A 141907-nucleotide genomic window follows, 5' to 3' on the forward strand; every position below is an offset into this window, starting at 1 on the left:
TCCATTTGTGTGACTTTCTTTTTGCATGTGTGTCTGTTGTTGTATATGTGCATCCATGACTCTGCATGTCTGTGTGTGTGTGTGTGTGTGTGTGTGTGTGTGTGAGTAATGCATGTAGACAAGCCAAGTGTAAGAGGCCTGGCAGACACAACGCCCACATTTCCCTGTAGCACAGAGCCAGGGTGTGCGTGCAGTTGACAAAGTTCAAACCAAGACCACGTCACACACAAACACACATACACAGAGACTCACTCACACGCGCACACAACCAGCCATGCAGGGTAATTTATGTCTGCTCCAAAAAGCAAACAAAATAGAATAGAACAGAGTAGAATGTGTTTCATTTGAGTTAGATTTTTCACAACATAGCTTTACAGTTGCTTTCTCTACACTTTGCCACACAAAGGCCAGAAGTGAAAAAAGAAATCATATCCGTTATCACATCCTAGGCTTTGTAAATCAAAATGAAAGAGGCATATCTGATGGCTCCAATGTTGTTTTGAGATGCAGCTGCTTGTTTAATTAAAATTCATGTAAGTTTGCTAATGAACCCATGTTACAAACCTTTGTGTAAGTTTTCATGAAGCCTAGAAAATGTGGCAGCTTGCCTCCTGACAGGACGTTAATCAACTCACTGTGTTTCTCACTCTGCACGGTTATTCAGTTATTTCTCTAGGCAGTAAATTGAAGGAGACAACTTGAAAAGTCTCTGGAAAGGTACCACGCTGTGCCTGTGTGGTACTGATCTCTGTGGGACGAAATATGTTATCCCTTAATTTTCCAGGATTCGTCCTAATTCCGGTTCAATTTTAAAATATTAACCACAAGCAGAGATTCAGGCATTCAAGCCAATATGGAAATGTAACATTTGAGGCAGTCGGTGGGCTGAAATCTGCAGGGAACAGCTCAAAGAGTCGTTTCTGGCACTCACCACCAAGTTTTATAATACACCCTAATATTGAAGATGGCTCAGAAAGCAGTTATCCACACTCATATACATTTATATTGGTGTTTTCATAATGGAGAATTGCTGCCAGAAGGGATGTACAGTATGAAGCCATGCTGCATCATTCAGCTCCCGACAGATGAATGGATGTGGAAATTCATGATTTAAAGTGAGTTTAAAACAAGGCTGGTTTTGCATTCCTAAGTAGATCTACCTGAAGTTCATTTGAAATGTGAAAGTCACAAAACTTTCATGTAGAAGCCAATTAAAATGATATTTTTAAGACATTTACCAGCGGCACCATTAATTTCTCATTAGCTGGAGCTATTATCACAAAACAGCAGTGGATACTTAGCATCTGGTGAAACTGATCTGTCTTGGCACCATCTGTCTATAAAACAGTTTTAAAAACTGTAATAATGTTAAGTTGTCTCTTTAGATGATGATGATGTTTGCTCTCAGGTGAGATTGCCTTTTCTCTAAAACACAAAGAATCTAATTTAACTGTGACAATAAAACAATTTGATTTGAAATAGCGAAGACTTGTATCAAGTCGATCGCTGCAAAATGACGCAGTTTTTCAAGCCTGTCAGGGGCATTGGATTATTCTCTGTGAAATGACGGACTGAAAATAGCATCAGAACACGTCTGTCAAACATTGCTGAGTCATATTTTACTGACAGGGTGCCACCAAGTGCATGTTGTATAGGTGACAGGAGAAAGAAAGACGGGGTCAAGACCAGAGCTTACAGACTGAGCCTATCTCTCGCTCACACACGTTCTGCACTCCTACCCCCTTTTTGTCTATCTGCTCTCTTTCCAAATCCTCTTTGTGAGTGTGACATCCATCAGGTCGCGGATTGTTGTTGTGAAGCCTCTAACTGCTAAACACCCAGCGTGTAGGAATTGTTATGCGCTAATCCCACCACTGAGGTTCATCACACACACACACAACAGCTTTCATGACATCCAACATTATCAACGCAATTATCCTCATCAGCAGCAGCCGTGTGAAGAAAACGTGCGATCCGTTTGCGTCATCACTGCTGCTCTTTACAGTGTGTGACAGCTTTTTACGTGATACTTGTCGTTTCTACAAGGGCCACTAACTGATCTCTGAGCCATTAGGCCCTTCATTGGTGTTTTGCTGAAATTCCCAGTGGGGTGAAAGTATATTTACACTACATAGGATAATGGGAAGAGGAGTTAATTAAAGAGATGCCTCAGCAATGACATGAATAAAAGCATGGTTTAAATAAAGAATTTGCCACATTTGACTTTTTATTATTTCACATTATGAGATAACATTGTAATTTGTCTCGGCTCTCTGTGCACTGCACATATTGGAGACAATTTCCAGCTGTGCACACATACAATGGAAAGCACCCGTTTTATCTCCCGTTCTTCTTCTCGTTCTCTCTAGTCTCTTTCTTTGTATCCGAGGATAAAAGCTTTAGTACAGTTGATGATATTCGGACCATCTGTCGGCAGTTTCATTTGATAAAGTGGAGGCATCAGTCACGTGAAAGGTTAATCTCTAAACATATTCCACATGCACATTCCTACATGCATGCACACGCGTACACACACACACACACACACACTAGCCATCTACAGTATCTATCTATATTGCATCAATGATTTTACTCATCCAACCTAATATGATGTTTTTCAAAATACCAGTTTGGCAGATCTGTCAAAATCCTTTACCTGTATTTATCATGTCAGATCCACAGTGTATGTTGAAGTTTTCATCTCTTCTCAGCTCTGCAGAAGCAGGTTTCACACATACTGTTGTAGATATTAAAATGGTAAAGTAACAACAACAAAGACATTGCATTTATTTTATTCTAATGTAATTTTTTTTGTTTTGTAAATTTGCCTCCAAAATCCGACAGTGTCTGTATTTTAGTTCAACTTGGTATTGTTACAGATTTCCTTCATTCAGTTTTTCTCAGAGATATCCTTAGGTTTAGTCAATAGTAGATTCAAATGTTCAGAGAACTATGAAAAGCTTCTGATATCTCAATCTTGCGTCGGTTCCCTGACAGGACACCGGGACCTGTTTTGGCTTTTATGAATTTTAAACAGTAAATTGGGATTGAGTAAGTTGTGTTTCCTATATTTTCAAAGTTTCTTTTCTCATTCCTCTTGTTGTTTTTCTCACACACATTCATTATTACAGTAGAGAGCTTCCCACCAGATCCTTTAGAAAGTATTGCATACTTTTATCAAGAAGGCTTTGCAGCTCAGCTTAAGTGCACACAGCTTTAATTCCAAGCCTCTGCAGCTTACATCCAGCTGTAGAATGAACACAAAACATTTAACCTCACTTAACTCCAAGCTAAAGACATTCTAGTTTCGGTGTGTGTGTGTGTGTGTGTGTGTCTGTGTGTGTGTGATTTGTTACTGCAGGGCTAATGAAAGCGACAAGCATACAGTGGCGTGAAACAAAACATTACACATAAAATGTTGATGGATGGAGTATCTTTTCACCATGTTGTGCTGAAACCTTTCCTTCTTGACAAGGTTAACATGTCACTCTCTAATAAGAATCTTGAAATTTGGCCTCAGGCTGCACAATAATCTAAAACATATGACATCTGCACTGTTCAGTTAGGTGGTAGCTGGGAAGAAGAAGCCCCAAGGTGTAATCAGCAATGCAGGAAAGAAATGACAGCATCAGTCTGAATTGAAAATGGCACAGAATGAGAATACTGCCAATTAACTGCCAAATAGATAACAAAATGGAAATAACTTGTGCTGTTAAGAAATAAAGGAGAGACAAAGAATAATTGTTCCACTTTAGAGTCTGTGCTTGTAGCTGGATCAGAAAGTGTGATCAGTCCTCTTTGTCCTTTTGAAACTCACGTCAAACACAGTAACAATAGATACAGATTGAGAAACACTTCAGAGAGCTGACACCAACACACACAGACAATAAAGACACATACAGTAATCACTTCAAATTCATTTTCTACTAATTAACTTCCTACTTTAGTCTTGAACCATCTCAACAGGTTTAATTGTATTAGCAGCTGTTAAACCTGACAGTATTTAAACAAGCTTGTCATTCCTTCACTATGCACATATCTATCACAATTCCAATGATATAATTGTTGTTTTTAACTCAAGAGATAAACTGGAGTTAAAAGTTCTGAACCTGGCTGCCTTAGTACAGGTGTTTTTTATCCACTCCTCTGAAAGGAGGATTTGAATCAACACACTTGTCACAATCTGTTCCAGGAATAGCATCTTTAATGAAGTTTCAGAGGAACGGTCAACAACTGCACCTTCACATTTTGGGGGCTGTTACAGACGCTCGCCTCACAGCTATAGAGAAAAAGTTTCCTATGGGCAGTGACATTGGTTTACTCTCCAGGATCCTTCCCAGCCGAGATTAACAATCATCTCCTGTGCTATAAAGTCTTCCACCACAACCAGCTGGCTCCCTCTTTGCCTCTACACTCATCATTGGTTTACTTTACAATAAACCATCTTAATCGCACCTGTAGTGCCTGTGCTTATCTGGGTGATCCCACTTGGCAAATTTACCTTGGCTGTTTTCATGCACCAGCTCATTCTCCATCAAGTTCCATCAAAGTGGGAAATCACGCTGTTGTAAAATAGAGCGAACACACAATATGGCCAGAGATTCCAACAATGGGCCCTGGAGCATCTGCTCAATATATCCATATTTCTGTGCTCACAGGCTTTTATGTCTGCAAGAGTGGAAATTCGAAACACTATTAGCTGTAACTGTTCAATTTCATGTTGTAATAGAAAAACTGTTCAAATGTTATGTCCAAAAATACATTGGTAGTAAAATACAGGAAGTGATTCTGTGATCTGAGGTCACGTGTGATCATTTGATACTTGAATGATTTTACAGACAACAGTAAAGTTCAACAGCAAAGTCGCATGTTCAGAATGCACTAACAACAAAAACACTCACTCTTACATGTCTCACGATCAACTTTTGTCCTACAACATTGACCAGTGATTCACAGGACTGTTTGTACAGAGTTATTCAGACCTACAAACAAATGCATGTAAATTCATTATTACATTTTCAAATTGAAGTTCCCCCCACATCTTATGCCCTCCCTTGCAAAACTACAATAATTCACAGTAGCTTAGTACAAATCAAGGCACACTTCACAAATTTTGATTCATACTTAAATCACCAAAAGCTGGTTACAGTAACAGATGGCCTTACTTGTCAAGTGTCAAGTCTTTGTAGCCCCAATTTAACAATGCATTGAGATGAATGGAGATCATTAGCTGTCTGAAAGGTACGATTATTCAAAAGTATATGGTTTACTAAATGGTTAGCACCAACATTAAAAATAAATTTATATTCATATTTGTACAGTATATTTGAAAAAACTATACAATAGCACATAATGTAAAAATATATTCCAGAACAGACTCTGATTCCTCTCCATTCGTCTTCTCTCTCTTCCATCTTTTCCTTCGCTGTGGTGGTCTGGTTCCTCATTGTTGAGCCATCAATGTTATGCATCTCCTGACACCACCACGCTTGTATAAGGTTAATTTATCTCCAATTGCCAGATCCAGCACATTTCCCGCCCCCTCTCACTGGCTTTGTGTGATTGTGCCCGCTTCGTCCCCTCTACAGCATCTGTGTCTGCAGTGGTCTCTCTCTGCATTCACACTGTGAGAGATCATCTTATTAATTTCTGGCCAATTTCAAAATCTAACTATATAACTATGTATATAAATACTCTTTAGCAACTTTGACATCTGAGAGTGCACAGATGAAAAAGTAGACTGAATTTGAACCTCCCTCTCAAGGTTTCTTTTGTTATTCCTAACACAACTATGTCTGTATGTGCCAATTATTGCATATCGCCCTTCTCCACCATAGCAGCCTTTTCACCCTATCTTTAATTGAGGCCATTTGGAACAGGGATGTGCCGTGACTGCAGTTTGAACAAGGTAGCATACGACACACTCACTCACTAAACAATTCAAATGAGCAGAAAAAGGGGGATCTTTATGAAGATTTGAATATGGTATCAAATTATTATCATTACATTGGCCAGCAATAAGAAAAGGTGTATTCATAAAAGGGGCGATCTACATATATCCTGATTTTAATACTGTTCTCTGTCATGTTCTTGGCTGCCTTTCTGACCTAAACTGAGTCGATAAATGTGTAGCCATGTGTGAAGACAAAGACAAGGTCCTTATCGAAGAATGCACCAAAAGCGCCTCAATAGTAAATTTGAGGTGTTACTGCTGGTTACTTTGCTGTGAAAAATATGGTTTTGCCACGAAATGTTGAATTTTACTCCATCACAGACCCAGAGAGCATCCAATGCACCTTCAAATCAGTCCAGATCATTTCATTTTTCTTAAAGAAGTAGTAAGAAGCTTTTTCTGGCTGCAGTTATTTAAAGTCACTAAGCTGTGACTTTGTAACCTCCCCCTTATAAATGCCAACTAAACCAATTCCAGTAGCCATTGGGACAAAGAGTGTGACCATGGACATGTGGGATTAGGTTTTCACACTCAAACACATGCACAAAGCAACACACACATAAACTCCAACACAAGATACAAGGTCATGCCATTTTGATGTCAGGACAGGATGAAAATAGAAAGAGGGCCATGAGCTGAACAGACTGAGGCACAATGAGTCAGTCGGCTGATAACACAGACAGACTGAGTCAGTGTGTGTGCGTTCGTTCAAGTGGGGGAGAAGAGAGAGGAACTCAGAGAGATGTTCTCAGGTTTTTAGAGGGTTAGCTGCAGGTGGTAAACACCAGTACTGCAGGTCCCTGTGGACAGATGTAAACTGTTCTTCAACCCTAAACACAGGCTCAAAAATAACTCCTGTCTCTCTATTTCAATTACAAGTAGATACAAACTACTATACAAATCATGAAAATGTGTGTTTAACATATTATGTTGTCTGCTAATTCAAATAAAATACAACATAATCTCATCTCCATCTAACTGGCTTCTAATAACAGCCACACTGCTAGTGTCAGAGCAAAACAAATAGGTTTGACTTGACTGATTTTTTCATAGGGAAACACTGTCCCCTTGTGGTTAATACTTAGTAAATTGTCCACTTCAATGATCAGACATGTTTTGCAAGAAAGATCCATCTGAAAAATGGTGATCATGGCACTTGCTGTTTAAATCACTGTTACAGTAAATAAACAAGGACTCCAAACTGTTTCACCACAATAAGGCAGAGAATATTCATTTTACATAGAGACAACACCAGATTTCTCATAACTAAGTTACCTAATGACTGTATGTGTAACCAAATGTCAGTCAGAAGACAATTATATGTTAGACATGTATCAGATATAAACGTAGAAAAGTAGGGCTGCAAATAAAGATTATTTTAGATGAATATATCCTTATTTAGAGTAGGGCCTACTGAAAAATGTTTGAAAACTAATACATCGAGTTTATTTATCCTACAACAGTTAATCCTTAGAAATGAAATGATTTTTTACTCTCTAAATCACTTAAACGATGAATCAATTATCAACAATTAAAAAGCAGGTTAAAAGAAAAGCACATGTTATAATTGGGTCAGATGCGACTCACCTGTCGGAGTTCTACAACAACCACAGAAGAAGACGCAGCTTCGTCATAGAAGTAGAATATAAAGAAGGCGTGTCTGTAGATATGTAGTTGTAATTAATATTTTTGGTGCATTTAAAAGTGCTGCCATGATATTATCAATTAAGTCACTGTGTAAATGAAGCTGACTTGGGTGGATAGCATAAGAAACACAAAAACATTTAATATTATTTATCAACTTCTTATTCTATGTCGGCGTGCCCACTACCGGAAGTCCGGATACGTCACTTCCGTCCCAATCACCACAGCGCGAAAACTATATGGTGAAAACTGAACTTTAAGTTTTTACATCTGAGCTGCGACAACAGCAATTTGAGGTGAGTTTAATTCAATTAGATCAGCTTCTTTTAACGAAAATCACCGGTGTGTTATTTTAGGTTGTTGCAGTTTGTGTGTCACCAGCTTTTAAACACCGAAGCGTAACGTAGCAGTTGAGTTGGAAGCTAGTTAGCCTGCTACAGAGTTGACAGTGTGTAGCATTAGCTTCACAGACAAAGTCCACACAAGAGGCTCACGACTTTACCAAGTTAGCTTAAAACATAGCTTTATGTCAGTCTTATTTACAAGACATGACCCTTAAACGAGCATTTAAATATATAGACAGGCGTTTTTGGAGTACAGCAGCTTTGTGGGAACTCATGACATGACAGTTTGTTGTTGAATTTATACATGACACATATTCATACAAACACTCCTTACAAAGTGTGTGAATAGCTTTAGAAGTTGTCGTGCATTTTGCATCTAAATCGGTTCTGCTGCCGATCTCATAGTCGCCGTGCCCTGTTCACTGCTGTTTTTTAAGTAATATATTCACTTCGCTCTCTGTCTCTGTCTTTCTGTTTCAAAAAGCAAAAATGTCAAAGATAGACAAGATGAGCATCCTGGGGGTGAGGAGCTTTGGGATTGAGGATAAAGACAAACAAGTCATCTCTTTCTTCAATCCTCTGACTGTGCTTGTTGGACCCAATGGAGCAGGGAAAACGGTATGAGAACACATCTGACAATAGCAAAGGTTTTCTGTGAAGGATGACCAGTAGGGAATGAACTAGAACATTGACTGTATGCATTTGTGATGACATGTGCATCTTTTTTATATTTTGCATGTAAGCGCAAAAAAGCAGAATAAAATAACTAAGATATTTCAAAATACTAAATGCAACTCTCAGATTTAATTTCTTGTACAATATCACCCCTTTGTCTTTTGTTTTTAGACTATTATTGAGTGCCTTAAGTATGCAACATCAGGAGAACTGCCCCCTGGATCTAAAGGTGGTGCTTTTGTTCATGATCCGAAGGTGAGCTCACTCCCCTGTACTATTTGCAGTAACTGGCATTTTGAAGCAATTTTCTTTTTATTATATTAGATTATCTTACTGTACTGCAAATTGTGCACTGATATTATTTATACCAGCACATAGTACATAAATCATGTCCTTCTTCTTGTTTAAAGTCTGTCTTTACTTTAAAATAAATGTGCCAGCCTCTACTCCAGGCCCCTGTAGGTTTTCATGGCTATCTTTGATAAAGCAGATTTGTGCTGTTTGATTTCCAGGATGCTCATGAAACAGATGTGAGAGCACAGATTCGACTCTTATTCACAGATGTCAATGGAGGGAAAGTCACCATCCATCGCTCAATGTCCTGTACTCAGAAGGCGAAAAACTATTCCTTCAAAAGCTTAGAGCAGGTCATCACCAGGATAAAGTAGGCCACAGTTTATTTATTTATTTATTTATTTAGTAGGAAAAAAAATAATGATTTCTGTAATTATAAATAAGACATTATTACCCCTTTCTTCCAGAGATGGTGAAAAGGTGAGTTTGTCGTCTAAGTGTGGTGACCTGGACCGGGAGATGATTTCTGCACTAGGTGTATCAAAACCTGTGCTGAATCATGTCATCTTTTGTCATCAAGAAGAGTCTAACTGGCCACTTAGTGAGGGAAAAGCACTCAAAGACAAGTTTGACTCCATCTTCGCTGCAACCAAGTAAATTCCTACATGTTTGTCTGTTTTAGTGCATTTCTTTTGTGTCCATTGAATGAAAAAGCATGATATGACCTACAATTAAAATAAGAAAAACATGTACCTACGTCAGAATAATAACCTGTGTACACCATTCACATCATACCACTCTAGAGAACTGTATTACTATGTGTTTGTGTTCCTCCCAGGTATATCAAAGCTTTGGAAACAATGCGACAGCTGCGTCTTACACAGACCCAAACGGTCAAAGAGTGTCAGGTAGAGCTACGTTACCTGAAGCAGAACAAGGAGAAGGCCCAGCAGATTAGAGAAACCGTTGCCACCAAAGAAGCTCAATTGATGGCTTCTAAGGACAGTGTGCAGCAAATAGAGGGCCAAATTGAGCCACTAGAGGTGGGTTGATGATGCCTATTTTTATATGTTTATACTGACCACACTGCTATGTACAATCCTAGACGCTAAAAGTAAAGTGAGCATGCTTTCCATTTAAAACAGCATAAATTACAATAGGTACTCTTACACATAATTTTTTAAATGTCTTCAGGGGGCAGGTTTAGATGAGACATTTTATTCACACATTTGTAATATAGACAGTTTCTATAAATATGATAATTTTTTAGTAAGATGGCACACTATCTGGAAATTTTGTCACTGATAAATCCAGATAAACTACTTATATTTTTATATATATTATGTACTTATTTCATTGGCTGCACGTTTGGAAAGTTGGATTATTTATTGAATTCAGATTGTCAATTGTAGCAGCACCAGCAATTTATACACTAGAGATGAAAAAAAAAAAACAGATCTCCATGACATTAATGAATTGACACAGATGAACTGTAATGCTCTCATTTATATGTGAAATTAGCCAATATATAATGCATAAGCATTTTTAGGTATTTGACTACAGAAATTGCTGTTGGATTCACTTTTTAACAGGCATCAGATGAATAAAAGCCCTGCAAACCTTATAGTTCCTTCATAGTCATAGTTGTAAACATATGATGTGTACCAGTAATATTTCTTATGTCATTTTCAGAATCGACTGATGGATATTGACACAAAACTTGGAAAAGTGATGAAGCTAGACAATGACATTAAAGCTTTAGAGAGCAGGAAGAAACAGATGGAAGAAGACAACAGGGAGCTGGAGGAAACAATGGAACAGGTAACAGAATAACATGTAAAATATACAAACGGTATGTAAACGGACAGTTTTCACTTTTATGATCAAAAAGTAAAAAACTAATTAGGTGGAAAGCTTGAATAGGAAATTAAATCGCAAGTGTGTAATTAAAGATGGGTGGAAACACTTCATTAATTTCAGGACCAGAATCACTGCTCTCCCCTCAAAGACATTAGTGATAATGGGTGCAACAAGTGGCTAAAATGTTAAAATTAAAATAAAATAATGTTAAAAATAAAATCTGACAAGAGACAACTAAGTAACTAAGGGTAGAAAAAAGGAATGAGATAAAACATTAAATGATGAGGTTAAGAAGTAAAGAGCACAGCAAGCATCTCTGAATGTTTGTTAAACTAAACAGCTGCTTAATAGTACTCAAGACTCCACTCTCTATGACATATCATTACCCTAAATGGGAACCTAGTGAAAAGACTGCAGATGGTAAACAAGGTTGTTGTAATTCTGTAAAGTCAGTTTTCCATGGGCCTGCATGGATAAGAATTAATGATGGCTTGAAGCTTCTCTAAGCTTCCATGCCTCACAGGAGCCATAAATAACATAACTTGTCTAAGTCTAAAATTCATACATGCATAGGCAAATTTTCTGGTAGTGCATATATTTTAATAATGGAAAACCCCGGTTAATATTATACCTCTGATCTTGACATTTGTTTTATTTTTTGACATAAAGTTGTGCCGATTGGCTTCAGGGCCACTAAGCCGGTGTGTATGCTGTAGGTGTTCGAGGGTTCAGATGAGCAGCTGCAGGAAATTTACCAGAACCACCAGAGGACGGTGAGGGAGAAGGAGAGGAGGTTGACAGATTGCCAGAAGGAGCTGGAGAGAGCTGGCTGGGAGTGTCAGAGGCTGAACAGAGTCAAGGCTGATCTCCTGGTAGAACAAGGTACACACAGCTGCACAAGTTTACCAGTCTCTTTGTTTTATTTCATTTTTAACTTTTTGGTTTAAAATGAACTATTATTTTAATATTGTTGATCATTGCTCTTCAACTAATCTCTAAAAACTGATCAGGGGAAAGATTCTCTAAGATGGACTGACTACTCTTTAGATCTAATAAATTAGATGAAATACTAATATTTTGCACACAACTGTTTACTTCTTGACTATCTTAAGTAGGACTTACTTACAGTGTGGCATCTTTATGTAGCAAAGGACTAAGAATCAGACTGAGTAAAGTTAAAAATCACTGTTGCTGGTGTATATTTACAACAGGTCATTGAGTCTTTGTCAAACTCTCATTATTTCCTCCCCAACATAGCTAGCAAAGTAGTCAGTTTAATGTTTATTTGTAAAATTGTCTTAGTTGCATGAGGCTAAGTAAGAATGAAATTAATACAGATGAATGTGCAAAAGTCTAAATTGTCTGATGTTGTTCTATCAAGAAAAAAGTGTTCTGTTTGTAACTGTTCCATTTGTAACTGTTCTGAAAACTATGGCACAAATGTCATGTTGGGTTTCTATAAGACAAAACTGGAACACAAACTGAAATGTGGTGAACTGCTGCCTTCTCTTTTTCCAGGTCGTCTTCAGCTGGAGGCTGACCGCCACACTCAGAACATCAAGCACCGCGATACTCAGGTGAAAACAAAAAGGAAAAAAAAATCTATACACTTGTACCACAGCACTCAAAACACTACTGTTTTGAATGGATGTTCTTAACTGTTTTCTAACATCTCATTCTTGTTCCCATTGAATTTAGTTGTTGTAAGTTACTGTGTTTTAGTAAATTTGTAATGTGATGACAGACTGGACTCATGTAGAGTATCTATGCTAACTGTTAAGTATTGTTCCATATAAAGAGAATAAATACTTACTAAAATCACATAAATGCCATCCTTTGAGTTCAGTGCATGGACGTATAACTTGCTTTATATGGCTACTCTATCTCTCTCTCAGGTTCGCTCTTTGTCATCTTTTCTGGAAATGGAGGGTTATGATCGAACACCCTTTACCCCTCATCAGCTTGAGAGTTTTCATCGTCTTGTTGCTCAGAGACTTGATCAGGAAAAAGAGACGGTCGCCCATGTTTTGGTAAGAAATAGTCTGTTTTATCTTACAAAAGTCACAGTTGTGTCTTTGTGTGTAATTTTTTATTCAACTGACACGATATACCTCTAGTGCTTTTAACAGAAGCAACCCTCATTCAGTCTGTTCACATGTTTGCAATACTAACAGCTTTGTTATTTAACATTTTTATAATTTGTCCTCTTTCTTCTGTTTAATCAGGCGGACTTGCATGAAAAAGACCAACAGAAGCAGCAATCTATTGATGAAATGAGGGACAAAAAGACTGGCCTGGAGAGAACAGTGGAGCTGAAGAGAGACCTGCAAGGAAAGAAGCAGCAAGAACTAAGGAATGTCAGAGCAGAGCTGCAGCGACTGGAGGGTTCGTCGAGTCGACTGCAGGAACTGGAGAATGACCTGGCTGACAAGGTGAGTGTACCGACAGTAGATATGACAACGTTTCTTAGATGTGGGAAATTTAACAAGTGATCACTAAAATAAAAAGGGCATGTTTTTTATTATAGCAGGATAGCTGTTTGTTTTTGTTTTTTTTTGTTTTTTTATTTCATCCTTTCTTTCCTCTTCAGGAGCGAGAGCTTCAGAGCGCAGTAGAGCACTCCAACGTGGATGAGCTGAAGGCTGAGGTTTTGGAGCTTCAAAAAGATAAGACTGAACTTGACCGTGCACAGAGGCAGCTTGACCAAGAGATGGAGATGCTGAACACACACACCACTGCACGCACACAAATGGAAATGCTGAAAAAAGACAAGGTGAATATTCACCCCCTACCTGTGGAGTGGAGTGACACTTATTCCTTTCTCAAGTAATCTGAGTGACCCTTGGTGGTAATTTAACCTTGATTGTTAATCCCGTCTCTGCTTTTCTTTCCCCTTTTCACCTTTCTCCCATTTCTTTACTGGTTCTTGTCATCTTTCCTTTCTCTCTTCTTTCTTTTGTGCCTCTTGCCTTTCTTCTCTCATTTCCCCAGACAGAGAAGGAAGAGCAAGTACGGAAGATAAAGTCTCGTCACAGTGAGGATCTTGTGTCACTGCTGGGCCATTTTCCCAACAAGAGAGAGCTGGAGGACTGGATCTATGCCAAGTCTAAAGAAATCAACAACACCAGGGACAGACTTGCCAAACTGAAGTTAGTCAGATTTATCACAGATAAATGAAATGAATGATTTAAAAACTCTGTGGCACTTGGTAGTATTATGTCATTTTAAATTTAATAATTATAATAATTTTCACAGTAAGAATCTGGCATCAAGTGAACAGAATAAAAGCCACATTGGTGCCGAGCTGCGTAAGAAGGAGCAGCAATTGGCGGGTGACGAAGAGAGGTTCTTCAATGTGTGTGGCAGTCAGGATCTGGAGCAGGATTTGGGCAAACTGCAGGACGATCTGGAGAAGATCTCCAAGCAAAGAGGTAAATAGAAGTATGCACTGAGGGCTGCACTGGAAGCCAGTGATCAGTACCACAAACACATGGTGAGGGACAAGAAATTGATGTTTGTATTATAAGAATGTGACACCGTAAATGATGTTACGGGCAGTACCACAATACAGTTTTAACCTTCTAATGTCTGTTGTATATAGTTATTGTATTGTATTTTTCTCTGTGTTTTTGTATAGCCATGCTAGCTGGAGCCACAGCAGTGTACACCCAGTTTATCAGCCAGCTAACAGAGGAGCGAGAACCTTGCTGCCCTGTGTGCCAGCGGACGTTCCCTTCTGAGTCTGATCTGCAGGAAGTTATCAGCGACATGCAGTCCAAATTACGGCTGGTGCCGGACAAACTGAAAAACACTGAGCAGGACCTCAAGAAGAAGGAAAGGAAGAGAGATGAGATGATGGCTCTCAGACCTGTCAGGTATAGTGTTGTTTTGTTTACACTTGGTTAACACCATGGTTAAGAAAATTTACAACAGTAGACTAAAGTTGGCAAAAATATCCTTAATTAATTCACTCAGTCACCTTTTTTTAACGCCAAACAGACTTGTTTGTCATGTGTTTTACTGTGTTGATTCAATAGTAAATTAGTAGTGTTCAATAATAAAATAGTGAGTCCTTACCAGCCAACTGCATATGTTTACCACATGATTCATATACTGAAATAAAATAATTTAAATTTAAAAACTTGTTCTGCTATTTGTACAATTCATTATGTATTTTCATAGCTTTATATTCCTTGGTTCTTGGCTTCTAGCAGGTTTTCTGGCACATACTCCACCAGAGGGAGCTAGATTCTTCATGTTAGACATATCCCTGATTAGTAACCTAGTTTTTATGACCTTAGTATAACCTCACAGTTCAGCCTACATGTGGAAACACTTACATAATTATAGACCCCATCACTCTCTGCTGATAATATTTTATTTCTCCTTTCCCCTCTCTCTCTCTCTCTCTCTCTTTCTCTCTCTCTCTCTCTCTCTCAGGCAGTCAATTGTACAGGTTCAAGAAAAGGATTTGCCTGAGCTGAAAAACCGTCTACAGTCTGTGAATAGAGAAATTGAGAGGCTGAAGGAAGAGGTGGACGAACAGGAAACACTGCTTGGTACCCTGATGTCAGAGGAGGAAACGGCCAAAGCCTGCCTGCAGGACATATCTCTTATGGACCGATACCTGGTAGCTTGCCCATCTCAACGTCTCACTTCAGTTAAATTCGTACAGTTGTGGTGATTGAGTGGCATCACTCTTAAGACACTGCAGCGTCCTGAAACTGTATGTACAATTCAATCTTACCCATGTTTCTATCCTGTCTTTATTTATCTTGTGGAATTTTTTTTTCACTCCAGATGGACCTTAAAGAGGTGGAGAGGAAAATAGCTCAGCAGGCTACGAAACTCCAGGGAGTAGACCTGACCAGGACTATTCAGCAAGTCAGTCAGGAGAAACAAGAAACTCAACATAAGCTCGATACCAGTAAGATGGGAATTTATAGACATCCACATGCTTCTGCAGTGTCAGCATAAGTTTTAAATCTTATGCGATGCACTAAATGATCTTCTAAATTGGTCTTCTTTCAAAGCATCTCTGCAGATTGTTGACCTGTTGATCAGCATTTTTTTTTTTTCTTTTTCCTTGCAGCCTCCAGCAAGATAGAGCTGAAACGTAAGCTGATCCAGGACCAACAGGATCAGATTCAGGCACTGAAAAGTGCTGTGAATGAGACGAGAGCAGAGAAGCTTCAGCTGAGCAGTGACATGCAGAAACAGCAGCAGCTGGCGGAGCAGTGTGTTGAGTTCACCACTGAAATACAGGCTTTAACCAGGGACATCAGGGTAATTGTATTGTTTTTTTGTAGTTATTGCATTTAGAATACATTATTGTTAATTGTCAATAAGAAAGAGCTGTTAATTTTAGAGAAGCAAGCCATTATTAGGCTGCAAAATCTAAATACGTCCATTGGGGATAACAAAACAAAGAAGCTTGTGATGATCCCTGGAACAATAAAAGGCTCTAAAGACCATGGAAATGTGTGGTGTATGACAGAAGACCTCCCTCAGTAGTGGAGAAAAACCTCTTTATAACAGCTGACCAGAAAAAGAACATCCACCAGGAAGTAATTGAATCTTTGTCAGAATTGGCAATCAAGAGGGTTTACCACAAGGTGTACACCACTGGTAAGCCTCAAGAACACATAACATAATGCTGAATCAACATATGAGATTAGAATAGTCTGGAGAAGGGAAGGAGCAGCTTATGATCCAAAGCTTACTACCTCATCTTTGACCTAGGTGGCGTTAATGTTATGGTGTCAACGTGTACGGCTGTTAATGGAACTGCCAAAAGAAACTTGTACCCAATGCTTGAAAACTGAAGGATAGATGGACTGATGCTGGTGGAAAATGACCCTAAACCCGTCATGAAAGCGGATCTTGTTTTGTTTTTTTTATTTTCAATCCATTCTGTTGATATGCAGAACTAAAACCAAAATACCTTAACAATGCTGTATATTTTTTCCCAATACTATAATCTTTTATATGTGTGAGAACTTTTTATATAACTCCTTTTTTAAATGTACAGAACGTGAAGAATGCCTGTTCCCTAAACAAATAATATGTTTTACCTCGCTTTGTACAACCAGGAAGCAAAGGAACAGCTTTCCCCTTTGTCTGCTACTCTGGAGAAGCTGCAGCAGGAGAAGCAGGAGTTGGTTGAGCGCAGGAGGCAGAAGCAGGAAGAAGGGCAGGAGAAGGTGGACACATATTCACTCTACCCTATCTCTAAACTTGAACTGCACATATTTATCAAATAAACACAAAGTAATACTAGGATACAGATGCACTACAAGCAGTTTTAAACTTTCTCTACAACATATATGATTTTTTTTATCTTTACTTAATCTACTTTCAAACAATTTGCCCCTGACAGATAAATGCCATTAAAGAGAGAGTGAAGACGATCGACACGTTGGAAAGAGACATCACCAAATACATTAATGAGGGCAAAGACAAATACAAAGAGGTAATGTTTGGTGCTGTCGTACTTCATACATCTGCTTTTCTGATTCCTGTAGGTGCTATTTTTGTGGTTGCCTTATATGCTAATGGTTTGTGTGTATGCTGCTCCCATTTACCTCTAAAGAACAGCTTAACTTTACTTTTACTCAAGCGATAGCATTTTATTTCATATCACCTCTATAAACTCAGCTTTAATTGTGTTAAGATTTTTTAAATTTTTTTATTAGTGAACAATTTTGACATGATGTTTCTATTGCAGCAAAAAGAGGCTGAGCTTCAAGAAACCAATACTCAGCTACATGAGGCTGAGAAGCATAAAGAGAAGATAAACAAAGAGATGGGAAGCATTCGCCAGGACATAGACACACAAAAGGCATGACCTCCTAAGTTGTTATCTTATTATTATTATTATTATTATTATTATTATTATTATTATTATTATTATTATTATTATTTGCCTTTTACTTTTAAAGAGTTCAAAGTACTCTAATAACTCATCAATAATACCTTTATTAAAATTGAATACACCAAAATGGTTTGAGGCAGTGATTAGTCCAGTCTCACATTTTTATATTTTCTAGGTCCAGGAACGCTGGTTGCAGGACAACCTGACCTTGAGGAAGCGCATTGAGGAATTGAAGGAGGTGGTGGCTAAACGCGAGGCACTACTGAAAGAAATGGGCAACATGCAAGTTTTGCAGCTACGCCAGTAAGAATACTACATCGTTATCAAGCAAAGAAAGGGCTCAAGTGGCACAGTAACCTAGATTTCAAGACAGTGCCAAATACAGAGGCACAAAGTTTCATTTACATTTTCACTAGAGAAATCATGGTCACACTACTTTGTGATATTTAATGTGACTCTCAATATTTTAAACTTATCATCTGCTGGCATTATTCAGGGAACGGCGTGAAGCAGAGCGCAAGTTAGAAGACTTGAAGAAGAACCGCAGTATTGCGCTGGGTCGTCAGAAAGGCTTTGAGGAGGAGATACTTCATTATAGGTGAAACATGAAGATATGTTGCCACGTTTACACTTTTTCTCCAGCAGTCAAGCATTATAATCACAAAACATCACTAATTCCTTTGTCTAATCTGTTATTTATCATCATTTCTTTAAGTGTATCAGTTAAACTTGCTCTTTGAATTATTCATTTGCAGAAAAGAGCTGCGAGAAGATCAGTATGACAAAGCTGAAGAACGCTACAAGGACAAGATGATCATAATGAGGACTACAGAGCTTGTCATTAAGGACCTGGATCTCTACTACAAGGCCCTTGATCAGTAAGTGCTCACAAATACCTTTGTATTAGGTAGGTAGGAATGATGTGTTATTTTATCTAAACATAAAACAGTTCCTGAGGTTAAGTTTGTGTAAATGGGTGGGACATCTACTTGGTCTGGGACAGTGCATACTGAGACAGATCTGACTCAGTGATTTGATGGTCAAACTGCTTGATTACTGATTAGTATTTTTGCAAAGTTGTGATTTAATTTCATAAAAGTACAGAAAATACATATGTGTAACAATTAAAACTATTGGTGATGGAACTATCGCATAATACAAAAAACAATCATACTGTTTGAGTTTGAGTGGCTTATTGTATTAATGTGGTATTTCAGTAATACGATGGTCGTAAGGTGTGTGGTTTTTTTAATAAACTGAGAGAGTTGTCCAGTATCTTTTTTGAAAGTTTGTAGTCAATGATGACAATTTAAAAAATAAGAAATTATACAACTATTTTACACACAATTATTATCCACAGTTAAATTTACAGTTTCCACAAAGTAGTAAAGAAACATCAACAAGTAATAAATAAATAAAGATAAACAAATAAATGAAATAAATACATTTGGAATAAGCATCAGTAGTTATACAGAAATACTTAATGCATTTAGTCGTTTTTCTAAGGTTTAGTTTTCTCTTGAACACATCCTTTGAATAACCATCTTTAGTAGTTTCTCTGTTGGTATCAGACTTACAGTTGAAGCCAAACCACTGCAACCTTTGTACGTTGTTCGGTAGAGAGGCAGTGGCCTTGTGGTGGGGGAAACTCAGTCACACAGTGATGTCAGTTCTGTTCCCGACAATGACATTAAATGTTTTTCTACTGAAAGGTTCTACACAACAACAGGGGTCTTGGTTTGACCCCCTGGCTGACTCTGTGTACAGCATTGAAGTTGTTATCATATAGCGCATCATCGTTTTTAACTTGTCACCTCAAAACTCCTAGTATAATGTAGGCTTTCTGTATTTGGGGCTGTGAAGCCTGTCATTCTGAGAACAGTGAATTGGTTTTGAGTTTCAAGCTAGCACTACCTTTAGTTGCGTGTTATAGCTTTAATTATTTAAAAAGATACTGATCACATAATAAACAAAATGCACACAAATATAAATTAGGTTGTCGCATCCACGAGTACCTGAATGAATGGTATTTCAGGGATATTTGAGATGATGGTATTTATAAAAATAATACCTAAACAATGTTATATGGGTGATTGCAGACTTTATTTTTCATGTTTTGATTCTGTTTGTTTTTTGCATTTTGTGTGTAGCTGCAGAGGGGTAGCACAGGAGTGGAGGGGAAAAGAAAGTAGAGGGAGATACCTCCTATACCCTCAGCTGTCTGAATAAATAAAAGCATTGGTGCAAAGTTACTTATTTAGAAGTGTTTGTTTTCAGTGTCTTCAGAAATTAAAAATTATTTGTTTAAATTCGAAAGATAAAATGAGTTCCTCTCCGCTTCCTAAGCAAAAGCAGCTTTGGCAACCTGTGGTTCTTTTTCATTTTACCGTCTCTCTTTCATCAAATCCATTATTCCATTATTTGGTTTTGTCGTCACAGATTTAATTGAGAGTCATAATGTCTGTCTGTTGTGATAGACAATTACTTGGACATCAAAGGCCTAAATCTGCCTCAGCAAGAAAGTGTGAACTCACTGTCACAGATACCATCTGAGAAGACAGCACAAGCATCATTTACCCATATGTGTGGGTTGTTGCTGTCATGATTAAAATCAGACTTAAGCAGCCTTCCAGCAGACTAGGCATCCAGGTCACAGTTTCTGTTTGAATGCACAGACGTGTGTTAGATTTTTTGATTTGGGAGTCGGAAAAAAAACTCCCTTCGTCATGCACTCTGCAACACATGGCTGTGTCTGCATGATTGGTCAAAGTGCTGAGACAATGATGCCATTGTCACATAATTGTTGAAATGACTTTGAATTGTAACTGGTTAGTTGTGTGCTTGTGCAGCCGCTGTTAAATACACAAAACTAACTACCAAGGTAGACTAACTTTACCAATGCCAAACCACAAAAGTAAAAAATGTTGCCTTTAATTAAAACCAAAAAACATATATATTTTTAATTTCAGTGTTGTATTTACTGCACCAGATGATTAGTTGTCCAAGTCTTGTTTTGATCTAGTGAAACTGAATCTCAGTATGGAGTATCTCAAAGAAGGCTACCAGGTTAATGGGTCACAGAGACAGACCAATTACTGTAGGTGTGTAAACTAAATGGGATTTCCGGTTTTGCCATAACAACCATAATTTCTATACTACTTTTAGTATAGCTTTACAGTTTTTGTTTTGTTTTTGGGGAAAAGTGGTTGTCTGATGTATATGCAGAACTGGATAGTAATTTTCATTTCATTCATTTAATATATTTGTTGTGCTTTTATTTATTGTTCTTGCATATGTAGAAACAAAAGGCTTGTGATCTGGTCAATAACAAAGAATGCTCTACTGTGACTATGGTAGCCAATACAGGTTTCATCTGTAGGTCTCAGATTATAATGCAACACACCCCAGAACCACCCATTTCTAGATGCCGTGCTAGAGACGGGGTGGGTAGTGGACTGTAAGGAACCATCCTAGTCGATATTAAATCAAATTGTCAAAATGTCAAATTATGCTCTAACCCATCTAGCCAGCCTTCACAATTTGGCTTTAGTCAAACTTACTTAGATCCTTTTACTTCCCTGTTTTCCTCTATTTTCAGGAACTGACCATTTAAATGCTGCATAATATATTCCACTCGTTAACAAGTACCAGTGTATCTACTTCACCTGTCAGTGATATACCACTTATACCCTGGTATAACAGTATACTACAGCAGTGTAATGAAAAATGAAATTCCAGACTTCATAAATTTGCAGACTGATTTTTTCCATTTTTTTTTTTCCAAATGCTTGAATTAATTAAATACATGAATTGAGCGCAAACAATGTGATTTATCGAACCCAGAAGCTCTCATGTCTAAAAAGCAGGTGCAGTCTGCTTGGGCGTAGATGGCTGCTGTTATTTGGCCAATAAAGATTCATAAGAGAAATTAAAGAATGCGTCAAATGTCAACGTGTTTACCGCTTGTGCTAATGTATACGGAATGACGAAAACCTATTTTTTTGTCCAGCACTGCAGTTTCAGAGTTGCTGAGTGAACTACAAGCATGTCCAAGTCACATGGCATTTCTGGTACCCTTGCAAGTCAGAAGTTTTCCCCTTCCTCTGTTGAATCAGCAATTATTCAAATACGATAGAGTATAACAGATGGATGGATAAGGACTCCTCTGCTTCCTTTCTTCATGGTTTGTGTTCTTATCCACAATATGACAGAAGCAGCGCTGTTAGTTACATTGTTATCGTTCTGGTGTTTTTAGACCACATTAGTTTCTCGTCAATTTGCTAGATTGTAGACAAAAATGCTTCTTGGTATACAGGAAAGCAACATCCAGTGACATTGATGTATTGATATGTTATCTATGTCTTTAATCAATATTAAAAAGATTTATTTTCTTTTTTTTTTTTTATTATTATTGCTGTTGCAAACATTTTTTTACCACATTAGCAGAAAATAGCTTCTTGTTTGAAGTCAGTCAGGTCAAACTCCTGTGCAGCAGGAAGGTTTAGTGATACCTATCCTGTGTCAGGTTGAATTCAGGTATTGATGCCTTTTGCATGCATGCTTGTATGCACCTTGGTGTGGTATGCATCAGATTACTTTAGTCCACCACATGGTCTAATCCAACACCACTTTCTGTTCTCATTTTCATTTTTACACACCTATTATAAATATGTTGCACATATACAAAAGGATGGAGGAAATGCTTGACAGTCATATTGGGTCAAGTGTGGTGGTCTATTTATTATTTGATGTACAGTTAGATTTTTGTAACACATCATTCCAAAGACGATGTGTTTTCCAGCAGTTTGTATCTTTGTTTTTCCTAGAACCATCATGAAGTTCCACAGCATGAAGATGGATGAGATCAACAAGATTATCAGAGACCTATGGCGTAGCACCTACAGGGGTCAAGGTACATTTCACTTGTTAAAAATCCATTATTTCTATGTAGTATTTACAATATATACTTATTTTCTGTCTGTCATGCCTACTTTTCAGATATTGAGTATGTGGAGATCAGGTCTGATATGGATGAGAACGCATCTGCTGGAGTGAGGCGCAGAGTTTACAACTACAGGGTAGTTATGGTGAAAGGAGACACAGCTTTGGATATGAGAGGACGCTGCAGTGCTGGTCAGAAGGTAACAGCACACAGCACAGCACATTTTATTTCATGATGTAAGAAAGTACTATAAAGACGTCTAAACAATGTGTATGTGTCTAGGTGTTAGCGTCTCTGATCATCCGTCTAGCTTTGGCAGAGACCTTCTGTCTGAACTGTGGGATTCTGGCCCTGGATGAGCCCACCACCAACCTGGACCGGGAAAACATTGAGTCACTGGCACATGCACTTGTGGAGTCAGTATATACACATAAATAACATTTGTACCTCTTTACTCGATGCACAGATTCACAGCTTTAATAATGAAACCGTTTTCCTATATTTTAAAATTCTTTATTAAAATTAAAAAAGAAATTCAGAGAAAAAAATGTTTTTTTTTTTTTTTATATATATATATTTTTTAAATTATTTTAATAATTGTAGTTTACTACAAGGAGGCTTTTTTTTTTTTTTTTTTGCTTCTGAAATGCTAGGGTTTTACCAATTCTCCACAATCCCACGGTGAACTCCATACTTCAGTTTCTGTTTTGTTTCTGGGGGGCTTTCAATATATGGATGACCTACACTCTGGCCTCAAGCGCTGTCAGATGTCAGGGTCATGGCACGGCGGGGTGGCATGGTTTTGTCTTCCGGAACCTTGAGACGAGTTTCGGTCTTGGTTTCAGAAACGTTTCACACCATTAAATGTATTATTATCTGCAGCATTTCAGCAAACATGAAACTGACCTAATCTCTTGAAGTACACTAATAAAACGCACTAGATAATCAGTCAATTACTGATAAGATGAAGTGTTTTCTGTAAGTTACTGTAAATCAGAGGTAGAAGGTACATTTGTTAAAGTACTACTTTTATAAGTGCAGTTTTTATTATAGTAGTATAGTATTTTTATGTCAACTTATTTTAACCCCAGTATTAAACTTGAGTTTGTGTAAGTTACTTCTGCCGTATACTGTAGTTACTGTGAATAACAACCATGAGGTTTATGTTCTTCTTTGTCTCTTCTCTCCTTAGGATCATTAAGAATCGCTCTCGCCAGCGTAACTTCCAGCTGCTGATCATCACCCACGATGAGGACTTTGTGGAGCTGCTGGGGCGGTCCAGCTACATCGAGCATTTCTACCGCATCCGTAAGAACCAGGATCAGAACTCTGAGATCACAAAGTGCAGCATCACTTCCCTCTCATCCTATCTTCACTGAGCAGACGCATGACTCTTTAAACTGCTGAGCACACACACCAGTGTTTCCCATATTTTTAATATTCCAGTTTTCTGCAGCTTTTAAGTCACTCCTGTTAGCTGTCTGGGAAGTTAAATGTTCTGCACCATACTCCAAGTAGTAGTTTGGCAAATCTCCATAATTCAATATGCAACATTTTAAATGTGCAACACAGCCTTTACGTGTCCCTTTCTTCTCTCCATCAACCTGGAGAAAATCTCTTTAAAAGCATTCTGTGTTTGTAATATTCCTCCTTAAAGTCATAGTTTAGTAACCTAAACATAATTAATATGTTATGGTTGCCTACAACAACCCCATCAATCCTTTAACTGATCATTGTCTTGTTTAAAGCGTCTTTGTGTGTTTTCACAAATTCACAACGTTTCAAGATAAACTGTTCAACTATTATTCTAATGCATAAAATGGGCAGCCTCCATCCTGAAATAGAAACCTACATAAAGTGAATCAAAGTCAAATGCGTGTAATTCTGTTCATACAAAGCAAATTATAAAAATAATATCTTAATGGTACTGAAACAACAGTGGCTCAAGACTATTTCAAATGAACATTTTGAGAATTGACCTAGTGTCATTAGTCTTTGTAAACTAACTGTTAGCAGCAGTGGAGCCTGTTCTTCAAACATCAGGGCAGTATCATTATATTATATTTATCATTATATTTCCATGTTTGCCACTTTGTGAGTGACTTTGTGATTTGGAGAATCCATAATGTTCTGTCATTAAATTTCTTGTGGTTTACCTTGGTGTTTAACATATGACTGTGTCTTCCTTCACTTCATTAACAGATTGCTGGTTAGAAAGGTTTTCTTTTTCTTTTGTTACTAGTATGACTACCGACACCATAGATCGGGTTCAGAGAATTGTAGCCTAGTTTTGACGAAGTACCTCATCAACCACTAAATCTTATCTCACTGCATTCGTTTTTTAACATGGGTGGAAGTACGTAGCAAAAGCGGGGCGTGGGCAAATCAAGTATAAATCTGTTCTCAGACAAGACCTCAGAATCGACTGCAAACTGACTATTCGAGTGATCAGTTTAAGGGCTTCTTGAAAAAAAGCATCTTCCAGAGTGTCATGAAGACAACAATGCTTCTGCTGGTCTCTGCTCTGTCTCTGCTGGTCATTCCAGCTATCGCCAGTCCTACTCATTCAAAGCCTGACGCTAACCTAAACATTATCATCCATCTGGCTGAAAAATACAATGAATCTCTCACTAAGGTAAGATCTCATCTTATAAGCACCATTATTTTCTTTGTTTGTTTAATTATTGTTACATGTTCAACAATAAATCTAATTTTTCTATTGTTTGTTGCAGGAATTCTTTGTGGATGATGTGCGTCCTCTGGTTGAGGCTGGTTGTGAGGTCAGAGGAGTTTTGTGTCCCCTAGTATTACATTTGTGTTAGATTTTAGTTTTGTGTGAGAAACTTGCTAATTAAAGACATGTTGCTGTGAGAAGTTTATAATTTTACAGCATGTTTGTGCCTGATTTATATTTTAAAAGATAATACATCTTTGCTTATGTTGCATACAGGACAAGTTCTTCTGCAAAGTGTACGAGATCCTCCATGAGCGTCCAGAGCACGCCGGGAAACTTGTGAATAACTTGAGGGTTTTTATCGAACAGAAAAATGTAAGAATTCCCTTTTAATTTTACATTTTATAATTCGGGTCATGTGTTAGAGACATTTAAGGTATTACACACTACCTTAAGGATTAATTAATAAAAAGGATTTAATTGAAACATTAATTAAATGCAGTGCACTGAATCAACGTGATTTCTTGCCTTTCAGATAAACTGCACTGAGTCACTAAAGGATGTGACGCCAACAGGAGTCAGCATCCAGTTACCTGAGCTGATGAGACACCTCATCACTTGTAGCCAGCGGAGAAACTTCACGAAGGGCAAAAAAAACGACTGAAATCTTCCCCAAACCTGGAATCAAGCTTTTAGAAGGTGAATTAGATTAGATGAATTCGATTCTAAGATATTTTAGTGTTTAAAAATCTTCACAGACTAAGTGTAAATTACTTGATGTTATCTTCAAAATGATTCATATTTGCAGTCCCTCAGAATGATGCACAGCCAGCAAAGTTCACAACAACACAACAGTGAACTACAGCTCAAAGTAATTCATGTATGTAGCCATTGGCTACCATAAAGGTTTAAACAGTTTTCCAAGTAAAAAGTGAAAGTTACAGTGACCCAGATCTCAGCATATTTATTTTTTCACAGTATTTAACATAAATTAATAACTTATGGTAGTTTTATATATTTGAATTGCATATTTATTTTAATCCTCTCAGCGTTAAAATAAGAAAAATAAATCTTGTTGCCCTTGATTCTAGCTTGTATGATTTTGTGTTTTATGATGGTGGTATTGTCCACACCCATAGCCACTTCTCATTACCTGGATCAGGTGTGTCCAGTGAATCTGAAGCTGGAAGATGCCGCCCCTCATTGCATCCTCTCCAACTTTAGTTTGCCTGAACACACCTGATCCAGTTGACCAGCAGTGGGAAGGGCAGTGAACTTTGAGGATCAGGTTGGAGAACCACTTGTTATGAAGCTTTATTTCCACAAGTCGTCTTTTTTCATTCAGTCCTACTTGACAAGTAAAATACTTGCAAAATGCCGCTTATGAGCACAGTTTAAGCTGCATCAACAGTCTTAAATTCAGTTGTATTTACCTTTTTGTACTATTGTATTTACTATTTGTATTTTCACTTTTTATTTCCTTAAGTACATTGTGTCAGTAGCATTAATCTCATTTGCGTGGCATTAAATGTACTTTGATACTCTTAAGTTTGACTTGGTGAAACGAGATGTTGTTAAAACCTCTGAAGGATGCAAAAATAATAAACAAATGTCTGAGTGAGTCTTAGAATTCACGTGTCATGATTGCTGAATGTGTTTCTATAAGATGTAACTGGTGTGTGCAGAACTACTGAGTGAGAGCTCATGTATCTCTCAGACAGAAATAAACAATTATTAGTTTAAGACCTAATTTGTTGAGACTTGAGGTCTAATAAGTGATAGGGTGTTCCACTTTTCCTGTATCCACTTGGGTTTGTAGATCAGTGTGTAATGCCCACTGTTCGGAGTAGTGGTGAACAACCTACTTTTACTCTTTTAAATAATCTTATCAATTATATTATCACGGACCCATTTAAATGAGGTCTGATGGAGATTTTCTTTCTTCTTCAATGGTTGTGTCTGTTTGAACCAGACTTTACATGGACTTTGGGAAAAGTTGATTTCAACAGCATCATCTTCACATTTATCATATTTTAGCTCAGTTTGTTTCAGCGTCACTGATCATGATTCAGTAGTACAGTAATCACAGTATAACACCAAGTTGATTCATCAGCCAATAGAAGTGAGAACATATGCAATGGAGAGGCAACAGCAACCCCCAAATAGAGAAAGTGGTTTTGAATGTGCTGGCTGCAGACAAATGTTTTAGGTTTGAGTAGTGCCTTTGACACTGCTAGTAGCATGAGGCAATATCTCCTGCACAGGTAATCCAGTGACTTAAAGATGGTGCAGCTATAAGAGCAGCTGCTGGACATATCTGCTGCTTTATGCATGGAGGAACACTAGGAGTACAGCGATAGCGCTCCAGAATGACCTCCAGCAGGTTGCTGACATGCTTAGTACAACCTGTACTGACAGCCCAGCACTGTGCTACTCAGGTAGCGTTCACCAGAGAACACCAGGATTTCTGGGTCCACCATTGTCTTAGTGCATGTGAGAGACATGAAAGAGTGTGGAGACACATGGTTAACGTTCTGATATCACACATGACCCTAAGAACGATGGTGAAGACCATCCACTGATGCAGAGAACTCTGGGTCTGTCCTGCTTGGTCGCCGTGTGCCCAGGCTGTCAGGGCTGTTCCTGGATGTTCCTGGACGTCCTGCCCTGATCCAGATCTGGGAGGAGATCCCCCAGGGCACCCTACTCAGTCTCTTTAGGAGCATGCCCAGATGTTGTTGGGAGCAATACACAGCTGTGAGTAACATCACGAGATGTTGTGATTAAATTCTTGGATGTGATTAAAATTTTCACTTTAAGTTTCAGTGTGATAGTTTGTGACTGACAAAACCTTCAACTTGAATAAGTGTTCATCAGATCTGATGTATGATTTCACTTCTCCGTTCTGTTTCTTATCAATAGATGTTTTTGTTGTCAAACATGCTGGAGCACTAGTAGTTTATGATTTAGCTTTAATTGGGTGATATGAACCTTCACCTCCAAAAGAACTGAACTTGACTAATATGTTTGTGCTGTACGCCAAAGACATTTGGGTTAAAGATCAGAAGATGACTGTACTGATAGACCAAGATTCACCTCTACTAAAGTGATAGGAAGGCCAGTGTGTGGAGGAGGATCTACCTGACACTGAGTTAAGGAGAATGAGGTGTCATGGTGCCCCCTAGTGGGCTCATCTTGCTATTGGTGGCAAAAGATCAAGTCTGTACATTTGAAATGTCCATTTCCATTTAGTCATTTAGCAGACGCTTTTATCCAAAGCGACTTACAAGTCAAATAACTTCAAGTTGATGTCAGATGGTTAAATTGTGTTTTTCCACTTTCTGTGTTTTGTAAGAACTATATTTCATAATTACAGGACTCATTTTGAGATAATCGGCTATAAACATGAGGACTTAATTTGTTTACCATCTAAAATGATCACAAAGGTCCTTGATATGCCATTTTTAATACATAGCTGATGACAGGAAATACATTTTCCTCTACGCTGCAATGAGGTTGACTGACATCCACATCAATAATTTTTTCCACTTTATTCTACATGTGTTGACAGCAGCTTTTACATGCCTTGTAAATATGGTTTTATCTTGAGGGCACAGGAAGTAACTCCTCTTCACTTTGAGAATGAAGTGTCACTACATCTCACCATTTGAGTTTGTAATTAAATTTATTTAGTCGTGATTTGTTCATTTTGTTAATTTTCTGAAGTCAGGAACACGAGGAAACTACATGCACACTTCATTGAATTTCTGCTTTTAAAAAATGCTTAAAAGACACACAAGTTAATTTTCTAATAGAAGCTTTAGACCAAAGGTCGGAAACAGTACAGGAAGTTTGTCACCTAAATTATTTTCCCGTTTGTCTAAATTGCCATCTCCTGTGTAAGCTCGAAACATTTCGTCATTAAATTACTCATGAGACACCCAGGCGCTGATAAAATGTGAGTACTTTAAGTACTAAGCAATTGCTTGTTTGCAGTGGTTTTTCTTTGAGTAGGGCAGCCCTCCTATAGATTAAGTTCAGAGAAGCGTACCTTATCAACCACATCTGAAATATAACGTAACTACGTCTGAATTATCTTCAGTATGAGTGGAAAGGCAGTGGCTTGTCTAAAGTGTCTATAAATACTAAGTTCTCAGTCGAGACCTTACACCAAGTTGAAGAATTGATTCAAGGACCTGTTGAAACAAGCTCCAGTATCATAAAGATGAGGATCCTTCTTTTGCTGTGTGCTGCGGCCGTGCTGCTGCATCCAGCTGTCGTCAGGTGTGATCGTTTCAAGTCTGATGTCCGGAGAAACCTGAACCATGTTTGTGACCTGGCTAAACGATGCAGCTCATCGCTCACTGGAGTAAGAACTCAGCTCGTTTTTTGTTAATAACATTTTGATTGTGAAATATTTGTTGATGCGTGATTGATGTGTGATTTTTTTTAAGTTTATAAAAATACTCATTCAGGTCATTCTTGTTATGTGTTACAGAGAATCTTTGTGGAAGATGTATCACATCTGACTCAGGGCAGAAACAATTGTGAGGTGAGTGTTATAATGTTCATTATGAATAACATTATGAATCACTCATTTGTGCTTGGGATAGTTGTGTTTTTGTCTCTGGCTTAATCCCATTCTAAGATATTTTGTTTATAACAGTTCCTAGAAACTATACTATAGAAGTAATTTAATGTTTTAGTTCTTCATAAATTGGAAGATGAGTCAGTAGAACACTTTTATCTTCTTCTATATTTCACTCGTGCTAATTATGTATCCTGCTCTCTACGTTTATTTTATGCTCCTAATGTATAATAACAGAAGTTGCAATTGAATATTAAGAACACAAAACCTAATTCTGTATTTTGCTTTGCTTTGTATATTTTGTTAAATCTTAAAGTTAAACACGTTCTTGTTTTTGCTCCCGACAGGATAAGTTCTTCTGCAAAGTTCAGGACATTCTAGCCAATCAGAAATACTTCTGTAGCACCAACGAGACACTTGTGAGAAACCTGGAGACGTATAATAATCACAGAAATGTAAGATCTTCTTTCAAACAGCAGAAATCTATGCGATAAAAGGTTTAGAGTACCACACCCTTTCTTTAGATTTGTAAAATGAAATAAGTTGGCAACATGGAGCGGAAAAACATTCACGAAAGACTGACCTGAGTTCTTGTCTTTCAGGTGAACTGCACAGAGACGATGGAGGGGATGAACACTACAGGTGATGAGATTACAGTGTCTATGCTACTGAAACATCTCATCAACTGTATCAGGCTGAGAAACTTTAGAGGGACCAGATAATTGCTGACTATCACCCAACAATTAGATCTATTGATTTCCACATGTGGAGTAACCCCGATTTTGTGATTGAGAACAAAACTAAACAAAAAAACACTTGTTTCTTACTTTTTATTGTATTTTTCATAAATTATTAAGTATATATGTTTGTCATCTTACAAGTACTGAAATAAAATTGAGTTTACTTTTTGGAGCATGAATGGAAAGCTTTCATTTTAACTGCTGATTAACTTCAGTGTTTCTCACTCTTGCACTTTTTAATGTCTGAAGATCTTAAAGACAAAAATCGTCTTAACACATCATATTAATTTGCCTTTTAAGTCCAAGGAGACCTCAAAATTAGTCAAGCCAAGACTATGAATGATCAGTGCAAAATCATTTGACTTTTCCTCTTTGATAGGACCAGGGGGAGCCAAACGATTAAGTATTGTGGAGGCACTGATGCCTCTTGAAATAGCAATACAGAAGCGTTTAGAAGTTCAAATGATTGCTCAAATATTAATGATTGTGTGAATCATTCAGCCCATAAAGAACATCTGGAGAACCCTGTTTTCATGAGGTGCACTCAGCTAATCGGGGCACCCCAGAAATACATTCACGTAGATGGTCTCTGTGTGGCACCGGCGAGCTGGTACCCTGCCTGACTCACTGAGGAGCTCTCTGAGAGGAACATGTTTCACCACTCTTTTCCCCTTTGCCTTGGACAATGTACCCGTCAGTAAGTGACATGATGCAATGTGAGAGCTATGGCGAGACTGGCTCTTGGTGGTGGTGGTTGCGTCTCCGTGTGACGTTCAGCTGTGTGTATGTGCGCTACTGAACCGTGGCTCCCTCATTACTAAATAAAGAGAATCACTCTCCTTTTTAACAGTGCTTTTTATAGAACTGTTGGAATATTCCCAGTGCTTTGTGTGTAACCTTCACTTCCTGTGTTTTTGTTGAAGGACAAAGAAACTCTCACATCAATTTAGCCAATTTAGCATTGTGTGCAGAGAAGATGTGGATACCCGCCCTGCACGGTCATTTTGTGGTTCAGATCCTCCAGCATGGCCCCTGCTGGTGTGGTTTGTTACATTGCAGCATGTTGAGAGAAAACTATTAAACAGTGGAGCCCAAAAGTCTGAGGCCATCACTGGAGGTAGTTGGTGAGAGAAGCATGAACGCTTCAGTGTGAGGAACCAAACCAGAGGCCACAGCATGTCTGTAAAGGAGCTGATACCTCTCTTTGGTCGGGGTGTGGTGGAGTTGGTGAATTGTTTTTTTGTCTGTGGGTGAACTAAACTCGATGATTCATTTTCTGATGTTGTCGTCGCTTTTAGCCTGATTATTTATTTCACTACGATTACTTTTACACTACAATTCAAACCCCATGTGGGAAACTTTGCAAGGATGCAAATGAGCTTAAATCCCCTCAAGGCAATAAACCTGACCCATTATTCCACCACATCACACCAGCTTTGTTCCTCTGATGGGATCCAGCTGCCAATCAAAGAATATCACTGCTTTTAATTTACAAAAAGAGCTCGTGTTTTCTCATTGACCAGCATCAGTTGAACGTAAGTAAATCTTTTTGGGTGTGTTAAAGACCAAGCTGATCCTGGATCATCACATGTGTTTCGAACGGCTTGATGAGTGTCGGTTTGTTATGTTCTTGAGCTTGATCTCTACACACACAGACGTACTTGCTTGGCGCTGGCTGACTCTGCTGCTTCTTCGCTGTGTTCCTGGTCGATTAGCCTCGGGGCTGTCTTCAGGGCCTGGGGCCAGCGGGACAAGGCGAGGGGAGGGAGGGCGGGCTTCTGCATCTGCTAGGGGACCTCCTTTAGGGGCCCCATAGTGGCCTGGCTCTGTTTTCGTGCCTGTCTTCAAAGGCACAGCCCCATGGAGGGAAAGAGCAAAGGGAAGAGAGTTCATCGACAGTGACGCTGCCATTGTTTTTTTCTTTTTTCAGTATCTAGGGTGATGAAGCTCGTCAACACGAGCTGCTTTTCACTTTCCTGTTTACATGGCTTCACCCTGAAGGCTATCAGATATGCAGAATGTACACAGTAATATCAGAAGATGGGGGTTTATTCAGTGTTGTAATATGTGAAGTGATCCTTTGTTCTCATTATCATTTTACTTTATTTATTTATTTATTTTTAATGTTTACATTACTCTTGGTTAATGTAAAAAATTTTAGTTTTTAGAGTATTTATTCTGTTGCTGTAACACAGTTGGTGACAGCATCGCACCAGAGTTACGTCTTGTTAAAAATAATGTGTTTTTATGTAAAAACACTGCAATAGCTCGTGAAGCCACTCCGTTTTACTCCTGCACATATTCATGAGGACCACGTGGAGTTGAGAGCTAATTAAGAGGTTGTTTAATTGACATCACTTTGGGTTTGATGATGTCCCGCCTGTGCAGGATGGGACATTGTCTCCTCTCGACTGTGGGTCCTCTGGGTGCTTCTGCTGTCACAGGAGTTTAGTGTCACACTGTTGAGACCAGCAGGGATGCACTCACCTTGACATGATCAAGTTGGAAATAAAAAGAACGAACTCCGGACAGTCGGGACGACAGACACGTCCACTGTAAAGCTTCCTGTCTGTCTGCCTGTCTGTCTTTCTCGCTCTCCTTCCTCCAACTTCTTCTTCCTTCTCCTATTTTTGTTCCAGCTCTTTCTCTGCCTCACTAATACACTGCACCCACATTTTCTTGGAGAGGATTATTATGTTCAGCTGAGTGTGTGGTGATCATATGTTCATGTAGTCTGATCTGAGTTCATGTGCAGAACTGCACCTGACCAGCTAAGTGCTTCGTAGAAGTAAAGAAAAAATCACGCCACAGTGAGTTATTTCTGGCTGGGTTAGTCTTATTTCTCTGGGCACTTTGATAATGGAGAGGATTTGAATAATGAATAGGGCGTATAATACTTCTTCTTCAGGCCTGCTGAACGAATTAAGTGAGTGACTGTGAGAGGTTTTAATCCAGCGCCCTGTGCCCCTTCTGTGTCCTTTCATTTACAGGCTATTTATTACATTATTTTGTATTTTCACGGTTGAAGAACAGAAAATGCAGCAGGAAGTGCAGCAGTGTTGTTAATGGATGGTAATAGACTACAAAGGGTAACGTCTCTCATCCCTTATCATTGCTAAAGTAGGGAAGCGTCGCCTCGTGTGTGCACATCTCCGTAGCCCCTGCATAATGCATGTTGTGTTAGGTAGCAGACAGTTTGACCTCACACACACACACACACTATAAGACTTAAAGGAGTGTTTCTATTTCAGAATGAAGTGTTTTTGACTTGAAATCACTGATTTGATTCATTTATCTGCTGCCATTTAACATATTTGATAAAGAATTTTCAGCAGCAGCAGATTTGTGCTAATACTTTCATTATTTCATTTCATTCCACATGTTGATTTTTATTACTGCTGAATTATTCATTATTTTGTATTACAGTTATACAGTTGACCTCACAAGCCCACACACACCAACATGTTGCCCTCAGCTTGTCTGACAGTTCAACACCGGGTAATATCCTATTTCAACACAAAGACGAAAAACAGGAAGAAGAAGGTGCTTATGAAATGGAAAATGACTTCATTATCAGCATCGTTACTGATTAATTTGTTAGATTAATGTGTTGTTAGTCATATTTGCCTGTTTATGCGTCATATCTCTATCAGTAGGGGGATTTGTCAAATTAAACATGCATAAGAATTGTAATTAGTGCAGTATTTAAGTGAATGAATGTGTTTATTACAACACAGATATCTTAATCCACAATAAGCTTATATAAATAATATGGATTCTCACACCGAAGTTAGTGAAGAGAGAAGGGAACAGGAGCTGCACACGGTCTAAAGACACCTGTCACCTGCAAGGCCTCAAGTTTCCAGAGAGTAACACAACCTCACTGTGTGTGTGTGTGTGTGTGTGTGCGTGTGTGCGTGTGTGTGTGTGCGTGTGTGTGTGTGTGTGTGTGTATAGCTGGTTTGGCTTCTGATGATAATAGAAGGTGACTAATAGAGAGCGCAGAGGTAGCTGTCTTCCTTCGCCCTGGTCACATTCTCATTTGTTGCTACTGGCATCAGATGAATTATTGAGTCCGGGGTGTCTTGGCTCTCACCCCCACCCCCTCCCCTCACATTCCCTCACCCCTCCCCTCACATTCCCTCACCCCTCTCCCATGGATGACAGCCATCCAATATGTGTTTGTGTATAAGTGACTGTGGGGGAGATAGGCCGTGCGTTTGTGCGCATGCATTCTTCAGCAATTAAACACAGCTTTCATCCCCATTCTGTCAAAAAGTGTCTTCCCTGCATGAAAACATCTCAAACACATGCATTTCTCTCGCTTCTTCCTGTTTTCTCCCTCCCTGTTTCTATATTGTTTACTCTTTAACATCTTGTCATGAGCCTGATGGTTCGTAGCTGATCAGTGCGCACAAGCTTCTTTGTCAACCTCACATTTCCCCAGAAACACACATGAAGCGCTCGATAAACTGATATTTTTAATAATTATTAGAGAGTTAAATGTTTTTAATGACGAGACTTTTAAAATATTTGAAATTACTGTCATGGAAAATGTGACAATTGAGGAAGAGACCGACAGAATTGAACGTTTGCGTTTTAACCTCATAGTACAACACATTTAAATCAGCTATAGACTGTGAATCACCAGCATCAAACGAGAATATTAATAAGCGCCGCAAACGTTTCCGCGTAATTGCACAGAAATTGATCCGCGGGCTGAAACAAGGCGCCGATAATCTCACCGGGAAAATCACACAACCGCAGGCCATGATGACTGTGGAAGGATTCCTGTAGAAGCCTTTTATTTATGTTTTATTTCTATAATTGCATTTTATTCATTTATAGGTCGTTTGGTTAATGTTTAAGTTAAAATGATCGTTACTGTCACCGGGTTTTACGCACAGAATGATCAAGAATTTGGATTAAAATTTCTTTCTAGTAGCCTAATAATAATAATAATAATAATAATAATAATAATAATAATAATAATAATAATAATAATGATACTAATAGCACGGCTTGTTTATGTTAAATAGTAATAAGAATATTAAACTGAACTATGTTTGTCCTTTCATCTAAAATAAAAACCAGTCTAATAATTATAATATTGATAATGACAATAAAAATAAAAATAATACTTACTTTGCCAAACAAGAAAGTTAAAATTCATACTTTGGTTTCCCTCTTTCCTCCGTCAACCTGTTCGTCTCTCCCTAGAGTCCGCGAAGACTTCTACTCCCAACTCTTCCACATTACTTCGTTTTATACCAATATATAATTAATATTGCATCGTCATTACTTAATAATTTCAATCCCCATGCCCGACAAAACCCGGTGACACGAAGGCATCCATAATTAAAACCGCACTAATTGGAGGAAGGGGCCATTAGCAGCAGTGGGGAGGACACGTTTTACGCACCGCGGTGTAAAAATTACTGTAAAAACGGAGGCGCTTTATTTTCTGCGGCACTTATATCATATACGACGATACATATTTAATCCCAGAAGAGGTTTGGAGAGTCATAAATAAAACAGTCGGCCCATAAAACAAACATTTTACAATGATTTTGTCGCCCCAGTGCCTTAATGTTAAAATAATACAGCAAAGGAAAATAATAATAATAATAATAATAATAATAATAATATTAATAATGATAATAACAAAGTCGCTGCTACAGAAGAATTTTACAAAATAAGCAATAATTTATTAAGTTTAAACTTCACACATTTCAAGTGGAATCAAGAGTGAGGAAAAATAAATACTCAAATGAAGTGTTGTAGCCTGGATACCTGGGCTATAATAGTAAGAGTTCACCTGTAATGCTCCATAACATGTTCACATCAACATATTAAAATATAGCAGCAGCCAAAGTCACACGGATGTGCCTCAAATATCACGGTGTCGTTTCCATTTCTAAATAATTAAAGATCAACAGATTCAGTGCGTCATTCTTTGTGAAAGTGTTTCTGTGGAATTACTCATTTTGTGCGTAAATTACAGTTCAGTTCAAAAAAAGCAGATTCGTTTGTAAAAAAAAAAAAAAAAATGTGATTTTAAAGGTGGAGGAGTTTCTGAACCTCTCATGGTTCAACTCACATTCCTCTGAAGTAGCTGTGGATAAAACCAAACAGGTGATCAGCACCGATCTGATGGTGCGTATGAGAGCCAGTGATGTGGAGGATCAGCTCTGACCTCAACCAGCTGCACTAATAATAATAATAATCAACCTTTTCACATAAATCTCCGTTTGTTTATCTTTCTCCAAATGTTCAGAGATAATTAAACAGCCCACAAGTGTTTGGTCGAAACATTTTACGGCCTTAAAAAAAGTTAATATCCCTGAATGTGACGAACTGTCAGGGTGAGTTCACTGAAAAGTCCTACGTAGTGTGTGCAACATACATGATCAACAACATCAACATCAGCCTCCTCACAGAGAGTTAACACAGTCATGGAAAAGTCCCAAGAACAAAAAGAAAAAGTGCAACAACGAAGAGTGAGTGACACCAAATGAAAAACGTCTTTTTGGACAAAATCCCACATGAGACGTGAAGAGCTGTTGATGAATCCCTGTTAGTTAGGTTATTATTAATCACTCGATCAAAAATGTAGTAGGCTATTTTATTCATGATGTGTGAAAGTCAGTGCACCGCAGAGTATTTCATTCGTTTCTGTTTTTGTCGCTGGTTGCAGAACCACACTCGAACCACGTTCTTTTTCAGGTCCAGTTTTTCGGCGATTGCCGCAATTTTTTCCGAGGAGGGCCGAGGCTGGATGGCAAAGTACGCCTCCAAAGAGCGCTTCTCCGGCGCGGCGATGGAGGTGCGCTTTCTTTTCCTCTCGTTCCCGTTGAAAAGGTCCGGCTTGCTGCTTTTCTCCCGATACGCAGCCTCTGCTTCCTCCAGCCAGGCCTGGAGAACCGGCTTCAGCGCTATCATGTTGTTGTGGGACAGAGTGAGGGACTCGAACCTGCAGATGGTGCTCTGGCTTAAGGACCCCACTCCGGGGATCTTGAGGTTGGCCAGCGCTGACCCGACGTCCGCCTGGGTCACCCCGAGTTTGATCCTCCTCTGCTTGAACCGCTCAGCGAAGGCTTCCAGCTCCCTGGGATCCGACTCCACGTCGCTGACGCACGCCATGCCGCCGTGCACTGACAGGGAGTGAGGGTGGGCCATGGTGGCCATCGCCTGGTGCAGCTGCCCCATGGTCTGCAGGTGGTGGTGAGGGTGCTGGTGGTGGTGCGCCTGCGTGGTCATCCCTGGAGGCTCCGGAGCACCCATCCCGGTAACTGCCAGGCTGGTGGAGAGGTGATCCAGGAGATCCCCGGCCTCCAGGGTCTGTCCGAGGTGGTGATGATGGTGAGAAGCGATGGTGGAGGGGACGTGGGAGATGGGCACCGTGGTGGAGGAAGAAGAGGAGGCTGAGGTGCAGGGCACACTGCTCATGGTATGGTAAGTCACGTCTGGTTTGAACGGGTGACTCTTGCCGTGAGAGACAATGCTGTCAGCAGCCGCCAGAGCCTCTGCCCGTGCCAGCAGGCTCTCATCAAAGCCTCCGAATATATTGCCCTGCAGCTGCAAGCAAGAGTGCGCATACTGGAGTCAGTGGGGAATTCTGTCAGGCTGCTCTCAGGATCTAAAAAACATTTTCCAAAGGCAAGCAGCGCCGAGGAGAGGAGAGAACCCTCCTCAAAGCGCAGGTCATAAAAATTAATATGAAAGCAAGAGCATTGCTTGAATAGACATGTGGATGAGACGAGGGGAGGAGGGGGGGGGGTATGGAAGGTGGAGAGGGGGGGAGCACAGACGGAGGAGAGAGTGAGAGAGATAGCGGATAGAACAAAGTCCTGTCAAATCAACTTTACAGACATTTCCACTGTGATATTTCCCCCCCCTCCTCCTCTCACCCACTATCCTCCACAGCCATTCTCCCCCGGACCTGAACGTACCTGCGGGGCGGGCAGACAGACTCTGCGCATGCCCTCCGAGCCTGAGTGCAGGCCGGGATACTTGGGCTCGTGCAGAGCCGGATGCATGGAGAAATGCTGCTTGCCGTTCATGGTCATCATCCTCCTCCCTGCAAGCGCCTCACAAGCGGTGTGGCCCCTGACATGAAAGCCGGGGAGCGGACAGCTACAGAGCTCCTCTGCTCTCCTTCACCAGACTGAGCAGTTCACATCGGCTGCGCCTCCCGGCATCCCTCTCTCCCTCTTCCTCCCCTCCTCCTCCTCCTCTTTCAGCCTCCCTCCCTCCTCCTTCCCTCCCACCTGCTCCTCTGCTCAACTTACAAGTTGCAAAATGTTGGCCTGTGTGGCCAAGCATCAAATAAACCCTAACGAAATTCTGATGGAGCATTTTTAATTGGTTTTATGTGACACTCTTTCAAATCTAGGCTGACATGTGAGAGGATGACGTCTGCCTTAACTCTGTTTAAGTTTGGGACAGCGGACATCATAAAGTGTATTAGAGGTGTCAGTAACGTGCTGAAACCACCTATTTGCACTTTCACGTGTTCTTCACCCTAAAATAAACAGATTGATGATGTCATCATTAAATCCCTCTCATCCATCAGCGCTGCACCGGCTGCTGCAGGTTTCTCTGTCCATGGTCCTGAAAATGACGCACACAGTAAAACGCACGACCTCTTTCTGTGACTGGTAAAAGTTTTGGCGCTGCGTGCTTCAAACTGTTCCCTATCTACGGCCTCATCTCTCATGTGAACGCCCACCCTCGGGGCTGTTTTACAGGCGTCTCGTGTGGCTGTTGTTAGGACGCACGAAGCCGGGGTGAAGGGGCCGAAAGAGGAGACAGGCGGGCAGAGGCGGACTGACACAGCGGGTCCATCCGATCCGGCTGGCCGCCTCTCTGGTTCCCCAGACCCTAAATAATTCAGCAACATAGTGGCAGGCATCCATTACCATGTTGGCGTCGTCTCATTCATTACACAAATTAAAAGAGCCCAGGTATTTTCTCACCATGCAAACCTGTTGCAGACAGGGGAGCCAGACCTGAAGAGCTGAATGTGCAGCACCTGGTCACCAGCATGAGAGTGAGAGACAGAGAAATATAAACTGGAGACTCAACTCTGATTTCTGCAGTTTCTATTCACACAACCTGATGAAGACATGTTTAGAGAGTGAGTGAGTAAATGTGAAAGTAATAATACACATATACATACTCTATATTATTATTAGAAATAAACATTACAGTACAAAAAGTAAGAAGCTGTCAGCTGAGTTTATGGATCCCACTGAATTTCCAAGATGTTAGTCTGAATAAAGCATCACCTCCCTTTTCTCCCCCTCTTCTCTTAATAGCTGGGATCATTTATAATTGAATGCCCATTGTTTACAACTCTGTACTTTTATGTTCCGTAGATTGCATCTGACATGTTTTATGAAGAGAGTCGTCGTATTTGGAGCCAAATGTGACAGCAGCCCTTCTTTTCTCACCCCCATCTGGCCTGAGTACAGATGCAGCTCCACTCTGGATGACCTAACAACTGTCACAGCAGTCATTCCTTAACGTACAACCATGAGTGATCTCAGTAAAATAACCCACTTGACTATGTTCTCCAGGCTTTTACTGAAGCCTCCTTCGGTTATGCTGACTGTTTTGGGGCTTCAGTGTCCTCTTCAGCAGGTGAAATGCATGTTTTTTTATAGCGACTTCTTCCACTTTGGCCTTTTTGAAGCTATTTTAATGGTGGATTGTGACACTTTGACCCCTGCTCTGTGGAGGATTTTGATGATTTGTCCTCACAGCTCTCCCGATGCATCTGTCTGAACACGGTCTGTGTATTTTGCTCAGTGCACCAGTGGTTTCTCTTTTTTTCAGGTTGCTCCACATCGTTGTCTTGGCTATTCCCAGTGTTTGTGCAGTGCCTCTGATAGTTTTCTCAGATTCACTTTCTATCACTGGCAGGAACTTGCTTGCATTGCGCCCTAATTGTTCTCCCCCTGGTCACTGGGCGCCCACAGTATCTGCCTGGAACTGTGAGCTCTTCAGGCCCCAGTTTGAAATCCCATCCCCTGGGAAGAGACAAAAGTTCTCGCATTAAACTAAACAGACTGAGTGCTTTCACTTCACTTCCTAAGTAAGAAACGTTCATGCATTATTCAGTGATATTTTAATATGTCGTAGTCGCTCGGTGGCGTATTTAAAATGAGCGTCAGAGGTCACAGTGCTCACTGTGATGTGGTGTGATTAGTTCAGTGTGTGTTTATTCTCTTCATTAGGATTATTGTTCATGTGTTGTTATTAATCCAAGTTGCACAATAATAAGTACAATAAAGGAGACCACACGAGAGTTTAAAGTAATATTTTCTGGAATGCTTTTGCTTGTTTTGTTTTTTTTCTCACTTGCCAATGTTTTTTTTTTTTTTTTTGGGTCAATTTTCATTCTTTAACTCAAAATGTTCTTTTTTCCCCTCTTCAATATCCAATTTAAATTGTTTTTTTTTTTTCCTTCTTCTTCTATTCTCTTTCAAGCACCCCATTCCTCCGTCTTTATTGGCAAAAGCATACATGCTAGTAAATTAGAAATCCATTTTTACAAACAAAATACATGAAGAAAATACATCCACGTCCTGCAAATACAAACAGTAACAAATCCAAAACTATTATCCAATAAACATTTTACATTTTTACACTATTGTGTGATAGTAGCATACAGAAGATAGTACAAAAAGGGGGAGAGAGACCTTCTATGAATCCACACTTACACAAGAAACCTGCCAGTGAGCTCATAAAGAAAACTACTATGAGCAAATCATGGAGTGCACACAGGAAAGTTTTAGCTTTCCATCACACACCTGAACCTCATGTGTCTGACACAGTGATGGTGGAGACAAAAAAAAAAACATAACAAATCAAAGGTTTTCATGACGACAGGATGTTTCTTTTCAGTCAGCAGTGCCAAACAGCGACACTGCTGATGCAGTAGGTGGGAGGAAACTCTTTGTTACCGGCCGTGTTCGCATGCAAGCAGGATGCTGCTACTTGTAGATTTCTGTTTGCATGGCCGTGTAAATAAGTGACACTGCAACAGTTAACGGTGAATATCCCTCTTCTGTTTTGGTGCTTCAATCTGAGAGGTTACGTTACAGGATATGATCAGACTAGTTTATGATAAGCGTACGTCAAACAACACTTCATTAGGCTGCATGTAAGCACAGTTAATTGTTTAAGGGAAGCAACAAAACTTTAAGTGTCACAAATGTACGATCATGCATCTAACACATTTATTCTCATCTTCAACTATTAATGAGTCTCATTCCTCCCACCCTGAGGATTCTTAAATACAGTATAAGTAAAGAACGCAAAACACAAAATAAAATGTTTCGTCATGAAAGGTGCACGTTTGTAGAGCGGATTTAGAGCTCCGTCTGACTGTATACAGACGCATGCGAAGCTGCACAAGTACTATTGTGAGGTGCATGACTCCCTGTGCCCAACAGTGTTTTCCGCAGCTCTGAGTGTTAACAGAAATGCTAAATTCTTGTGAATAAGCAGAGACACTATGCAGTCTTGCATGACCTTTTCTACCTGACACAACCTTGTCATTCATTTAAAATGACAAAAAACAAAAAAACAAAACCCTAAATAAAACAATAGTACAACAACAGTAATTTCTCTTTCAAGCATTTACAAAATTTACAAAAGTAAATCACAAATCTTGTAAAATTCAGCCATCTGCTGATTGTATAAGTAAGGCAAATTATATATATATATATGTGTATATATATATTAAAATCAATTGTTCAGTTTTACATTCAAACACCTGTCTATGGATCTCACATTTTAGAAATGGGTGATCTGACCCTTGTCCTGTCAGACCCTTTGGATGACCAGGAGACAGAATAAAACAAGTGAAAAAATGTTACACACTCTGAGAAAATGTCAAATACCAGCACAGGCGTTTGCATTTTCACACAGTGGCACTGGACACGGAGCGAACCATAAAACATAGGCAGGGAAGATGTGACTATTTACTGCAAGACTGTATCTGATGCACATAAAAATGGAATTTGTAAACATTGGGTTTTCCTATTGCACTGGTATCCTTCTGCACGTGAACTGGCTCTAATGTGGTCACGGTACAGAGTCAGCACCTTTGGGTGCTGGGCATGTGTGGCTCTCTTTATTTAGAAATACATGCACAAACTAGCATGAATTCACGCCAGTGCACAGAGCCACTGTCAAAAATATCTAGATTCTTTATTTTGGGCTTAGCAAAGTGAAATGGAAAACCATAGCATACTGTGCCATACAGGTGTGGCACAGCACGATTATGCAGTGGAAAAATAAATAAATATCTCTGTGGTCGTTAACAGAGAACGTTCTCTATGGATGATGGAATGACCGTCCCCGAATCGAAGACAAGACTTCTGAAAAACTGGTGAGAAAAGAGCTTAAATACAGTATGTATAAAAATACCTATTCACAGTCGACAAACGATGTGCGTTACTGATATTAATCATCTGGTAAGCACACTGAAACTTACATAGGTTTTTCTATCTATAAGAACAACTAATAGTTATCTTTCTCAGCAAAAGTGAGATGTTTTAAATTAATGTTTAATCGAGGGATACAAAAACGCTTTGCCCTCTAAACCTCTTGTGATGTACAATAAAGTAAAGACGTTTTTACTTTGATTAGAGTCTAAAATTACTTAGTCTGAAAATACTGGAAAGGAAAAAAAAAAAAAAAAAGTGATTTCCGTTGCATTGATTTTATCTGCATGTGGGAAAAAAATAGCCACTGGTTTGACTGGAGAGCAGCTGATGACAAATCTTGATAGCTTCATCGCCTCCAAGACCGGCTCTCGTACTCGTCATCTTCATCATCATCCTCTTCCTCCTCCTCTTCCTCTTCAGGCAAATAGGAGCTGCCTTCCTTCTGGTGGAATGAAAGAACACAAATCTAGCATTTAGCTTTCTGCTTTTCAACATCACAATGATTCCTAAACAGTTCAACTGATGAGTTGCTTCTTATTGATTCATCATATCAAACTATTTCTAATCTCGCATTAAGGCATTTTCAGAATTAACACACGTGCACACTCACGCTTCTAAAAATGATGAAATGCACATTTAAGCGAGGGATCCGTCCCAAGGTCATAAAACTTACTTGCACACAACGAAACTCAAAACATGAAAATACAGTATGAGGATTTCACCTGACAGTAATGCAGTTTTACTCGAAGGGCTACGATGCTCTTAGTACTCAGAGGCGTGCCCTGATTTTCCACTGGGAACAGCAGTGAAAAATTTAGAAGCACTTGAAAGAAGTAGAAATAAAATATGTGAATATAACTAAAACTTCCAAAACTTCCACACTGATAAGTTGAAGTTGAAGAGCCTGGACTTCCTCTCCTGGTTTCTATGTGGCCATATGTCATCAAGTGAAAACAACTGATGTTTTTCAAATCAAGCGCTTTGGTTTGGGTGTCATACCGTATTGTCCTCATCTTTAACCTCCTCCTCCTCAGGCTCTGTGGTAACAGAGGGTGTCTTGGGCTTGTACCAGGAAATCTGTAGCACACGACCTTTGAACTTGGCTCCCTGGTTAGCTGCCTATAAAACAAAACAGGAGGGAAGCCGTCATACTTACAGCTTTTACTGACAATCAGAAACGCCTTTATTTTACTACTTTAGTAATGATAAAGAAAGAAGATAAAAGAAAAGAGACAGAACTGATCTGAAGTCATCTCACTTACATTCTCTGCTTCACTTCGTGTTTTAAATGTCATGACGACACTGTTGGCATCTTGATCACGGAGATCCTCGATCTCTCCAAATTTCTAAGATTTAAAAAAGAAGACAGATCAGTAGGTATGTAATTTCAGTGTAACTGGGTAATAATGATCTCTAATCTCTGTAACAAAAATACAAAGCACTCACCACAAAGTGCGGCATTAGCTCTTCCTTTTCCTCCTGAGAAACCCCCAGAATTGCCAGGGCTCTGGGTCTGTGGTCAACCACCATGCGGTTGACGGCCCCACCACGAGCCAACATTTCACGACTTCGGCCCCTGCCACGGCCCACATGCATTGAACCAGGCTCCACTGACATCTTCCCTCTGCCCCGACCTCGACCAGCCAGAGGTCGGATCAGGCCCAACCTCGTCGCCTGAAGGAGCGCAGAGCGGGAGGTTAAATGTTGAAAAACACCTCACTGGATTGTGGATTGTGTCAGTACTCATGAAAAAAACATTTAACACCTGGTTGTGTTAACAACAGAATGTGGAAAACTGACCAAACTGTGCTAGCTGACGCTGCTTTATGTGAAAACAAACGTCATGACAGTGTGTTTATTCATCGTGTGCAAAATATAATTTATGTATTTAAGATCTTCATGGAATGTCACAATAAAGTGGCTTCACAGAACAGTGCTTCTCTTCAGAAGTGAAAGACTCTCATAACATAAACATAACTCTGGTCTCCACCACTGTCACACTCTCTCCTTAGCCATTAGTTGTCACTCCTAAGTGACATCTCCTTGCTTCCTAACCACTTCACAACCTCAAGACCACTTTCCTCCATTTGTCCCTCCCTTATTTCTCCCTCTAATTGTCATCCGTCGATTTTCGTACAAGGACCAGTGGCTCAAACTTTAATGAGATGGAGCTCCATCAGTGTAGGACCTGTGTCTGATTTGGCTTCCTTAGCGGCAGTTCCTCTGGGCTTCCTTAAGTGGCTACAGTTTAATGTGCAGGAGGGTTGGGTATGGCTGGATGGAGGAGATGTGCATTTTTAACCACTAGCTAATTTAGGACCCACCGGGGTAAAGGGGAAAAACATTCTAGGCAGGGTGTTGCTAACAAAAGCTATGTTCTAAGTGTTGGCTTTTATAGATTTAATGGTAGCAACTAGTAGTATGCATCTGCAAGATTCCTCAGTTTTTGCTTAACTGCTTTTCATCCTGCACCTTTAAAATTTTATCTAGATGTTCATGTTACTCTTTTTTCAAAAATGTCAGTGTTGAGTGATATGTGTAGCTACTATCTTGTCTGCTGACTTCCTATAAAACATTTCCTGTTTTCAAAACATGAACTTCAGACCCAGAAAACAGCAGAAGCATGCTGATGATGCATGTTTGAAACAGTACAATCTTTTCATATGTTTGGTCTGTGGTTGTGTGTTGTGTCGCTATGTGTGTTGTTACCTCCACCTCCAGCTGGCCCAGTTTTCTCTTGAGGTCGGTTGTGTCCTCTCCAGAACTCATCTTCTTGTGAAAGTCCAGCTGTGCATCCAATAATTCCTTCTGGGCCTGGTCACGTTTTATGGAAAACAAGAATTGATTTGTTCACTAAATACATAGAAGCGATAAAGACGTTTCAAACAGGTCAACACAAGGAAACAATATGTTTGTGTCCGTTTAAATCAGATGTTGCTCCTCATCATGTTCTTGGTCTAAAGGGTCCAAACTTACATCAGTCTTAGTCTTGGCCTGGCTGTGGTTGGTTTTGGTGCCGGAGACCTGGGAGGCAGGGTTCATTTCATTCTGCAGCTGGGTGATTTTGTCTGCAAGGTCCTTCAGGGTCTTCATGATTTTGGCTCTCTCCTCGGGTTTCATTCCTCGGTTCTTCTCCAGGCGATTTATCAAGGCCTGGAAGAGGAAAGACAAGCAGTGAGAGATGGAAAGGCGCAACACAGAAAATATGACGGACAAAAATGTGCACGGACAAAGTAAGTCAACAAATGGAAGTCAAAGGGAGTTGAGGCCTGTCCTACCTTCTGACAATCAATCTGTGTCTTCAACATCTCTTGCTTCTTCTTTCTCATGTCCTGCTGGAGTTTTAATGCCTCCTAGAAGAAAGACAATTACATGGAATACTTTTTTTTTAACAATGTGGAACAGTTATGGGTGGATATTTTCTTTCTTAGGTAGCCTGTGTCTCATTGGGGGCCCCTGAGAACAACAAATGGCTAATCCAAGCTCTGCTGTGCATTAGCTCTGCTCTTGTAGCAGTCAAAATATGTAATAAAAAATTAAGCTACATACCTGTTTCTTCTTGAGGACATCCTGTGCTTCTAGTGTATTTCCCATTTTTCCAAGGCTCTTCGAGGACGACTTTAGGGTTGTCGAAACGTAGGGGCCTTTCTGGGCGTTTGTCAGGGAATGTGCCACCTAGGTACCACATAGTGACAATGCAACACATTTAAGTCATCAGAATGAAATGTTCTTCTATTTCTTTAACTCTTTCTATCTCCAATTGATCTAATTCAAGACTAGGTTAAATACCAGTAACAAATTAATTAATACATTTAATTTAAGCCTTAATTTGGTTAATGATAAAAACATAAATTACATTATGAAGTACACTTCATGTTTAGTGCTGCTATTAGCATGCTAACACACTGCACAATGATAATGACAACGGTAAACATTACACTAGCTAAAGATCGATGTGTTTGCATTGTCACTGCAAGCATCTCATGACACACATGTATAGACATTATAACATACAGTGACAGCGTCTGTGTTTGGCGTCACGCTGTCTGCCTTGGTTGTAGCTGTGGTTCCAGCTGCTGCTTGGAGACGATGCTTGGGTAACGTCTTGTTCAAAACATAGGCAGCTGGATTGTGCTGCTTGATCCCCTGCAGATAAAAGGGAAGATAAATGGTTTTAGAAACATGGTAAGATACAGATGTAATATATTCGTATGAAAACATGAACAGATTTGAAACAATGTGTTCTGTTTCTTTATAATAACCTTATGCATGTTGCTGTGCTGTGGCCCCTGACTTGGCGCTGATCCAGCTGCCTGACTCCCCGTGGTCTGCTCCTGCTGTTGAAGTCCTGTGCTGTTGGTACCAGGCTCACGGTGCCAGTACACACGGATGAAACGGTTGTTGAGAACGGCCTCGGTGCTGGAAATGGCCCGCCTGGCTTCTTCATTCTTTGTGTACTGGATCAACGCAGCCTCTGGGTCTCCACCAAACACAACCTGCATTAAGAGTAGAGCCTGCAGGTTAGGTATGTGTAACGGTATATGCAGAGAGGAACTTTATGATGAATCTGCTTCTGGATAAAGAAAATGACTACATGTCCTCAGTCGCAGGACATTAGTCAAGTTAGCATTATATATTTTTTTTTGTTTTACAAGGTTTAATGACTATGTACTTGCTATTTCCTTCCTCTGTAGGGTCTTCCCTCTTGTAATTCTGTGCTGTATTTCTGTGTCTTCTTCTCTTATTTTGCATGTTAAATATGCAAAATTCTATTAATACTACTTTTACCTACACTTAAAGAATGAATGAAACTGAAGCCCCCTGAAGTTTGCTTAGTACAGAAAACCAATGATACATCTTACCTGTATATTGACGATGGTTCCAAACTTGCTGAAATGCTCATTGAGTTTTGTGATATTGTTGAGCTCACGTGGGATCTTGCGCACCTCCAGCTTGGTGTTAACATAGTGATTCCTCTTCGGAAAACTGCTCTTATGTTGGTTGTTAAAGTTTGGTCTAAAAGGAGAGAAAAGGAGGTGCTGTAGCCAAGCAAGGTATTTTTCTACATTGGAAAATAATCAAAAATTAAGACGGTTAATCAACACTGCCTGCTTAGTGATGTTCCTATACGGCATGATATAGTTATCCTTGTAAAACTGGACAAGTCATCCTCTTTGACACAATTGCAAATCTAATCTCCAAATCTTAGGGATGTTCGTGTGTATGTTCATCTTACAACTGAGGAAAAAAAAGACACGCTGCTGGCCTGTGAGTCACCTTGGCTTGAAACAAAGCTCCCTTAGCAGTAACAGGAAGTGGATTAAGGCACCAGTTTGTTCGATCAAATTTCAACCAGCCAGCTAGTTTCTTCAAATTTCTTCTTAAAACAAGAACCTGTTCAGTGAAGGTATTAAGTGTCTATGTTCACATGAGCACTCCATCATTAAGACAATACTGAATCATCCAGAGGATTAAAGGCAGAAGTGCATATTTCAGAGCTACAAATGTGATTTCAAATTAAATAGAAAACTATATCTATATATGAACAAATGTTGTTTAGCCTGTTTTTTTAATGTGAGAAGATACTGAAAATCTCATCTTGTTGCAGTGTTTTATTTGCATGGCTACTGAGAACTCTTTATGTCAGTACAATAACTTCTTTTGTTGAAATAATAGAAATATCATCTTTATCCATTATACATCTTTTAATCCTTACTTCTCCATCCAGGGTTTTTTAGCTGCTGGACCGTCAGTTGTACTCGGTGCTATGGTTCTCTTCCTGTTGTCCTGCTCTGTGTTAAAACGGGACACATTACTTCCAGGAGTGCTGGCCACAGTGGCAGGCTCTGTCTGGATCACAATGTTGGCAGCTGAAAGATGCACACACAGACACAAATACAGAGAAGAAGAATAATTAGGTTTTCTATTCTTATCAATACAAATATTTAGTAAGTAGTACTAAGAAGTCCAATGCTTGCTACCTCTGGATCCTTGCCCCTCATTGGAGGTGAGGCCGATGAGGTTGGAGCGCTGCGTCTGTACCCGGGGAATGAACTGACGGTAAGAGTTACGACCTGCTGCAGTCAATCCTGGGGATTCTGGGTTATAACCCTCTGGATCGTAGTTATCTGAATTGTGAATAAAAGAAGACACATTCTGTTTGTTAGTAGTGTCAATAAAACAGAAAAAAACTATATACTAACTATAAAAACCAATAAAAATAACTAGTATGTGGCCATATCTGGCACAGCCACAATCTGGTACAGCATGTTATGAGTTTAAAAGCATAACATACCGACAGTTGTGATGTAAGTTGAGGTCAAAGTAAGATAAAAACTTGAGTTTGTAATTAAATAAAAACAGTCTATTTCATCAAGCTTTAGCTTTTACGTACAACTGGAATTATTCATGAGTCGAATTAAGGGAAAATCCCTTTTTCAACACAGTAAGATTCAGCAAAGCTGACATTAATTACTGAGCATATTTGTCTCCTCAGTTAACAGTGCTTCCCTGTGGTTAACAGCTGTTACTGCAACTTGAAGAAACACGTGTTTGTCACAGACCACATGCACTATAATGTCACACACAAACCAACTTAGAAAGATACATATACAAACAGGAAAAATATAGGCACATGACACATCAAAGTCCACAAAAAACAACTTAACTTTCTTTAGAGCTCAGCTTCATAAATACTGATCTATTGTAACTCACTAAAAACAAAGGAGAACTCAAGCTGTTTGAATTAAAATGAGCACATTTATCAATAAAAAAAGAAAAACAATGAAGTGAAAATCCACAGCAAAGTTTCCACTGAACACACAGTCCAAATCTGAATACCAAAAGCATCGCTGCTTACATTCAGACTGGACATATTGGGGACGAAGAGACACAGATGAGGACGAGGAAGGAGGAGGCGGAGGAGTAGGAGGAGGAAGAGTAGGTGGCAGCCCCACGCCAGGCGGTCCAATAGGAGGAGAAGAAGTGATTGCAGATTGGTGGTTGGGGGTATCAATCCCACTGGTTGCTATCAGTGGGGGTCCTGAGGGAGACACAAGCTAATGTCTCAGATACATCGCACATAAGAGTCTTAAATCTGAGCTGATAAAACCTTTTTCAAGTCAAACAGTTGCTTTATTATGACAGGGAATGTGGCAGAAAACCAACCAATTTTATAATAATTTATATATTTATGATTTGATTTATAGCTCCACAGTCTGAGCTAACAAACACTTCAACCTGTACAATGAAAGCACAATTATCAGACCACAGTACTATAACCATGACAACAGTTATAATTAAGAGGTAAATATAGTGCACTGTAAAATATAAGATGAAAAATCTGTACAACTGATTGTGTAGTCCAGCAAGTGTGCGTAAGTTAAGAGAATGTGGAAACACTGTGGTGATAACAACTACTACAAACAAATAAATAAAATAGAAGCAGGCATCATACCACTAAAATGAATCATTTACTCCCACATCAGTACATAAAACTTGTACTTTGCCAAAGACATTAGACCCAGGGCTTGACATTAACATTTCTGCTGACCAGCCAGGAAGCTAGTGGCGTTCCAAAGTTACTGGCCACAGTGTTGTTGTTGTGCTAACAATAACTTCAACTAAATTTACCACCCCTTTAAATGTACAAAGCCAAATCTATATCAAATATTTGTCTATTAAAAAAAGACATGAATTAGTAGTTTCTAAGTGCACACAATAAAAGTGGTGCAGGGGTGTAGAATATTAATTAAAAAGACAAAAACTAGAAGAAGTGAAAAGATGGCGACCTGTTATGAGTTTAATTAAGTCTCAGTGAGAATTGCTGTTTTACACACACTCATAACCCCCTTTGGGCCATTAACACAAATCTCTCTCAGGTTCCTTTCATTAAAAATAGCACTTCTCCACCTGTGGGTTGGTGTGTGTTAATGTAAAGCCCTGTGTACACCACTGCAGTCAATACAACACAGCAATGGTTAACTTGGTTGGTATGGGAAGCCAGAAAAGAGTCAGATAATTAAAGAATGAAGTAACAGGATGTGCACTTCTCTATACACAGCAAAAACTATTCACATTGAGAAACTGATAAGGGAACGAATAAAGAAAATGTGGATTTAAAATGATCATCATTAGGCAATGAAATAAAACCATTTCTTGCACTTGCTGCAGCTGTTTTAGAAATAAAACGTTGCTTTTACAAATGCACTAGTTACTGGAATGATAACTACTGACAATCTCAAAACAATTTTTAGAAGTTGACACTGTACTTAACACTTCACTACAACTTACCAGTCATGGGGAAGATGCCCGGTGGAGGTGGCTGGCCATAGGGTGGCATTGAAGGCATCCTGAGGGAGGGGGGTGGCTCAGTGATAGGGGGCATGGCCAAGCCAGCAGGGGGCATAACAGGTGGGGGTGGGAATGGAATCATACTTGGCAAATTGACATCGTCCACGATAAGTGGATCATTGCCGTGATCAAACGGACAAAGGTCACCACGGACACAAAATCCTTTTTCTGTGTGAAGGACAAAAACTTATTTTAGAAATTTGAGGTCACTTTAACAGTCTACCTACAATTCTTCTTTTGAGTGTCACAACATATTTATAACTTAATTTTTCTAAAGGATTTGGGCCATTGGTGGATATGACAAAATAAACACAAATGAATGAGCAGTAAAAGGAAAGACAACAAGTTTCTATTCAAATATACAGTAGCTAAGACATACAGTACAGAGCATGTATTTACCCCACAGTCTCATTAAGTAAGTGGGTCCCTAATGGCTGTGTTAGAGCACTGTGCTTAGCTGTGTACTTCAGGGACAGTGACTAAGTTGAAATCCTCTTCCCTTCCTTTCACTGGTGGTGAGGGTGTATGCTAAACACTGGTCATTAGCAGTGACACTAAACAAGGCAACCCTCATGGGAAGCTAATGGTAGAATGTACATAGGAGCCAGAGCTTCTTATTGTGCCATGCACAACCATAAACCAGAGGAAGGTATGTTAACAAGAATACTGACAAAGCAGGAATCTAATGTCATGAGAAAAAGCTGACTGACTCAGTTCTTACCATCATAATCCCTGCAGCGCTGTTTGAGTGAGCCGCTCTTGTTGTTGAATGGCTTCCCAACACCATCTTGCCTCTGGGTACCATAGTAGCCAGACCAGCTGTCTGTAGTGCTGTCAGGCAGGTGAGCTGGTGTAGCTATGGGAACGCCTCCAGCTCCTGAGACTCCAGTGGATGATGAAGAAGAGGAGGAAAAAGGGTGCGGAGGAGTGGGAAGAGGCAGAAGAGGCGACGTGTGCTGCTGCTGGGAGTTGGATGTAGTGGAAGAGTTGTAGCCGTCTGTATCCTTTCTTTCCACCTCAAACTTTGACTTAAAGTCTGTTAAAGACAAGCAGAAACAGAGTTATTTTAACAAAACACAAATAAGTATTACAGCTATTTAGCAGACATTTAAATCAAGAACATCACTTTTTAAGCTACCCAGCTACTTCTCTAATTGTGCAAAACAACACGGATGTAGGTCAACCTTGCGGATATAAAGGCCAGTTCCATCCTGAGTTGTTGAATCCCCACTGATGTGATTGCAAAGCTGTCCACATTGTTCCTTTACGATTACACCTCCCAGCAACACTGACCAACAAATCTGACAGAAGATAATACAAACAGCTACATCCAGGATTCCATTCAGTGTTGAGGACCTCACACCTAGGATGTCTCCCGCTGCACATCTGCATCACTAATACATGGCTGAGCTTCTACGCTCCTTGATCTGGTCCCCTGTGCTGTTGTTATTGGCTGTGGGGGTGGGGTCAGGGGGAACTTTCTCACCTCTACCTCCTCTGTGCTCCCTGTCCCTGCTCTTTCCTCGGCTGCCACTCCTGCTCCGGCTGCGGCTTCGGCTGTAGCTCCTCCCACGGGGACTGCCTCTGCGCCGCTCGTGGCGCTCACGCTCGCGGTGGGAGTCGCTGCCGCTTTTCCCATGCCGATCAAAGTCACGGCGCTTGCGCTCATCTCGCCTCCTGTCATCACGGCTCCTGTGTGTTTGATGAGTTAGGCTGAATATTTGAATTAATTTAATTAATGTTGATATCTGTTTAAATGCAAGTGTCAGACAAGACTGTATTTTAAACCAGCTAAAGATCAGATGAATATGATGTAAGGTCACATGGATCATATTTTTATCTACTCTATTAATATCTATCATCTATTAATATGTACCGTGAAATCAGTTCTCAAGCAGTGGGCTTTATTTAATTACAGAGAGAGAACCAGGCAGGCTTGAGTTAACAACATTTAGCAAATTTACATTGGTTTTTAGTTTGGCTTTAGAAAACAATTTTATTTTAAAAACCCTTTCCCTTTTCTGAACTGTTCCAATGGACAGAATTATTTGCTGTTCATAAAACCTAAATTCTTTTTTTACTGTTATTTTAAATTAAAGTTGTGGTAGTATTTCTATGGGCATAATCCCCATCTTTTTCTGAAAGGCTATCTGTGTTAGAAAACCACATTTTTGAGGAAGATTGACAAAGTAAAAATCATCACAATAAATAAAAACAGTGGCAACAACAACTTCTGTCTTGAACAGAAACTCAAATCCAGTGGTGTGCATGGCATGGTTATAGTTGTTAACTGACTAAATAATGTAAATATAAATTACATATTAAAGGACATTAGACATTACTTTGAATTATAGCATCAGATACTGTATTGATTGTCTGAGTTGATGTTGGGGTGGATGCAACAGACAGGGGACATGCTACTGGACACTAGGGCCTTCATCAAACTAAGAGTAGGGCTCATGGGATTTCAATCTATCCATGCAAGTATATCCAAATCTTACCATCTGTACACAACTAAACCATGCAAAGTTATGTTTATTATCACCAGTAAGAAAATTAGATCACATGCATTGGAATTGTCAGCATGGGACAATGGTATGTCCCATCACATGACAGAATAAAATTTGCATATGCTTCATGCTTGGTTATTAAGCTGAGATGTAACATATCCCAGAAGCTTCAGCCATACCTGGACTCGCTGAAGTCAGGGCGGCTTCTCAGTGGACTTCTCCTCCTCCTGTTTTCTCTCTCTTCCTCTAGAGTTTCAGCCTTGAGAGAAAAACAATTACAACCTGTTATAAAACATCGCACACACAGTGACATATTTATCACATGCTTTGATCAACAGCTCCACAAAGAAAAATAAAAACTTTTCACAGTCAAGCAAGTTCAAATGCAGCCATTTCTCACTAGTTTAGTTCTGACCTCCACAACATCAGATTTCACTGCAGTTGGTTTGACTTCCTCTTTAGGAGATTCCTTGGCAGGAGGATTTCCCAGGTAGTTCTTGGTTGTCAAACATTCAAAAAGCTTATCAACAAATCCTGTAGTCTCTGCAAAGACAACGTGACAATATGAATCATGTGTTCAACTGAATTCAATGGAATCACGTGCCATTGTCCCTTTCATTTAGTACTGGACTCTAGTGGCATGACAAAGCAGGGAAAAGCTGCAAAATACAGTGATGTATAAAAGGAAGACATAATCATGGACATGAGAGCATTCCCCCAGTACGAGTAACACCAATACCCATACCAATAATAGTGTTGTAGTGCTTTTGGCTCTTGAATGGCTGCTGTTGGATGACAAACTATCAAACATTGCTGAACTTGCTTTATTTGCAAATTAAATGCTTTTAAATGATGCAACACACCCACTACTGGCCATATTTAGGACCAACAAGTGGTAGATCATGTACTGTATAACTGATCCTCTCTCTGAATGTATAAAAATGATTATGGCCTGGAAGGAATTGAAAGACACCATTAAGTTTTATTCATTTTGGAAATCTCATTTGTAAACCTCATGTAAAAGTAATGTAATCTATATATAATCTCTAACCACCCCATGGTATGGCTAATTACACGTAGAAGATTTGTACACTGCTTAAAAAGTTAAGGAAACAATCATCTCAATATAACACCACGCTAGGTATAATTCAGAGGTATCACATTTACATTTACATTTAGTCATTTAGCAGACGCTTTTATCCAAAGCGACTTACAAGTGAGGAACAAGGCAAGCAAACAAAATCTAAGTCAAGAAGAAACAACATCAAAGCAAAGTGCTATTGAAAAAGTGTTTCTGTTTCAAGAGATGTTAGAAAGGGTAGAATTTTTTTTTTTTTTTTTTTTTAAATCAATATGTCCATTTAGGAAGCATAAGTGATTGTCAATCTCTTTCACCTGCTTTGGTGCAAATGAAAGTGGAAACAGGTGGAGTGGAGAGGCAGTAGCAAGACAACCCCCATAAAGGGAATTGGTTTGCATGTGGTGGCCACAGACAAATGCTCTCTCTTTATACACTGCTTGTCCAGAAAAAAAAAAAAAAAAGTCCCCACTTGGATTTAACTAAGCAAATAGGTAAGAGCCTCCCATTTGATAATTACTGCACAATCTTGATTCTCTTGAATCCTTGATTCAGAACAATGCCTGGTCTCATGTGGCCAGTGTGTGTAGGAAGTTCTAGGATGACAAAGGCACTGACCAGCCCTCACCTTCCCCTGACCCAAATTAAACTGAGCATCAAAGATGGCAAGATCTAATGCCACCAAGTACTACCACAAACTGTCCAGAAGGTCATTAATGCCCTGATCTAGGTCTAGTAAATTTTCCAGAACACCCTCTACTGACAATCTGAAAGTCAATCAAGAGTATACTCAGATGTTGTCTGGAGCGCAGCTAAAATAGCAGCATTTAGCTCTTACAGCTCTTTTAGCTTTGAGAGCTGCTTTTGTGAACCGACTGGATGAAAGTTACTACTTTGGTTTATTTTCAAAGTGACCTAAAAGAAAAGGCCAGTTGTGGCAAATGTTTATTTAACTGGAGGACCTTATTAATGTCACCAGCTGTGGCTCTAATAGGATTTGTGTTAACCCTTTATTGTCAGTGGCATGTATGAGGAGAGTAATATTACTATTAATTATTGAAATCGCTGACCAACAAACTTGAATAGAAACAGGATCGGTATCAAAATTAAATCTTACCTTTTTGTAGAAAGACATCAAGCTGATCGGCACAGAGTGCTTTCAGCTCCTTCTCCGGTTTGTCCTTCTTAACAAGAGCCACCACATAGTTGGCTAACGCAGAGGGGTCAGCATCACATCTGCGGGTTAAAATACATGTCTTCTCAATATAATTACAATACAAATTGCAAAACAAGCTTAACAAGCACACAAAGCTGCAGGAAAACATGTTTGACAACACCAAACCAATACATAAATAACTACATAACCAACCAACTCCTGCATTGGATTAAACTGCAACCTTTCCAACTACATTCATTTTCACTTGTACCCAATTATTGAAAAATACAAACCAGTCAAATGCGACATTCTCAAATATTTGCTGGAACAAAAACAAAGAAAAAAAAAACAAGCATTGCAGTTGGTTTTATCAAACTGTTTATCCTCAATCTAACCAAGCAAATTCAGAGGTCAGCACCACCTATTTCTAGGAACACCTGTCTGAGATGATGTTACAGGCTAGTGGCATGACAAGATAATATCAAATATACAAATGTCAGTATAACTGTATGAATGATTAAATAGGCTGAGAAGAGAAGAAGTTAACAAAAAATAAGTAAAAGAGGCAACTATGTTATAAATTGAGATAATCGGTAGAGAGATCTCCATAGACTTAACATTTGTATCCCTGTTGGAAACTTAATTCAGTCTGGCTTAAAAAGGTATAAACTATAACAAGAGCAGGAAACATTTATTTTGTCTTAACCATGACTAACATCTCCATGAAATAACTTAAATAAGAAAAAATGTGAGTAAAATGGTCCATAACAGCTTTGTATATAAAATAAATATACCCATAATCATCAACAACAACAACATCAACAACAGGTAAGAAGGCGGCTTACAAAGAAAAACAACCCTTCACAACGTTATTAATATATTTAAAGAAAAACATTAATCATAAAGACTTAAAGAGTGAGAACTTCAGTGTCTATTGTATATTGAGTTAATTATTAATTATAATTCACAACGTCAATATCTTACAGTAGAAAACAGCACTAGTTAGCGTTTGTTTTATCTGAATATCTGCTCCCTTACAGACAGATATTTAATCGCTTTGTTACATTTCTTTGCCTTTTTGGCATAAACAAAATAGTAAATGGATAATTTGACGATTTTCTATTTGAGAGAGTGAAAGGAAAGAGTGTCCAAGATTGTAACTATGGTAACTCCACCTAAAAAAACAATTCTTAATTATCTATGAGAAACTATACAACACACAGAAAACTCAGTAGCGTTAGATAACGCATACTTAGACATAGCGTTATTGCAACGGAATAAACACTTAGCTATTTAGATCACAAGTAACAGCATACAAGTGAGAGCACAGCTTAGTGACTTGCTGCAGAGCTGTGATAAAGTTACCTTATCGTGAGCCAACTAGCTTACGTGCCTAACTAGCGTACCCTAAAATAACAGAGCAAAGCAAACACAGGGTGCATGGTGCACAATTTTAATTCTTTACTATATAAAAAGCCCCACAATCGGTCTTTACTACGCAAGGCCAGCTAGCGGCAAACGTGGTTCGCTAACTCATGTGAGAATTTGCCATCACATTCTAGCAAGACCCCATTGATGCCAGGCGAAGCCACAAGCTAGCTAGCTAGCGGAGCTATATAGCATGCAAGCTAAATGTCATTTCAATTCAATACTCACATTGGCTCCAGGAGTTTTGCTAGCCATGACTTCAAGGCTTCCACATTTTCTATAATCATCGTGAGAAAGACTGTAATACTGTCTATAAAATGAAAGTGCGCATTGATAACCCAACTTTCATCGTCTATAAATTAAAAGCTTTAAGGCCTTCTGTCTCTCTTCAGTAGCAAGTCGGACGAAATGTTTTACGGCATGGCAACACAAGTCGAGGTGTCGTAACGCGGGACTGCTGACCTACGACTGACGTTATAATAACATCGTGTTATTACTCAGCCATTAATCATATAAATTACATTAATTGAGCAACACGTTATCTATTAAACAAAAAGGTGTGACATAACCACCTAACTACGTTATTACGTGCTCTAGTAAGTTAGATATCTAACAATACAACGTCTGTGGACCACATTTCCCAGAATACCACGCGAGCGCTGGATCGTGGGTGTCATCAGCTAGACACCGGTGGCGTGGGTCTCTCTCTTGTCAAACTGGGAACAACTTCTGCTGTTTCTTCTGTTTAAACAACGATATAGTAAATAACTAACAATTTGGGACAACATGACGGTATGTCATATGCTCTAAATAGACGCAGTTTTGAATGATTAATGTTGGTTTAGCCGCGCTTAATGCGGTATATCTCACTAACTGTAGCTATTAGCTACGTTAGCTAACATGATGCTAACGTGAGTTTTATCGAACCAAGTGCAGAAAGACTTTGGAGAAATCTGATTCATTTGGAACTAGAGAGTGCAGCTGTTTTTACAATTAAACGCGTGTTTAATAGGTTTTATACTGTTTTCTGTTGTGTTACATTGAACGTAATGTAACTGTTTTTTAATTAGTTTGAAATCTGTGTCCCGTTCATTTGCTGTCACTGTTCTGTCTTTTCTTCAATGAATAAACATGTCGCTTTTCATTTTAATCCAGGAGCGGAAAGGGACAGCCAAGTTGGACTTTTTGAGGAAAATTGAGCAAGAGATCCAGGAGAAATGGGAAAGGGAGAAGACATTTGAGCAGGATGCACCAACAACAATTGGGGAAAGCACAAAGTGAGCAGTGAGAAAGGACCTTAAGCTATGTACCTGAGCATAGGGTGCTTGAATTACAAATAGTTAGAAATAAAGTAATTTAATTGTAAGACAATATGTGAAGGGAGAATCTCTCATGTATTGTTATATTCATAAACAGTTATATTCTCTTCTGCAGGTGTATAACATTTAACTGATCATGATGCAGTGCCATGCCATATTATTGCAAAAGCAAATGCCAGTAATCAAGTAATTATAGTCTGAAATACATGGTTTAAGTAATTGTTTTTTTTCCCTTCCAGTAAAAACAAATACTTTGTCACATTCCCCTACCCTTACATGAATGGCCGATTGCACCTTGGCCATACGTTCAGCATGTCAAAGTGTGAGGTAAGTTTACATACACGAACAAAGAGGGAAGCACACATAGAAATGAACCTGTTCAGTGTCTGCACACATCACAGGGTTAAGATCACTTGTAATCACTGGATTCAGAGTTCATGCTAGTAATTTTTTATTTTTTTTTGCAGTTTGCTGTTGGTTACCAGTCTTTGAAAGGGAAAAAATGCCTCTTTCCGTTCGGGCTGCACTGCACAGGAATGCCAATCAAAGTAAATGTTTTATTTAATTTTTTTCAGTCCGTTACATACTGTCCTACTCTTTTTGCCATATAACTCTACATTATATCCATCAGGCCTGCGCAGACAAGCTTAAGAGAGAGATGGAGCTCTATGGAAACCCTCCACAGTTTCCAGATGAAGAGGAAGAGGAGAAGGAGAAAGAGAAGCCAAAGACATCTGACGAAATCATCATCAAGGACAAAGCAAAGGGGAAAAAAGTCAGGAACTGAGGGATCTTATTTTTTTCATGAGAATGTATTTTATTCTTAAAATGTCAACTATTGGATAGAAAAATAAATGTAAATTAACTGTATATTTTAAGTAAATTACCAATTTCTCTCTGCATTTATATGAATATTTGAGTGCATAACCATGTACTATTTGGTTCATTCATGATCATTCATAGTTGTTACAATATTAATAAACTTTTTCTTATTCCTCTCTTAGAGTAAAGCAGTGGCCAAATCTGGATCCTCAACTTTCCAGTGGGACATTATGAGGTCTTTGGGCTTGAAAGATGAGGAGATTACCAAGTTTGCTAGTGCTGAACACTGGCTGGAGTATTTCCCTCCTCTAGCTGTCAAAGACCTCAAACAAATGGGAGTCAAGGTGACTAATTATAATGATGTACTTGCACCACCTTCAACTCTCTTTGTTTGATTTGTGCACTTTTGTTTCTGTTCATGAGTGAATAATTGAAATATCTATGTTAAGAGATACATATTAGATATGACAGTTTTAATTAATTGTACATAAATCAAAGTGTCATGTTGTTATTTAACAGGTCGATTGGAGGCGTTCATTTATCACCACAGATGTCAACCCCTTCTATGACTCCTTTGTCAGATGGCAATTTCTAACTCTGAAGGACAGAAAAAAAATTAAGTTTGGGAAAAGGTAAAATGGTTTAGAAGTTTCTGTTTTAGTTGTCTTACTTTGGTCCCATCTTGCAGTAGTATAGGAAAAAGCATGGAGAGTAGGAAATGCCCCAGCATATTATACGTATGATAATGTATTACAATGAATCTTTATCACTATTGCCCACATTTGCACTCTGTTGCCTGAAATGATTTTCTGTCTCTTACGCATGTCAGTTCTATCTTTGGGGTAAAAGCACAATGAATATTTTAAATGACATTGGAGGAAACTGACCTTAAAGTTTTCTTTTTAGTTTCAAGCAGTTTAATTTGGCACTGCATGTTCTTTTAGCTGTATAATGTGACTGTGCCCAAATCCTTTGCAGGTATACCATTTACTCCCCCAAGGATGGACAGCCATGCATGGACCATGACAGGCAGACAGGAGAGGTACTTTTATTTGTCTTAGTGAAATACTGTTTTATTTGTGGAAAATATTTATTTAATTACTTTTATACAGCATATGGGTTATTATGGGTTGTATAGCAAACATGATCAGCAAACATCGAGACATATTGTGTTAATACATTTCCCACTGCTTTGATTTACAGACTATGGACTCAATTTCTGAAATTATAGTGCTGCAAATCTTTCACACTTCTGTATTTAGATCTTCTTCTTTTTAACTAATCTTTTTATCTCACATGCAGGGAGTTGGACCTCAGGAGTACACTCTAATAAAGATGAAGATTGTTGAACCATACACGGCAAAATTCAAGTCCAAAGTCTTCTATAGCAGGTAAGAAATCACGGAGCAATTTACAACCAAGAGCTTTGACTAGGAAGGATACCGCTGCATAGTTTCACATGCATTTTTTATTCTGATATTGATGAACACAAAACGACAAATTGAAAACAGCAGAAATGTGCTGATGCTGTCCTCCTCACAGCGCCATGAAGGGCAAAAACATCTTCCTGGTAGCTGCCACTCTGAGACCGGAGACCATGTTTGGACAAACCAACTGCTGGGTGAGGCCTGATATGAAGTACATCGCCTTTGAGACATCCAATGGAGACATTTTCATCTGCACCAGTAGATCTGCCAGGAACATGTCATACCAGGGCTTCACCAAAGAGAACGGAGTTGTGCCAGTGGTGATGGAAATACTGGGACAGGTACTACTTTGATAACTTTTTACATCACCAAATAAATCCAAATTTCTCTTTTATTTCATTCATGAAAATAATGATGATGATGATGATTTCTAGGATATCCTTGGCTCTGCCCTGAGTGCTCCTCTGACCTCCTATAAAATCATCTATGCTCTGCCCATGCTCACCATCAAGGAAGACAAAGGTATGATTCAGTTCAGGGGGAAATGGAAATTTCAGTAAATCTAGAGAGTCTGTGTTTTTTTTTTTTTTTTTTTGTTAAGCGCCATAATTGAATCTTTCGAATAGGAGTACTTTACAGTTCTTGAAAGCTACTTAACATATGTAACAAAAGATTTATTCTGGCTTTTGTTTCTGACCTTAACCCCTTAGTTCTCCCATTATTTTTGTAATCTTGGCAGAGTGCATGGGAAAATACTGTGGAGTCTCAAAATAGCAGACTAAGCATAGAATTTGTTAGTGTTGTACCATGATGTCAAGGATGGAAGCTGGCTGTATTTTTCCCTGTGGGGGAACATTTGTTAACATATAAAATGTATCGGTGGTTGAGTCTGTTGTGCACGTGCGTTGTTGTTCATCTGTTTATTTTCAAGTGGCCTGTTGATGGATATTTATATAAAAAGCCTTTATGTGAATTTCTGAATACCTTTTGTTGAAATGCAAGTTCAAGTTGAAGTTACTGCATTTCTAGGTCCGTCTGTAACATTTATTAGTTCCCAGATGATGTATGTTCTTTCACTGTGATGGAAAGAGAATTTTAATACTGTCTGAATATTTATAATGCAGTTTACAACAGAACTGAAAAACAGATTTTGCCTGAATACATTTTATGTGCTCGCTTTTTGTGTCTGTTTTTTCTTCAGGTACTGGGGTAGTCACCAGTGTACCTTCTGATGCCCCTGATGACATTGCTGCTCTCAGAGACATCAAGAAAAAGCAGGTAAGATTGCAGTTTATTTAATAATAAATTTGATTTTGCTTTTTTGTTTTTTTTATACTACTGTTAATTATTATATTTTCAATAGGCTCTACGGGAGAAGTATGGAATTGAGGATAAGATGGTGTTGCCCTTTGAGCCGGTAAGCTGATCTGCTAAGTTTAGTTTGTTTCCAGCATGGTGCGTGAAATCTACTAAATCTACCAATCTACCGAAATGTTGAATTAAAATGAGTACAAGTTGCCAAATGCATCCCTGCTTTGTGTTTGTGTATATACATGTCAGGTCCCTATTATAGAGATCCCAGGCTACGGGAACCTGTCTGCTCCCCTGGTGTGTGATGAACTGAAGATCCAGAGCCAAAATGACAAGGAGAAGCTGGCTGAGGCCAAGGAGAAAGTCTACCTGAAGGGCTTTTATGAAGGGGTTAGTCACCTTAGTGCTTAAGGAGAAAAATGCAGCTACAGAGGTCTTAACTGCTTTTGATTATGATCTTTGTGATTGACAGACTTTGTAGATGAAATGCATGAGTTTGAACAATATGCTTTTGTCAATAAATGACTATCTTAGATCATGCTGGTTGATGGCTACAAGGGGCAGAAGGTCCAGGATGTCAAGAAGCCAATCCAGAAGAGGATGGTGGAGAGGGTAAGGCATCGTGTGTTATAATGTAAAAATAAAGTATATCAGTGTAACATGGTAGAACAACTTTAAATCCTGACTTTATTCGTTAGTGTGTTTGGTGTGCTGTTAGAGAGTATTTTAGAGTTGATTTACAGTATATCTATCTTCAATTATGTTTGCCCTCTGGCAGGGTGAAGCCATGATCTACATGGAGCCAGAAAAGGCAGGTCATGTCACGTTCAGCTGATGAGTGTGTGGTGGCTCTTTGTGACCAGTGGTAAGTGCCATCTGAGTTCTGAAGTTAGTGATGTATAAACGTTAGCCTGATGCCTTTTGCCATCTAATGTTGTTTGTGTCTTTTAGGTATTTGGACTATGGAGATGCTGAGTGGAAAAAGCAAACCAAAGAAGCCCTCAAGTCTTTGGAAACGTAAGACAGTGACCTGATACATTGAAATCCCATCCCTGTTATTTGTTACTTGTTGGTCATGGTCTAAAAATCTAGTTTGCAGTGTTTTAATTAATTAATCACAAATTAATTATCTTTGGACAACACCAAAGATTTTGTGAAGAGACCAGGAGGAACTTTGAGGCAACTTTGGACTGGCTACAGGAGCACGCCTGTTCTCGTACCTATGGACTCGGTGAGTGTTTGCCTCTACTTGATCTGCATGTCAGGACTACATTGAATGTTTATGTAGGTGACATATGCAACTTTAGTTTTCTTAAGAGTTCCTGCTATCATCTTCATCTTGTTCAAAGACATATATTATTTTACCACCCTTCCAAACATGAAAAGGAGTGCAGGAACTAGTGTGTGGCCTGTGTTTTTAGTCTATAGATGGAGACAGAGGACTGACAGTGAAGCACCTTTTCCTTCACGCAGAAATAGATGCAGAATGAAGGCGAGCTAGAACACAGAACAGACTAGTCCAATACAGTCTAGGACAGTTGCTGAAATCTCTCCATCTATTTTCAATATATAAAACTTTCCAACCAACGTGTCAGACTAGGTTTCTGACCACCAGCAGAAAAATCTATAAAGTATATACCCTGTGAAAACCTACTGAGTCAAAGACATTTCTCAAAAACTGAGAAAGATTAAATTATTGATGAATGATCTATACAAAGCTGGTAAAATATCTCAATGTAATCTCCATGGAAACCCAACAACATGGTGCTTTTGAAGCAGATTGGTTAGTAGTATGTGCTTCCCCATTGTCTTTGCACTCAAAGTTAACAAAATCAATTCAGCTCAGTTTAGTTTATTTGACAGTAAAAATGTTTATCACAGCTTGTTGACTGAGTTTTACATAATACACAGGCGGCAGCAACTGTTTCCTTGATAATTTAGTTTCTTCATACTGTGTTTCTTCCCCTTTCTCTGTCATGGTTCTGCATGTGTCTTCCTCTGTGAATTTTCTTTTTATGTGTGCACGCCTCCTTGTTACCATAGGAACGCGGCTGCCTTGGGACGAGCAGTGGCTGATTGAGTCACTATCGGACTCCACCATCTACATGGCTTACTACACTGTAGCCCACCTCCTCCAGGGAGGTGTGCTCAACGGACAGGGAGCCTCACCTCTGGGCATCAGGTATGAGCACAGTACACAAGACACACATCAGAATAAGAAAAGATCAAATCCTAACTGATGATCTTTATCATTTGGCTCCCTCTCCTCCAGTTGTCCTTTTTTCCTCAACCACAGACACAAATCATCAGTGGGAGAAAAGATTTAATAACTACATCAGTTTGCCTTTCAAATATATCAAAGTCTGTTTGCTGCTCGGCATTCATCCATGAAATAAAATTAGATCTACTAAATCACATTTTATTAAAAAAAAAAAAAAAAAACGGTAAAAAATAATTTTATAGCAAAGCATCCATTTAAATATTTGAGATAACCCCCATCATTGCCCCCCACCCCCCACCCCCTCCAGACCGGATCAGATGACCAGAGAGGTGTGGGACTACATCTTCTTTAAGACGTCTCCTTTCCCCAAGTCAGACATCCCTAAAGAGCATCTACAGAGGCTGAGGAGAGAGTTTGAATACTGGTATCCTGTGGATGTCCGTGTGTCTGGCAAGGACCTGGTTCCCAACCACTTGTCTTACTACCTCTACAACCATGTGGCTATGTGGCCAAAAGACAAGTAAGCCTGTCCATTCGTCTTGTATAAAGGTTACTCACAGGTTTGATGGACTGCTAACGTTAAACTGTTTTTGCCACTGAGAGTTTGATAAGAAGGTTGTTTCCATTTTTATGTCACAGTAAATTTGAAGAAAAACCTGAGCAAACAGCTTAGTTTAGTAGATACCAACGGAATCACTCATCTCTCACAGAGGTCCAATGTATGTTTTTAAAAAGTGAGCTGCAGTGTTGGATTAGGATACACATGATTATGAAGATGACACTAATAAGATAATCCTCTCTCGTCCACAGTGGGAAGTGGCCACAAGCGGCACGAGCCAACGGGCATCTGCTCCTTAACTCAGAAAAGGTGTGAAACATTCATCTAAATGTATTAATATTTATCTCCTAAATTTGTTAATGAGGTTCAAATCATCATATTCACATAGAAATAAGCTTCTGGTCCAGTCTGATCTCTTTGTTTGACTTGAAACATGAAATAATCATCTTTTAAGTTGTTAAGAGTGTTTTAAAACCTCTATGTGCCAGTAATGAACTCGTATTTGATTCTGTGAAGAATCGTAATTACTGTATGTGTTGTTGATTTGCACATTTTAAACGTTTTTTTTCCACTATGCTTTGTAAAGAACTTATGTGGGTGAGCTTACTTGAAAGGTTTGAGCGGCTAACATCTGTTTTGCTGTTCACCAGATGTCCAAATCGACTGGGAACTTCCTCACTCTCAGCCAAGCAATTGACAAGTTCTCAGCAGATGGTACACTCACTTTTTTCTTGATTTATTTTCCTCTGATGTTTTGTTTTTTGTCTTTTACTCTTCTCCTCTCTTGTGATTTTTTATTTTTTCCAGTATCTTTGTCAGCTTTCATTTAAACGTGGGATGAAAACACTTCAGGTGTATATTCAGAACAGATGACAGTATGTTTTCATAAAGCACGGGTGACTACACTGAATTATACTATATAAACATTTTTATCCCTGGGTGATGTAATCAGAAATGCTTCAAACGAGAGCTGAAGTGTTGCGACTGGGAGCTTTGATTTTTGATCCCTTTTAATGTACTATAAGCGATTTTCTCTATAATTAATTACTCTGTTTGTCTTATTTCGGAGTAGCCAATAAGACATTGTTTATTCAGTATCTTTTTGGTAGGCGTATTGGATTTTTGCAGTTTTGTTTCAGTCAGTGATGAATTATCTTGGATTGAAATGGTCATCATTCTAGAGTGGCAGTACCTCCCATTGGTCTCTCCACAGGACAGTGTGATAAAAATGAAAGAAGAAAAGTAGATGCTTGAAAATCATTTATTTATTGGACCATGAGAGGAAGACAAGATGTTCACTGTGCAGTTCTGAGACCAAGAAAGACTCTTGCTGTGGCAGAATGTGTTTCTAAAAGTTTGATCTGAAACAAAAACTTTTGTGTGGGGCTCATATTGGGCATGAACAATAATCGTCAGTGTTGGAGACTGGTTTTCATTTTCATATGTTTATTTAGCTTTCAGTTTGTATTTTCTGGCTGTGATTGTTTGATCTTCTTCATCTGTATCTGGGTAATACTGAGATTACGCCTGACATCCGTCCTGCCCTCAGTGTACCTGAGGATTAGTGAGTCTATCCCTTCCCCCCACCTTTTTTTTGGTTGTTATTTCTACCTTTTTATGTTCTGAATGAGCTGAATAATATATGTCTGTGTCTGTAGAAGCTGTTCTGCTGTGGGACTAAAGAACTTTATGGTTTGACAGCAGATAGACGTATTAAGTTGACTTCCCGTCTAAGTGCTTGGAGTCATGTCTGCTGGGTATTAGAAGTTTTCTCAGACTGTGGAGTTTCCCCCCTAAGCCTCTAAACTTCACTTGCTTGTCAAAGTATTTTTCAGATAAGAAAATAAGTACTTTGTTCAGGTTTAGCATGTGTACCATACAATTAGGTGAACCCGAATAGTTCAAAATACAAAATGTTCAGAATCATATCATTCATTGTACAAGTTTTTACCCACTGCGAATCAACTTCAAGCATGTAACCTGCATCTGTTCATCTGTTCATCTGTTCCCTGTATTTACCACTTTTTTAACTTGCTTTTTTCTCTGTCAGGTATGCGTCTGGCTCTGGCTGATGCTGGAGATACAGTGGAAGATGCCAACTTTGTAGAAACCATGGCTGATGCTGGCATCCTGCGCCTCTACACCTGGGTGGAGTGGGTAAAGGAGATGATTGCAAACCAGAACAACCTGAGGACTGGACCTGCAGACACCTTCAACGATCGGGTGTTTGCCAGGTAATCCCCCAATTTATAAAAACAGAGCTAAATGTCATTCTTGGTTCTGAACCATGTTGATGGATGTGAGAAAATAAGTGAAAAGCATGGGTTAGCAGGTGTTATAAGTAATGAACAGAAACTTGACATAGTGTAGTGTACAATATGTATAATAAAGGGCAGGAATACATTCTCTTCGTTTGCTTTTATTGTCTGATTAACTGTCAAATTCCAAAATAAATTTTATAGTAATGAAAGAGAAATTTAAACCTAAGAATGTAAGTTTACTCTGATAACTGATTTAATAGTTTAATCAGTTCTTAAGAAATTATGACTCATTTTCAATTGATTGGTTTTGTGTCCCAAATAGTGAGATGAATGCCGGCATCTTGAAGACAGAGCAGCACTATGACAGGATGATGTACAAGGAGGCTCTTAAAAGTGGCTTCTTTGAGTTCCAGGTAAATAAAATATAAAATCTATAAAAATGCTCTGTAATTATTATTATACTTATTATTTATCAAGAATCAATCATCTTTAATTCTTAAGGACAAACATGCTTACTTTGGTGATGTTATTTGTATTTCTGTGACAGAATAGATTCAACATAACGAGACTGATAATCTTCTGAATGTATTGCATGGGATAGTTTGAGAATCTCATAATAATAAATGCTAATGGTGACCATTAGACCTATTAACTGTGTTTATGTTTGTGCGTATGCAGGCAGCCAAAGATAAATATCGTGAGCTGGCTATCGAGGGCATGCACAGAGACCTTGTCTTCCAGTTCATAGAGAGACAAACTCTGTTGCTGGCCCCCATCTGCCCACACCTTTGTGAATACACCTGGAGTCTGCTGGGCAAGGTAAAAAAAAAACATGGACATGGATTTGATATCATACTGTGGGTTTCATTTTCTGAGATGGATTCAAAAGACGCATTTTAAACCTTTAGTTGTTGTAATATAAGGGACATATAGGCTTCATGTAGACCTGCAGCAGCACTGGTCTCACACGTTGGACTTCTTTCTCACATCAGCCTGAAAGGACTTCACACACTGTTGCACGTTCCCCACAGCACAGAGGGCCCAGAATATTTTTAACACTTGAATTTATGAATATGAAGGAGTGTTGCTGTACTGTAGATGTTTCTTTTGTTTTTTTTAGTTGTCGCTTAGCAACAACAAAAGCCCCACAGCCAGTGTTTTCTCTACTCGCGTTTAACCCGCTAGCTATAGAACTAAGAGGCACCCAGTGCTCACAGAGGTACACATGTCAGTCTGGCATTCTTACACTTGTTCAGTTAATATGGTGTGTGGCTAGTTTTATTATCAAGATCCTGTTACCTCTAGTTCTGCAGTCATCCTTAGTCCTCCTCCCAACATCATCATCATCCCATTTCTGTTTCTCTCCACGATAGACCAGTTCTCTGGTGAAGGCATCATGGCCAGTGGCGGGTCCAGTTGATGAGATTCTGATCCGTTCCTCTCAGTATCTGATGGAGACCGCACACGACCTCCGACTGCGACTCAAAGCTTACATGATGCCGCCCAAAAGCAAGGTGAATGTGTGTCTGTTGCTTCACTGCTACCTTACTGCTATAATGACTTGTTTTAAGTAAGAGAAAACTAATATTGATTTCATAATTGACTGCATTCTTTTAAAATAGATTTAATGAAATCCAACACTTGTCGAGAAGTGTTCATTAAGTGTTGTAATTAAATCAGAGGCAGCAATGTTTTTTCTCCCTCAGGTGTTGTTTAACAGTTTTATGGTTGTTGGTCAGGGAGCATGACTCAGAAAATAATGACAGGAGCACAACAAGAAGCTAGAAAATATAACCAAGCAGCATTTTTTCCATATCTGAATCTAGTAAAAAATCTGCTTTTAACATCTAAATCAAGTGAGCAACACTGAGAGCTGGAACTTGTTAATACCATACTTCCTGTGGAGATAAATCATTGAAGGGCCTGATTTTTTTTTTTTTTCCACTTTCTTTGCTTATTTAAAAGAAAAAGACAAAGAAAGCCTATTTTGACTCAGAGCTCTGTAATTCTTTGTAACTGCTTGTGTATTTTTGGGGAATTCGTTATTGAAGACTTATATTTTAAACACAAAATGATGCCTACTTATGTGCTGTTTTTTAGACAATTTTCCAATCATGTTTTCAAATGAAAGGCCAAAGAGGTATATATGTGCGTGTGTGTATGAATAACGCACTGGATTTTTTGTTGCGTAAATGCCTTTTTCGGATTTTCGTGTCCAATTTAAGTATTTTATTTGGTTAATTTAGTATATCAGGTCTGATTTGTGAAAACGCACTCATGTAGTGTTCACATACCCACCCACAAAAATACATGCTGACTTTTAATGCCATTTTCCTCCAACAGAAAGGTGACTCAAAGCCTCCAGCCAAGCCCTCCCACTGCAACATCTACGTAGCCAAAAGTTACCCTGCTTGGCAGCACAGTGCCTTATCACTGCTCGGCAAACATTATAAGGTGAGCAACAAACACATAACCTAACATTCAAACGCAGTGTAGGCAAACTTTTATATGATTGCCATGCAGTATGGGTGGGGTATGGTAGTCCATATAGTTATGTACTTAGTCATCAGTACATCTATATTTTTAAAATGATAGCCATTTTCACATGACTCCGACATTTGCCTTCTCACATACAGCTCCTCTATGTGATTTCTTGTGTTCCAGTACATACTTACCACAGTTATACTGTGTTTTCTGTCAGAAACCTTGTATATTTTTCTCTGCTTCTGTTCTGTTTGTCTGTTCTGACTTTGTTTTATTTCTTTTTTAGAGCAACAATGGCGTCCTTCCAGACAACAAAGTGATAGCAAGCGAACTGGGAGCCCTGCCTGAACTAAAGAAATACATGAAGAGAGTCATGCCTTTTGTAGCCATGATCAAGGTAAGAAGTCGGGATTTGTGTGGGCACACCCTGCACCTCTACATCTACCCTGACCATCTCTGACAAGTGAATCATAATTATTGTGTTTCTGTCACTTTTATGTGATGACTTTTATTAAAGTTAATGCCAGTAGCCTGGACACACTTCATCATCCATCATAGCTGCTTTGTGTTGAGGTTGAATTTTTACACCTAAAGCTGGGCAAATGCTTTGGTTGTGGGATGACTTGTTGGACAGTTGGCAGAAAAATGTGTTAAGCTTGTGCCGTGTTAAGATCCTTGTCTCTAGTGTTAAGATCCAGTCACTGCCAAAATTGCTCAGGTGGTCGTCAGGTGTGAACGTTTCAGTCTTGGATTTTCATGTGTGTCCCCGCTTTTAGGTTTATCTTTTGTTTGAAGTCAGCTGAAATAAATACAGAATATCGTAGTCTCCTGCTGCTTTTTATTTTTCTTTGTGCCAAATTATGGAAAAATGTAAGATGCCACTTTAAATAACAGTGTTGCGTTATTTAGAGTTCAAATACACTTCTGACAGGCTCCTTCTGCTTGTTCCTTGTTTGTTACCAACATTCAGGAACTATTGAATTTGTGATTATTTTTTTCTTAATCATATTTTGGCTGCTTTGCTTTCAAATAAAATTCCTGTCACATTGCTGACTGCATCACCAGTTAAGGTGTTTAGATGTAGAAACAGCATTTACTAAATACATCTTGTCATGATATGACTGGTTAAAATGACAAAAATTCTAGTCAAACAGCAGCTATGGTTTTTATATATATATAGTTAAGGTCAACTTGCTGTTGAATAATCAGAAGCCCCATACTTACTAAACTTGTAGATGTATTATCTTCCAGGTGCTCTGGGCTTTGCACTGGCTTTGCAGTTTCACTGCTGTGATCAAACAGAATGAAACTAATAAATAGTCATGATGAGCTTTGTGTTCATCCCTGGTTTGTCTCTCAAGTTGTTTTTTTCAGCATTTGAGGTGTTTTCACTTCCAGCTTTACTTGTTTGATGGTTTGTTTTGGCATCTTTTGTTCACAAAGCTTTTTTTCTTAATAATCCTGTGGTGGCTACATTAGCATAACAATGAGCATTATGTGTAATACTGAATTCTGAATTAAAACCTGGTTTATTTTCTTATCAGTAGGTGGATGAAGTGTGTGCAGATTTGTGTGACTAACCTTTTGGGGTCTGCTTTATGTTCATTAGGAGAACCTGGAAAAGAATGGACCCAGGGTTTTGGATTTGGAGCTGGAGTTTGATGAACGGGCAGTTCTGCTGGAGAACCTGGTCTACTTAACAAATTCTCTGGAGGTGAGTTTTTATGACCCAGCAGTCCTGAATTCAGACATCACATTTAAATCAGATCCCACTCAGAAAGTTTGTCCAAACCAAAAATGCACCTACAAATTTGTGCAATTAGCAGAACAAGTTTACTTGATTAGGTTTTTGACCTGCAGCATTTCCTCAAAAGTACCTATGCTTTTAAGCTGAGTTTCACTACCTCTGCAAAAGTCAGTTGAGACAATCCTGAGCTTAGCTGTCAGTCGGGAGAGCTCTTAATGCTTTAGTCTGCACAGGCGCCTAGCTTTGTCAAAAGCTGAAACCCTGAGATACCCCCACAGATTTAACCACATAAAAGAAAAATGTATAAATGGACTTAATCCATGTCAAAGTAATACGCTGATTTCCATGTTTCTGATCAATCATTACTAGAGAGAGGTTGCCACACAAAAGACATATCAACACAAATGTGTTGTCATGTAGAAAAAGGCTGATAACGTAATAATTAACCTCACACACCAACACTGATAATGGGGTAGAACCATAGTGACGCTCAAATAACAAACCAGATCTCTCTTAAAGTTTGACTTTTGAAAAGTCTCCTTGGGCATTTTGATCATTCTTTCCTGCTGTAAACACTTGTCTCTGTTGAATTCAGACCACCCATAGCTCCTGGTCTATGTGATGGACAAAACTGCAGTCTTAAAGTATTTTCAGTAGATAGATTTTCTTGTTAACTCATTTGTGATCCTACAGTTTTGTGCACTCTCACACAGACGTACCATTTCTGACTGGGAATGTAAACACAGGTGTTACATCTAATTTGCTGCTTTGCATATCAAAGACTCTTTTATACCTACAATCTGGTAGACTGGACTGATCAGCCCATCTCTATTTTTATCTTTGTTTTCTCTCCTCACGTCGCTGCTATTCTACAGTTGGAGCAGATGGACGTCTTGTTTGCTTCTGAGGCTGATGACAAAGTAAAAGAGGACTGTTGCCCAGGGAAACCATTCAGTGTTTTCAGATCAGAGGTAAATGCTTGTGGCTCTGTTGTAGTTACTCAAAGCTGTGTGTTGGAGGTGCAGGCTTCTTTTTCTGTTGCCTGTTTATAGGCTCATGAGCTAATTTCTCTCTGTTTGCATATTTGCTGTATGTGTGTGCATGTTTATCTTTTTAGGTGCATGACTGCAGTGTTTGTTTGTCGATGGGGGAGGAGGTTGTTGTGCATTCAAATGAACAATTAAATTGTGTGTTTGTGAATTTGTGTTATTCCTCTGTCCACCCAGCCTGGAGTGAGCGTGTCCCTGGTCAACCCTCAGCCGTGCAATGGCCTGTTTTCTACAAAGGTTGACATTCGACAGGGGGACAGCAGAGACAGCATCATCCGTAGATTAGCCAAGGTCAACAGACTCATCAAAGGTTAGTAAGATAAATGGATATGCAGCAGAAATGTATTAAGTGACAACCCAGCAGGGAGGGTTAAGACATTTATAATCTAAAGAAGGTGAAAATATTCACTAATTCCAGGTGAAATTGATGCATCTGTGCATCATCCCTCCATCTACCGTTTCCCTGTTTATTCTGCATCCTGCATTTTCTCTCTGACTTCTAACCCTCTGTCTCCCTTCTTTGCACTAGACCTTTCCAGAGTGAAGTTGATGAGGTACGAGGACCCCTTGCTGGGGCCTCGCAGGGTGCCCGTCCTGGGACAGGAGGAACGGGGCAAATTGCCCATCTCCAACAAATCGGTGTTCAGCATCAATCTGGAGGAGAAGACTGTCACTCTGGCTGACAACGGCCTCACTGTAAACATCGGAGACACTTTGGTTTATCTGATTAATTAGAGTCACATTCACTCACTCACACTCACAGACACATTGGGGCACATTCAGTAGTGAATATTTGGGAAAGACTGAAATAAATCATGATGTTACATAAAGATGGTCAGTTTTGACTGAAAGCCATAGATTACTGACTCAAAAGTGCATGGATGTTTGATAATTTATGTTCTTCTGCTATGTGCACAAGAGGATCCTCTTCTTTCCTCTGTTTAGCATCTTTTCACTGCTGAATGTGACCTCGTGCAATTTCTGAATCTAATGGGACCCTGTTTTAAAACAACTCCTACAGTTGTACATTCAGATCTGAGTTTGGTTGTCACAAAATGGAGACTGTTCAGGGCCTTTACCCTGTTCCACTGATGAAATTCAGAGAAGATTAAAGAAGATTTTAATGGTGTAAAAGAAAAAACTACAATTTACAACACACAACAAAATCTGTATTCTGCCCGGTTCAAACGTTTTCTCCCTGGTTTGATATGACACAAGGTCAATAATCAACCTTTACATGAACAGTTGTCATTTCATTGTTCATTTATTTTCAAAAGCAATGAACAAACACCATCTTCTATTTTGTGTCTGTTCAACTACTTATTTTATGTTAATGCATTATGAAGTTGCTCCAGCATTCTCCAGAACACCCATTGTTTCCATATAGATGGTAATGTTTCTGCTGTGTTGTTTTATACGTCAAAGTTGAGACATATCCTTCCCTCACGTTGTCAGCCTGTCAGACAGCTCTCCTATTTTCTAGCTGTGGAGAGCTGTGGATGGTGTGTGCTTATCTGACTGTGGTTTTTCTAGGGACATAATAAAACCTATGAAATATTCAGCCTCCCACTGTTGTTTCTCTCTGTGCTGTTTTATTTCTTATAAGGCAAGTGTTCCCCATAAGAATAAACCTCATATCATGGGTTTTTGGAAAGTCTTTGTCTCTTTGCCCTTACAGTGCACAGGGTGAGGACCCTGTGAGCACTTTTCATGAGATTGATTTGTACACAAGCTGTAGCTTTGAGAGGGGTTAACGTACAAGAGCAGGGGTGCAGACAATATTCATTGATGACTTGGAGTCATGCAAATGAGATGGGATAGCTATAGTAAAAATTTAAAATATTAGGAAATGAAAATAGTAAACATTCAGGACTAGACTATATTAAATGCTTAAAGTTTGTCATTTACTACTGTTTTATACTTTATAATTACTTTATGTGCTACGTGTTTCTCCTGTTTTTGTTTTTAGCCCAGTGTGCATGTGTGTGTGAACTTTCTGAGCCTCCCGACCAATGATAGTTTCACTACGTGTCTCTCAACCACGTTAAACACTCCTCAAACCCACCCCCCCCCCCCCTTATTGAAACTCACAGGCAGACAGACTCACACACACACACATTATATTAGTCTAACTGTAAAGGTCAATGTCTGAACACAGGAAATGCATGAATGCAGTCGATCCCCTCTAAACATAAACCAGTGGCGTCTCATTGATTTTAAAATATATCTTTCACTTCCCAACTTGAACTCTGTGCTTCTGTGTCGAGGGTGAGTCGAACATTTACTGTTTGTCTTTTTAAATGCATCCGTTAAATAGAAACGATGAATGTTTTTTTAATGTCATGAGTCAAACAAACTGTGATGTTTTCTCTATGTGTGTTTGAGCTCATGAAGGACATTAATAATTTTGCAGACTTAATTAATTTGTTTGCTTTTTTCCCTGCAGTTCGTCTTTGTTATATTGCGTGGACAATCCTGTAAAACAATTACTTTTTACACAGTTCCAGCCTGCTCTGACCTGCTTGTGAGCTTGAATTAAATAAATGCATCCATTCACATCTGATAATTTTATGCCAGAAATTCTTGTCCATGTACCCTGATGTGTATCTGCCTTCTCTGTATTTGCTGTATTAGCAGGAGCCACAATAAAGTCTCAAGACAGAAGACAACTACAAGACTTATCTCTGTCACACAGCTTCTGGCCCAGCCACACGACTGCTGGTTTATCTGCACCAACACACACCCTCTCACTGGGGAAGTGTCACTCTCCACCTCCTCCTCATTCCTGCTGACTCCCTGCTCACCCTCTCCTCTCTCATCTCCTCGCCTCACCCCTCTCTGGATGCCAGTAGCTTCTAGTCATGGAGCAGACAACAGTCACACATCAGTAAGTGTTTCTTTGTGCCTACTGGTACACAGTGTTGTCAGCACTGAGCACAATGGAATTACAGCCAATAGCTCACTTATTCCGCCTTGTTATTTCGCTGTGTTTTTTTCTTTTATGCCTCTATGATAACACAAACAAAACATGAACTTTGTTTAAAATCTATTTTTGCTGCAGTTCTGCGTTTGCACTCTCTGCTTCTAAATGAAACTTCACTGCAATTTTTCTGTGATTAAAATGTTGCTGAAGGCTTAAATCAAATGAATGCTGTATTGCATACAATATTTTACCAGTGGTAGGATCATATTAGTTGCATATATTAGAGTAATTGTGTGACCGTGGTGCTAATCTTCCATAGAAGTCATCTGAGTACAAAACATGCTGCACTAGGAAAATGAAATTAGCTTAATGAATGAAATGAATTAAATCCCTGTGTGCAGGAAAGCAAAACACAGACTAATTGGCTAATTTGAGATATTTTCATATAATATTAAACCTGTAGTTGATATGAGTGGTGTACTGCAAGCATTGACAGTTTGTGGTAAATCTCTGTAAGTACTTATTTAAGTTTAGATTAATTAAAGAGTTGACTTTCAGACCTGGACTGCCAGTCACCGATGCCTCAGTATCAACATCTCAAGATGAGGAAGTGGTGGGCTTCACCATAGGAAGTGAAGATGACTGGAGGTCAGATAATGTCCCTGCAGCGACGGAACCAGTGGTCACACAGCCCGGCCTCGGCGTCACCACGACAACCGTTACCACCATCACGCAGACGGGAGGAGACTGGAGCTCGGGCCTGTTTGACATCTGTGGAGACAAAACTACATGTAACACACACATACACCAGTCACAAGTGTATTATTCTCCTGTTTGTGTAAAGTTTTTTAACTTCATATTTATTTTGTACGAACCAAACAATCAGCATCGTTAGAGTCACACATGCACATTGTTGATATGTGTCTGTGCTTGCAGGTGTTCTCGGGGCTCTGGTGCCGTGCTGTTTAGACCTGAATTTAGCTCAGCAGTATGGTGAGTGTCTGTGCATGCCTCTCCTACCAGGATCCACTTTTGCCATACGAGTTGGCATCAGAGAGCGCTACAAGATACGGGTGAGTGTGTGTATTCACATGCAACAAATGTGAAAATGTGTTTCCTGTTAAGACACAAACTGGTGGATTTTACAATGTGGCCGCTGCTCTTATCAGCATTATCATAGAAAGTAACTTTGCAAACCACAATAAATGGTATAAAATATATTTATATACATATATAGATATTCAGTCTGGTGGTTTACTTGTCTCAAGCGCGTTTTTAGACCCTGCAGTGAGCGGAGAACTAATAGCTACATGAGAATCGATCATCTATTCACTAAATGCACTTGTGTGTTCACCTTTTCGCTGGATTGTCTTGTTTGAATTTGTGCTTCCTCTCTAATCCACAGGGCAGTGTGTGTGAGGACTGGACCACGGTGTATTGCTGTTACCCTCTGGCCGTATGTCAGATGATAAGAGAGATGAAGCAGAGAATGAAGACTCAGACATATCATGTGTCCACTGCCCTTGTGTCCTCCTGAAGACAGTAGATGAGACCTTTTCTTTTACAACAGAGAGTGGTGAGGGCTAGCTAAGATCATTTGCGTAAGTAGTTTGAAGAATCTGTGCTTTAAGATTTGTGTTAGTGAAAAGCAGGTGGCAGGACGCGAATGTTTGGTTTCAGTCACCATTACTGTCAACAAACAGAGATAAACATATGGTGTGACAGTCAGATGTCTCCTGCTTTAAAACAGCAAACCTTCTTTTAGTCTATATATATATTCATCCTAATCCAAATTAGGCAATCCTCCAAATGCCATGTAATCTTGATCAGGATTCAAAAACATTTAGGGTCCTTGTGGCTTCATTATACAGATTTAAACCATGAAATAATTACTCAACATTACTATCTGGGGATGGACAGCAGCTTCACCACAACTCAAGTAGTAGCAGTGATGTTTTTTAGAGTCCATTGGTCATATGAAAACAGTGGAATACTGTCAAATATATGCATTACTCCATAACATCATGATAATTATTATAAGTTTTTAATCTCTCTTTGGTTCATTCTCATGCATTCGATCTCATTAATCAAATGTAATTAGTAATAAGTAACTTGTTAATTTCTACCAGTGTGGTCCCCCACCTACCAGCAGTTTCAAATAAGAGGAGGGAAGACAGAAATTGATTTGATGTCAAAGAGGGGAGAGATGTAAATAACAAAAGCCAACATTTTAGGTCCAAAACATGAAGGACTTTATCTGCTGATTGAAAATAAATGATTTAATCATCGTGATTCTTCACATTTCTCTGTTATGAGATTATTGTATTGTTTTACTTTACTAAAAGTCTTCATCGTGGTTACAAGATTAGCATCAGGATGACAGTTAATCCGTCTTATGTAAAGATCTGCATTTGTAAATAAAGAAAAACAATTTTTTTAAATTTAAGAATTTAATTTAGTGATGTGAGAGCAGTTTCTGCCTTTAGCCAAGAATAGCCTCCACTACAGACTCTATTCATGCTAATTAGTAAAACTATCTAAGTATAAACTTCAGAAGATACCGTCCTACAGCTAAACACTGGTTAAAATGTCCATTTAAAAGTTAATGAAGTTTATGTTTATTAAGTTTAGAAAAGAAAAAAATCCTTGATTTAAGTTTGATAGGAGCTGTAGGTTAAATTAAGATGATCACAATAAGGGTTAGGGTTATAGCTTACTTATGTCTGCACTGGGCTCTCGTGTTGACCGATTATCCCGGGGTGGATAAATCCTGCAGCTCCACTTTTCCCTGCCTACTGGGGGTTGTTAGTGAGCAGGAGCTGCCTGGAGCAGAGCAGCCCTCAGGCGCTGTGGAAGCATCTTTCCATTCTTATGCAATGACCAAATGTTGTTACGTCAGCTTCAAAACCTCTGAATTGGGTTGGTAATTCGGGAATCTATTAGCTTTGCAAATTAAACACACTCTCAGAAGGTCCCTTCACGCTTCTTCTGTTATTTACACAGACTTTTTCTGTACCCGCTTAAAGTCTTACAGCCTTGGCAGCTCCATACAAATTGGTAACTGCCATTTTAATACATATTTACACCAGAACCTTTGCAGATCTGCATACTGTAAAAGTCTGTATCTGCAGACAGTTTCAGAATAAGCACTAAAGTTCTTGTTTTTAAGGGTCAGTTCAAGTTGATTCTTCCAAAAAACTAACTAAAAACATTTTTCACCTACGTGAAGTCGTACCATGTTGGCTTTTATTTGGCCAGGTTTTATGTTAATGAACAGAATTAGAATGACAGATGAGCATCCCAGTTACAGTGGATAACAAACAGCCCATGTTGTTCTCAGATTCTTACAAAGGAAATAGTTACTATAAAAACAGTTTCCGTGAGAAGTCCACAAAAGCTGATTCACATAGGAACTCGGAAAAACTGTTTCTAGAAGGACAAAAAACTTTTAAGATATAATTTCTATGCTGTGAGCATCATAAATCAAAAATCCTTTCACCTGAGCTGTGTTGTAGTGAGAACCTTAGCGGTGCAAAGCCTTACAAACAATGCAGAGTACCTCCTTCCATACCAAACACACACACACATACACAAAGATCCTGGCCTTACGTCATTTCTGTGAGATACACCAGCATGTCTGAGCCATTAGAGAGCAGTGTTGGCCCAGATCTGGGCCCCCACTCTCTGTTTTCTATTCTTACAGCAGCTCAGTGGGGTGAAATCAGTCTTAAGCGCTGATCTAGGATCAGAGCTGGGATTTCCACAGCAGTAGTAGAGGTCAAGATCTGGAACAGTGAAGCCCATCTTAAGTCAGCAATCAGACAAGGACCATAAAGCAACTTCTGCTGTTTCAGCGCGGAGACAGCCAGAGTAGAGGCTGTTATCAACAGCAGTCCCTCAGGTTGCTGTGTTTGTGTGGGTGGTGGGTGTGCAATATGCAGATGTTCAGTATCTAGACATGTTAGTGTCCCATGACTGTGCTTGACGTGAACTGTTGCGTAGAGATTTCATCAAACACATCAGAGAAGATAGATAATAGCATTCTACACACACACAGAATAAGCATGAGCACGAGGTGAAGTGTTTCCTTCTCAAATTATGAACTGTATCTGAACTGTATGTGGATATACTACATCTTCTCCTATTTATCTTCGGTCCCTCTATCACATCATCTCCTTTCCCCCTCTCACATTTCATCCATTGCTCTCTGTTATTTGTCTCCCTTTTTCTTTTCTTTCTGACACCTCCTGGTTGTGTGTTTGTGAAAAAAAAAAAAAAGATGGAGCGAGGTGTGGAGAGACCTGCTAAGCTGGAGCAGTCATCCCCCTGGTGATACTTCTATCCAGGACAACAAGCCCCACCTGGGAATTACATAACACACACTCACACACTTCCTCATGCGCTCTTCATATCACTTTCTCTCTGATATTGTTTGTTTCATTCTTGACCTTCCTGCAGCTCTCTTTATTTTTCATTCTGTCTTTCCCTCAAACACACCATCATCATGAAGGGAGGAGGACACTCGGCTGCTGGTTAGCCTGCAGCTAGAAACCTTGGCAGTTTGTAGAGCAGTTTGCGTGCTCTGCGGCTGAGCTGACTTGTCTTGTTTTGGGTTGTACTGTGTGTGTGTGTGTGTGTGTGTGATGATGGGAGCTTGGAATTTGTTGGCATCACTCTGTTCCTCAGACTAAGCAGGCGGTTTTATAGATTTTTTTTCTAAAGACAGACAGGAGGAGGATTTCATTGAGGGAATGATTTGACTTCAAAAAACACTGTCGTACACGAGGATTATAATACAAGAGATTTGTCTGCTTTTGTAGTTTTTGTTCCATTGGACTATTCTTCGCCGATAAAGAATTCATCCTTAAATTCCTCTTATGTCAAGAAAAGGCAGGATTTCTGTTTCCTATCAGCTGTGTGTCCTCTGAGGTTATCAAACAGTAGCAGCTGCCAGAATTAGAAAATGTGGCAGATGCCCTTTTTTCCCCTCGAACATTAATTAAAAAAAGCAAATAAGGACAATGTTTACTATTTGTTCATGGATCATACTGAATTATACATCTTTATTTTTCCACATGCACATTTTACAGCTAGGTAGAAATGCCAAATCAAAAAAATAAAAAGAATCTTCAAAGTTTAACTTCAAAGGTACATTTCAATTAGAAATATGTGTCACATTCACGTGTGAGATGAAGCAACACGAGGCAAGTAACTGATGTCAGAGTCGGATTTCTAGAGAAGAGAAATTCTCTGCTGAGCAAGTTGATGAGTCGCAAAATACCTGGAATATGTTAAATAGGTAAAACTACTGTGAGTATTAAGACTTTATAAAAATCATCGGACGTCTCAGCTGAATGTGAAGAATGTCATTCTTGTTTGAAAAAACCCAAAGAAGGCAGTTGTGATTGTTGATTCTCCTGCAAAGACCATTTCTATGCCCACACACAGTTGTGCATGGATGTGATTTGCACACTTCCTGCGTGCTCTTCTCGTAGAGATGTAATTTTCCACCATTTTCTTCCATTCTTTGAGCACCTGTGGAGTTTCAATACAAAAACCCCAAATGCTCACAGAGCCACCGGTTTTTGAATATACCTATTGCAAAACATGCACAGTTTGATGTGAGCATGTGTTACGAAATGATGGGTCTTTGGGCGTGAACGCCTAAAAGGCTTCGTTCTACTGCAGCTGTTAATCACCTTTAGATCCCCTGCATGATGTCGGTACGGAGCACCAGTCCTACGTGTCCAACAGAAAACCTGAGGGGTAAACATTCACTTTGAAGGTGCCATGATGGCTTCTTTCTTGTGTCAACTTCAAAGTGAATGTTTAGGTAATTTCTTCAATTTGCCAGAAGGACTTTTTACCATTTCGCTCTGCAATGTAAAATCTTAATAAGAGTCAAGTCACACAGGCTCCTGCTTACAAGGCTCCATGTGCTCTGTGCTCGTTAGGACCGTACAGGAATCCATCCATGGATTTGCAAAGCACAAAGTCATGAGCAATGAAAACAGTACAGTACTGTGATCTGATGACTCATCTATTACCAACTCAATACATTTATATTTAAACAAGTCTTTGGCACATATTCGACTGCCTGCTGTGATGAATTTCATTGCTCTGCATAATTGATATGCAACTTGAAAACACGACTGTTCTTATCTAAGCTGGAAAGCACGGGTACAGAGGCTTTCATGGCCTCCCCAGTTCCAGATGTAAACCACTGTGGGCTAGATTTCTTTTTCTTTCTCGCTCAGAGACCGAGACTTTGTCCATTAAATATCGTCCAGTATCCCACCACAAATAAAATCTTCTGAAATCAATCCAAGTGGATTGAAGTTGGCCTCAAGGCAAACACCACATTTGTGGGCCAAGTATTATAAACATAATCTTCTTTAAAGGAGTCATTTGACATCTTAGGAAATACACATATCTGCTCATACATGCTGTTACTGTATTCACTGGAAGTGGAAGTGACAGCTTATCACTTGCTAGTTTTTTTTATGTACAGGCATTAGAGTGGTAGGATATTAATGGAAGCAGGCACATGTGCCAAAATGTCCTATAAATGTGTCTTTGTACATTTATACTACTTGTTGATGATCCTAATTGCTTAGCATATTCTAAATTCCTCGTGTAAATTTAATTACATAAGCTGTTTTTATACCTGCAGTAACTTTCTGCTACTGATGAATGCAGCTGTTAAAAGTAATTTCATATCTTACAACATCAAGTGTAGTGTTTGCATTTTGTGGGTCTATTTGTGGGGCGTGTTTTTTATTTTGTTGTGTTGTTTTTTTTGTCCTGTGCTGAAGTCTTTTGTCAACCTCTTCTTCTTCAGTCTGTGGTGTCCTTATGAAGCTGCCATATGCAGGACCAGGTCCTTGCTAGACATCTTCTGGTCTGTCAAAGAAGGAACTTCCCATCGAGTCTTCCACTCCTACTTTAGACATTGACCTCTGCAGATTGCTCTACAGAGGTTAATCTCATTATTTGTCACTTTACCCGACCAAGGCCGTTTTTAATACTGTAAATATAGTATAATAAATAAATATGGTCATAATAGCATCGCTAAAACAATAGATCTAATGGTGGACTAAGACTTTTAAGCAGTACTTAACATCATATTTACACTGGAATGAGAAGCTACTTACAACACAAGAAAAAAATATTCAAAGAAAAAATGTATTGTTGCACTACATAACAGCACAGAGTGGAAGAAACTGTCATTGCAGTCAAGACTTAGCATCGTCCTCGGGGATTTACTGCTCATTATCCACTCTATTTACTGCTGGCTGATGTGACATAGGAGGGTAGATGGCATGCAGCTATGACAGAATGATGCTTCACTTTAAGCTCTTGGGCTTGAATCCTGTAATATCTCTGTACGGTCAGTGGGCAACAGTAGAAGGCTGCTTGCTGGAAAAGGTCAAGAATGCTGCATTGACTTAGAAAAATCAGGGCTTAAAAACAACTCTGCCAGTCATCGTGTAGGCCAGGACCTACGCTGGGGGAAGTGGCATCTTGCTTACTGGCTAAGAAAGGCAACACAGTGTTGGTGTGCAAGACTGTCTATTACTGTTAATGCTTTTATGCAAATTCATGCTGAGCACTGTTTAAATATAACGAAAAACAATCATTGTTATGAATAATTTTTATTAGCTGCTTAACTGCTCTCAAACTCTCATTTAAGCAGTGTTTTTATGTCCCTTTGGTTTAGCATAGGAAACAAGCTAATATTTAGTCTACATTATGCATTAGTTATATCCTTATGTAGTATGTAAATATTTTTGTTTTGGACTTTACTGATTCATAAATCTCTGCTGTGCAATCACCCATCAACATCCTTATGGCCGAGGACATGTCAACAGGCTATTATTAACCTGCCAGTCCTGTCACATTGCTTTTGCTGATCTGTAGATTAATCTAATGTTTTGAAAACCTATAAGTGTGTATGTGTACTTGGTCCTTCACAGCTCATCCTCACAACATGAGAGGTTGTTACAGGCTAGCGTGTGTTGCATAATGCTTTAATCTCTATGACACACACACTTCCACAGTCCTGCCATTGATGTAGGTGTTCTTTCATCTGCAGGCACCTCAAAAAAGTGTGTGTGCGTGTGTGTGTATGTGTGTGATTACTACATGTCAAAAGGCTGCAGTGCCTAGTAAGTGAGGAAAAATGTGTAGGTGTGCACTGCAAAGGCATTTGCAATGGTGCAGAGAAGAAAAGAGGGTGAGTGTGAGAACGAATGATGTGCAGTCTTTGGGATTCATCTCCATCCTCGCATTCATCCTCTCTCCCTTATTCCTCCCATGCTAGACTTGTACAGCAGCTTATTTTCTTATCTTAACTACAAACACATCAGCTGCAGAACACTGATGATTAAACTATGAATCCCTCTGACTCATGCACGTCTGCAACCGCTGGCATAATAATTTTATAAATAATCTACACAATAACGGCCTGCAACACACATCACTTAAACTAATTACACATATTTCCTGCAAACAACTGCTTCATATGGCATAAACCAGTCATTGTCTTTCTATCATTCACATAGTCACTGTGGATTAGAGTATTAGCAGAATGACTAACGTGTGTTATAGCCAGGCCCATTCATGAGATAAGGGTCTAGTGTCTGGTTTCTTTTTCCATATTCTAACATTACAATATTCAGATACTTTATTTGTCACACCTTAATGGGCACATTCAGCCAATTCATAAAAGCCCTTTATTGTTACCTTTTCTTTACCCTTTCAAGGTAAACAACCCGTATGACTAGCTGGTCTTCACCTGTTCTTGAATAGTTTTTTCAAATATACATTTTATTGCTCAGAGTAGATGAGTGATTTACTTGGACTAAAGACTAAAAATAAGCAATGTCAAAGTCAAAAGATGTCTGCTGACATCGACGTGGCCATCTGGAATAAAGAAGCTGAAACGGGCTGAGGTGAGAGAGAGTGGTGTGAAAAATGGTGAGCAAACACTTTTCCATATTGACTCATAAATACAGACTACCACCGCCCACTGGCACGGAGAGTTATTTCTAACCTGTACTATGTTATATGAGCATCTTAAGTTGTAAGACCCCTGCGATGTAAATAGCTCACAGTGTTGTTGTTCTGTATGTAAAATGTCAATAAAGCAAATGACATGTAAAAATGTTAATGATGTTATATGAGTGCAGGAGAATGTACTCTTGGGACCCTTGGAAAGTTTTGGGAACATCACAACGACAGAGCAGACAGAGACACAACATTTTGTTTTGTGTGATTTCTTTTACATCCGTTCAATATCAACTATAGCTTTAGAGCTTTTCTGCATTAATGACAACATTCAGCCGTGGTGTTTTCTGCTTGTGCATCGTGCATGTCTGGGTGTTTAAGGTCTTTTTATTTTTGGAATATAAATGCAAGAGACAGCATGAAATGTCGCAAGAAGCAAAACATATTGCGTATTTCTCTCCGACTGTGAGTGTATGTGTGAATGTACTGCATTGTAAGTCTTCTGTCAGTCAAGTAAGCTCCATTTTATCCAGTCACCTTAGGTACAGCTGTCTGTCTGATCAGACTGTAATCTGCTCTATTTTAAAATGTCCTTTAGCAATGTTAAACCTATATAATGTATTAAAATCTGGCAGGAAATCTGTATTTGAGGAGAATTGTGGACACGATTTAGACATGATCTGTCAAATATCATCTGTTTGAGAATCTGTGAATATATTATACCTACCTAATGACAGTACGTAGTTAAAACACCTACACGTATTCCCTAGATGATTAATCTCAATATGATAAATGTTGTGAGTATGGGAGTGTGAGAGTTACAGAGAGACAGAGTTGGAAGATGAAAGCTGTTTTTTACCATTCAGCATGATAGCATGATAGTAGACCCCACCAGGTAAATGGATTATCTTCTTACAGACCCCTATATGTGTGTGTGTGTGTGTGTGTGTGTGTGTCAGAGTTGTCATTTAGAGATATGACCAGAGGATTTTCCTCACCGGTTGGTGGGTTGCTTTATCTTCTCTTTTTCACCTGACCATACCTCACACTCTACTCCATTCCTCAGTCAACAAACAGGCCTCAAAATGTCCATAAATTATATATCGTGTTCTTTAAGAGGTAATTCCAGTGGCTTTTTTTTTTTGATTGATTCAGTTCATAGCTCCTCCCATAGGGACAGAAAGACGGTAGAAAGTCGTTCTAATGAGAACTGTGAGAGTCTTTGGATCATATAGAGACTCTACACTGATCCTGCTGTTTTAAATATCACTCTTATATTATAGTTTGAGCCCCACAAATGCAATATCGTAGGCAGAAACTGATGTATCTTGGTCAAGTCCCTAAAGTATTGCATGGGTACTGTAGTGCTTTGAGAGAAACACTACTTGCTCACATGCTATGTACCAATACAGCATCACCAGTTGGCAAACTTGCACCAGCAGTGGATCGAAATGTTGATGAAAATCCTCCCAGTAGCCTAATGGGTGATGTGCAACCAAATAGACTACATCCATTCTATAATATACTACAATATTATACATTAATAGTGTCTCTCTAGAATTACTCACAAAGAAAGCCATAAAATAAAAACTAAAAGTAAAGTAAAAGCCAAATCCAAGAGGTAGTTAATTTCTTGTGTATACAGAAGACTGTACTGTAGTTACAAATCTAGATTATGAGCTTTAATAAAGCTCAGTGTCAGTGCAGCATCGTGGGACTGTTGGTAGTAATATTTTAAAGTTGCAATGCTGATGGCATCTTTATGAACAGGATGTGTTATCCAGCCCATTTCTGTGTTAGATTTATGTGACCCACTTGCAAATATTGAGTTATATAAATGGACAGACAGAAATGATTGGTATAGTTTTGATTTGATACACCTCACCAATCTGACAACATTATAACAAATACTAACGATAGTGTGCAACTACCGAGGCCCTGATTTCCATGTGTGAGACGTCTAATCAAAACATAGTTTCAAGAGTGTGAACAAGTATGGGAGACTATAAATAAACCAGGATCCAACTGCCTGTCTTCTTTCAAACACAGCCCAGGCTGGGATCGTGCAAGCGTGTCCAATCTAGAGCGCCTAGGCGATGCAAACATCTTTTGAGGATGACATGTCAGTCAAACGAACAGGAAAACAATGAAAAGTGATGAGGCATGGAGGAGACCGACTAGTTGAGGTGTCATTCAGCGTGCAGAGGATACAGACACAAAAGATGCACATGTGGAAATGTGTACACTTACACCCATAAATGAACGTACATGTGATATTTATTACATGCCCACATGCACAGAAACAGAAAAAATGGTTATTGACCTCATAGATGCCGATAAAAGTAATGAAGACACGGTGTGATAAGACAGAGGGTCCAGTAAAGAGACATGTAAAGACAGAAGACTTAGACCGACAAGGACACAGCAAATAAACAAACACCCTTCAAGAGAGACATTGACTGAGAGAGAGATTTTTGCGACAATGAGAGAGTGAGGTACACGCTGGCAACAGGGATTCAATTACAGAGTATTGTTCTGACTCCCACTCCCTGAGACACCAGCAAGCCTCAATGTGTCAATGGCAACAGCCGAGCAGGAGCAGTATGTGTGTGTACTCTGATTGTGCATACAGTATGTATATATGCAGTACACTGTACCGTACATGTGCATTCGATGGCAGCATGCACTATAAGTTCTCGTGGCAACGTCTGTGGTCGAGGTGAGTTTGTCCCCAAGCAAGCCCTGCAGAAAACCAGAAGGTAAATGACAGGCTCCAGCCAACACTTACATCAGTCATCCTTTCATTAGTATGAGGGAGCATAGAGAGGGAAACAACAGAGACCAAAAATAAACAGGAGGGAAACTGCAATAAAAACAGGCAAAAAACAAAAAGACGTATATTAATGTAAGTGAGAGGGGACAGAAGAATGAAGTCAGTTTCAGTGACAGAGTGAGGAGGGAAAGAATGTGACATTCGAGTGTATACATTCAGTGGAACGCTGTGTCAAAACACAGAAGCAGGTGAGACTGAGAAAGACAGATGAGAAGAGGACAAGAGGAGAATCACAGGCTGCTGGAAAAACAGAAACTCAATGACAGTCAAAGAGTGTAAAGCTCCTCAGATCAGTCAGACAGAAACATGGGAACAGTAAGATATTATTTAAAACACTGATATGTTCACATGTTGAACTGAACTACTTCCCTCCGGCTCCCTGAGTTTATGCTGAGGATGAATGTCTACCTGACAGTACCTGCCCTACGACAAGCTCAGTGCCACCAGTTATGACCTTTAAGCATTTACAAATATAGGCTCTTTCTGGATTTATTTTCCTTTTATACTTTTCTTTAAAAGGCCATAAAAAGCAACCGGAGAAGCTGCTCTTACTCTGTGTACTGCAGGGAAACGGTCTGCTGCCACTTCCAAGTTGTACATCCTACCAACAAAAGAAAAAGATCATCACCAAGATGCCTGAAGTCAAACATGTCTCAAAGCATCGTGAAATGCAGTGTGTTTTTGTGACAGGAGTGTTTTGGGGATACAGCAGGTGTAATCACTAGTTTGAGGGCTATTTTACAGTCAAGACAACCACGTCAGAATTATGTATTTTGATCTACTACCGCAAGTCATTTCAGACTAATGCTTCGATGAAATGCCCTATGCTCTTATTTATTGCAAAGAAATCACCTTTTCCCCTCACTATGCTGCAGTAATAGCAAGCTTATGAAGATATCCACAAAAGGTGGTGGAGAATAAAAAATGAAGGTAAAGAAAGGTCAAGGAATTACATAAAGTGGGAAGGAAGGGATGATTAAAGGAAGGCAGAAAGGAAAAGACAAAAATGAAAGGCTGGAGCAGGATCTTTTCTCGCCGCTACAGCTTGTGATGCTTTCACGTTGGCGAGGCAGAGTTAACCTTCTGGTGATGTTAGTGAACTTCTAATTCACACGTGTTAATTCACACGTTACACTACGCTGACGGAGGAAGGACTGTGTTAACACCAGGACAGGCTTACTCTCAACTGTTTTGCAAATAATTTACCTTTTTTATAGCACAAAGTATTAGAGTATGTTGATTTTATGATATTACATTGTATTATTATTATATTGACTGAATCATGGTCATTAAAAACAACACAATAACCACCACAATACATCTGTTCTTGAGCTTTTGTTTGAGTCAGTAAACTATTTATTGAACATAAAAAAGAAATCTTACAATATGCAGGTTATCATTCCTGTGAGGCGTTTTCTGGTTGTAACTGAACAGTAGGAACAGGAATCAAAAAAACAGAGCATGAGATATAAGGAAAGAAGTTTTGATGACATGGCAGGATGGGGGTATTATTCATTTCAGAAGCCAAGGTCAGGAATATGACAAATTCTGGAGAAGAAACCTGTTTGTGTCTAATGGCATAGTCCATCATCTTTGGTCTCTTTCCTTCAGATATAAACGACCATATCTAGGAAATGTTTGGATGAATTAGGCATCCAGACATGATCAGAATGCAAAGCATTTTACAACATTGTTCTCACAGTACTAGAAAAATATACAGGCTGCTGCACTTCAAAAAACTTCAAACGGAGAAGAGCACGGCATGTGTTGTTGGGTCACCTATTAACCTAACCTACATGTTTTCAGTTCACAGAGGAAACCCACACAGGGACGGGGAAAACATGCAAACTGCTGTGAAGTGAAGTGCTTACCGCTGTGGTAACGCTGTAGATTATAGCTCACGAGTAAACTGAGTGTACCAATAAAATATTAATCAGTACCTACAAAAATGTAGATACAATACATGGAAAAAAAACTGAGCAGCTAATAATTTGATGATGAAGAAGGGAGTAGATAGAAATTACATTAGTTTATGTATTATTTGTGACAGCTCGCTACTGGACCTTCATTCCATGTGAAACAATTAAACACATTTAAGTTATGATTATGGAATCGTAGGAGCCAACAACACAGCAGGTAAAGCACTAAACCATGACCTGTGGTGCAGGGGTCTCCATGTCCTGGGAGCTTTACTGTCAACAATGAGCTGAGAAAGTTCGAGTTCCTCATGTTGGTCTACTTTGAGTTTGAGCTAAAGAACCCTGACAAGATGATACCCGCTAACAAGCTGGGATGATGATTACTTTCTTTAGTGTTTGTAGGCCACTTGTCTTACCAGTCTTCTGTTTTGCTAAAAGGCAGTATTCTGTGAATGACAGAAACAATATTCCCTGATTAAGACATTAATGCTAATAGGATAATGCGGTTAGTGTGATGGCTGCAAGAATTAGAATATTGCCTCAGTCTGATTAGAGAGACAGAAATCTGAGAGAAACAAATGGAATAAACTGGTACCCATCAAACCCTGAATATCACAGTTCTCTCTCTAATGAAAAGGGAGCTGATTTCCTTATAAACCTTAAATCAAACCAAGGTCACTGTATATTTCTGTCTTGGTCCATCATGTCTTTCCCCCTTATTATACAACCATCCATTTTCTCTCAGTGTGGCTTTGTGTCATAGTCTATCTGTGCTCAGCAATCATGCAGACAACCATGTGGAATTGAAGTTATGTGTGTAGAAGAGGGCTTGGTGCAATACTTAGTGTGGGCCCAGCAAACCCCAGTTTTGTAAGATAAGATTCCAAGTATCAAATAAATCACTCGTCTAAGTCGGAGAAAAGCAGCAGAGCTGTGTGTTGCTGAGAAGAAGAGACAGTTGAGAAAGTAAGGGAGGAGAAAGAGGAAACCTGGGGGTTGTGGTGGCGTGACAAGCAAATCAGGTTTAGAGGGAGGAGAAGAGAGAGATATCAGCCACAGAGGGGTGGAGGAGAGCAGAAATGGAGGTTAGAGCGGAGGGGGAGGTGAGGAGAGGAAAAGAGTTAAGAGACAACATCATCCTCCATGGTGTTACATGACTCTGTTCGGCTGAGTGCTGTCAAAATTTATCAGTGGACTGGAAAGATGATAAAGCGTAGCTCTTTGCTACAGTATGTACAATATATTTAAAGACTGTCAGGAAGAGTATACAAAGGACCAGGTGTCAGTTCCAACTTCCATCCACAGCAGCACAGGCTGCAACACTGAACACTGAAACTGCCGACAGGTGAAGTGAATTACACTGATTATCTAGTTTCAGTGGCACCTGTCAGGAGGTGGGATAAATTAGGTGAACAGTCGCTTCTTGAAGTTGATGCATTGCAAACAGTAAAAAGGGGCAAGCATAAGGATCTGAGCGACTTTGACAGGAGCAAAAAATATAACGGCAAGACGACTGGGTCAGAGCATCTCCAAACAGACAGGTCCTGTAGGGTGTTCCCTGTAGACAGTGGGCAGTACCTACCCAAAAGCGTCTTGGGGAGGACAACTGGTGAGCCACCGACATGGTTCTAGCACACAAAGCTCACTGATGCATGTGTGGAGAGAAGGGTAGCCTGTCTGGTCTGATCCCACAGGGCTAGTGTAGCACAAATTGCTGAAAATATAAATGCTGTCTTTGATCAACAACAGCCAGAGCACACATTGCATCGCAGCTTGCTGCATAATGGGACCAGTCAGAACCCTGTCCACTGCCAAAAACTGCTCCAATGTTCATGTGAGCATCAGAATGGGACCATAGAGCTATAGAGGAATATGACCTGGTCTGATGAATTGTGTTTTCTTTTATGTTGATGGCCATTTGCCTGTGGAAGAGGCAACTTCCATTTGTCCATTATCCTAACTGCTTCCTGTTCAGGGTTACAGGGGTGCTGGAGCCAATCGTAGCTGTCATTGGGCAACAGATAGACAACCATTCACATTCACATTCACACCTACGGGCAAGTTAGAGTCGTCAATTAACCTACCTGCATGCCCTTGGACAGTGGGAGGAAGCCAGAGTACCTGGAGGAAACACATGCAGACCCACTCATCACAGAACGGCACCCGGCTGATCGGGGGATTAAAACCCAGATAGGTCTTTAATAATGAGCTTCTTTTCTTCCTAAGTAGCACACATAACCTCCAAAACAATGTACTGTTCCTGCTACATTAGCTTTCACTGTGTTTTGGTGTTACAGCCATTATTTTGCATTTCATTGATGCTTATGCCTCATGGTTTAAATTTGTATGGTTGCAGTGCTATAGGAAGTAATGTGGTAGTAGATCTTTCTACATGCATTCAAGAATAAAACTACATGTTGAATTGTCTTATATTATTTTTTTGTGCTATTATGGCTCATTGTGTTTCATACACTGCCAGAATGGAACGCTTTTTAATAGCTCATGTGCCAATTTGCTTTTGGCACACCAAAATTTGCTTCGCTTTAGCCATGGTTGCATTGTCGTAGTTCTCTCTGAATTATTTTATTCAAATGTTCTTTTGTGCTTGTGTATTTGTGCACGAGTGATATCTCTCGTTTTGGGCTTATCGTACAGGATTCAGGAGGAGATGGGCAGGCTAAGTGGACAGAATGTGCAGACAGACAGCTGAGCCAACCAAGACATGGTAAGCTGTCTTTTGTTTAGGCGAGAGGAAAAAAAACGCTACCTACAAAAAGATGATACAAAGCACATGCATAAAAACAGAAAGACGTAGATACATATAATGCATAAAAAATAGCAAACTGCTTGCTTTTGTAACCAGTCAAGCCTACCAGCCCTGTTGATGTCAGGGATTGAAAAATGTGTCTCACACAGTTTCTAATTATATTTAAACAGGAATCACAAAACACAAAAAATAAGCACTGTAGCTCTGTTCATTGCTATGTTTACATCTGTACTTTTCTGTTGCTCTGTATTTTTTCTTGAGTATTATGAAGGTGAAACAAGATTTAGCGAGGAGGTTGAAACTGTAAAAAAAAAAAAAAAAAAACACAACCACAACCCAGAAGCGATAAGATTCAGCAGCATCCTGCTATGATAAATATGAGGTGATGCTTGTTATTTTGTCATTTCACTGGCATAATCCCATTTTGCATGCTCATGTTATTATAAATGTACAGTGATATCCCTCTAAAGGTCATCAGTGGATTTGGATCCTATAATAACCAGTGGGGATGTAAACGCAGCTCAGAGGAAGAGTATTATAATTTCTTTTCATTTTTGACTGGCTGCTACAATTTCATATCTTTTGGTGAAGACATTTTATATATAACAAAATATAAGACGGAAAATGCTCAATATCATTTTTTAGCAAATAAAAACACTGATTTTTAGTCTCTAACATTTTCTGGAAACAGAACTGTGTGCCAGGGTTTTGTGGCCTGTGAACAGAGAGAAAAGTGATCTCTGAGCAGGGGGCCTGCAGAGACAGTGCTATGAGTTCTCTGTGTTAATAATGGAAATCTGTGACAGCTTGAAGCAGTGTGCTAGACTGAATACATTGAGCAATAGAGCCCCAGCTACAGAATGTCACATACATCATTATTAGACCAATTATAATGCTGGGTGGAAAAGAGAGGGGGGAGAAGAGAGATTGAGAAAGACAGTGAGGATGAAAACAAATGTGACACCTAAGGGAATTCATTTGCAAATATTGTATAGTCACAGAATACATTTCCAGAACTTTAAAGACTTGGTATAGAAGGCAATAAAGATATGTTCCTAAAAAGTTAAGAAAAGTTCATTTTCTGATTTTCTCATTTCTTCCTCTGGTCACTTCATCAGAACCCAGTTACACCAGCTGTTTGGTTCAACTTAAAACTAAAGTGGTTTTGTTTCTCTGAACAGCACAGTTCTGCTGAGTCGTTGCAAAAAAAAAAAAAATAAATAAAAAAAAGGCAATATTATCCTAAAAACACAATAACTGAAACTGCTGAAGCCTCATTTTTGTTTTATTTGGACTGAACATAGACTGTAGATGTCCCCCAACTTCACATGCATTAAAATCACATTAAGAAAAGATATCTACACCCTCAGTATGTAGGAAGGATTATACTGACCTGAAACTATTTTGAAGAATATCATTTGAGCCAGGCAACGTTTCGCAAATGTAATAAGGGATTTACTTGGTGACTAAATAGATCATGCAGCCTAATGTGGCAGCTGCCATGACAGAAAGGATCTCCACTAGTAGAGAGGCTAAACATACTAATATGAAATCCTCATTATGAATGTTAACATGGCAGAGTAACAACGTTATTTCTTCAATAAATGTAAAACAAAACATATCTAATAGTCCCACTATGTTGAAATATGAAATACTAGTGTTGGTGCTGGACGTTCCTTGTAGTGCTCAGCTTTTTGTGCTGCCATTGTGTTTATATTGGATCTGGAATAGTCTGTTTACTTGAATTTTCTCCAGAGTAAACTCCCTCTTCTCAAGTGACATCTGCCATGGCCATTTCTCTCTTTGCAAAGCAGCCAGGCCCTCTTGAAATGAGGGCCTCCTCTAAAGCCAAGAAATCCATTAGATGGTGATTGAGGCAGCCAAATGCTGCTTCAGTTTTCTTTGCTTCTTTATTTTTGAAAAGAAACAAATAATCATCAATATCTGTGCCAGATAGTGGACTTTTGAGAGCACAGTGACCATTAAATATTCTGTTATAGTATAGTAGGAAAATGAAAATGACATTAATTTACAATTATTATTGAATAATTATTATTTTTGCAACAAAATATGCATATATATAAATATATCTGATTTTCATGTAAGTCCTGAAACTAGATGACTGATCCCCAGCTCCTCCTGGTCACATGTCAAGGTGTCCCTGGAAACCTTGACACCTTAAATGCAGCCACTTTAGTAAATCAACCACTATTATTAATTTCTACAGAAAATGTCAAGGTGTCTATCTGTAAACTTGAAGTGCATCATGCATGTTCTGTACAGAAGAATGAGAGGAAAAGAAAATTAGTTAGTTATGGAACTTAAATTTATTTGTAAGTGGTAGTTGATCTGATAATGATATTTATGTTTTTCAACCTCAGGTCAGATCCTGCAGCACCAAACGTCATCATCTTGGATATAATCTGCCACAGTATTGTGATTTTAGTGAGAGTTCAGGCCAATTCTATTGTCTCATTCTATCTACTCAAATCATTCTTTTTATTAATTCTAGTTGCAGACGAGTCAATGTCAGCCCGTTCTGGCCCGTTCTGGTCTTACTGCCCCTTCTTATCCATCAGATTTGGATTGGTCTGCAGGGTCAATTCTGAACATGTCTTGTTCCAAGAAATAGACCAATTCTATTTATTTAAAGTTTGTTTTAAACTATAGTAAAGTACAGCTCAGTAAGACTGTAGCACTCAGGGTAACTTACCCAGAACGACCACTGTACTGATCCTTTAATCAAACAATATTCAGTTTTTAAATAGATTTTTGACTCTGCCTACATTCACTGTCTGATTAAATTTGAACTATCTAAGCAGTTTAAGGGATATATCTGTAGAGAGATACTTCTCTGTCCATTCACATTGATCTGAAATATATCCAAGATATTGCAGCTGAAGTCACTGGTCTTCAGTAACTGTGTGACATTATAATACCCAGGTTCCATAATGATAAATTATGCATTTGTCTGTGACATCTTTTAGGATATTAACAAGACAGGTTTTCCCATGTTACATTTGCTTGATACATCCTCTGACAACTGCACAGTAGTTAGGAACGAAAAGATAAAAATATCTCTGTCAGTATCTGGCATATGGGTAGAACACCTTCCTGTTTGGAAATCACATATACGAGTTAGCTACTGTTTATAATTCTTAGCCATGATAATGGCATTTGGCTCCAGGGACGGCAGTGAAGACAGGTCAATTTGCCTCTTTAGTCTATACTGAAATATCCCAGCAACTATTGGAGGATTGCCATGAAATTTTGATCACACAGTCATGGTTCCCAAAGGATGAGCTTTGGCCATCCTCTGACTTTTGTATTTAATGCCTAATATATAATGTTAATGTAAATGTGCTAACATGCTAAGCTGAGATGCCACTGTGCTACTAGTCTCATTAAAATCCTTCCCTGGTGTTTTACTGTAACTTCTTCTTAAATAAAACATATTTTGCTAAAATGCTAAACAGAATTCGGATTGTTAGAAGACTTCAGTCGTTTCACAGGCCGCTTGAAGCTTTGCAACACAATCGTACTTTTACAAAGCAGAATATCTGCTGATTCCTGCCAGTTTCCTGCCCTGATTCCCCTGCTGCTGTCCCGAATCTCATTTTGGATGGGATTGCGGTCGGTGACAGTCAAGAATCATTTTGTAAGAGGGACTTTTTTTTTTCTACAGATGAAGATAGAGTGAGGTGCAGAGATCACAGGAAAAGGCCTTTGTAGTGTCCCAGCTGCAAGTTTCTGCATGCAGTTTCATGGGAGCCAAACACCTTCACTACCAGCATACAGCTAATTAAAATGGGATAAAAAAATCGGTCCCAGTGAAATATTAAATATTAATTTGACTGTGACTTGTAACATCTATCATTTGATAGACATTGTAATTAAGATAATGAATTTTAAATGCATTAGTAGTTCTATTTAAAACATTGTTGCTGAGGAGCAGATTTTTTTTAATGACAGTCTTATCTAATTCAGAGTTGAAGGTTTCTGCCTTGTCATTGAAAAGAAAATGTAGACAACATATGCAGTGTTAGAGTTTGTTTAACATATAGAGATGCACACATACACTTACATTTATATGTTAATTACTCTTTAGACGGGAGCTGCTATTTACCTAGACCAGTCCTGGGTGGTGATAGTGTGACATTTCCAAGTCAAAGAAGTGCTTTTTTTAATGAAATAAATATTTAATAATTTTCCCTATCACATTAAGACAGACTCCTACTGTACATTACAAATGTAGAGACAGAGCTTCACAACACATTGGTCTTAGTATTGCTTTCACTGTTTAGCTCTCATACAGCTTTCTATGGACAACTCATAAACTCAGGCCATTTCCACATAGAAAATATGTATAATTACATCCATTCACTTACAGCTATAATGAAACTAATGAGAAAGAATTGTAAATTAGATGAAACACAGCTCCAGTCCATTGTCTGAGGTGCAGATCTTCCCTCCCTTTTCTTTTTGTGTATAACCTTCAGAAAGGATGCAACATTAGCGTCTTCTGACATGATTTAAGGCAAATATGGTCTTTCACATTCATCTATAGCTTCATCGCTCCTCCCTTATCTCTCCTTGGTTCCCCTTCATAGTCTCATCTATCTCTAATTCCAGCCTTTCACCTTCTCTTTCCTTCCATCTCTGTCTTTTTCTTCTCCTCCGCTCACATTCCTCCTCCCTCCTGCCTGCCAGCTGCCTTAGGGCAGAGCACAGGAGTCAAAAAGCGCAATCTGACTTCAGTGCTGAAATGGGCGAAAGAAAAAGAGAGAGGTTGCACAGCGATGGCAGTTTCCATTTAAAATGGTACAGCTCTCTTTTTGTTTTTGACAGTAAACACCAGGTGGTCATTATGTCCTCACTAAATTCTGCTGACTGGAGGCGACAGTTCATCGTTACAAACTCCTTGCATTACACTGAATAATTGCACCATTCTCAAACAAATGTGGCTTTGGGATAATGACCACTATAGAGAAGTTGAATCCAGTGATTTTCTGACTGATCTCTGATCTGTTGTTGCCTACGTGGTGCTGATATGAGAGTCAGTCAATACCGTAACCCCCTGGGGGAATGTCCGAAATAGTAACAGGCAAAATAATGAGCAGGTGTCTAACCTTCCTTTTTGTGTATTACTCACACAGGGCAAATGTTTAGAGAGACAGAGAGAGATGGAAAGAGGAAGGAAAGGAAAGAAAGAGAGAGAGTAAAATCGTTTTTTTTTTTTACATTTAGTCATTTGGCAGACACTTTTATCCAAAGTGACTTGGATAAGTGTAAGGAGGTCTTGCCTAAGGACCCCTGGTGGTGGTAGGCCACAGCCGGGATTTAAACCCTCCTGCATGGAGGACAGCAAGTTTACCACTACACTATCCAGCAGCTGGATAAGAGAAGGGGTCGTAAAAGTACCTGAGGCCTTCACAGTGACACTGGTGACACATGTTCACTGTGTGGCCTTGGACCCTAGAAGTGAAAATAATCAAACTCAACACCCACAAGATCCAGTAAACACAAAAGGAAAATCATAATAGACATAAATTGATGCAGAGTAAGGATGTAGCACTGTAGCTGTGGAGGGTGAGTGTGCTGTCAGACCGATGTGCACAGAGCAAGACAAAACAAAAGTAGACTGAAAAGACAGAAAGAAAGGAGAGCAGCCAGCACTCATCATGTTCATACCTGCTTCAAGGAAACATATTAAGACAGAGTTTTAAACGTTAACATCCAGTACAGTCAGGCTGCTTCAGGCCATCTGGAGAACAGACTTGCACTGCGTTTAAATATGTGGCTTAATGAGGCTTGTCTTGCACTTTGGTCTAAATGCATTAACGGCAGCACAGTGAAACCAAAACTTTTATTTCCCAGTTTCGATCTGTACCGTCAGAGAACTGAAAATGGATTAGATGAAGATCTATAGCTACCAGAGAGCATGCACTGTATCTGAGTGATGGAGCTCATATTGCATATTGTATTTAGGGTGGATAATGGGGATGATAGAATATACATTAACTGTTAATGTGGAGACACAGAGAGACAGATTTACTGTGGCAACCATTTAAACTGAAAGCAGCAAGAATCCTGGCACATTAAATGATTCCTTCATCGTGATGCACCCAAAACAATTTCTTGCTTGAGTGACCATACTTGCTTGTTCTGCAGTCTGATTAAGTCGACTCTCAGTCAGGGAAGAGACAAGAGAGCGGCCATACCTTCCCCATCTCTCTTTTAAAATCATCCATTCACTCTCAGCTTAATAACATCATCTGTAAGGATAATTGTAAGATTGATCCCAACATGCATGGGGTTAATGGCATTCATTTGTTAGATTAGTGATTGTCCTATGAAATGGTTATCTAAAGATGCAGAAGAAGTTAGCTCTGCTATCAGCAGTTTGAAAATAGGGATGAGAACGTTTTCTGAAACTGGAGTAATGGAATAAATCAAATATGTATTTACAGTATGGATTGAGCATTAAATACATATTTACACAGACGTTCACAAACACAAAACAGATGCATACGACCACACGCAGACACATGATGCAGCGTGTAACCTGACACTGACTCAGCAGAACGTGATACACACTTCAATTTCAGAAATGACACTTAGAGATGTGATCAAAATCCTAAATTTGTTTTTGAACTAGTGATAAAATGATGCTTAAAACTATGCTGACAGGATAATTAAAGCCCTGTTGGCTTTAATAACAGTCAGACACAACAATTCTTGTGGGCCAGTTTCTGAAGCCTAAGGTCTTTGGATTTCATGTCAGGCTGTTTTACATAAAGAAATACACACTCATTACAGTTATTTCAGTCATTTCAATGTTATTAATGCACAAATAAGCTCATGCAATGCTCAGAGTTAATAGAGAGTTGCTGTTTAGATTGTGGTGGAGTTAAAAGTTGACCAAGTAATTGAATTATTTAATATTTAGACCAAGAATCTATCAGAGAAATGTGCAAACTAGTTTTTTTTTTTTGTTTTTAAAGAGAGTGAGTTTGCACTGGAATACTAGAAAAAAGCAAGCTAGACCAAGGACAAGTTTTGTAAATGAGCTGAAAATCAATTGCATGGTGAAAAAAAAAGCCCTTTACAAATTCTGGACACTGACTTTAACTTTATTAAGTTAACAGTGCTCTGTAAAAATTGCCATTAGACTGGATGTAGTCCTCGAAAGCTGGTGTGATGATGTCCATGACAGACTAAGGCAGGTACAGAGTGGCTGACAGAGTCATCCATCGCTTACATGGAAATTGCTTTAAAAAGTCAATTTTTCATGACCAATATGGAGAAAAGGGGCTGTTAAGACATACTGGAATGTGCCATGTGGTCTTTATACTGCATGTTAATCAAGATAGCTTTGTTCCTATTAGCCATGCTAAGTAGTATAATTATGAGTTTAATGCAAAATAAGAATTTACCAAATGATTAATACACATAATTAAAAGAATAATTGTTACTTATCAGTTGTGACACTGTAAGATTTTAGTGCAGAACTTTAAAATACACATTTTTAACCACTCTCACCTCATATTTAGGCTAATTAGATAAACGATACTATTTTACTCAAATGTGTATGAATACAAAGACAGGTTACAAAGGCATGCTGTTATTTCCCTCTGATCCAGCTCTAAGCTTAGTGATGATAGACATAAATACATGTTTTTTTAAGGCTAAAGGTTTTCAGTAAGACAGCAACAGACATCAAACATCATGTTTACTCTTCAACACTGATGCACTCGGCTCCGGTCCAGTGACAGGCAGTCCTGCAACTATCTAACGACTCCCACACACACCCTCACTCTCTCTTCCTCACAAACACACTGAGCTCCACGCAGGCACCAACTACCTTCTATTCTGGTGATCATAATTATTTGATGACGGAGCTTCTGGTTTCCAAACCCCCCTTTTGTACACACGATCTCAATGTGAATAATTTAGCACAGGGAGATGGAAAGGTGGGACCCTTAAAACAGCAGGTACAGCCAAACTCAGGAGGCAGAACACACAGTGAGAGCTTTATCATCCACCCACTCTTTACACATAGCTCTTCAGCTGGACTCTGTGCTTTCATCAAGCTTTCATGCATACATGCATCAGGCACCATGATGTCCAGCTGATGTCATCTTGCTGAACGTAAGAAACTTCTTGGTCGGACGACGCTCTTGCTGCATTCCCTCCTCTGTCAGCCGCCATGGAAGAACTCCAGCGAAAAGCTAATCAGCGCTATGAAGGCACCCAGCCCAGGAAGGTGAGCTATTTACAGGACCACTTTCTTTCAACTTTCTGCATTTTGAAGTACTTCTATAAACGTACTGTGTTGAGTGAGAGACACAATGAGGTCATTTCAGTTACTGAGCATCCTGTTTAAATGTTTTACTATCACTGGCAGGTAAGTGTGTGCTGTGCTTGAAGGTAGTTCTGCATCTGGTGTTGAAACAGTGTTTGCTTCTGTATTGATATGATGCAAATATTTGTATGCACACCTCTTGTCTGACCAAGCTGTAATTGTATGTGCTGGCAAGCTACACAAATGATCTATTTAAACATGTCAATGCAGCTTTTCAACATGTAAAACATTTAAAGGAGTAATGTAAACTGTATTTTCTTTAAAAACAGGTGAGATTTAAGCTGGCATCATCCTACAGTGGGCGTGTGCTGAAACATGTGTACGAGGATGGTCAGGAGCTGGACAGTCCGGAAGAGAAATACCCTCACAGCTTCGTCCACCGTAAAATTCCTCCCAGTCACCTGGAGATGGAGCAGCTCTCTGGGTTTGAGGACACTCATGAGGACCAACAAGGTGGGTTTTCATCATCGAGTAACACACTGTACTACTGTTATATACTTTATATGCAAGACTGCAGTCAGGTTTGTTTGTGTGGGCTGTAAGCTGGTAACCAGAGAAACCAGCAAGATGTGTGTGTATATTACATTAGTATATGGTACTCGAGTCCATACTGTGGAGTGATTTGCATGAAATTATCTGGACGTTTGCCTGAGCATGTTTTGTCTTCATAGTAGAAAATGTTCTAAAATGCATGACTGTAAGTGAGACTTTTCTGTAAATCTGTGTGTGTGTGTGTGTGTACCCACTAGAACTGCCTGTGCTTTCAAACACACTTTTTCCCACAGCATTATGTGTGACAGTAAACAACAAGACGCTGCACACACTCAGTAACTACATGTTTACCATGTTCTAATAAGCTGTATAATTCAAAAGCATGAGTAGAACTAACTAACTGGTTAACTTAGCAGATTATTTGTTAAGGCTAGAATGAAATGTTGGCTAACACAGTCTGTATGGCTGCAGTTTGTTAGGTAAAGACTAGAAACTTGTGTCTTCCTCAGGAGAATCAGGGTGGGTGGTGGTTCAAAGTGTCTTTCACTCTGTGAACGTGTTTTATTCTGTACCCAGATATCTTTCCTCCAACTGGACTCATTGCCCAAAGAATAAATGTGTACAGAGGAATGGGAAGCTACAAGCCTACTGCTGGTCACATGGAAGAATCAGAGGGCGATGCTAAGGTAAGCAATTTGAATTCTGATATTGTGCAAAATGAGAATTTCCTACCACTTCTGATTGAATGTCAGTTATTAGTACTAGTTTTAATCTTTAATCCTAATTCATCCTCCAGAGTAGTTAAAATAAACTGAAATAAACTATAAACTGTCAAACTATTTACTAGATTGTGAAATTGTTGTATAGTTGTGGAATATATGAGTCTCGAAAGGAGGACTCAGAGCAGGGGCCTGTACCAACAAACCTGTGGTATAGATTTATTATCTGTCTAAAGTGGAAAGCCTTCCCCTCCGGATTACACTGAGATGTTTGTCTTCATGTTGTGAGATTATGCACCACATGCTGCACTGTATATCCTATTGTTTAAAGCGTAATAAGAGCTGTTTGAATTCCTCTCCACATATCCAAACATGTCATCAAGTAAGCACCTTGATGGCAAAATCAAATGATGACCTCCCAAATTTACAACAACCTGCAAACGGATCGGTTTTACTAAAAAAGGACATTACCACCTTCATGAGAGGATGATTTCCTGCAGGATTGCTCCATTAGACTGTGTTAGGCTGCACATGATCAGACTCCTTTGAAACATAATTAGAATAAAATTACTTAAAGGCCTTCATCACACAACTGGAACTTTTTAAACTTATTGCAAGGCACGCTGAGATGTATAAGCAAATAAGCTAACAATGTTCTGGAACAGCTTTATTTGATTTGCAATATGCCTTCTGTTGGACATTTAGCCAGCTGTTCACACAGTTACAGCTGTTTCAGGATGGAGCACTCCTGGCGACCCACGGCAGGAAAAGCGCTTTATATAATGTAGAAATGGATTTAGTGGAAAGACAGAACTCATCATTGTATAATGATGTTCTGAGAGATATCTTTAAACAATTAGTTTAAATTACTGCACCTTACTTGTTGGACAGCTTTTATCCACCTATGCACTAATGTACAATATATTAAGGAACATTAATATTACTATGTAAACTTCATTGTCATTCTTACCTTCCTATCTATTTATGCCAAAGAAGACACATTGTTGTTTTACACTGTTGTTTAGTTTTCATACTTATTTGGATATGATGTCTTGTATCATACATTATTCTTAGCTATTTCAGTAGCACCTACAGAAAAAAAGCCTCCTCCACAGAGTACAGAGAGTCTGCATATGCTCAAAAGCAAACAGACACAAGAAGTACACACATACATAATTATCAGCCAACATGGCTTAATTAAATAATTAATTCATACATCTTTAGAAGAGAACACACGACCAAGTCCTGAAATAGAAAATGGGATGAATCCTTGGGTAATTAAAGAATCAGCTGCTTTCTGCTCACTAGAAACGCTGCAATAATGTTGAACAACAACAGCAACAAAATTGTCCACGTCAAGAAAAAAGCAGCTTTTACTGAGCTGCTGTAGTTGTGGCTTCATTGGTGCAGCGAGCTGAGACGGAGGTCAGCTACATCACCTGCTGATTTAGCGTCAGTTTCATTTTTTTTATCCTCTTAACAAAGATACACTGCGTCACAACAGAGGCCGGTGTTCATCACATTTATCAGTTCTAGACAGCAGTCGGCAATTAGTTGATTTTTAACAACATTATTGAGCGGACAGTTCCTCCCGGTGACCCCGCGTCGTCTCAGTTTTATAACCAAAGAGATTCACTGAAAAACAAAATTGCTATTCATCAGCTTTTAACTTGTGTTTTCATGTACTAACTTATCTGATGATCTTATAAATCAAGAAATCTATAGACTAGAAGGTAAATGTGGAAAGTTGGAGTCTGACTTCTTAACAAAGTAATTAGTGCATCATCAGTAAAAGTCAACAATGCTGCCCGGCTGATGAGATACAGAAGGTTGTGAAAAAGAAGGAGCTATTTTACGAGTCCTGTGTCAGAAGTGAAAATTAAACTATTTTCCCATTGACATTCATTTTTCTGATTCATTTTTCTAATTGGTAAAGTCATATGACTCACAGTAGGAGCACTTCTACTGGGGCCTGGATTGGGCTAAAACAAATATCAACAGGTTAAAGGTACAAGTCTGTGTTCATAAAACAAATCAAGGTAGATGTAAACAATGACTTTCAAGGTGCATTATGACCAGAAACATCCAATCACGGAGCTTCCGCCTTTTGAGAACATTGAAAATACTATTTATTGTACATTCCTGCTCAATTTCACATGAATGCAGAAGCTGCTGTTTTTGTTCTGTACTGACGAGGCATTCTTAATTTGCCACCACCATAAATCCTCTGACTTGCTTCTTCTCCATGGTAACGACAGCTGAGGCTCATGGATAGTAAGCCAACCACCAGGCCAAAATGGCGGACACAAAAAACTATGGGCTCAGAGTGTAATACAGGAGAATTCATTTCTGTTTGTTGACTCATCTCTGCACCTTGAGGACCAACACATCTTCATCTTATTCTGTATTCCTACAGAGAAATGCAGCTTTATCTGTGCACTACTTAGTACAATTACTATGAATCTCCAAATAATCAATATAATCATAATCAATTGATTGACATTACATTACAAACAATAAATGAATGAATCAACTAATGCCATATTTCTGCATGTGTCATGTATCAAAGATCAATGAATTCTCCAGATGCTCTAAATAATAATTAAGGTTAAAATCTGGAATGAAAGATGAATTAATCTTTATAATAATAAATCTTTATATAATAACCAGACCACAGCTACAGTACAAAGCATGTTGTGTTTTGCGTAAGGGCTGTTACTCCTCAGCTGCATTCAACTAGAATATCTCTTCTCACCCACACACACAGTAAAGCCCACAGCTAAATGCAGGCACACTTCTCTCAGAGTTGTAGGAATGTGGTGTAGAAAATGTGTAACACAAGTACACACAGAGGCTCATTTAATTACCTCATCTTAGCATGCACCACACTTTGTTATATAGATTTATGTTGCATTATCAGACTTTTTCTCTTTCCTTTAGTCATCAGTTTTGGACTTTGGCAAGATCATCATCTACACCAGTAATTTGCGCATCATCAGAGCACCACAGAGAAAAACAGAAGCATTGCAGTGCCACAAGTTGCCCCATGCGGACTTAGAGAGACACCCAAAGGCTCGAGAGAGGGGCATCAGGAGGAAAACTAAAGCACCTTCTACACAGGACACTCAGGAGACGGAGGAGGAACAGATCACCCACACGGAGACCAAGGTAATGGTCCTTAGCCAAATTATCATCAGTGGCGTGATGGGTTTTTATCATCCCGGTTTCTTTTTCTCAGTCTCACCTTCTCCCTTCTCTTCCTCCTCCCATATGTCTTCACACATCCTTTCTTCACTTTATCTTTACTTTCGAGATAATAACTTCAAGATCCTCTGTGCAACCATGTCGTAGTAATTTGAAATTGTCCACAGAGGGGTGTTCATTCTCCTCCGACAATCTCCTCTGCGTTTCCTTGCAACTGCCACCTTATTTGTAACCAATTCTTTTCCTTGTGGCCTCCTCCTTCTTCAGCCCATAGTCTTCATTTTATATGTCAGCTGTGAACAGATACTGATGAGTCCACAGTTCCTCTCTGCCATTGCAGCATTTGCCTGCAGGTTACCGGCCTGCAAGGATTCCCTGCTCGCTAATATCCTCTTCCTCTCACCTCCTTGGCTGATTACTGTTCTCCTCCCATCACTCCGTCCATCGTTTTCTCACCTCTTTTGTTATTTTTTCATTTTCTCTGCCTGTAGAAAAAAAAAAAAAAGTTGACTCTCAGCTTTTTTCATTATTTGGCAATCTCACTACTCTTTGTTAGTTTCTTATTCTTTATCAGCTTTGTCTTTGTTGCACAAACTCAAGTTAATTTCTCATATTTTTTTTATTTCCAGCACAGATGGATGGTCATGCTATATATATGCACAAATTCTGCACAAGTTTTTCTAAATTCACCGTAACTGCAGCAGTATATCATTATACAGTATCACCAACCCCACATGTAGCTGATCTCCGTCTTTTACTTTTCTCAGTAGCTTTGCTCATTTCTTGAAATATTACTTACTTATTCTCAAAACTCCACATACATTTGTCAAAGCAGTTTATACATCCAGCACAACACTGTAGTTCATCAGTTAAAGAACATTGTTCCTCAGGTTTCAAAACAAAGTCCTTATGACGATGAACAAGTTAAGTTTAGCTTTGTCAGTAGTAAAATTGAGCATCTATGTTTAAAGTAATGGAACAGTATTACATGTGGTGGAATGGAGAAAACAGTAAATATCAAGTCATGTCTCAACAGAAATATGTACTTTGGAGACAACATTTCAAACAAATGCATGTAGTATAGCAAATTGACAGTGCTATGTTGAAGGATTGAGTCCACAGTGTCACGGTGCTCTTTTCTCTGGTCACAGATTTTCATCCACTTCACACATCTAACTGGCTCTACAGCATAGGGAGAATTGTCCAGTGTGTCCATCGCCTGTATTGTGCTGTGATGGCATCACATGCAGTATTCGTGGCATCAAGCAATGTTATTTAGTCAAATAGTGTACGATAGCATAATGGTAGGAGCTCTCCATCCTTTTGGCAGACATGGTAATGCTTCCACCACTGATCTGACCGAGTAGCTAGTGGCTCTGAGTTTATCCACTACCCAAAACATCAATTTCCATTCCATTTTAAAATAAATCAAGGCAGTAAAATGTGAAAATATGACGGCTTGATATATTTTGACATGAGCTAATGTGCAGGTGATGATATGGACAGTGAAATACAGTAATTCTGAAAGGATGTATGTACTTAATCATTTTTAGAAATGCGTGAAAGAATTTCTAATTGTAGGGAAAAATGAGAAATTCAGTTATGTTGTGCAGAACATGGTGCTGCAGAATATGATAATACTGCAAATATACCTCAACAATATCCTGTAAAAGTTTCTATTGAGGTACAACATCCTGTGTCAGTGACTGACAAAAGAAATTTAATTATAAATGAGTTTTGAAAATGTTGCAGTGTAAAAAAAACAACAAATTTGTTTAAATGTGAAAGTATAGCAGCTGTGTAATAACTCTTTCTTTTTCCCTACGTCCCTTGTCTTTCTCACAGATCGCTTCCTCCCCTTTTTACCCTTTGCCTAACCTCACAGTTCGTCTCTTTCACCTCCTCTTCTCTCCTCTAATGTGTTTCTTCCATCTCCAGGAGGCAGACAGCTGCCAGCATTGTGGCGGTTCGGGCTGCGCCCCCTGCTCCCTGTGTCACGGCAGCAAGCTGTCCATGCTGGCGAACCGCTTCAATGAGTCCATCAGTGATCTGCGTTGCCAAGCCTGCTACCCCCATGGTCTGGAGAAGTGCCAGTCCTGCTCCAGCAAATAGCACCATTTGGCTGACACTCATGTCTGGCACAGAGAGAGTGAGTGAGTGAATGAGAATGTTCAGCTGTGAGTGAGCATGTGTCCGATGTGCTATTGGTTTGTCCGAATTGTCTCAGCGGCAATATTGCTCTAATCCAAAATGTTCTTGGTGGGATGTTTCGAAGCACGACTAGGAACCATAAGCCATCATTGGAAATGGGGAATTGTGACTGTGCAGTGGGCACAAAATCATAAAATACAATTACTGTGTGCAGTGAACATGGCTTGCGATAACACAAACACATAATCACTCTTTTGTTGTCACATTATTTTGCATCTGTACCTTCCTCGCTGATAAAACCTGGTTCCACAACAGAGTTATCATTTTAATTAAAATGATGCAAACGTTTTTCATTTTATTTTTATCTACTGGGAAGGCTGCCCTGCTTCCTCTCACCCCTGTCTATTCACTTGAGAGAATGAAACCGTTTTTATCCTGACATGATGTGCTGTATAAGGGTAATTGATGCTGTCATTTTTTTTTCTTCAACACAGAAGGAAAAGGAGATTGGAGGATAAAGAGTTTGAAATGGCAAGAGAAATATGGAGTGAGAGATGAGTGTGAGTGAGACAAAAGGCAGCGTAAATCATCAGGGTTATGATTGAAGTACACTCCACCCAAATATGGCAAAATGCACTTTTGCTTTGAGGAGGAGATAATATGACACAGGCAGTGTTTATTCATACATCTCCTAGCTGACTAGTTACTGGTGTTAGATGTTACAAACACATTCCTCACATAGAGATACTGATTGAATTGGTGTGAGAGCAAAATCTGTGTGCTCCATGAGATAAAATCCTCAGGACGTTAAATTATGGTGATTATGGTGATGTATTTTTTTAATTAATGGTCTCATACTCAGGTTATCGCCGCTCCAATTTGTTTCAAAGATTTAGTCATACACAGTTTTGGTATATGGATGAAATAAAACACCTGATTAATTTTCAGTGCCTGCTCTTTTATTGTGTCCGACAACTGCTGTTTTAAACCATAGTTTGGGTTCTATGTATTTTGTGCTGGATCATTAACACAAAACAATCATATGGCACATTGTTTCTTTGCAAACATTAATTATACTCTAAAAAGTTCATGATGGCTGATAGTTTATAATTAAAAGTAGCAAATGAAGTCTATAAAAGTAACAAAGTGCATCTTATTTTTCAAATTAGTGTGCATAAATCTTAATTCTTCGCTATCACACGAAGCCTGTTTGATTTGATTTTTATTGCTGTAATTTGAACAAATCTAAATGTATCCTGCAGTGAAAGCAGCATCATAAATCTAAAGGCAATGTCTGTGGTTGTACTGTGTCAAAGTCGGTCGTTTAGCATTTGATGTTGTTTCACAGTGGGCTAGGAATATTTGTTTGTGTGTTCCCAGCATCCCAGCAGACACATAACCATAAGGAGACATGCAACACACAGCATAGTTCCTAGGCAGTACACCTCAAATCAACTGCAATCAAGCAGAATATTTTGTATGATGCCATTTCAGGATAATGTGATGAATAAAGAAACACAAAAAAAACAAACATTTATCGCTCCAATAGCAATCCGTTTTAATAGTTTTTACACTGCTATTGTCAGCTCTGTGTAACTGCTTTCATGCAATTATACATTTTTTTCCATGCCCATATCGATTTTACAGGATTACACACCACAACACATTACAAGCTGTCATAAATGATCCCTATAAAGTTTAAACAGCAGCTGGCAATATGGGATGCGTTTGTATTTTTGTTACAGACTGTGCATTTGACATCTGTTTGCAGATGTGCAGAGATGGCCAGTTGCCATTTTTTTACTGAAAAAAGCTTTTCTTATATGGCTTCTAGCGATAGGATATTTTGCAGTGACTGCTGAAATGGCATTTTCACTGCTATCATTATGCTGCAAGGCAGAGATGATCAATCAAAATCAGTGTTAGCAGTGAGGAGCTCTGACCACATATTGTAAGGTGTCTGTGGCCCAAAGAGCATGCCAGAACAAGCATCCCGGACCATTACAGCCCACTATCTTTGCCCGTGTACCTATTTGCACTGGCATTTCCATTATTTCTTCTTATTATGTTAGATAGCCTCACACACTGTTAAAGAGCAGACTTTATAGCGTATCAGCAGCCTTACCAAAAGCCCCATCAGCAATCAAATCCCTGCTATTTCTGGGATGAGAGAGGGACTAGAATCTCTAGTCTACCTCTTTTTTATTCAAGCCCCCCACCCGTCCCCATGAGAGGTCTGCTTAAAAATCTGCTATCCATATTGAAGTGACTTGAACTGGCCTCTTTAGAACCACTATGATGGAGAACTGCGTCACAGAACTGTTCTTGGGCTCCTCAGTCCCACAGGATGCACGGTGATTGAGAACAGGAATGACACAAACTAAATATGATGTGTGTGGTGTTCAGCAAAGGGAACATTTCTTACATCGATTCTTTTAATAATGTGAAAATGAAATGTAATATCACATAAAAATAAAATAAAATTTTAAACAAAGAAATTAATTATTCTTAAAACCCCTTCGCTTTTGTAATTTTCAATAGTAAAATGAAATGAGAAAATGGTACAATTTTAAAATCCTCGCTGAGACCACTGGGAGACAGGGCACAATAAATCAACAAGATTTCATGTTGAAGAAGCTGTTTCTCATAATCCCCCTTCTCTTTTTGTTGTCAAAAATAATGCATTACTGTGCACCTTAAAAATGAAAAATGACCTTTTCAGGAAATGCTGCCTGTTCAGTGATAATAAACTTTTGACGGCTGGACTTTCAATGTTTTCTGCCATTTCTTCATTTTTATTTATTGTTTGTTTTCTAAAGAACTCCTGGAAAAAACACATCAATAAATTAGATTTGAGAAATAGACCATACCTGCAATGGTTGACAGTGATCTTAACTCTCTATTAGTAACCATTTTAACAGCTCCTCAATATCATACAAGCTCGATTTTGCAGTATTTACTGATAAATTGACTTTTGTTTGCAGGTGGGTGGACACACACTCCAACATACTGTATGTGTAAAGGCACTATACAAATGCATTAATGTGATATATTATGGAACATTATGTAAAACTCTCGTTTGTTTGAGATTTTCATGATCAAATAATGTCCTGTTTAATCATAGCAGCCAGCAAACAATGGCTGGTGAATATAAAGGGAAACACTTTCCCCCAGTGGCAGCATCATCATTTATGATGTTTTATAGATATATCTGTGATCTCTTATAGCCCATTCGTAATATACGACACAGGAAGCAGACTGGGAGCAGACTGTGTACATTAATCATAAACTCTCATGCAAGAATATTGCACAGTGTAGGGAAGTGAACCACGTTTAATCTGCAAGTACTTTCTCTATTTAGTTAGCACTAATCATTCTGTCTTCCTGTCTTGATTTTTTCAAACTCACTCTTTCTTCATCACTCGACACAGATCTACTGTCGTCATAATGAATGGATCTGTTGTGTAAATCATCCACCTAAATGAGCTTGTAACTTTTCAGTAATGCACAGCTCAGTGTGAAATCTGGTTTGGAGACTTTTCACTCTGTCAAGGCAACACACGCCTCTTGAATGTATAAATATAGCATCTTAACATCTTATCTGGATTCAGTGCTCGGACAGATTACTACGTGTCTTTTCCCTCAGGTTGCAACAGCAGGGTGGTGAGAATGTCCTTCAGTGAATGGATCAGGCCTTAAGCCCCCATCACAGCGAGCATCGACCCTCCTGAAGCATCATTTGGCAAAATGCTGAACCCCCCTCCAGGTCCTATTAGCCAATCCTCATCTCTGACCTCTCTATGGAGGCATGAGGGGTAACAGCAGCATTTCTTCTTCAAATGAACAGTGTAGCCTCAAATCCCATAGAAGTAATTAACAATCTTCTTGGGAGTCAAAGGTCAGAAACCAATTAAACATGCTATGAAAGTAATTGCATAAAGAATCTCTTCTGCACTGTTGTTTTTCTGTATTGTGTTCAGTATTTATTTTTCTATCTATAAGTCTTAACCCTACTACATTTTTGATCACTCAATGTCACAAGCGACAAGAGCGAAATTTTCACATTGTAGACATACATTATGTTTTGATGCTCTCTCCCTCTTGGCTGTAGGGTTTTCTGTATTGGACTATTATTGTGCTTGATGCATTGTGGATACTAGCACCCCACCTTGTATTTGCAAAGGAGGCGACACATATATCAAATATCACTCAGAGCATTGTCCTATATAATATAAGCACAACACTGTCTCTGGTAGCTAATTCTGTGGGAGAGTATCACCTAAAAACTCAATTTATAAAGTAATCCAATAAAAAGTTTGTGTCATGCAACATTAAACTGTCTTATTGCAGTGTTCTGTGGCTGCTGCTGCAAAAGAGGTCTTTATGGAAACACCCATAATACTAAAACCATTTTATTCTGCAGTGTCAAATAGCTACTGAAACTGTGACGAATCTCTCAAATTACATCACTAGATAAATGTATTTAATCCCAGTCTACGCACCTGCTCACGCTGAAAAAACAGAGGGACACATTCAGGACGTTAAAGGACAAATTAGTCAAATCTCCCTCTAGATTCAATGATAGTTCCTTCTTCTGGATGTTTGATTGGCATGGTATAAATTAGTTTGCGTGACAGGATAAACCAAATCTCATATTACCATCAGACACGTGGAATGTGACAGTATTATAAATTTGTGAAGATGATTCATGCACACAGTTATGTGGGGAAATCATCTTTAAACAGTGTATTTCTGAAACACAAGAGACTCATTCTTAAATATTACATTTAGACGGTGATACTCTTTTAAGAAGGTAATGGTGGAAGTGATGTTGGAGTGTTGCACAGACTCAGGTTGTTGATTTTTTTTGTGGCATAAAAAGCATCATTTGCATTATTCAGACATGAAAGACTGATGTTCACACTTTGAATGACCATGAAACTATGACTAAAACAAAACACTACACCAATTTCCTCCATGTTTATAAAATTCTGGTTTATGTGTAGCAATTCATGCAGATTAAAATACTGCTGCTCAGAACACCAACATATCTCATATTTCCTTTTGTGTATGTTTCATTATTTCATGGTGCAGGAGCAGTGAGTTGAAAAGAGCAGCTAAAATATGCAGTGTCCTGATTCCAAAGGTCAGGTTTAATTGTTAAAAAATGAAAGGCCAGACAGCGAAATGTCTCCCTTTAGCAAACACATACCAATATAATCACAGTCTCACACTGAACTTGCTTCACTGCTGCAGCGTGAAGCAAATGCAAACATTTCATCACACGCTGAATATTTATCAGTCAAAATGGGTGTCGAGGCAAAATCAATGTCCAGACCTAAAAATGCCTCTCAAGTGACTGGAATTTATAAGGGAGCCAAGTTTGTCTGCTAGGAAACTGGAATTCATTTCTCTCTCAGTACGGAAACAGCTTAATAGGTTAAAATAAAACACACTGATATACAGTGTGATCCATTTATATCTATTTCCTTCTGTTTAGAAACCACTTAATGTAAAGACAAGCTGTCTCCAACCCATTAACACATCTCTGAGCTTTGACTCTACGATAACCAAATGGAATAAAAATATATTTAGATGCAATAATTTCTCTAGATGCTAATGCTGTTAATACCTTGTAGACGGAAATCTGTGCTATCTCTCACATATGTATTAATCTGTCAGGGATACATGAGTATTTATCTCACAAATAATTATATGTCTTTATTTGGTGAGATGGGGTCTGCTCCTGAAGGTGCTCCGCAGTGAATCTTAGCAGCAGTGTGGGATTCAGCTAGCAGTGCAAAAAAAACCCAGAAGAGACATAACATTGAGATATGAGACACACAAAATGCACAAGGACATTATCAGTAAGTGTGGAAATAAGAGCTGAACAAGTTGCAGGAGTGGAAGAAATCAACCCAGTCAGTGTGCAGCAGGTAGCAGCATAATGAGAAGGAATGAAAGCTGGTCAGAATATGGCTCATTGTCTTTATTGGTGTTTATATTTCATCAACACCAACAACAACAGGAGGCTTACTCTTTCAGCCACTGCAATGCTTTTTCGGTAATCATACCATTAACTTCTTGCTCAGCCGTCACTCTGCATAAAGTGCCTTTGTGCATGTTCTTTGCAAAGTATTTGCAATTATTCTGGTTTGAAATGTGTAACACACCAAAAATGGATTCAACTGTGATGAAAAATATAACTCATGGATCCTTCCTGGGTACAGGAGTCACTGCTCACGAGGTTTTTATGCATAACATAGAAGTTGCTGTAGTGCAAATATAACATTTTATGCTTGTGGATATGGTAGTGCATCCATCATAACCACGGACAGCCCTATTCACATTAAGAATTCAAACTTTCAAATCAACATGAAAAGGACATGACTCTGATATATCGGCCCACTTAAAGGTATTTCTACAATCATCATACTGTACAAATGTACTTGTGCTTTTAAATTGATTTCCACATCCATCTTACACACTGAGCATGAACCTCTCACTTCAGTCTGTCCCCTCTTCAGATAATCGAGTTACTTCATACAAACAGTGGGAGAGTGAAGAGTGTAAACAAGGGCTCAGTGTTACAATCAATTAAGTGTGTCGTGGGTCTATACAGCCTAATAAAGACAGCGCTCTGGTCACACAGAGTCAGTGATGAAAATGAGCTTTACTCTGTGTACATCAGTAAATCATAAATATTTAGGTAAAGTAATAAAATATGAAACAGGGATTGCACCTTTACTTTGAAGTGCATCCTTCTGTTGTTGGTAATGATCAGTGGTCAGTCACCTGTTGTGATTGGCAGCAGGTGAGGAAGCCAGAGAGCCGAGGAGAGTGGATAAGATGGTGGTCGGTGAATGTTTGTGGAGAAACATGAAGAAATATCTAAGTTACGTTACTACGTTACATCAAGCTGCTGCTGCATATTTTAGACCGAGAGTTGGTTCTGGTGTGCGTGTAACGGGGCAAGAAAACGTGAAGCTGTGGGCTGTTAATTAAGTTCATGTTATTGATGGCATCAACCAGCAGCAATATCCTGAAGTTACAAAAGGCATGTGGGTCCTCAGGAAGATTGGAGGTTCAATTAGCGCCGTAGCTGAGTGGAAAAGCCTTCTGCTTCTGGAACCACGCAGGACTTACACCAAACTGTAAGTTGACCTTTCAACATTTCCATTGTACAACTTCACATCTTTTGATTTTTTTCTTCAGACTAATAGTTTAGGACCCGAGTTTTCAGAAGTAAGATAAAGAAAAACAAATAATTTAGATTTTAGATGTTTGACACTGTCTTTTAATCACTGTTCAGTTTTTCTTAATACACCTGGAGATTCAGAATCAGATTTACCACCTCTCCCAGAAATTCTTAAAAACCAGGAATTAGGATTGTTTGTTTTTGTTTGTTTGTTTTTCCAAAAAAGATGAAATGAAAGATTGGGAAATGATGTGAACTTTACCTGTTGACTAATTTCCTAAATGTAGCCACGTGTGCCTCGAGGCAGTGAGTCAACCAGACTATAGGTTGCCACCGGCTGTCAGTGAAACAGAATAATCACCATAATCTCATCACGCCAGCCTTGGTAGCTCCTGCCAGGCGGCGCGGAAGGTGCTTGTCTTTGAAGTGTTGGACTCCAATCAGCAAAGAAGATGGGGTGAGGCATGAGTTTACACCCTGTTGGGCTGCTCTCCAACCTGTCTTGGATTGAGACAGTGTGAGACAGACTGACAGAAACATGGGGGAGAGAGAGCGAAGCTGTGATGGTAGGCGCAGCTGCAGCAGTAGATTACATCATGGGCGAGAAACATGGTTACTTTACTACATGACAATGGCATGGACTGCGAGAGCTGTGGGGGCGGCAGTGTGTGGCGTGATATTGTGTGGGTCTGTTATTCATGATGTGATATTTTTACGTCGTCGGAACAATTAAAATGTGTTTTGCTGTGGTCACCTAGAAATGATTCCTTTTTTTTTATCAGGGAATTTAAGGAAGAACACATTTATTATACAGTTCTTGATACAGTTTTATCGCAGGTAGATAAGCTGTAGCGTGTTACCCACTAGTTCCAGCGGCTGCTGGCAGGCATATATTTAACCCCACTGCTGTCTGTTTGCACTCACTGTCATGTGTTATGTCTAAAACTACTCATCTTCGACTGAAAACGGTTAGCCCAAGATGGAAAGTACTCACTGAGGGCGGCTCTGCTAGAGCAGAAACAAACAGATAAAGTAAACGAGGACTCAGTTTCACTTAAATTCCTTCCAGTCTTTAACTTTAGGAAGACTAATCTCTCTTTGCCTGCCAGTTCTTTTGATCCCTTGGCTCACGTCTTTCTCTGCTGGCTCCTTTTGTGCCACCTCTAAGTGATTTATTTGCTGCTAATTTGTTGGCTTGTTACAAGCAGATGGAGGCGGTGAGTCTTCTGTTCATTCTTTGTTGCCTTCTGGTCCTGCCTCATATCCCATAATAGTCAAGGAGAGAGATATCTGACAGGAAGTGGTGCATTAAAGGCTGGTAGCAACCAACTGTGGAAGTTAATATTCCTGTTGCACCTCTTGTGAAATTAGTGGGTATAGCCACCATGGACTGCATCCTCTGAAAACAGTTATATTGTTTGTTGTGGATAAGTGTGGGAGGCATTAGATATTGATCTTTAATTTCTTAAAATACACCCAAACTTTAATTGGATGCCAGGTTTCTCTCTCTCTGTGCAAACGTGCAAGTCTTTGGTCTTCCTACTCTTACTCTGTGCTTAATTTCTTTTTTTTTTTTTTGGTCCTATTGAATTGAAGTGGAGTGAATTTTCAAGCTGTTCTTGCACGGCAACTTTATAGCCTGCAGCCTGCTTTAGAGGACATCCTTGATAAAATAAAGTACATTCTAAAGCAGAAGTGACAGTGACTTGTTTACAGTGAAGCACCACTAGTTATCGCTGTGACTGCTGACTTCATTATCTGTCTAACAACTCCTTTGGGAGGTAATGGAATAGGGCGTAAATCATGGTGTGTGGGGGTGTGTGTTGAGGGAGGGTTCCTCTATATGCATGAGGACTAAAGCTGCCTTCATCAATTGGAAAATGTACTTAAAATTCTGCAAGAGGCCTTGAAATGTATAGATTATTGTTGCAAATGGACATGGTTTATTTTAAATATTTGACTTATCCAGGACACCTGCTCAAAAATAAAGCTGTAAAACAGTTTTCTACTTTGGATTAAGATTCATCTGGAGTTTTAAGTGTGATTTTTTTTCTGCATTATAAATATTATGCATGACTAAAGGCTCAGTGTGTGATACAACTGGGAAAATTAAGTAGCCGAGTTAGTTTTATGTACTTCACAGAGAAGAGATGAGGAGGAGCACTGAGTGGGAAAAGAAAAGAAGGGAGAGGTTTGGCAGTTATGGACTTCTTGTCTGGACATCTGGAGATGACTTTAGTGCTGTACAGACTCTGACAACTCTCCTGCACAAGATACATGTTGTTATATGTAGGGAGCACATTACTATTTAACATTGTTGGTCAAACTGGTGCTGTTCAGGTGCTGTATCAGATGAAGACGCTGTGCTAAGATGTCAAATTTACACGCGTGATGGTCCATGTTGTGCACACAGTTACAGATGTGCAGACAGTACCGTCTTCACTGTGAGTGTATGTGAAATACCTAAGTGAAGCAACAACCAACCTAATCAGACATTAAAACACCATCGCACTGCTAAACATGACCAATTTTAAGAAGTTGAGCGACTGCATTAGGATTCGACATGTTGGCAAGAACCGAAAGTCTCATTTAAAAAAGACAAAGATTGATTTGCCTTCAACCTCTGTATGATGAATAAAGATCTGTAGTGTTCTCTTTGACAGAATTCATCAATTGTGCCTCTGAGATTGTTTGTGTGGTGAAGCTGAATAGATTTGTGACCTAAGATGACCTGCAGGTGTGAGCGGGACAAGGAAGTTCAAAACTCGTAGACGTTACAGAAACGGATTAAATTCTCGATGTTAATGTATCAGAGCTGTGAATGACATAAGAATACACCACAGTGGTGTATTCTTCAGAACTAGCATGTTACTTGCAATGTTGATACCATTATCAAATCCTTTTCTTATCTAGAACCCAATCAAAATGTCACTCAGTAAGTGGTTCTTTTGATTCCTTTGTAGTTTCCGCTTCCTTTTGCGCCTCTTCAATTTAGAACCTTATTTTCATCAATGAACACGTTACCTGGGGTCTGCAGGGAAGCATGAAACTATTATTTACCAGCACACTTTGGCTGAGCAGATTCCCATTTCCTCTCTCCTCTCTTTAATGCCGGCATTCACATGAAGCAAGTGACGGAGCCGAGGATTGTGGGAATCACTGCAACCAGGTGATTAATGGGTGTTTATGGAATCGTGCTGAGAATATAGTTATGGTCTGACTGCTGTGAATACTGTATGGGCACTCCAGTATGTCTGTGTTGGTATGTACACACACACAGTGGCTTGAGAAAGTAAGTTAACACTTTGCAGTTATGTATAGTTTTATTTTGAAATGTGGTCAGACCTTATGCATATTTAATTCAGACATTCATAGTGTAGGTGGGAAAAGTATTCCGAGTAGCAATCTAAGTTTAATCTTCTTACCCCGCAGTTCTGGATGTGAATCACATTTGATAAATAGTCAAATGAAGTTTAATGATGTGTATTTTTAGTGATGTTGATGTAATACTAAACTCCGCAAGATGATTTTATTGAGCTTCCTGTGACCTTTATGTCAGACATACCAATGACCTTTGGGTCCAAACAGCACATACAAGCACTGAGCCCTTGTTTGTACAGTGTTCAGTTTATAGTGGGTTCTTCTAATACAAGCTTTCCTAGCTGTTTTACCTTATCCATTTGAAATGAGTAAGAAAGTAAACTCTTACAAACCTGGGGGTTGAATAATTGTACAAATAATCTGAAGTCTAGTTCAAAGCTTTTTGTGCATCTTTCAGTTTCAGTTTGCTATTTACATGAAACACTTTCATATCAATTTTATACACGTTCAATTTCATGTCTATTAAATAAGCATAAGTGCCTCGTGATAACCACTTGGTAATAATGTAAGATGTTGAAGGCAAAGCTCAACAATTGAATGTGCAGTGTGGCCATTTTCAAAGTGAATTGGACTAAAAAGCTTGATAACACAGATGTCAAACTTGTTGCAGCACATATCAATACTCGTTTCTGTAATTAGAGCTGCAATGATTATTTTCATTCAGTGACAAGATTAATTTAATTTGATAATTCAGAGCTGTTTATGAAACGACATAAAACAGCTGAAAAAGCTGTTAGATAGAAAACAGAAGCTGAGGAACTACGATCAACTTGGATGATGAAGACAGGCTGGTGAGGTGTACGGACTCTGTGGGAGCAGTCAACACACTACAAAATCAGCCTGAATGACCCGTGACAACTGAACTCTTTAGAATAAAGGCCCATCCTGGCCAATGGAAACAAGTCTGAATCTCCGGCATGCCAGCTCTCCTTTGGAAGAGGCCCACTAGAGCGAATACTCAGCTGTGTGAAGGGTGATCCAACTTGTTTACTGCATTTCATCGTGTTATTTTGGACGGAGCCACCTGTGATGCGAGTGCCTGCTGTGGAAAAGCACACTGGTACTAATAGTAATAATAAAAAATGTAACTTAAAAAGCAAAGTGAGATACAGTTAATAACATGAGAGGTAACAGTGACACCACATTGTCAGGTCCTGATGGATTTCAGCTCTCTCTCCTGGAAGCAGGCTTGTTTTGCATGGCTGATGGCAAATGTCAGGCTAAAGCTGTATGTGCTGTGTATAAAAATGCTGTTTCTATGGTAACTTATGCTTCCAGACTACCTCGGCCTGATCCAAACCCAGTTCTGTAGTTGTGGACCGTCGGTGTCAGAAAGCATGTGGTTCAACAAGCTGTTCAGAATTGTTCCCTTTTCCTATAAAAGCAGCAAACACGTTGGAAAAGTGATGGTTTCTATGGGTCAAACAGGATGCAGGAAGTGAGTGGAGAAAACATACTTTACACAGCTATTAGTGAAAACCTGTTTTCACTAATAGGAAATAGTAATAAGTAGAAGAGTCTTGGTGTTATGTCAGCAGGTTACAGGAACCTCGAGCTCCTGTAGCCTCCAGTGTGTAGTCTCCTGTCAGTATGAGGTGTTTGGTGAGTAGTGTCTTTTCTTCAGAGTCAGCATATAAGTAGATTCTGTGTCTTAAATAAATTACAAAATATTCAAATTGTATTAGAGTGTACTTGAATATTTCCCAAAAAAAGTATAACTCAAAAAGACAGTTGAATATGCACATTTTTATATTTGTAGCGTCTCTAACAATGAAGAATGAACTGAAGTTCCACAGTGTTCGTGGAGTCTTGCCATGGGGAAGTAAAATGTCAAATAAAAATAAAATATTGCTTCTGCACCCCACATAGAGCAATGTGTACTGCTTACGTAGGTAAAAAGTACTCTTATAAGTTTAGGTAGAAAGTTCAAGGCCCCTTTTTTTTATTTTTAAATCAATTCCTCAACTTTCTGTTTGAATGTGTATTACAGTATATGGCATCTCTGTACTCTGGAGTCTCATACTATTATTGAATATATGGTCAGTGCACCCCTCTCTCTCTCTCTCTGTCTTCAGTTTTCCCAGAGATAAAGCCACAATCGATCAGCTAGCTGCCTCTCTCCCCCACCCTCCCCAATTTCTGACCTATACTGCTCAAGTACGCAGGGGACTGTACTCGACTGTACTGTCTGTCCTTCACTCCCATCTTCCTCCATCTCTTAAATGCATCATTTATTTGTTCCATTAGCCACAGAACAGAACTGCAGAGCTGAAAACTACGTTCTCTAGTCCTTGAAGATTCACACCAACCTCAGCTCATAATATGACCAGCTGTAAGATTTACTCAGTAATGGGGAAGAGTCTGATTGCACAAGTTGCTGGATGAATAATCTCACCTGCTGAAGTTATTGTGAGCTTGGAAGAATGTAAAGTAATGTCAAATAAATTGGAGGATGCACGCGCTGTGACTGTCGCTTTTAAGAACCATTCTGAATGACTGATGTAGGTTTTGACAGCTGAGCTTACATTTATCTTGGACTTGGCATTGATAAGTGTTCCCATGAATATGAATGTATGTTAATTTATACATCTGTATTTATGAGCATGTGTTGTCCTTGTATTTGTGTGGGAGTGTGCAGTGCTACATTCATCTAATATCATGAGCCTTAACACTGTGCACACCAAAGAGGATCCCTTGCCAGGAATGTGGTTATTTGTAAGAACATTATTAATTCAAGGTGGTATAGGAGTTGACAGTGTTTTCACTGATCTATGGTCAATATGGTCTAGAGTGAATACCATAGACTCTGGTCAGCATTATCCGAGGAGAAAACATTTTTGTTAAACTAATGAAACTTTTTCTTTATCTCAAACTGTAAGCAACTAATTCTAAACCATCTTGGACAACCATCCAGAGCTTTTCTTGGTTTTAACTCGCTGGATGATGATAACTGTGATTTGCTGGATTTATTTGTAAGTGCAGTCTTTCTGCTGAAAGCTTGCAAATACAGTAACTTCTTAAGGATTTACTCACCACTGAGGCTCTAGGGATCATTGCCTCACATCACCAGGCCAAGTGTTAAGTTGCTGCTCTGCTTGTGGGTTACCTATTTGGGTTAGCTGAAAGAATACATAATTAGATTTGTTTCTTAAAGATTTGTTATAAACTTGAACCTTAAATTTCTTATTACCTCTTCACAATGGAATCAAAATGGAAAAGTGGAAAACGCTGAATGCTGAGATTTTAAGGTTATCATTAACTGGTCTTTATAACAGCTTTAAGCGACTGGAAGCAGTTTTCTGTAGAAAAAGCTACTTTATATGTATGACTAACCACAACTTAGAGTTAGAGCAATCTCAAAAGTGGCATGGCTGAAGAATTTCAAGTATTCTTTTCTGGCATTTTTTTTTCCCATCACATTCTGAGTCAGCAGTACTCTGTATTTCCTGTCAAATGTTTGTGCCATCGAGTTTCATTGGCCTGAAGAGCTGGATATACACACACACGCACACCTGTGCTATTTTGCACCCAAAGATTTGCAGATGCAGACGTTAGCAGAGAGACTGAGGTGTGTACACAATATTCTCAAGTATAATCTCATTTACAGTGCTCAAACAAATTAACCAAACTTCTCTCCTGTGAAACATGAACATTATTGTTTGTCAGGGTCTGTCTGTGTTTTTTCAAAATTATATAAGAGCGCATGGCTCTGTATTTAATCTATAAATGATTTATAGTAAGACCAGTATTAAATTATTGAGACATTTGCATGCTGACGTCGTTTTGAATTGTATTATATATGATTCAGAAATAGCTGCAACTTTAAACAGCACTACTTCTTGGAAATTAAATAATTCATTTTTAGAAAATAAAGTTTAATCTTGTATAATAAGTATGGAGCTTTCATTCAGTAGAATGCATTTAGTGTGGTTGATGTGGTGCCAGAAGAAGAAGCAGATGAATGAACCACTGATGGAAAAGCATGAATAAAAGGACTGATGCGAGCAGTGATGTATTCCATTCTCTTTCCAAATATATATATTTTAAATGTGTGGTTGTAAACTAAATACCACTTTGCTTATGTACCATACAAGATAACCAGCATGATGATGAGGCTGGTAGATGATGCTACTGTAATACTAATACTCATATACCTTGATAAAAAGAAACTAAACAATCTTATGATGTTGCTGCCTAAACAAATTCAAATAAGTACCACTTTAAACTACAGATATTATAAACTTCACAAACTTTCAACGTTTTATTGTGAATTAAACCTCTGCACTTGAGCCACTGGATATGACCTTAGACATCATTGTCCTCTACTATATTAATGAGCAGAGGTGAATCCCAGAATGCAGCATGTTGTTTACTGCCTGAAATCATCGTGAAATGGGACAATTTAAGTTACAGTGCTGCAAGAATTACAGTTTACATCTCCATTGCAATAAAGAAAAGAACTGTGGTAAAGCATGTTGAATTCATTTAGAGTGAGGAACAGGAGGTATCGCACCAGGATGGATGTGAGGGAATAAAAGTGAAGGCAGAGGAAAAAAAAATAAGACAAAATATGCAGTAGATGAAAATGGTGCAGTTAGAGTGAGAGGCTCATTAGCTGTAGACACACATGAACAGAATTTCATGCTCTCGTGCTCCAAATGTCATGTTTTCAGAGCTGTGTATTTCTCTAAATATCTTGGAAAGAGATGCACGATTGTCAGAAAAAAGATCACATTGTCTCACACAGAACATCCTCATTTGTGAGAAAATCAGACTCATTAAACGTTTAAATGATTTCACACACGGGGGCAATGCTCTCGTCAAGCAATTCCATTTTTGTCATTGTCATTTTTAGCTTTTATTGTATTGAATTCTAAAATGCACTATATTGTAGGGTGAATGTGTGGACATACATCCAACACAGTTGGTTTGAAACAAAACACTCTAGACATCCTTTAAGTGAAGACTGTTGGCTGTAATTTAAAGGTTTACATTCAACTCTAGACCTTTTATTTGCTTAGTTGCAAATAAACTAAGGACGGGATAACTCTCCAAAATATATTTGCAGGTTATATTTGCAGGTTAGATAAGTCATTTCTCTTTTAAAGTTTAAAGCATACTGTTATGGTTAAGCATGTAAACTACTTACTTACTTTGTTACTGTACAGTAAATTGAGGTGTCTGAATTGCTATGAATGCTGCTTGTACTACATGTATTGATGTGCGCCTGCTGTTTCAGTGGGGGCCCATCTTGGTATGTGCTAGTAAATAATTAGCTTTGACATAGACGGTTCATTAAAGGACATCTAAAGTGAAAGTCTCAGATGTCCATTCCTTAGCGAGGGGTAATTTGCAGGGGATGAGTCTACCATTCTCCATGTCACCAGGAAGCTAATTGTGGTTTATTTTCTTTCCTTATTCATGGGGTGGGGAGGGGACTAGCAGCAAGGAAAAAAAAAACAAAAACAAGCAGCAAGACTGAGGGTTAGAAAGCAAGCACACAAGATTGCGAGATAGACATTATTGCCTACACTAATGAGAAATTAATTACACTACAGCTGGCTACACAGACTGTGTTGGTGCAGACTGAACGTAGGGGGCACTGTGCAGCATTATTCTTGTGGACAGACAGCCACATTTAAAGGGCCGAGGGTTCAGGGTTCAGTGTCTGGTTCAGGAACACTTCAACAAGTGGCCAGGAAGCATGCAGGTATGCAAGAATGCTTAAGAGCATTGACATCTGACTAAAATGCATCTGTTTGCACAGATCTATAATCACAATTATGTGCAGGAGTCAGTGAGTCATGAATGGCCCCGGTAGACTTGATATTCAATTACATGATGGAGTGTTTGTGAGGCGAGACCGATGGCACTGTAAAATGACTGCGTGCTCTGAAGGTATGCGCCATGGTTAATTTAGCTTTCTTAATGAGTTGGCCAAGAGTGCCTTATAGAAGGATGAAGCAGTGCAACGTTACAGACGTGACTAAAACTCGTAGACGGTGTTTTAGGTAGAGGAAACAATTTGACTCACAGCCAACACGGTGCACTAAATGTGTTAAGTAAAGATGTTTGTAGAAATGCGTTGTTTTATTTAAAAAGGATAAAGGTACACACACAAGTACACAACCCTAGAGAAGGGAGACTAGCTATATTTTACTGATTGAACATGAGAGAAATTCACCAGCAGCTAAAAAATTCTATTGTGAACGGACTCACGATTAAGCTGTTAGAGAGGGAGAGACAGACAGTGTCCCTGCAGGCTTATCGAAGTCAATTCCTCCTTTCTACACTCTGTTCTACATGGGAAAGTATCTTATGTGCTCAAGTCTTTTTAGTAAGAACATAGTAAATGCTCTACAAATCATTTACTGCCTCTTAATATTCACTGTACATTTGCATCTTAACTTACTCGTTGCCTTTTTTTTAATGTAATTTCCTCAGTCTTGCTAATGTCCTAACACAAATGGACAAAGTTTTAATTAGGATGTTTTCTCCAAAGTCTTTCAATACTTACCCAAGGGTAAAGTGAATATATTTAGAGAACTGGCACAATATGTTAATGCAATATTCCTGGCCAAATTTACATTAATTGCTGGAAGTCTGGCTAGTAGAATTTCTGTAGGCACCGCAATCCACCTCTGAATGTCAGATGATTTGGAGAGCAGCCATATCCTCTCTGCCAAAATTAGGACTTCTGCTTTTGTGACAGACCGAAACAAAGCTGCGTTGTCCCCGATGGCACTCATCAATTTGAATATGACTCGTTTCATAGGGGTAATTCTCCCCTGCCGTGGCACTATCTACACCGCTTCAGGGCAGTGAGCTAGCTACCTATCTACATAACAACAATGGCCTAATTACCAGAGTATTAGAGACACACAAACGCACTGCGATGGAAACATGCTCACTCTCAGGATTCATGTGTAAACAGAGATATTGTAAACTCACAGACAAACGCACACAGTTCAGTGTCTGAACATACTGGATTATTGTAGCTGCACAGTTTAATGGTATAACTAGCTATATACTGTAGCTATATAGGACTTTTACTGTGTATCAGTGGCTTCAGAATAATTTATTTTTCAAAGTTTTTGTTACACAAATAAGATTTAATCTGCTGAGTCTATTACACAGCTTTTAAATTGAACAAGTCATTGGGAAGATGCTTTCATGCTAGTAGGAGTTTGGATCTTTGTCTATACAAAGAATAACTTTTACCTCCATCATTGATGACATTTTATTCTCCACCCATTTCATACTGTACAACTCCCATGTGCAGTACATCACTCAATTTCTGTCCAGCTCAGCAAGTCAACAAGTGAAAAACTGTATCTGCAAACTGTCGTTTAATGTTCGTGTTTAACATAGTTGTGCCCTTTTTTAATCTCCACTGGGATGTAGAACTGGAGGTTATGCGGTTGGACAATAACTGCTACTGCTCCCTGTTGGATATCTTCAGAGAATAAATGTTTTTGTGATCAAAGAGAGATTTGGGAAAATCTCTCCCACAGCAACAACACAGGCATTATACCACTCACTTTCTCTCTCTCTCTCTCTCTGGCAGTCCATCATACCAGAGACGACAATATGAAAGCTTCTCAATTGACAGATTGTTGGCCAGCTCCTTATACACATTTACCTCATGGTTAACTGAGCCAGGTGTGTGTGTGTGTGTGTAATCAATGAGTGTAATTAAGAAGTTGTTTACCAAACTGCTGAGATGCACTGGCCTTTTCACATTGTTTTTCTGGGGCATGGTGTACCCATATGGGGATAGACTGCATAATCTGACTGCAAAAAAAGCATGCAGCCACAACCAGCAACATACACAAACAGTACAGTAGAGCACATGTTTGCATGCACACCTACAGAAGTGGACAGACCCAATGGTGACCACGGGTCTCAGTGTAGATAGACACTATCATGAAACTCCTGGCTCAGTCGGTCTGGGCTAAAGACTGAATTATTGGTCAAAAGAGTTTCTACGTAGTGCCAATATATAATTTCCACAAAGTTTGACCATGTGTGATGGTCGTTTTTGTCTGTCCCTCTGGCTAATCGTGCTGCATCGCATCAGTTGTCATCATGGGCTCTCATCATGATCCAACTGTCTGGTGGGTTAGCTCAAGTTTGTTCATGCATCGTGTGCCCAAAATTGGATGGAGTTCAGCTTAGTTTAATGAGATTCTGATGTCAGTGCCTTCATTCAACCTGTATATGTAGATCCTGTCTGCATGCACCTACTGTAAATATATTTAAAAGAGGGATACTAAAGGGGAAGTACATCAATTCATCTAGCTCTAAACTGAAGCCTAACCTCATATTGATCATGATGGAAGCTGGAGGTAACGGAAACCAAGTTAGAGGAGCAGTAAAGTCTTTGTGTACAAGTATGTGTGCTTTGTGTATGTCTGTATGTTTGTGTATCTGCATGCCCAGAGAAGAATGTGATGGTTGAGCAGGCAGACATTGTGTGGGCTGACATAGCAGGAAGTGAGGGCACCAGAGCTGGAGAACACATTTAATCTCAGAAGGCTGCCTCTGTCTCAACCTGCTGCTCTACTACTCAGAAGATGCTGCCCTTTGATTCTGTATTTCTTCTTTTCTATCACGCCTCCCCTTTTATCTGTCCTCCCTCCATCTCACATCCCATCTTATCGTACTTTATCCCTTACTCCATCTTTTTTTACTCATACATACTGTACTTTAAATTGGTTTCCCTGTAATTAAATTAATATCAATTCAAATTTTTTGCAAGGTTAAAACCACAACTGTCAAACGTGGCATATGGTACCAACAAAAATAATCTATGCTATTGTGTTAACGGTATAGTAACTGGCTGGTGTTCTGTTTTGTTTTAGCTGGACTGTGGTTAAGTGATACTATCTGCACAATTGTAGGAGGTGGTCTCTAAGGAGATTTTTTTTTATTGATGTATTATTATATTTATATAACATAACCTTTGAATGATGATGTGAAAGTGCAAATGAGAGATAATAAGACTATTTATCATTATATTATTATTATTCTTTATTTTCTAGGGCTGAAGTTGTCTTCATGCAGACAATCTTGAAGTCTGATTGGGACCTGGACAGTCTGCCCCACTAGCTTTTGCAATTCTGTTAAATCAGCATTCATAGTGCATCTAATATCGCAGAGACACATGTTGAGCAAGATGTGTGCGGCGAAGCAAACAGAATTTCTATAGAAGTAATTGAAGAATTGCTTCATTAGAATTAGTAGCAACAGAAGCGGTCACAGAAGGGGAGAGGGATGTGTCGGTATATTTGGAGCTCCAGCTGAGTGGGTGCGTGCCTAATTAAAACTGCTTAGTCACATTTGGTGATTAGATTTTAGTTTTGAATGTAAGAAATTAGGCTATAGCTCAAAAGGTATGACTTGAGGTACCCTGTTTAGTGTCCACAGTAGCATTGTATAGGAAATATCAATTACAGAAAGACAGTAATAGTGGTAGCTGACAAAATCATGTAGATATTTGTCAACAACTACAAATCTTGCCACTTAGACATCTGCCACCGCTTTGTAACAGGATATGAATTTATACTGACACATGAAAAAGAATAAGATGACAGGAGAGGTTTATTTATAAAGGCCAGTCCATTTATTGAAGTCACATTTGTGCATTTATGGGATAAATTTGTCTGTGGATGTACTGACGCGTTGCACTTTGTGTCTTGCTGCTGGGGGACTTTGTGGCTTACCGGTCCATTTCGATGCTCTCTGGCTGTGGCTAGAAAATGCTAATGAACATCACAGCAATAGCAAAGTGCTCCTCCTCTCTCTGCAAAAGTGATGTGAAGTTGCAAGAAGACTGGATAATAGAATTCCTCTTCCTCACTGATCCTTCTGTTTCTTTCATATTTTGATCTGCTTCTGCCTCCTATTCTTCTCTCCTTTCAGTCCCTCTCTCCATTATTTGCTTTTGAATTTATATGGTTTGGATACTGTTTATTAGTTATCAAGTCAAATTCATACATACTGTATTTCCTGCTTCATAACACGTCCAGTAGACAGTTCATTTGAAAATATAATTATATGAGAATATGAAAATGTGAGATGAGGCACAGGGAGAGAATGGGGTCGGTCTTGCAAAGGGAAGATGTTTGATTCTTCTGGTTTCTGCATTGAGAGAAAATTAGCAGATAATTTCCTTCTCGATTGATAGCGGGTAAAAGATTTGGCACAAGACTGAATTACAGAGCAGGAATGATAAAGTCAGATGACTTTCATATGCCATGCATTGTTTTGTAAAAGCAGAGCAAATGGGGGAAAAAGTGGATCAATTTATTCTGCAAAATCTGTTCTTCTTGCACAATAGTGTTAACAGATTGTCATGTAAAACTTTGCTCAGTGAGGGAGTGCAATATTTGAGCTATAGAGTCTTTAAACATTTGAAACTAGTCTGACTTTAACCTGTGAATGCAGATCACATGTATTCAAATCTCCTTGCTTGTGCTTTTGAAAGCCTCTTTACTATTTACTCCCATATTCTGGGAGTAAATTTTAATTGGGGAGCTACAATGGGATCATTAAGTATTGGCTGAATAACTGCTTCCAATACATATTACATTAGCTAGCTGAAATGTGCATACTATAGAATACCATCAACCATTCTACCAATTAAGGAAACACTGAAGAAGCAGAATGTTAAGGATACATTAAGGGACTTGAAATTTGCTCTGCAGCACCTTGGTAAGGGGGGAAAGAGGAACAGCCATCATGTGCAGTAATGTCTTTTTTCAGAAATATTATAACTAGTGGAATCTCTATGTAGGCAGCTCATCGTTTCCGGTAACAGATTGTATAATTAGCAAATCATTGTGTTATTTTTTCCCCCTCTGTAATTCATCTTTTCATTGTAATGACTGCAGACTGTAAACCTCATGAGGACCTTGCTTCTTTGACACATGCCGAACTGTAAGAGACATTAACTGTTATAGGCGTAATGAATTACAAAGAAACTAATTACTTCAGACTATTGTTTTTCATTACTTAGTTGTTTTATTGATAGAGAACTTGTGAATATGCAGACCATCTCTGCACCAGATGTGGTTTAGAAATCTGTAAAAGCTACAGTATGTTTCACACCTATGTCTGCCAATCTGTCACAGATGGTTGGTCCTAAGGGTGCATGTAATGGGCTAAATTGTAAGCACGTGTTTCAATCCAAGATATGCATTAAATGTATGTGTCAAATCTAAATAAACAATAAAATCTCATACGACTGGACTGAAAGTAGCAAATTCTTCAACAAAGACACGTTCGCTTTATTCATCATGGCGAGCATAGACGGGGCAGAACCAGAAAGTGGGCTCACTAACTCATCTGCTTTGTTTGTGTTGACAAGACATCAGCCTGATATGTGCAGACAGCAGGCTAGCTAGTGTTAGCTCTCCCAGCAGGGAGAGACTGAATAAAGTGAACTGAATAAAATATAAATTGACTCAGTAGAATTCACTTGAGACCCGCTGCTTCATGCCTTATAGCTAAATCATATATCTTTACCAAACAGAAAAAGAGCACAAATCAGTGTTGTTTTGTTTGTTTTTAAATATATAGGTCTCATAGGTAGATTTCCAACACTCACTGGTCAAGCCACCTGCTCTCCCTCATCCTCCTGTTGCAATGAATAATAATGAACAAGTGCTTATTAGGCCACTATGCGTCCTATGATCAATGCAGAAGTTGCAGTAATGCATGATTTGGCTACAAGGCCAAATTGCTTCATTGCTCAGTGCTGATCCTGGGGGTTGGCCCTCATCTTGCTGACAAAACAAGTATCTCATGTTTTCTTTGGTATGACGTGAGAAATTGACATGAAGTAATTAATTTTTTGATCTTGGTTCAATCGTCAAAATTGTGAACTGGTTTATTGTCATCTATTAATGGTTCAGGTTCATAGACTGCAAAGAATGATGCTCGATCTGTTGTAGTTCACTGTTTGGGAAGTTTTCATGTTATTTCACTGTCCCTTTTTAAGCTATACGTAGCATGTTCTCACCCCAAAAAACATTGCAGTGCACATGAAGTTTGCCAAAGAGCAACTTGCTTGCCATCGTGGTAGGGAAGAATATGACTGAGCTGAAGCAGTCTGTAAAGGCCAAATGGTCCAACGTGTCTCCTGAACATTGTGCAGGTTGCGTAGGGATATTCCTTCCAAAGGTGATAACACCAGTTATAAAACACTATAGCCATTACTTTTTCTGGGTTTGTTTTGTGTTTGTGATTTTGGTGACTACATTACCATTTTGTTGATTTATGCAGAAAACCAGGCAATTGCTAATGGTGATATTATATTTTCCTTGTGTGCGCAACTAGTAAACACTGCATACACAACATCAGTGAAGATGCACATTTACTGAGAAAAGGTGCAAATGCAAAGATCAGTATCTGGATTTTAAGATGAAATACTGGATACTTACAAATAAAATTGAGATTAATCAGAGAAAGTTGACTTGCAGTAACAGAGATTCTGCCTGCAGGATGGTAAATGGGACTTAACTCTTGAAAAGATGTGCAGGTTCCTCTTCCACTCTCTCAACACGTACTGATGAGCTATCTGTGTTGAAACACTGTCGAGCCTGAGGCAAATCTGACAAGGTGGCATCTGACAAAACACATGCTGAAGCAGCAGATGATGGACATTTGGAAATCTGCTTATACCTGTACACAACAAACAAAGTATAATGTTCGGTTTTAGTGGATGGATGTCGTGGTCAGTGATCTCACCCTTTGTTGGCCAGAGCCTGGCTCACTGCAGGCCACACACAGCCACATCACACACTTCACTGATGTTATTCCTAAACCTCAAAGATGATTTATTGCAGGAAAATAAGGATTGCCAGTGTCACAATATGTGAATTAAAATGAATGTTAACATGCAAATGCACATATGGACTCCACACATGCAGCTATACTACATGGCAGGGGGAAAAGGATGCACACATGCGTTCACTTAGATTTTTACACACACTCTGCCACACATACAGTACTCTAACACTGCAACGTGATGGTAAGGGTGGAAAAAGCACTTGTCTTTTTAGTGCTATTATGAGAGCACAAGCAGTTAAAACAAATGGTTGGACTGAGCTTTTGCATACATATGGAGATAATTTACATATCTAATGTGTATTTATACAGTGGAGATGGGAGTTTCCACACACAAACGGTCGTCTCACTCTTTTTTTTTTAATGCTTTCAGTGGTGTTCATACTGCTGTTCACAATTTTCCATGTGAAGTTTATAGCTGCATCTTTCTTATCTCAGGTCTGCAGTCACATGATTTAGAGCAAAAACCAACTCGTTGAGTCCAAGTATTCTCTGTAAACCTCTGTGATAAAATGGAGCTTTAGAAATCCACCGCAGAGATGGGAGAACCTGCTAGAAGGTACTAGCTCCTAAACTAAAACTTGCTCTAAGGAGCCACAATGGAGTCTGTAAGGAGCAGGTGATTTGGCTTGTAATCAATAGGGCACATGCTTATTATTCTTTTGACACGGTTGTATGCGCTTTCAATCACATAAATCAAGGCTTCTCTCTAGCAATTATTCACATAGTGAATGTATGTTGCAAAAGGCATGAATACCTTGACAGAAAAGAGAGCGATCAATACTGACAGGCGAACCGAGAGAAAGCAACAGAGAGAAACAGAATGGGAGAGGTCTGGGAGTGTGGGGCGAGAGTATCCCCTGCAGTTAGGCAATTCTGAATATCTGGCCCTTGGAAGTTATCATTCAAACTATCTCAAGTTTCCAGTCTTTGATCAGCCCACGGACCAAATGTAAATAGCTCAGTGAACATACAGAAGGCAGAGCGAAGAAGTTCTGCTCCATCATTACTGATGAAATGTTTGGGCTCTTGGTTGGTCTGGTCTTAAAATTGTGAGTTTCTCAGAAAGCAGGAGATAAAGTGCAGCAACGTCACTATTTTCATCAGTTCTATTATTAGTTATTATTACCTTTACAACCTTTTCAGTGTTTTAATTGTGAGTACAGAACATGGCACGCTTTGTAACCCTTTGTCCATATTTAAAGTTCATCAGCTGCATTTTTGAGACACATCACACCACTGACATGCTCCAACAGCCCACGTGTCAGCTTCTTCTTAAACTCAACCTGAAGCGTATTTTTAGACTTCAAGTCTATTTTCCTGCGTTCACGCCTCCTGTGTAGACTCACGCAGCATCAAAGCTGCTGCTGTTGCTCTGGTAACGTGCTGCTCATGCTATGCTTTCTGTAGACGTGGTATGAGACTTGTGTGCAGTTAGCAAAGGACAAACGAAGCACTAATTCAGTCTGCAACACCTTTTGACTGGTGGTGTCTTTATTTTTTTTAGTAATGGACAGTGGCACATGTTGAAACATAAAAAAAAGTTATTGTTTCTGTTTTGGTCATCAATATATAGCATGTTCATACTGTATGTGCACAGTAAAAGAGGTTTCGGCTGCTATAATTCTTTTTTCTGTTTAAACTGTCCATTACGTGATCCCTACCTGGTGCAGTTCTAGTGTGACTGAGCCCACCTCAACATACACCCCTATTATAAAAGAATATTGTAAGTTATCAGTCCCATTAAATCCTGCATTTACAGTATCTCTGTAAAAAGATGGTATAAATCTTTCAAAAGGTCAAATATGGCAGTTTAAAATTATTATTTAACACTAGAGTAAAGATTTTTAAATTTAATCTCACTGCAAATCCATTTAGTATTTTTCTTGTTTCTCAAATTGAGAGTGCATGCTGAGAGCATGGTTGCCAAGTTAGCTTGCAGTATTCAATAAAGCTTCACTGTTGATAAATTATTATTATGAGAGAGATTTACCATCCTTAATTGATTTGATATTCTTGGCAATTAGTCTCATTTACTTAGTGGAAAATGCACTCTCATCACAAATATTGTCTGTTGCTGTATCTTGACATGTCTCTCACTTAGCGGAGGTGTACAGAGTTATTGTTTCGACAAACAAAGACTGCTCCAAAGCTTAATGGAGGAGGGTGCATTTGCTTTTAACAACAAATAGCAGTAAAAGCAGCAGTCGCTTATCTTTTTACTACCTTGCAGTTATTTATAAGTTCAACTTTCTGTCTTCTGCATGTACCCTGCACACTATACTACTTTACTTTAAATTTCCTCCTGGATGACAAAGACATTTCTAGCACTGCAGTAATATGGTTTCCCAAAAGTCATGAATGGACATCTGGGGACATGCACCTGCACATGCGAGGACGTTATTTGTCCGAGCTGCAGCAAATCTCATACTTTTCTCTGCCATAACATATTTATCACAGCAGTACCTTCACTAGTTGTGTAATTTCCCACTTCCTGTCTTCTCTCACAGAGCCGTTGTGTATGTCATGAAAACACAGGCAGTATCCTCATTTTCAGAGAGAGCTCACAGCTATTAGTTCCCTTGAAGTTCTCCTTGGGGAATCAATTCTTTGAAGACTGAACTAATAAATGAAAGCTGCACTGCATCTTCCACTCCTTTCTCTCAGTAACCCTCCTGTATTTCTCCTTCTTGTCACTGATTCACTGCATCCCAGAGCTGTATATAGACAAATGAAAACCTCTGCCTAAATACAAAACCTTTCTCCCAAATATTGTGAATATACAGATTTAAGCATATATTTTACATATTTCCTCATTGTGAGATATTAATCCTGTTTTTTTCTCAATTCATCTGCATGGAATAGAAATCATAATCATCTGCATTATTGACTATGCAGTAGTGAAAGGGGTTTGTAATCTCATTTGAACAAATGATCTGCAGACTTTTCATTTTTTGTGTAATTACTGAACATCTGTGTGAAATCAGTGTATGTGGATCCACAGTAGATATGCTTATTATTTCCAGTTACAACAAAACTGGTAAATTGGACCTCTAAATCTTTTGGCTTTTATTTGGAAGTAATTAACTCTAACTTTGGGTATTTATGTAGTTAGGGTAGTTACAGTTTGGACATTGGAATATAAGCATTAGTGCTGTCCAGCAAATGCACAACACCATCATTTCTAATGTGTTATACAGATGGTGAAATGGTGCCTTGCTAACACCTGCTGTGCATCAAGCAGCAGCAACACATTTAACAGCCAGTGTCGCACCTCCTCTGTAAGAAATGGTATAAAACCATTAAAGCCTGAGAAAATGCAAATGTTTAAATATTTCAGCCTCCATTTCCAGGCATTCTGATGATTTAATAAAATCTAAAGCTTATCCCCTTATCTGATTAAAGGATTGAGGATGTTGTGGAGCAGATACTTTTGAGTGATGTAATTTGGATATGATTTCAGAATATTGATCAATTTGCTGTTATGCTGATGTGATTCACCTGGAATTGCCATCGTGTGTAAAAAGTGCTACAAAAATAAAATTTGTCATTAGCATATTTACATCATGTAAGTGAACATTAGAACATGAAAAACATTTTTATATTGAGAAAATATCTTGCACAGGTGTATTTCACCAGAAATGTGGATTCAATTTCTCCTGGGATTCTCTCACAGTGTACCACAGAGTCCTGGAAAGTCTATATGAGTACATAAGAAGCATTAATATAGACACTCAACACTTTGAGATGCTTCAAGGTGTTCCTTTCTTACCTTCCCAGTGTTCACTTTCATATTTTTGGCCTTTTAGATTTTGCAAAACAGGCAGCACCTTGTGTACCATGTAGATGTCGACCAACTACCAACCACCTCTCTAAGGAACCTAATTAGTCAAATCAGCTGCTATAACATTTGGTTGGAAATTAACCTGGTAATTATGGAGTGTGGGAGTGCCAAGTAAACTGAAGAGGAAGCCTCCAAAGAGGTTTCCTCTCCAGTCATCTTAGGGGAAAGAGAACAGAAGCACGACAAAGCATCTTCACAGTGTGAGATGAGCTTTGTGCTCAAGATTGTGCCATTAATTAAGCCGCACAGGTGTTTCTTCCACCTGTTAGGCTAGTAGAACTTCCTTTTTCAAAGAATCAGTCTTAAGGTTGTGATTTGGTTTGTCAGCTGACTGCCCATCTGATCCTATTAGATGGTAGATCTCATCTTTGCACTGACTGATTTAGACTGATTAAGATCCAAATGCAGTTTCCCAGTTGAAGAGCTACTTGCTACTCTATCACACAAGAAAATGGAAATCAGTAGTAGGAAAGACCATCATGGTTAAAATTTATAACAATCTTTTTATCCTTGAACTTTAATAATACTAGTAACTAGTAGAGAATAACCAGCAAGTTCTAGTTATCAAACATTATGGTTGTGTGTCGCACAAAAATTTCAAAACAACTCTGAACTTATCCCAAATCAACAGAAATAGCACAACATACCCTGAGATGTTAAAACAAATTCTGCCTCTAACAAGAAACAGAAGGATCAATCCTTTTCCCTGTTCATCAATAAAGTCATGCACACAATACAAATAAAGCACCTGCACCCGTGGTTTGTCTTTTGGGAATACATCTAGTAGAAATCGATAGTTCTCTCCGAGAGGCACAGTATTACAATACAACTCTTTGTTTCAGAGTCTACAGAGAGACTACGTCTGCACTGACACACATCCCACAGAGATCGAGGTTTCTCCCACGGTGTCTCTTAAATCACACACTTAAAGGCGGAGGTTAATAAGCTGTGGGTGCACCTCGCTGCCTGGTTGAACTGCTGCTGTCGTCATTTACCAATATTTGTCCTTCGTTCCAACAAAATAAAAATATTTTCTTCCTTGTGTAAAACTCCTGACCTTGCCCCATGTTTAACCCCACTGGTGTGTGTGTGTCTGTCTTAGCTAGCTTTATAATATTTGTTATAAATCCTGTTGCCATGGTGCCTTGGCTTGTTTAATTACCAATTACTAATTCTTAAGTCTCAATAATCTCAAATACTTCAGCAATAATTGTGCATAAATTACTTCTGATCTGTTCTTGGTATTTTCTAAGTTCCATTACGATAAGGTCAATTACAAAAGGGTGTATAAATTGTGAGAATAATTTGTGGTGAGCCATGTGGCTTCTCAGAGTGAAGAACAGCTTTTGTACAAATCTTGGCACAGCTCGTACTTCTTTGCCTGTGAGAATAACTCCACAGAGACGGTCTAGTGTTCTCTTGTTCACTTGTCTTTTCAGCTTTCAGCTCTCTCCAATAAGCGTTTTGTGACCACTGCAGTGACTGAACTGCTGTGCCTCTTTCACTTGCTGATGAACCAATCGCCTGCTTTAAAGTATCAATCCACCAAGTGCCACTGTCAAGTCGCACAGATTAATCTTTCAAGGAGTGTGAGGAGTGTTGTGGAGAGATGTGATGAAGTGTCCAAAAGTGTGTGTGGACAGCTGTGCTCTCCTCGTCTATATGTAGATATGTTGAATATTATACCAATTAAAATGCCATAAGTAAAGAAAATTAGTATATACACAGAAACTGGATTTAGTGTTTGACATTTGTCTTTGGAGATCAGTAAATAAAGGTGTATACTGCAGCTCCCATCCTTAAATTAAATTATCAGCTCTCAGGAAAATCTGACATGATATAAAAAGAACTGCTGCACATTCTCTGTTACTCAAAAGTATTGATTTTCTTTTACAAAGCACAACACGATGCTTGTTAATCACAAACATGGCCCAAAAGCCCAATAACACAGGTATACTACCAAACCTTACTGATGTGCTGTGCTTGTAATTTGCCATTTTGTTCACATAAGACTGCATATGCATAGAGGAGTGTTCCTGGATTCTGTGTACTGTTTTTCAGGTGGTTAAAGGAAACGTTGTTGATACCAATATACTAGGCAAGATTATTTTGCAATGTCGAAACAATCTTGATGTGGCTCATCCTAAAGTTGGCACATGAAAAAATAAACAGTGTTAACATTCGAAGTGTGGTTTTATAACTTGCCTTACTGAAAAGAGATGCTGGGAGTAGCCCAACATTACTGCATGTGAAAATTGGGGCACTAAACTCTAAAATCACTCCATACAATCCGCCATCTGACTCTGTCTTGAAGCCAGCAGGTAATCGGGATCACTTTAAACCCTCCACCAGTATGACCTTTATCAGATTGAGTCTGCAGGGTGGAAATATCCCCGTAGCAGTCCTTAATGCAGAGTGATATCTGAATGACCATTACCGAGACATCAATCTCAATTCGGTTGCCTTCTGGGGAGTATAGCTTAGTAATAAGTTAGGGAAATTACTGCTTTTGCCACCTGACAGTAATTCTCTGTGTATGCAAGCTGTCAGATACATGGGCTGAAGTCTTTGATCAAAGCTTATGAAGGGTTTGATGGGGTTTAGTAAAGATAAAGGGAGGAGTGGGTTAGATAGGTGAAGAGAGAGGGAAAGAGGTGAAAGGATGGGGTGATTAGAGGGGTGATAGAGAAGTGGGCTGATAGAAAAGGTGAATTTCCAAATCGCACTTTCGTGCTTCCGTGTCTGTGCTTCCTATTTTCAAACATGGCTTAATGTCTCCTCTGAATTTATTTATATTAGTATATGACATCATTGAAATAGGATTTGCATTCAAGGGTCATAAGGTCAGCCACAACATGACCTCAGTGGCACAGGTCAAGGCAGCTATTTTAGAATCAATGGGCCTCTGGTGTATGGATATTGTTTTGACCTTTTCCAAATACACCACCTCTCTACAGCATTGTAGTGTCTCAGCTGCACCAGGTTTGTTTTATATGCTCTAGGAGTATATGTTTATATCTTCAAGACCTTAAATGTCATGTCATTAGGGACTACTTCAAAACTAACATCGTCTGTAGCTCATCTACAAGATATCTGTCATCACTTGATCATGAATGTCATCCATTTAGCACAATTTGAAATCTGTAGCTCTATCCTTTTCTGCCTGCTCTGACAGAACAACGGCGTCGGCCTCTGACTTGACACACAGCGTTTTGTACGGCAGCAGTAAAAATCTATAAAGTCTGATCTGTGACAGCTGTCATCTCCTCATACAGCTTGACGTCTCCATCATATATCTTCCTCTCCTGAATTCTAAATGTGGGATTTGCCCATTTCTGTTGATACCCTCATACTCTGATAACCTTCGGGAATTTAGTTGGCAGTAGTCTGACCTCTTCATAACGCAATATGCTATATATAAATGGATTTAGAGCCCACCCTCAGCTTCTGTTCATACTTACAAATTAAGGAGAAGAGGGAATAAAACAACACAGTCAGCTCTGTGATTGTCTGTGGCATTTGGACTTTGGACTCGTACACAAGCCATTAAAGAGGGCACTAGATGAACATTTGCACACAAAGGAGTCAGAAAATGAAGCACGTATAAACAGAGGGACATCTGGCTAAGGGAACAAGTGAGCACAGGAGATATAAAGCAAAGTGAAAAGGCCATGTACAGCACTCCACTGTTGAAGCTAATGGCCAGAAGAGCTGCGAGACTAACACGTCCTCAGTCAAGAGGTCGAATAAACAACACTTTGTACATCTCCAAATGCCAATTAACAAGAGAAAGTGTATAACACATGCTCATTCTGACCTGTACACACAATTACTGTACAGTGGCACAAATAGAGTATTAGTGTTTCCTTTAGACTTTGTTTTTCTCATTTTAAAATATCAATACCAAGAAGAGCTAAGTATAATGCTGCGAATTGAATATATCACATTCTGTAGTCTTTAATATCAGTGAGATAGCAACAGCTAGAGGAAAATGAATCCCACACCTTTAAATAATATATTTGTTCTGGTAGTTCAGGTAAGTTCAGGTAATCTCAGGATAAAATGTAATAAGAATTAATTCAATCTCCATTCATTTTCTCCTTGAAATTCTATTCTTTAGAAGTATTGAATGAACACACTTTTGTGCCCATATGACAATATTAAAGGCTGTGGGCCTGAAGACCTTGAGTTATTATAGCACCTACTGTGTCCTTATCAAGGTGGCAATAATTCTAAAATCATGAACTTCCCAAATCTCAGACTCCCTGAAATGGAAAATTAGTGATTATTCCAGCCTATGACAAGAACGTGGACAGAACAGGTGTAGTTAAATGTGTTTATCATTATTTCTACATAAGTTATAGTTTGAACTGTCAACGTTACTCTGTGTAAGTGTAAGGAGTAACCAGCTAATTTTAATATGGTAACATGCTAAACAGAGCTGGTCCAGATGATGTTTCAATGAGCGTTTTAGCATAGTCATCCTTGGTATTTGCTCAAAGCAGCACTGTGCTCTAGTACAGCCTCATTCAGCTGCTAGCATGGCTGTACGTTTACTTACTACACTTGGTGTTTGCTGGCGTCAAACAGAATCAGCTCTTCTTTCACTGATGTGTGCCAGTAGTCTAATAGTGTTTCCCAAGTGGCACGCTGCTTTACAGTGCAGACTGTGGTCCATAACAGAATGTTACTGCTACATGGGCACGAGGCTGACGCTCTGCATTTAGAGTGTGTTCTCGTTGCACAATGAGAAACTTTGGGCCAGAGGTGAATAGAGACAGACCAGCAGGCAGACACACATCTCCACCTGTGGTGAGAAAGGTCTGAGCTAAAACAGAATGGATAATCATCTGCGTTTCTCGGGTTAAGTCATGATGCCCCTGAGCAAGGCACTAATAAGGAAAATAAATAGCCAATTACTGTATGATTCCAGTGGCATCTCATGTTGTCATTTGTGCTGCTGATTAAAACTGACTTTTCAGCTTCAGGTATACATTATGGAGCAATAAACTCCCTACTCAGCCAAAGTCTTTTCCCTAACTTTAACTTTTTAAACAGAAATGGGCCACACTTTGGCAAAACTTTCTAAATTCCTCACGCAGCACCGACTTTGTACTGTGATGGCACTGAATGCAGACTTTGTTCTAAACAAGGCAACACAAACCTGGGCATATTTAGTATTCCCTTCATCTGTGCGTCTCTCCCAAGTCGGCTTGTATTGACTTGTGCACACCACTTCCTCAGGTAAAAGAAATGATGGATTTATTTGAAGAGATCCAAATAAGTAGTAAATACATTTTCTTGTGTGAGAGTGTATAATCTCACGTTGGAAGCTTATTGAAATTCAGTGAAGTTTCTAACTAATGCTGGAAAATAAATGTGATCAGTATCTCCACAAGAGACAAATGCTTATTCATGCTGGGATGACCGCGCGTCTCCTCTGCAATCCAGTCTGACTTTGAGGAATCTTTGTAGACAGTTTTTTCAGGCCAAACTGTGAGGACATTTCAATCCAGGTCACAATGCTATTACACTTTCACTTTGTTTCCAAAGTGTTTTCTAGCTCTGAGTCACAACTAACCTGACTAATCAAAGAAGACATGAAAGTGTTGCTCCTTTTGAACCTGAATCATTAGCTCCAGCAACCCCAGGGACTCGGTACCACTGCTTACGGTGCACTGCCTAATCACAGGGATAACAGCCAGACTTAACAGATGCTCTTTCACTGGGAAATCCTTCCTCCTACCCCTTCAATAAAACTGACAAAGCAGTGGTGACCACCTCTTACACTGTCAGAAATATTGGTGTGGGAATCACATTTTAATCCATGCATGTGTTATTATTTCCTGGACATGTGGTGTGATTTGCTGTAGCACAGAGATATTCTATAAGGTTTTGGCCTTTACTGTTTGGAGATAGCATTAAATTGTTGTCTGGCAGTTATCTAGTTTAGCCACTGTAACAAATTGAGACTTATACTGAGGCCGTCTACCGTCTTCTACAGAAGCAGAGCAGTTCAGACAGACCGGCAGCTGAAGGTCAGGCAGCAGAGAACAATGCTGTAACTGTGGAGCAGCACTTTAATTAAACATGCTTCATACATATTCAACAAGTGTATTAGTAATAGTACAGTAGCTCATCAGAGTGGTTTATCATGGACATTTTCATATATTTCATAAATTAACTGTTTGCCGTTAAATAATTATTGCTGACTATTACTTAAGGAAATAGCTTAAAATTTGCATCACTATTTTAACCACACTCGTGTTACTCGTCCTCTGCATTCTGCCCTGACGCTAACACACACAGCAACAACTAATACTGTGGTTTTCCTTAGGGCGGCAGTCCTTTTTGTCTATTTTCTATTGACTTGTTGGTTGAATGTCTGCTTACTAAATGTGGCAACAACAAGGAAGGTCTTTTTTTTTTCTAGCATCTGTCCTGAATGACCAGGTTTGTCATTGCCCTTGGTCAATACCTCTCATAACAACCCACATGATCTGGTTATGCTTTGGCAAGTAAACATTAAGGACAGCTTTTCTCTTTACCAAGGTAAAAGAAACCAACAATAAGGAACTATACCAAATGACCACTTCTTTTCTTCTGTGAAGTGCAACATTTCTGTGAAATGTGGCAGCTGGTGACATCCTTTATGGTACAGTACATGTCAGTAGTCATCATGATAGTGTCCCTGTGCTTCATCTCCCTTTTTTCATCCCCCATAAATCACACAGTTGTTTTATAATGACTTCTATCCAATTAGATACACAGGGTTTGGATAATGTTGCTATTATTCCCCTTCCCTTCTGTCTTGTTATTGGTCTTTCAGACAGAAATAGTTTTCTGACATTGTGATGACACACCATTTTCACCAGGTCAGATGAGTTCCTGTAATTATGCAAATTACTCTGGTTTTGTGGATTGGGAATTCACGTTGGTCAGAGGGTAAGAGAGAGGGATCATGGGCACTGCTGCGGTTCAAGGTACTGTCAGTGCCAGCTTTTCCAGTATGTGTATGGGCGTATGTGCGAGCGAGAGAGAGAGAGAGATTAAGTTTGCAAATCATATACTCAATTACATTCCTCTAAGTGCCGTGGTGGAGCCAAGTATTGTGCAAGACCATTCATTGCAAAGCTTGACATCTACTTTTTTCACAATGTATGCATCCGTCTGACACTCGTTTTCACACTTTAAAAAGTGAGGAAGTTGTGTGCACATCGACCTCTTCAAGGACATGTCAGCTGACATACACTGCAGAAGAGTAGGAGCTGGGAGGGAATCATCAAGTGTTACAGGACAAGTACAGCACAGTCAAATTATTCCAGCTGAAAAGAAACCAAAACGTTTTTCACCCAAGAAAATCTGCAGCAAATCGAGAATAAGAACTGTTATTTAAAACAAATATTGCAAATAGCTTTTACTTGAAAATGGACAGCATTAAGTGGCAAAAATCTGCTTTGGGTACCAGCAGTTGCTG

General features: G+C 39.1%; 6 protein-coding genes across 11 annotated transcripts; 4 read left to right on the forward strand and 2 right to left on the reverse strand.

The window, feature by feature from the left end:
- The first annotated feature begins 7799 nt into the window (after positions 1 to 7799).
- rad50 (RAD50 homolog, double strand break repair protein) lies at positions 7800 to 26848 on the forward strand. Its single transcript, XM_026372497.1, has 31 exons — positions 7800 to 7893; positions 8426 to 8559; positions 8788 to 8871; positions 9129 to 9280; positions 9378 to 9563; positions 9749 to 9953; positions 10603 to 10731; positions 11487 to 11652; positions 12289 to 12347; positions 12666 to 12800; positions 12996 to 13202; positions 13361 to 13543; positions 13762 to 13919; positions 14026 to 14201; positions 14408 to 14645; positions 15211 to 15400; positions 15571 to 15697; positions 15863 to 16056; positions 16863 to 16973; positions 17150 to 17242; positions 17498 to 17611; positions 17820 to 17947; positions 18141 to 18242; positions 18400 to 18522; positions 22471 to 22556; positions 22643 to 22785; positions 22869 to 23002; positions 23779 to 25221; positions 25319 to 25366; positions 25537 to 25635; positions 25796 to 26848. Exons 2-28 carry the CDS (start codon positions 8431 to 8433, stop codon positions 23963 to 23965), a joined length of 3939 nt encoding a protein of 1312 aa, XP_026228282.1. The 5' UTR covers positions 7800 to 7893; positions 8426 to 8430; the 3' UTR covers positions 23966 to 25221; positions 25319 to 25366; positions 25537 to 25635; positions 25796 to 26848.
- Positions 26849 to 37233: 10385 nt separating this feature from the next.
- On the reverse strand, positions 37234 to 38669 carry pou4f3 (POU class 4 homeobox 3). Its single transcript, XM_026372505.1, has 2 exons — positions 38541 to 38669; positions 37234 to 38166 (listed from the first exon to the last, which is right to left on the reverse strand). Exons 1-2 carry the CDS (start codon positions 38658 to 38660, stop codon positions 37234 to 37236), a joined length of 1053 nt encoding a protein of 350 aa, XP_026228290.1. The 5' UTR covers positions 38661 to 38669.
- A 2326-nt stretch (positions 38670 to 40995) lies between these two features.
- On the reverse strand, positions 40996 to 57988 carry rbm27 (RNA binding motif protein 27). Of its 3 annotated transcripts, none has more exons than XM_026372283.1 (21): positions 57802 to 57988; positions 56107 to 56225; positions 54327 to 54454; positions 54091 to 54170; positions 52888 to 53093; positions 52123 to 52437; positions 51342 to 51569; positions 49909 to 50091; positions 49031 to 49177; positions 48766 to 48919; positions 47912 to 48065; positions 47312 to 47545; positions 47064 to 47195; positions 46599 to 46724; positions 46328 to 46402; positions 46026 to 46202; positions 45759 to 45863; positions 44496 to 44723; positions 44312 to 44395; positions 44049 to 44168; positions 40996 to 43491 (listed from the first exon to the last, which is right to left on the reverse strand). In XM_026372283.1, exons 1-21 carry the CDS (start codon positions 57858 to 57860, stop codon positions 43396 to 43398), a joined length of 3150 nt encoding a protein of 1049 aa, XP_026228068.1. In that variant the 5' UTR covers positions 57861 to 57988; the 3' UTR covers positions 40996 to 43395. The 3 variants fall into 3 exon arrangements, with proteins under 3 accessions (XP_026228068.1, XP_026228066.1, XP_026228069.1); XM_026372281.1 differs by having other exon boundaries at positions 52888 to 53114; XM_026372284.1 differs by lacking the exon at positions 49909 to 50091 and having other exon boundaries at positions 52888 to 53114.
- A 257-nt stretch (positions 57989 to 58245) lies between these two features.
- Positions 58246 to 73898, forward strand: lars1 (leucyl-tRNA synthetase 1). Its single transcript, XM_026372748.1, is given in 33 exon segments — positions 58246 to 58365; positions 58729 to 58850; positions 59132 to 59219; positions 59360 to 59440; positions 59524 to 59667; positions 59897 to 60058; positions 60234 to 60346; positions 60693 to 60756; positions 61017 to 61105; positions 61257 to 61482; positions 61576 to 61663; positions 62343 to 62419; positions 62505 to 62558; positions 62702 to 62842; positions 62987 to 63064; positions 63231 to 63263; positions 63265 to 63317; positions 63404 to 63469; positions 63601 to 63683; positions 64496 to 64634; positions 64981 to 65193; positions 65484 to 65541; positions 65883 to 65946; positions 67283 to 67466; positions 67816 to 67906; positions 68172 to 68312; positions 68867 to 69007; positions 69837 to 69947; positions 70264 to 70374; positions 71587 to 71691; positions 72600 to 72695; positions 72951 to 73083; positions 73303 to 73898. Coding segments are annotated over 33 exon segments (3561 nt in total). The 5' UTR covers positions 58246 to 58359; the 3' UTR covers positions 73509 to 73898.
- Positions 73899 to 74887: 989 nt separating this feature from the next.
- plac8l1 (PLAC8 like 1) lies at positions 74888 to 77995 on the forward strand. Of its 4 annotated transcripts, none has more exons than XM_026370376.1 (5): positions 74888 to 75041; positions 75408 to 75660; positions 76255 to 76487; positions 76633 to 76769; positions 77102 to 77995. In XM_026370376.1, exons 2-5 carry the CDS (start codon positions 75635 to 75637, stop codon positions 77231 to 77233), a joined length of 528 nt encoding a protein of 175 aa, XP_026226161.1. In that variant the 5' UTR covers positions 74888 to 75041; positions 75408 to 75634; the 3' UTR covers positions 77234 to 77995. The 4 variants fall into 4 exon arrangements, with proteins under 4 accessions (XP_026226161.1, XP_026226159.1, XP_026226162.1 ...); XM_026370374.1 differs by having other exon boundaries at positions 75411 to 75660; XM_026370377.2 differs by lacking the exon at positions 74888 to 75041 and adding an exon at positions 75120 to 75297 and having other exon boundaries at positions 75411 to 75660.
- Positions 77996 to 100430: 22435 nt separating this feature from the next.
- On the forward strand, positions 100431 to 107116 carry LOC113170791 (glutaredoxin domain-containing cysteine-rich protein 2). Its single transcript, XM_026373042.1, has 5 exons — positions 100431 to 100490; positions 100859 to 101042; positions 101658 to 101767; positions 104741 to 104968; positions 106943 to 107116. Exons 1-5 carry the CDS (start codon positions 100434 to 100436, stop codon positions 107114 to 107116), a joined length of 753 nt encoding a protein of 250 aa, XP_026228827.1. The 5' UTR covers positions 100431 to 100433.
- The last annotated feature ends 34791 nt before the right edge of the window (positions 107117 to 141907 follow it).

This window comes from Anabas testudineus, chromosome 14 (assembly GCF_900324465.2).
Source record: "Anabas testudineus chromosome 14, fAnaTes1.2, whole genome shotgun sequence".
Lineage (NCBI taxonomy): Eukaryota > Metazoa > Chordata > Actinopteri > Anabantiformes > Anabantidae > Anabas > Anabas testudineus.

What these genes read in the sequence shown, in the direction of transcription:
- LOC113170791 (XM_026373042.1), top strand. Translation starts at nt 100,434, where the DNA reads ATGGAAGAACTCCAGCGAAAAGCTAATCAGCGCTATGAAGGCACCCAG. An exon ending in CACTCATGAGGACCAACAAG is followed by an intron (nt 101,043 to 101,657) that starts GTGGGTTTTCAT and finishes TTCTGTACCCAG; the next exon opens with ATATCTTTCCTCCAACTGGA. An exon ending in AATCAGAGGGCGATGCTAAG is followed by an intron (nt 101,768 to 104,740) that starts GTAAGCAATTTG and finishes TCTTTCCTTTAG; the next exon opens with TCATCAGTTTTGGACTTTGG.
- rbm27 (XM_026372281.1), bottom strand. Translation starts at nt 57,860, where the DNA reads ATGATTATAGAAAATGTGGAAGCCTTGAAGTCATGGCTAGCAAAACTC. An exon ending in GGAGCACAGAGGAGGTAGAG is followed by an intron (nt 52,438 to 52,887) that starts GTGAGAAAGTTC and finishes TGTCTTTAACAG; the next exon opens with ACTTTAAGTCAAAGTTTGAG. An exon ending in AGCTAATGCCGCACTTTGTG is followed by an intron (nt 44,396 to 44,495) that starts GTGAGTGCTTTG and finishes TTTAAATCTTAG; the next exon opens with AAATTTGGAGAGATCGAGGA.
- plac8l1 (XM_026370376.1), top strand. Translation starts at nt 75,635, where the DNA reads ATGGAGCAGACAACAGTCACACATCA. An exon ending in CAGACAACAGTCACACATCA is followed by an intron (nt 75,661 to 76,254) that starts GTAAGTGTTTCT and finishes GTTGACTTTCAG; the next exon opens with ACCTGGACTGCCAGTCACCG. An exon ending in CTGTGGAGACAAAACTACAT is followed by an intron (nt 76,488 to 76,632) that starts GTAACACACACA and finishes CTGTGCTTGCAG; the next exon opens with GTGTTCTCGGGGCTCTGGTG.
- pou4f3 (XM_026372505.1), bottom strand. Translation starts at nt 38,660, where the DNA reads ATGATGACCATGAACGGCAAGCAGCATTTCTCCATGCATCCGGCTCTG. An exon ending in TCTGTCTGCCCGCCCCGCAG is followed by an intron (nt 38,167 to 38,540) that starts GTACGTTCAGGT and finishes TCTTGCTTGCAG; the next exon opens with CTGCAGGGCAATATATTCGG.
- rad50 (XM_026372497.1), top strand. Translation starts at nt 8,431, where the DNA reads ATGTCAAAGATAGACAAGATGAGCATCCTGGGGGTGAGGAGCTTTGGG. An exon ending in CTCTTATGGACCGATACCTG is followed by an intron (nt 15,401 to 15,570) that starts GTAGCTTGCCCA and finishes TTTTCACTCCAG; the next exon opens with ATGGACCTTAAAGAGGTGGA. An exon ending in AGGACATAGACACACAAAAG is followed by an intron (nt 17,612 to 17,819) that starts GCATGACCTCCT and finishes TATATTTTCTAG; the next exon opens with GTCCAGGAACGCTGGTTGCA.